Source organism: Podarcis muralis, chromosome 5 (assembly GCF_964188315.1).
Source record: "Podarcis muralis chromosome 5, rPodMur119.hap1.1, whole genome shotgun sequence".
Taxonomy (NCBI): Eukaryota; Metazoa; Chordata; class Lepidosauria; order Squamata; family Lacertidae; genus Podarcis; species Podarcis muralis.
Window position 1 is genome coordinate 92,208,410 of NC_135659.1, and position 134,605 is coordinate 92,343,014.

Consider the following 134,605-nt stretch of genomic DNA (forward strand, 5'->3'; position numbering starts at 1 on the left):
CCTCTGTCCCCACTGTGGAAGGACGTGAGGATCCAGAATTGGCCTCCACAGGCACCTACGGACACATCATTAAGATTGTGTTCATGGAAGACAATCTTACTTGGCTATGAGTGATCACCAAAGAAGAATACTACTACTACTACTAATGTATTATTTTAATATTGTTGAAGGAATTAATGGGCTTGGCCCCCACTCCTTCAAGTTCTAAGCCCATCACTTCCTTCAGTCACCAATATGAACTAGCAACAGTTCCATAAAGCAGACCTTCATTTCTCAATGGAGAAAAAACTTTTTCAGGTATTCCAAACCTGTTGAAGAATCCCCCCCCACCGCCAGATCATATTCTAAATATTCTGCAATTCTTTCGCACACAATCTCCATTCACAAAAAAAGGATGGAGAATTTTGGGGAGGCTATTTTTTCACCCAACTCTGAACTTGTTTAGAGGACAAAACAGTAAACCAGCTTCCTTGAGGACCCATGGAGAACTCCAAACACTACCCTCGTCTGGCTTCAGCTTCAATCTGTTAACCCATAACTGCTTGATCACAGCTTCCATACATTCATTCAGGATACATATAAAAACAGAAGAACTCTGCTCTGTCCTGAACCTTCCAACCATCATCTTCATTGGATGGTCTGAATGGGTTCAAGTATTATGAAAGGGGGGAGAAATTCTCTACATTCACTATGCATAATCTTATACACCTCTCTATTATATTGCCCCTTAACTTACCTTCTTTCCTCAATTAAAAAGCTCCAAATGTTGTAAACCTTTCCTCATGTGGGAGTTGCTCCATCTTTTTGATCATGTTGGTTGCCCTTTTCTGTATATTTTCCAGCAATAAAACACCATTTTTGAAGTGATGCAGCCACAGCTGTACATAGCATTCCAATGTGGTTGCCCCATAGATACATTATGTATAATGGCAGTACCTGGATGCATATATTGATAAAAGTATACAAACCAAAGCCATAGTTCCAGTTCTTTGTCCATCAGTGAGAGACAGGAAGACTTGGTGGTCTTCTTCCCTATCTAGTGAGACATCCATAGTTCACCTGATATGCAATGCATTACAATAGAAGTGTCTTGGGGAAATATACCATTAATCCCATGAGAATTAATGGGTTAAACCACAGAGCCGATCAGAAGGTCAGCGGTTCGAATACCCGCGACGGGGTGAGATCCCGTTGCTCGGTCCCTGCTCCTGCCAACCTAGCAGTTCGAAAGCACACCAAAGTGCAAGTAGATAAATAGGTACCGCTCCGGCGGGAAGGTAAACGGCGTTTCCATGCGCTGCTCTGGTTTCGCCAGAAGCGGCTTAGTCATGCTGGCCACGTGACCTGGAAGCTGTATGCCGGCTCCCTCGGCCAATAAAGTGCTGCAACCCCAGAGTCGTCCACAACTGGACCTAATGGTCTGGGGTCCCCTTTACCTTTACCTTGCCCATGAGAAGACCCTCCCTGGTCTGTTGCTCTACCCCCTGTACAGTACCTATTTGTTGACTAGATGAGAGCAAAGTCATCTCCAGGTTTTGGAGGGCCCTTGGGCAATATACCTTCCATGACCCTCCTTCTGGGTCTCCCTGTTTGTTGCAGAAGGTCCAGAGCACCCACTGGTAAGGTATGGTTTGGGCCCTTTGTAGATGCCCACCCATGTCGCCATTTGATGCTGAAATAACTGTGATAGGCAGAAATGATGTTCAGCTTGCACAGCACAACCAATCAGGGATACTTACTCTGTCCTCCCATTTTGTGTAGGACATAATATGGCAAAAAGGTTAAACTGTTAGTACACCTGCCAGGAGTAAGAGGAAATTCATTTATTTCATTTCTATCCTGTCTTTCCTCCTTTGAGCTCGAGGCGACACACATGGTTCTCTTCCCATTTTGTCCCCAGAGCAACCCTGCAAGATTGGCTGTGCTGAGGAATAGCAACTGGCCCAATAACTCAGCTAAAGAGGTACTTGAACCTGGCTCTCTGAGGTCCTAGTCATTCAAAGGTGAGCCTACCTAATTCACATGTATGAAATTCAAGCTTCTCTGAATTTTGTAGTGAATTTTGCAGAGCCGTACTCCAGCCAAGTAAAGCATACAAAAATGCATATAATTAGGTAAGGTGTGCACAGAAATTCATACCTAAGTGAAAATAATATAGAGAGGTGCATTATTTTAGAGGCTTTGCAAAAAAAATGTGTATATTGGGCAAAAATGCATATAAGCAGATATATCTGATGTATCGTGTGTTCTTTATATTCTGTTGGAAGCTGCCCAAAGTGGCTGCAGCAACCCAGTCAGATGGGCATGGCACAAGTAATTATTATTATTATTATTATTATTATTATTATTATTATTAGTTCACACTAAAATGCTGATGAATTTTCAAGAGGACTTATTTGGAAAGAAATCGCAACTGATGTCAAATTGTGGAGAACTGAACTTTAGATTGAAAATGAAAAAGAGAAATGAAGAGGAACCAGAATTGACAGGTCCATCCAAATCCCTATTCCTGGTTGCGAGTAGAAACGGAATGTTACTTTTGAAAACGCTTTGTGTTTGTGTGTGCCTTTGTAGACACGAGTATGTGTTTGTTCATTGCTAAGTTTGTTCATGTGACAACATTTGACTCAAGAGTCCTTAACACCAAACAGAAAAACACACAAGTAATTTTCATAGAAATAAGTGCCTTCCTGTCCTGCCCCCCTCGTCAATTCCTTGGCCACATCTTCTGGAGATGTTTTCATCCAGGGAGGAGGCAGGAGAGGCAGAGAAAAAGGAAAGAATGAAGGGGCCGGGACAGGATAAGGATGTGCAGATGCCACAGAGGAGGGGAAGAGCCTTGTGTCTTTCATCGCTGCATGGTAGCAAATAACAATGTTATCATTTGGAATATTCATTTTGACGCATGGCAGCGATGCGGCAATGAGGGGGAAGCCACCCAAATCCTCCCTCCCACAGAAAGCAAGCAACCGTAGAAGCGTCCGGCCTTCTGCCATGTGGGGGTCACCTGAGGAAGAGGTGGAGCCCCAGGTGGTCACCACAAAGTCGTCTCCCCCCCCCACACACCAAGCACTGGCCTGTACCTTGTTCATATCAGCCTTTGAGCAACAGCTGACCATACATAGCCAGGGCCTAGTGATGCCATGGGATGGACCGCGAGTGGTAAGCTGAGTGGGCTCTTTATTTGGCCTAGCTAAAAATAGGCACGTCGGGCCGGCGGAGGGCGGAGGGTGGGGGGCGGGGGGAGAAGAAGAGAGAGAGAGAGAAGGTGGGGGGGGGGTATACAAAAAGAGGCAGAGTCAGTACCCTGCAGGGCTAGTAGTCAATGGGCTGAGAGCAGGGATTGAACTGCAAATACTCCCTGCTCGGCCATCCCCAGCTGGCAGGCTATTTTTTGCCATGGTTGACTAAATATGGTCAGGGAGGGAATGGCAGGGGAAGGGGCCACTTGCCTCAAGTGCATGTTTCAGATGCTTCGCCGGGTATATAAGCACTAGAAAGGTGGACTCGTTTCCTGACCAGCTTGCTTTGCCCTGCACCTCTCGAATGCGTGCAGATTCCCCCCAACCCTCAAATCTCTCTCTCTCCCCCCCACCCCAAATCCTCTTTCCTTTCTTTTGTTCCATCCTGACCTCTACCTCAGGCTGACCTTTTGGGGAAGGGCAATTGGGGTGGGTGGGCAAAGCGAGAGGGTGTGTTGAGAGGGGGGGAGAAGAGAGAGGAATAGAGGGCTGGAAAGACTTCTGGAAACAAGACAGCCTTCCCCCCCCCCCCACTCCACTTGGAGGTGTCTGACTGCCTCCACATGGGAGGTTTCTTCTTCTTCTTCTGAACTCCTGCTGCTCACCCTTCTCTTCCTGCTCTCTCTCTCTCTCTCTCTCTCTGTTTCTCCAGCCTCAGCTGTAAGCTTGCAAGCCTTCCCCTCCCTCTCTACCTTTAACCGGAGATGCTGCAGGAGGAATAGTGATGTAGTAGTAGTGCCTGTTGTGGGGTGAGGTGGGGTGTGGGGTGTGGGTGTTTCTGTGTGCGAGAGGAGAGAGGGTGGAAGATGGCTGGGGGGTGGGGTGGGGTTGCCTCAGTTCTCTCTCTCCCTCTCTCTCTCTCTCTCTCTCTCTCTCTCTCTCTTCAAGTGAGGTCTAATACCATTACAGGGCCGCACTTTCTCCCTTTCCCCTCCTGCATTAGAGATTAGCTTTAAGGAAAAGGCTGACGGCTGCTGCATGCAGCGCATTATTACCTTGTGATTCCATGACCCTCCTCTATGCATCCCTAACTCTCGAAAGCTGATTCAGCTTTCAGCTAGTGCTCTGGTGACTTCCACTGCTGCAACAGAAAATCTTCTAACTGGTATGTCTTTTTTTTTTTAATTCCCCCTCCCCCTTTTTGCTATCTGCCTTCCCCTCTTTTCTCTCTCTCTCTCCCCCCCCCCCTATTTCTTTCTCTCCCCCCCCCTTCCAACTGCACCAAGCTTAGCTTTGTTTTAAAGAGACCTGCTGCAGGACTCTCCTTGTGCATGCATCCAACTTGTCTCTCTCTGTGTGCACTTAAAATGCATGCTTTCTAGATCTGGCAGAAGGGGCATAATCGGTGCATGCTTTCAGACAGGGGGTGGGTTAGCGTTAGGGCATTTTTCAGATTCTTTCTTTTCTCTCTATCTCTTCTGTCCCTTCCCTTCTTTCCTCTTGTTGTTGTTATTCTATTGCTGTAGCACACACTCCGCATTTTTTTAAAAAAGCACAGGGAGACGGGGGGGGGGGCTAAACTGCAGAGCAAGCAGTGGACTAGAATAATCGGAACTGAAATGCTAGAACTTTGACATGCAGTCATTTTGCAAGGTTAAACCAACCTTTTAAATGCCTCATTCAGATATGAGCTGGCTAATGACAGCTGGGGAAAGTGGTGGTGCGGGGGGGGGGAGGGGGGAGGAAGAGAAATCTTTTGATATTAAAAGCTAGTGGCTGTAAGCTGTAATGATATTGAGCTAGGGGAGGGGAAAAGTTGGGGGAGGGAGAAAGAGAGCGAGAGAGAGAGAGAGAGAGGAGATACAAGGTGGTTAAACTTAGCCTAAGTTGCCATGATCTTAATGCTGCGGTGATTAACCATTGAAATGCCAAGGTTGTGATCATTAATTACCTGTGCATGATTTATGGGTAATCAAAATGGGAGGTTGGGGTGAAGGGAGAAACGCCCATAGCCAGGAAAGGTACGTTGGTGAGGCAAAGATACTGAAATGCAAGTTACACTTAAGAGCACCTCCTAGGTAGTTTTGGGTTTTTCTTCTTTTTCTTCTTCTTCTTCCTTGGCCTTGAAGATGATCTTTCATACGGGGAGTCAGATGGCACCCCATGCGTACTTTTAAAGTCACACAATAACCAAGAATGCACTGTGGATTTGATGTCGAGGATGTAAGTGATCATCTGTATAAATACCTAAAAAGCATGTGCAGTGTTTAATGCTTCAGCGCCACAGACTTAAGATTACTTTTGCAAAAGGAGGCGAGTGCAGGATCGCTGCCTCCCCAGAGAGAGTGTTTTTATGCATATGTATTTGTGTCGCCATAGTTGTGTGTCTTTTATCTCAGCACACCGATATGCATGCGTTCCAGATCTCTGTCTATATAATGACTACTTATTCCATGCGTTGTGGCTGTGATCTTTGGATCACGCACCGGGGAGTAGCCCCATCCACTCCAGCGGGACTGCTCCTGAGTTAATGCATGAAGGGATTGCAGCCTCTATCTCTCGATGTTCCCTCCCTCCTCTCCCCACCCCACATTTCTTCTTCTGTAGTGTGCTCTCTGTACATGTGTGCAAGAGGAAGAATGAATTCCTAACACTCAGCAATAATGTGCAATTGCGTAGTCAGAGAAGCTGTCACTGTAATTGCTCTGTTTCTCCAGAACTGGCTCTATCACGCTTTTTCTTTCTTTCCCCTTTTCCTCCTTTTGCTCAGAATACCATTGTTAACGTTGAAAACCGAGCCAATCCAATAAGAAACAGGCACTCAATTTCAGGGCAGGTTTAGTAACCTTCCATTTCGCTTGCAACTTTCCCACCGGTTACTTCCTCCGGAATGTTGCACCTTTGGACGCAGATGGCCATTTTGCAAATATTGGAGGTTGGCAGTTTGGCTCTCTGGGGGTTGAGGAGCTAAGCTCTGAATGGAAGGTGGGCGTGTGGTGCCTTTATGCTACCACACCCACCAGGAGCCAACTCTCACCCTGACTTCAGTGTCCTCCTCAGCCCTTCTCCTTCTTATAATTATTGTTTTAAAAGAGAGAAAGTGTGCCTTTCTTCCCCAGATATTCTGCACACTCCTTCGCCTTCTTATCATGCAGGGTTTCCCCCACTATCAATGAACTGAGCACTCCAGATGAACGTGAGGAACTACGCTTGCCCTCTGTTACCCTTGAGGGCGTGAAAATGATAAATAACCCTGACTAAATGTAAAAGCAGCAGCTGAGCTATATAATTCTGCTGTGCTAAAAGAAAAGGGAAAAGACCTAGAGACAAGCACTTTGGGCAATAATAAACCCTGTGCAAAGAGTGAACGTAACACAATTTGCCCACCCCACAAAAGCACCTCTGCAACAGCAGCAAATGGCTACTGAATTAATCCGAAGCCAGACTTGAAAACTTTGAGGTGACTTTTCTACGAAGCCTCTGTGCTGCTTCATAAAGAGGAACTGTCGTCCCCTAACCCTTTTGCATCTAGAGGGTTCTGCTCTTTCCCTTTGCACTTTCGCAAAGGGAATTCCCCTAGTTGCCAATTAGCAAATGCTCCATTTGTGAGGAGAAAGCGGGACAGGCATGTAGGGAAGAGTCAGGGAGGCGACCAAATGTCCTTTGCAGTAATTTTAAAGAGGGAGGGAGGGGAACAAATAGACAAATAAACTCAGTGGGTTGTCGCCATCCACTTGTGGCTATTTTTTACGTGGCACTTTTTATTATTGGATTAAGGAGAAAGACACACGAAGGCCTCTGTGGCTCTGGATAAGAATGATTCTTTCCCCCGCCCCCTGGGTAGTTGCTGCTGGGTTCTGAGCAAAGGACACGTTCTCGCTATCTCCATCTCAGTCAACTTAATTCCACTGCCTTGGTGCATTCAGACCAGAGGGAGTTCCCTTCCGTTGAATCCAGACCGAAGGAAATTGGCCGCAGTTGAAATGAATACTTTTTGGGGTGCAGGTAGGGGGCGGGGAAGGTGTAGAAGAAAAGCTAGGGAAATGAAGGAATTATCAAATTGCTATATTGTTACTGCTCCTTTCTTTCTTTTTTAAAAAGAATAGTAGTAGTAGAAGATATTCAAACAGAAATGATGCAATGTATCTGAGCAAGACAAAACCACTCTCCTGCCTTAGCTGACTTGTGGAATGAGGGTGCCTGCTTTGCTTAATAATAATAATAATAATAATAATAATAATAATAATAATAATATACCTCTGATTTGAAGATACCTGGAGAAAATGGGGATGCTTAAAAAAACACAGTTGCGTTTTTTTAAAATGCACCGTGGAGGTTGTGAGGGTGGGGTTGCAAAGACCCATCAATACAATTAAGTATTCCAAAGTGCTTAGTTTGCCACTTGCTAAGTTTACTTAAACCCTCTTTAAAGGGTTCATTAGAAGACTGTGAGAAATGGTAAAATTCATTAACATTAAGGCAGCCGTTCTGCATTTGCCTGTAAATTGGTATTGATCTGCATGGCTCAGGCGGGTGGCAGGGAGGGAGGGAGGGAGGGAGGGAGGGAGAGAGAGAGAGAGAGAGAGAGAGAGAGAGAGAGAGAGAGAGAGGTAGCCGTCAGATGGAGCAGGTGAGTGGGCAAGCGAAGCGCACCATTACAGCAATGCTGAACGAGCATTATGCACCCAGTGTGACCTCCTGCTTTGCTGGATGTCTAAATCCTGCTCATAATAGTCTCCTATTCAGTGCACTCGTCATTCTCAGTGGTGCTACTCGGACCTCATTGTTAAGGGGGCTTTAAAGCTCAGAGTGGCTGTGAGGTAACCAGTGAGGAGAGGGAGAGAGAGAGAGAGAGAGAGAGAGAGAGAGAGAGACCGCCTGATGCAAACAGGAGGGAGAGGCAAGGTTTCACACACATGGAGACTCACGCATGCACACACACACACACACACCCTCCAAGGAGCAGCTCTTCCGACTTCCACTCCGGCCTACACTCAACAGCTCTATCCATCCATCCACCCATCCACCTTGGGCTTCTCCTGTTCTCTGTCTTATTTTCGCCTGTCCTCAGGTCTATTTTGGGCATCCTCTAATGTCACGAAGTTCAACCAGAAGATACTTTAGAGGGGGGAAAAACTCTTCTCCGCTGCCCCCTCCACACCAAAAAAAAGAGAGGGGGGGACTCCAAGGGGGGAAAACCCCTGAGCCCTTTCCTTTTATGGGTTTCCTATCCTTCAGGCTGAGACTCATTTACGGTGACCTACAAAAAGGGGGGAAATTATATCTGTGGACGCCTGAGGTAAGAAAGAAACTCCCTCCTTTTTCTTATTTTTTTTGCGCTGACTAAATGGGGGGTGGGGGTGGGAATCTATCCTGTGTTTGAGTGTGTGAGCTTTTTTCTTCTTCTTTCCTTCTGATGAGCTGTCTTACACCCGCTGTACGGAATGTGTTGATTTGTTACATATATAAAGTGGACTCTTTGGTTTTTATCTGTGGATGTGCTGAACATTTTTGTTTAAAAGTGTGTTGTGGGGGGTGGGGAGGAGGGAGTCAGCACTGACTGTATTTATATATAATATGCCGACAGGGAAGGAAGAAATATGTTCTACTTGAGTGCGTGTGCAAAGAAATTAAACCTTTTCTTCACTCCCTTATAATGTGCATTGGGCATATTTATGATAGCTGAAAGTTTCTAGACTATGGTTTTAAAAGAGAGAAAAAAATCCTTCTTGAGGTGTGTGGATTTGCAAATGTATGCTGGCTTTTGGATTAACACAGACAACTGTTTATAATTGCATATATATATATTTTAAAAAGAAATAAATTGTGACACTATGTGGGGAAATTAATTGTTGCAAAATTTGCTTGAAAACCCCTTTTCTGCACACTGTATTGTCCTGTCCTGTCCTTGTGGGGGGAGGAGGGCTAGAAGGTGCCTCTACAGAGGTCTCTGTGGATGGTCAGAGATGAGTCAGAGGCAAGGTAGGTGGGCATCTCTGTCTGTGCAAGCTGGCAGCTGGTGGGATGGGGAGGCGAGGCGGAGACGCCTGCTCTTTTTCAGACCTCCTTGCTCTGTGGATTCTACCTGGCGAGCCTCTTAGATGCCCATCCCGAAAACTACCTGCTTGAGAGACATACTTCTTTATATGCCCATATGAACCTCGCAAACTATGGAATGTAAAGAAGTATGTATTTCAGGTACGGACCTTCGCAATGGCGCTAATGTGGGGGATGTCTGTGTGTGTGGATATCTTAAAAGAGAGAGAAAGGTTTGCTCTTTTTTCTTTCTTTCTTTCTTTTTAATTTAATGCCTGACATGGCAGACTGACTGGGGAGTCAATTGATGGTCGTGTTCCAGCGTGTGTATTGTTCTGTCACTTTGCCTGTGTCAGCAGGTGGAAGTGTTCATCAGGAGGACATTAAATATTCAATATGCTGACTGCGGTATGGGCTTTGAAAGGCAACGGCAGAGGAAAGCTCACTGTCCACTTCTGTGGGCTCTTGCTCTCTTTTCCTTAAAGAAGAAGAAGAGGGAAAAGAAGCAGGGTTAGGGGGCCTCCTTCCTCGCCTGCTTGCAAGGCTCCCTTTCCACATAGAAGACGGACCTCGAAATCCTATAGGAAAGAAAACACACCCCAAATCTATATGGGCGGATATGTGCATGCGTCTGGCGTGACAGAGGCATATTGAGCAACGGGACGGATTTGGAAACACGGATGGCATTTTTAGGGCTAATAGGAGTTCGGAAACTTCCGCCTTTGCTGGGTTTAAAAGTTATTTCTGTTTCAACCTGTAAAAAACATATTCATACCGATTTCTTCTGCTTCAGAATATAGGATATTGAGTAGGTGCATGATTACACACATACCTCTTATTTTAAGAGGGTGTGGGCATATGTGTGGTTCAGGCAGGTTTTCCCATCTATTCCATTGGTATTTTGGAGGGTTTTGGTATTTAAAAAGGATATAGTCAGGGGCCGAGGGAGCTTTGCAGGTTTATTTGTCACCACAACACATTTGCAAAATTTTTATTTTTTAAAAGAGGGGTGTCAAAAGGGCTGAATGCTTCTTGCTGGGCCTTTGATACTATGACTCTCTTGTCTGTTCAATGTCTTAACACCTGTCTGCCACAACCAAAAAAGGACCCCTGTCATATGCGATAAAATTCCTAAAATCCTCAAAGAACTGTATTTTGTGAATTGAATCAAGTGACAGGCCCCACTGTCCACCTCCCCCTGGTGTGACACATTAACTCTTCCCTAACTTATTTCACCGTACTGTCTTCTCAAGTGGAATGCCTGCAGGTCTGACGTCAAGTTATTCTTAGTTTGCCAAGATGCTGCACGCCACACAGCCATCTGACAAGCCATGAGAGTCCTGATGTCTTGATTCCTCTCCCCCCTCCCCCCCCCGCCCCATTTCTGAGATGCTGATCAAGCAGCAGACAGATGCTGTCTTTGGAAACCTTAGCTCTGTGCGTTGTTTGGTGCTGCTAAAAGAGAAAAGCAGGATTTTGAAGGGCATCCTTCCCTCCCCACCCCAAATCCTTACCCAGATCTACTCAATGGAAGTCCCATTGTCACTTGTTACATGCTTATGTGGAAGGGGATTTAAGTGGATAGCAGAAACTCGATGATAAGTGGGTGTTGGTGCTGAAATTAGACAAATGTTTCCCCAAATACACCAGAAGTGGGTTTTATCTTGTAGTTCATTCAACAAATATTGTGAAAAGGCTTCTTTCTTTCTTTCTTTCTTTCTTTCTTTCTTTCTTTCTTTCTTTCTTTCTTTCTTCTTTCTTTCTTTCTTTCTTTCTTTCTTTCTTTCTTTCTTTCTTTCTTTCACCCCTCTCATTCGTTTGCAAATTCTGTATCGATGATGTGACTGCAGAAATAGTGAGGCTGGTATCTCTAACGGCGGCCAATCAGATTTTGTTTAATGCACTGATTTGGATGAGAACATGAATTTGGGCCGGAGCCAAAGCTCAAGCTACTGCAGAGATCTAGAAAGTACATTTCTTTCTTTCTTTTCTAAAAAAATGTTTTGATGTGCTGGCAGTGGACCAGGGAAGGCAAATGGCCTTGCTGATCCTGGCATCATGTGCCCTTTGCTCTTTAGGAGAATCCCACTCATGCCAGCCTCTCTGGAGCCTACAACAGGTGGAAGAGGGAGCAGTAATCTGGGTTAATGCTAGGCTGCCAAAAGGGGTGACCTTTGGCTTGAATAGCAAGTTCTCACTCTAAGTTTAGGGAGCTAAATTGGCAAATGGTGGTGGAGGCTGCAGGAGAGGGGCAGAGACGAGAGGGCTGACTCACAGTCTTCCATCTACTACCCTGCTTTCGCTCTCCTAGCAGCTTCAGGAAGGTCTAAGGCGAATTGCATGTGGCCAAGCCACCATTTATCTCTCTCTCTCTCTTGGAGAGGCATGGGCTGTCTATCATAAAGCGGGAGGGCATAAGCCCTCCTCTTTTGAAATCTAGGGACTGTGGTTGGCCGCAATGGATCGCCCCATTTTAAAAGACACAAACGGCCCCATTTTCTAAACAAATCAAACCACCCCTTTCTTGAGCAAGCTGGGCACTCTTGACTAGATACACCGCTTCCTTCCTTGCCATTGACCCACTCTGGAAACAATTAAGCACCTTATTAATAGGGCTTAACACTCTGAGCTATGCTCAGGGGTGGCCGATCCTGTTTTGCCGCCTGAGGCAAATAAAGGGAAGTTGTTGTACACCTGCCTGCCCTATCTTGAGGCCCTAACCCAAAGCCTTGCTTACCTGGGTTGTGCAGCTTCCAGGTTCAGGTTGTGTGGCTTCCTGCAGCTTCCAGGTTCAGGGGAGATCACAGCAGAACTCCTTGAGAGCCAGTGTGGTGTAGTGGTTAAGAGCGGTGGACTCGTAATCTGGTGAACCGGGTTCGCTTCCCCACTCGTCCACATGCAGTTGCTGGGTGACCTTGGGCTAATCACACTTCTCTGAAGTCTCTCAGCCTCACTCACCTCACAGAGTGTTTTGTTGTGGGGGAGAAAGGGAAAGGAGATTGTGAGCCGCTTTGAGACTCCTTCGGGTAGTGATAAAGCGGGATATCAAATCCAAACTCTTCTTCTTCTTCTTGAGACTGCGCAAAGGCCTCCACAAGATCGCACGGGGCTCTTGCAAGATATCACCGGAAGTGGGAGTCCCTTGGATTCTGCCACCTGAGGCAGGTGCCTCAGTCTGCCTTGTGGACGAGGCAGCCCTGGCTACACTTGTCATGGAAATAGGGCCTTCTGATTTTAGGACAGGGCAACCTAATTTGTGATCTACTATGGTGGATGCAAAACACCAGCCTGGCACAGTGGCCCGCCCAGAACTTTGGGTTGTACCTATTTTAGCGTTAAGTATTGTTTTCAATCAGTGGAAGTATTTCTGGAACTTGCCCCACCTTCTTTCCGCAAGCATCCTCTCCCCACTTGCCCCCTATATCAGGCATAGGCAAACTCGGCCCTCCAGATGTTTTGGGACTACAACTCCCATCATCCCTAGCTAACAGAACCAGCGGTCAGGGGTGATGGGAGTTGTAGTCCCAAAACATCTGGAGGGCTGAGTTTGCCTATGCCTGCCCTAAAGAGTACTGGGTTTTCCTCCAACCATCTGGAACAGATTTGGGATGGGCTAGGACATGCATGAGGAAAGGAGACGGGGGACGTTTCACAGAACAGAAATCATTGGACTGATGGGACATTTTAGTTGGATACCACCCTTTTTCTCTGTCTTTCTCCCTCTCATACAGACATATGCATGTGGATCAGCACAGACCTTAATTTTGAAGAAGACTTACTTCCAATAAAAGAAAGCACAGATCCAAATAATTTAACTGTTCTTAAGACCCCTGGGAAGTCCTTAACTTTTTCCAAATTGTGCCTATAATGTGGAAGTAAGGTCCAATGATTTCAGTGAGTTTTCTTACTAGGTAGATTTGCATAGAATCAATAATAATGTTTGGGATTTATATGGTGTGTGGGTTTGTTAAAAACACTACAGGCGCATGACAGCAGCTTTAGTAAGGCAGGTCGGAATATCTTATTGCGTACGGGAAGGTTGAAGCACAGAGTGAGTAGCTTGCCTAAGATTGCCTAATGAGATAATTTAGGGGGCAGAGGGGGGATTTCTGATTTATACGCCAGTTAAGTAAAAGCAGAAAAATGAAGAGTTGTATCCAAGTCATCTTTTGAGTCGACAAACTGAAATAAATGGGGTTGAGTTAATCAAGCCCACTGATTTCTATGGGCCTATTCTTAGTATGTGGATGTGGGTGGCACTGTGGGTTAAACCACAGAGCCTAGGACTTGCCGATCAGAAGGTCGGCGGTTCGAATCCCCGCGACGGGGTGAGCTCCTGTTGCTCGGTCCCTGCTCCTGCCAACCTAGCAGTTTGAAAGCATGTCAAAGTGCAAGTAGATAAATAGGTGGGAAGGTAAACGGCATTTCCGTGCGCTGCTCTGGTTCGCCAGAAGCGGCTTAGTCATGCTGGCCACATGACCGGAAGCTGTACGCCAGCTCCCTCGGCCAATAAAGCGAGATGAGTGCCACAACCCCAGAGTCGGCCACGACTGGACCTAATGGTCAGGGGTCCCTTTACCTTTTATTCTTAGTATGACTTAGTTGGATTTAACTTTAGGATAGATTTGATCCAGCTAAACTGGTTTGTATTCAAATTCTATAACTCTGTAGTTCTGCATAACCCATTAGAACATATACCGTACATATTGCTGGTTTCTTTCCTCCAGAAAATGTTTATTTCTTCTTCCCTGAAGTCATCTGCTACTGATAGAGGAGCAGACCTTTGAGCCTGCTAAACTATTTCAGGGCGATAAAAGACCCCTAGTCCCTGCTTAGCATTAACATTTTATGGGATGATGTGGTGTTTAAAATTAAAGCATTAGTGTTTTGGAATTAGCCTTGGCAGAGCAGTAAAATGATATTTCCTAGGCTTAAGTTTGCAGCTTTCCCTGGGCTATAAATCACCGACATTTGTCTGGGCACACTAAATTTAAAAGAGGGACAAATACTGTCACTGTCTCAAATATAAAACGAGATTCATCCCTCTGGACCACACCTTGTTTTGGGGGGTGGGAATCTGCCTGTTGTTCCATGAGATATAGGTGCAAAATGTTTGAAAAGGAGGAAAACTGCAGAGCTCTGGACTTCTGTTGTGCAGAGTGCTGAAAGACGTCCATTATGTTCTTCATGAACTGCAATTATTCTGGAATAAGGGACAATCCTTTCAGGGGACCTCTCTATGGCCCCTAGCTGATGGTCACATTTCCCTTTTAACGTGGGTTTCACTGACATATTCATTTCGCTTTTTTTTAAAGGATTGCTCGATTTCCAGGGCTGATTTACTTGAGCGAAATGCGTCTTCAATGCCATTTTGATTTACTTTTAATTCTCTCCCCTCTGAATTAATATGCTTGTTAATCAAAGGGAATCACATTAGGAAGTGAGTAACTAAACCATGCAGATTTAAATGTGTATGTAAATATGTTGGCAGCTGCAAATTTGGGGGGGGGGGCTTGCCTTTTTAGGTGTTTTAACAACTGGGTTAAAGAGGATGGAGGAAGGAAGCCTGAAAGGTGTAATTAGGTAGAAAACATTTTTTAACAGTAGCCTGCGCATAGTGTGTATTTTTAATTTAGTTTTCTGGCCCTCTAATTATGAGCTTTTTTTTTTTGTTTTTTTTAAGGGATGCATTAGGATGAAATTGGAAAAAAATAAATACAGGGTAATTTTAAAACAAATGTTCGGAATGGATTGAACCGAAGTGAAGTTTTATCATTGTCTTTAATGGCCCATTTGGGGGATTTGAATTTCTTTTTATGACTTCCGTTGTAGATCTGCTGATCTCACCTCATTGGATTTCCTCCCCCCTTTTGCTGTTCACAATGCAGCTGATTTCCAAACTCCTTCCCCTGTGAAATAATTATGAGAGGAGCCACTCAGGAAAAAATAATGGAATAAAGCAAACAGGCAAAAGACAGGCACCTAGTCCTGCTCACTTTATCACGGGCGTCGTTCCTGAAGTTCTTTGGCGCGGCTCAGCCGCGCGAGGCAAGTCATTCCATCAGGACAAGTTGAGAAATTCAAGAGCTGTCATCCAAACAGCTAAGCGAGGATTTTGTTTTAAGAGGCAGTTGTGAAAAACAGTAGCCCTGAGGATTGTAAAAAGCCGTAAATCCACTGAACCAAATTAGTTACATTTTCATACTCTATGCCCCACAAAATCCAGACTTTTTTAAAATAAATATAAAAAAATAAAAAAATAAAATCCATAAATGAACATTTTACATGTAAGGTTGGAGGGGGAGAGAGTCCTTGAATATACAGTGGCTATTTTGCCGGCTTTTCGGTGCAACTTTCTGAATGGTTTTGTTTGCTTAAGCTGACACAATACGTGTGCAGACGTTTTTATTTCTTCTTAGCCCTTGGGAATCAGGTGACCAGATAAATACACTTCCACACCCTGTTTCTAAATAAATAATAATAATAATAAAGAAGATGGCAGCTTGCAATTGAAGTTTAATAGTGCGTTCATCAAGAGCAATAAAGCATTTTATTGCGCAAGTATCTCTGTGCATGCGCTGGCCCGGTTTTTTTTTAAAAAAATAATAATAAAAAAACAAGCCTAAGAAAGGAGTGCATCAGCAGTCTTACTTAAAACTGTCGACCGAATGTGAAAAATGTTGCATTGAGGACTAAACTGCTATTAAGCATGATTAGATTGACCTGAAGGACAGATATTTTAGCTGCTGCAGCATAAGTCGATCACAGTGAGCATCGCTTGGATTGCATGTGCGCGTACACAGACACACAATAAATTAATTTTATAATGAAAGAAGCTTGGAATGTTTAGGTCTTTGAGGATTGGGGGGGGGATATCTGTCTCTTTCTTTGAAGGGGGAAAGGATAGTGTTGTTTTCTTTTGAAAAGAGGTGTCTGGGGTTTTTTTTGGGGGGGGGGGGGTTGTAGGAATGTATTAATTGCTGCCACTTTAGCAGAAATGGAAAATGTGGGACTCAGACCAACCAATCGAAAAGGAGGGGAGGGGGGAGAATTGTGCTGACTCAGGGTTTGGGCTCGCGTGCACGTTTGGTTGCAGAATAGATCAGCACTGCAGTGCAGTGAAACTCTCTGCTCTGGAGTCCAACTTAACTGGGCAGGGCTTCCCTCGTGTTGAGACAGGTTGAGGAAGAGGAAGGCCGCACGAAAGGACAGGAAGGACTCCACCCACCCGCCATTAATGTCTTGGTTCATATCCTTCCACCAAGCTAGCAGAGACCGTGGCTTTGATGCAAGCCGTTCATACGTTGGGTGGGGGGGATGGCATGGCTTTAAAGGACATGATTTTATCACGTGGTGTATTTAAATCTTTTCAAGAAGGCCAAGCGATTGCTTGCTGTTTTCCCGCGTTGATCCCCATTTCCTCTGCCTTGATCCCGCCGAACTTTGCTTTTCAAACCGGTTAAGCTGCAACATTCAGGCAGAAACTGGTATGGCAGCAAACTAGTCCCATTAGTGTTTTCTTGCCTAAATAGTGTGCAGAATTTAGTCAAAATTTCATTTCAAACTGTCAGCTTTATAGGACAGTGTCCAGGTTGCTTTTGAAGTTCATGAGGTTGTAAGAAAAAAAGGCCCCAAAGTCTAAAAACGACATTTAAAAATGTGTGCAATAAGATAAAAAGGATACATATTATTAGCGTACAAAGGTGACCTCACAATCTGCCATATCACTGACTTCCTATCATACCTTGATCCTAAATGTGTGACTAGATTTGTGGATTTCATTTCTCAGTAAGTATGCTGAGGAAAGGAGGGTTAGTTTCTGCCTTTGCAAAAATGGATGATGGTGGTGCTTAAATTAAGCAAAAACCTAGACTCGGTGCTTGATTCTATTACAAATTAATACCCAGTGCATTCTAACTTGTGCTATCTGTGCTATGGCTCTGTTTGGCAAGTATATACTGACAATGTTCAGTAGTTGGTAGTCCTCATATTGCACATTGATAAATGACTGCACTGTGAATTCGACGCACACAAAAAGTTGGCCGGTGGAATTTGGAATGATAAGGCTAAACATTAGTTCACACTGATTTGCTGAGGTACTTTAAAGAACCTGCAGCTCAAAATTTACTAGCATGTAGGTATGCTTGGGGAATTCAGTTTCTGTGAAACCACCTGATTTGCAGCTTTGGGGTTAAAGTGTAGATGGGAACGTTGTTTATCTTTCAGCTTTTGCACCTGTCCGAATTGCGCAGTACAGGCCTTGGCTGAAGATGTGTAATTTAGAGTGACATATATTTGGAAATGTGTACACTGAGATTAACTGCCTATTTAAATATGTATTTTTTGCGATAAAACACATATTTAAATATGATTTCTTGTGTATGTTTTTAAAAATTGCATATTAATGTGGGAATCGGATGGAATGAGCTTATTGGTGAAACTGAGACAGACCAGAAACAAACTGATCAGTCCATCTTGGATTCTGTAGTCATCGTTGTGATAACTAAGTTTCAAAAAGATCTGCCATGTGGCATGGGAAAACCATTTTAGCCAATTACCTACGAGAATCCTCTGCCGATTCCCATTTTCTCCCTGTCTTCCCTCTCTGTCTCCCCCTGCCTCTCTGCTTTCCTTTCATTCCCTATTTCAAGAGCTTACATTCTTCCTTATCTTCTTCCTTTCTTTGCTCCACTCTTCCTTTTTTTTTGCCTCCACCCGCTTCTCCTTTTCTCCCCCTTCTAGAAGAGGAACAAAAATGTATCAATGGGACTCCTGCGCTGACTGTGTGAGTTAGCTTCTTTGCTGACCTGCGGATTCCCAGGCTCTAAATGAAAATGTTATGGGGAATGCTCGTTTTGCTGCTGGAAATGTCAGCTACGTGCCTCATCCAGCCCTAACCCCTCCTCTCTCTTTAACATCTAGTTAGGGAAGAAAGTATTCCCTGTGTTGGGTTGCTTCCTCCTGCAACACCAGCTGCCATTGACTGAAAGCGGGGAATGCACTACATGGCCTCATGCGATGCATTTCCAAATTCAATGGTATAGAGGAAGAGGGAACCCAGCCATTTTGAGCAGCAAATGCATTTCTACCACACGTGAGAACAGAAGAAGACCAGAGGTCCATCTAGTCCGGCATCTCACGGTAGCCAACCAGATGCCTCTGGGAAGCATCACAAGCTGGTTATGAGAGCAATATCACTCTCCTACTCTGTTGGATAGTCATTGGACGTGCTGTCTCAAATCTTGGAGGTAGCATAGGGCCATCCCAACTAATAGCCATTGGCAGTTTCGTCATCCTTGAACTGGGCAAGTCCCCTTTCAAAGCACATATGTAATTTGAGTGTTCTCAGAGGTGGCACCCAGTTGGAGGGGGGCACTCTCCCGTAAAATCTGTGGTTGTATCCAGTGCTGCTCCAACCCAGAGCAGACCCACTGAAAACAAGGAAGATGACTAACTTTTAAAAAAAGAAAAGGTAAAGGACCCCTGACAGTTAAGTCCAGTCGCACTCTGGGGTTGTGGCGCTCATCTCGCTTTACAGGCCGAGGGAGCCAGTGTTTGTCCGCAGACAGTTTTTCCGGGTCATGTGGCCAGCATGACAAAGCAGCTTCTGGCACAACCAGATCAGCGCACGGAAACACCTTTTACCTTCCCGCCGGAGTGGTACCTACTTATCTACTTGCACTTTGACGTGCTTTCGAACTGCTAGGTTGGCAGGAGCAGAGACCGAGCAACGGGAGCTCACCCCGTCATGGGGATTTGAACCGCCGACCTTCTGATAGGCAAGCCCAAGAGGCTCAGTGGTTTAGACCACAGCGCCACCCGTGTCCCGATGACTAACTTAGGTCTGAGTAAAACTTGGTTGTAGTCAACCACTGGTGCCCAATTTTCTATAACTTGGGTGGCAAGTGGTTTTATTTGGCCGAGCATTTCAGGAGCAACGTAGGAAGCTGCCTCAGATCATTGGGCCATTTATCCCAGCCCTGTATGCTCTTATGGCAGTAGTTCTCCAGGGTCTCAGATATAATTCTTCAACACCACTGGCTAATTGGAGATGTTAGGCGCTGAAACGGAAATGTTCTGGAGGAAAAGCTAATTCCCGTCCCCTTAACCATGGTCCTTACCCCTGGCAGTAAGTTGTGAGAGCTATGCTATGTTATTTGTTGGATTATGATCATGTGTTCAATCATTATTAAGCTTGTTCGTTAGCTGCCTCACATGCCTTTGTTAGAAAGGTGAGGGGGTATCAACATCTGAAATAAATAATGGGATGATGGTGTAGATTCTCATCTGGTTATTTGGTAATATTATGGTGTAGTCCTTAGAAGCACCAGTTCTTGCAAGAGGAAAAAGGCAACTAGCTATTTCTAGGAAGACAATAGCAAATTATCTTATCACGATTTAATTCTGTTTCCCGGTGAGTTTTAGTTTATGTTGCTTAATAGCTCTGGATTGTCAAACTTTTCCTGGGACAAAGATCAAAGGGCAAATTAGAAAAGGGGGAAATATGAAATAACAGGCTGTATCCATCAGTGGCTTTGTAGAAACAGAAAGTGCCTTCGCTAGGGCAAAGTAGGGCACCCAATTTTTGGTGATTCCCCCTTACTCAAAGCAGCCCTCTGTGTCGTATCCCATAGTTCACCAGTTACTAGGCTCAGCTGTGAGGGGGTTGCAGAAGCCTGCAGTGGATGAAGGTGGGAATGGGTGAAAACCAGGTGACTAGTGTTTCCCGCTAGTACAATACCACCATTGGATGTAACCTTGTGCCCCAGATCTGTTGATTGATAATTTGTCATGGGTTCCTCCGCAGTGTTTGAAAGTACCGCATGATCACACAGGCTGCCTGACTAAGTCAGTGTACCTGGCTGTGCGATCCATACAAAATTTGCAGTAAATGTTTGATGCGAGTATTAGCTCTGAGGATAGGACTGCTAGACACAGACTGAGCCCAGGATGTCACAGCGAGACTGCTTCACACTTGATTACTCAGCTCTGGTCAACTTGCAACTGAGCATTTTGAGCCAGTTCTATTGAAAAGCACCATGCTTGAGGGGACATGAGGGGATAGCAAAGTGATCTGGAATATTTGATCTGTGCTAATCAGGTGGTGTTGCATGTGGACTGGGCCTAAATATGAGCAAAACCTGGTGAATATATATGGGCATGCTGCTGGCAGTACAACAGGCAGATTTTGTATATATGGAATTATAATTACATTATGATGAGATAAGATGGTTATATGACATCTCCCATCGCATGTTAGGTTTGCAACCTTGTGGTGTTGGCCCTTGCTCCTCAGTGGAAAGTGAGCCCTTGCAATAAACAGGTGTAAGGTGGACTTGACTTTGAGAAGCTTAAGATCTCAGACTCAGATCTGGCCATTCTGACATTACAAAGACTTGTAACTCCAGTATTTTTTGCCATGCGCCTTATAAAAACCAAGGCAGGGAAAAATAATACAGAAAACTGACTCTCAAAACATATACGGTGGTAGTCTAGGGTGAGGGCAAGGAACCTCCTTCACAAAAGGAGAGAAAATCCAGAAGGGAAGGGGTTGGCAAACTTTAGCAAAGGGGCGAATTATCCCTGCAGTGAGAAGAACCCACTCTCTCGTTGTTGTATCCGTCAGCAGGATGCAGTTTGGCTACATGCACAATCTCTTTTTTGCTCGCTTGTGCACAGTACAATAACCCTCCTTTTCACCCTGTGTCACTCTGAAAGCCAGGCTAATGGCATAATGTGCGATTTTGCTATATACGATGCACAGCCTGATTGTATGTTCCAGACAGATACAGATGCATCAAAATCCATATCTTATTTTTATCTGGCCTTAGATCTCACAATTTCTTCCTTTCAGCAGCAAGCTTTTAGCGCATTATTGCAAGCTCCCTTTAACCAAATCCGGGCTTTTAGTCCGCATATCTTTATTTGCACCTGCTTAACGGAGCCACTCTCTGGAAAGTTGTTAGATAGATTTACAAATACGGCATGTGAGGACCCCACTTTCCTTCAAAATGGGAATGAAGTGGGTTGACAAGCAGTATTTAAACAGGAGGGGAAACGTTACTTTCAAACCAATTGAGTAGCGGGGAGGGATTTATTTTATTTGCAATTTCTTTTTTTTTAGATAGACCAACCCTTTATAAAAAATAGTGATTTGAGAGAAGGGGATCTATCTGCTTGTCTGTCTATCTCTCTATCTGTATTGTCAAGGCAACTGACATCCTGAACAGATGTTAGGTTTTTTAATAAACCCGGGTGTTGGATTTGCAAGTGTCTCTGTATGCCCAGATATGGCCAGTATTTGACAGAGCGTCTCACCCTATCTAAAAAAGCCCAGAGAGACCCTCATATGAGTCCAAAGGGGAGTATGGAACAGCTGATATAAATAGTCTTCATTCTCAGCTGCCCTTCTGGTGAAACTGTATTCAGGAGGCATCCGCGCAATCAAGTAGGGCAAGGCTGCCTCCTGATAACCGAGTGTCGAAGTGCAATGTGATCAGTGACCAAACAGCTGTGGGGACGGGAGCCACTCCTGCCCAGGCCTTACATAGGCAGATCAACAGAGGCATTTCAGGGGCTGAGGAATCCGGTGAGCTAACAGCGACCGAGAATAAAGTTCATTTCCAAAAGGACAGGACACCAGAGCCCGATTGTGAAAGTCACACGTTCTCAGTTGGAGCCTTGGGATGACCGGCCGTTCTTTTTTTAACTTCTTCGGCGGAGATGTTAAAAGTTAGAGGTTCAGTCTTTGGAAAGAGCATAAGTCCAAGCAAAAGTTAAGCAGGGAAAAGGGAGGTGTGTGTGCGTGTGTTTGTGTGTGTGTGTGTGTAAGCCCTGCAGAAGTGACGTCAGCAAAGGAAGGTACACAGACCCTGCTTCAAAGATAATCCTCTGCTTGCTCCATAGTAGTTGCAGTGGGACCCACGCAGGGGGGAGAAATTTAATTCAGTTCGCATTTGAAGGTGAACTAGCCCAGTTTTCACTTTCTGAAACAACTTTCCGAAACAACTGAAACACTAGCCATCCTCTGAATTTTGCACTTGTCTGAATTTTGCAGCGCAGTTCTCCAGCCAAGTAATGTGTACAAAAATGCATGTAAGCAGGTAAAGTGTGCAAAGAAATTAATCTATCCATGAAAAAAAAATGCAAGGATGCATTATATTAATGAAAATTGCTTTGCAAAAACGTGCATTATATTAATGAAAATTGCTTTGCAAAAACGTGCATAGGCAAAACTGCATGCAAAAATTATGTGTATTAGGAGAAAACAGTGCTAACATGCTGATGAATCTTCTTGAGGGCTTTAATACACACACACACATACCACAAACTGATGTGGAAATGTGGACAACTGAAGTTAAGGGTGGGAAACTGAGAGAAGCCAAAATTGACAGATTTCCCCATCCCTGGCACCTTATCATGAGAAGGATGTGGGACTGGGCTGACCAGCCCTATGTTCAGAGGCAGCGTCCCACTGACTGCCAGTTACAGAGGGCTGCTACAGTCATGCCCAATACTAGCAAATATCCCCTCTTGAGGAAACATTACGGCAAGCTGTTAGTCAGCCAGTGCTGTGGGTGGGTATCATCCTCTCACCAGCACTAGGGTGTCCATTTCCAAGTGCAGGAAATGTTGGTGAGGCCTGGGACTAAAGTTCTGGTTGAACTTCATCAACAGTGAGCTTCATAGGGCTTTGCTTAGAATGGGAGAAGTCTCATGACAGGCTTTGAAGGATGCAAAAGGGCTAGTGAAATTTCCCAGGGGGAGGCAGGAGATTCTGCACAGCTGTAAGCAGGAATCTGCCTTCCACGAAGTCAGACAAATGGTCCATGTAGACCAGTATTGCCTACACCGGGCACTCTCAAACTCGGCCTTCCAGCTATTTTGGGACTACAACTCCCATCATCCCTAGCTAATAGGACCAGTGGTCAGGGATGATGGGAATTGTAGTCCCAAAACATCTGGAGGGCCAAGTTTGGGGATACCTGGTCTACACTGAGTGCTGGCAGTGGGTCCCTAGGAATCTCCCAGTCCGACCTGGAGATAATGGGGATTGAAACTGGTACCTTCTGCATGAAAAGCAGATGTTCCACCACTGAGCTATAGCCCTTCCTCCAAACAAGGCAGCCTACATCTTAGTGAAGATGTCAAGGAGAGCTGTCACTGAAGGAAGGTAGCCCCATGGCTGATTTACGCGACTGACATTTCCTATGGATTTCTCGGCGTGTTCTCGGGCTGCTTTCCTGAATGCTGCAAAACAAATACAGATGGTGACTAACTCCAGCCACTCCTTCGACTCACTTTCTGAAGCGTTTTCAGGACACAGTGTATTTTATGGTAACATGGCCATACGTAGGATAATTTACAAGACCAAGTCAAGCTATCAAAATCCACTGGAGAAGTCAATCAATGTTGACTGCACTGCGTCCAAAACACTTTCATAAATCAACTCCGGTTCCTGTTCTCATGAAACTGGCTGTCTTGATGTTAGATCTGTGCTGGATAACCTTTTGAAAAGGCTGGTTGTTTGGGAGGCGTTCTCTGTATTAAGATCGCTGCCACTGGGGATCAAAGTTCCGAGGCAGAATACATGCTTTTATGGAGGAGGACTTGGGTTAAATTTGCAGCATCCCCAAATCTTAGCTAGCAGGAAAGATTCTGTAGGAAAGGTATCTGGCTGGTGTTTTGAAGAGCCACTGCTGCACTGAATAGCCAGAAATATTTTAGACTGTCCTATGACATAATGCAGTATATGGCAGCTCCTTATTTGATTACTACGTTGCATTTTCTGTATTTGAGCCCGGCTGTCATTTCCACCTGAACCAGTATGGCAGAACAACTGTCAACACTATCATAGTGTCCCTGCAAATCTGCCTTTCTGTCATAGAGAAATGTGGAACATTGCATAGTTCTTTGAATATTGACCATTGATAATAAAATGCAACATGGTTTTAATAATAATAATAAAAATTATTATTTATACCCCGCCCATCTGGCTGGGTCTCCCCAGCCACTCTGGGCGGCTTCCAACAAAATATTAAAATACAATAGTGTGTCAAACATTAAAAGCTTCCCTAAACAGGGCTGCCTTCAGATGTCTTCTAAAAGTTTGGTAGTTATTTTTCTCTTTGACATCTAGTGGGAGGGTGTTCCACAGGGCAGGAGCCACTACCAAGAAGGCCCTCTACCTGGTTCCCTGTAACTTGGCTTCTCACAGCGAGGGAACCACCAGAAGGCCCTCGGAGCTGGACCTCAGTGTCCAGGCAGAATGATGGGGGTGGAGACGCTCCTTCAGGTATACTGGATCGAGGCCGTTTAGGGCTTTAAAGGTCAGCACCAACAGTTTGAATTGTGCCCAGAAACGTACCTGGAGCCAATGTAGGTCTTTCAAGACCGTTGTTATGTGGTCTCAGCAGCCGCTCCCAGTCACCAGTCTGGCTGCCGCATTCTGGATTAGTTGTAGTTTCTGGGTCACCTTCAAAGGTAGCCCCACATAGAGCGCATTGCAGTAGTCCAAGCGGGAGATAACTAGAGCATGCACTACTGAACCCTTTTGCCTCTGGGTGGACACAGACAAGGAGCAAGTTTGCGCTGTAGTGGAATGAAAACTCTGCATTGTGCCAGTTGTGTCTGTTTTGGTTTGCAAGGTAAGCTGTCAATGCTATGTGGCCCTTCTGGATGTAGCAGCCCTGCCACTCACCAGGTCAGGAATGGGGCAGGGCAAAGGTGGGGAAGCACTGGAGGAGCAGCGGTGGGCACATAGGTGCATTCACTTACACCTGCCACTACCCTGGTGTCTCCCTCCACTTTCACCACTGCGTTGAGAGCCAGTGTGGTGTAGTGGTTAAGAGTGGTAGTCTCATAATCTGGTGAACCGGGTTCGCTTACCCGCTCCTCCACATGCAGCTGCTGTGTGACCTTGGGCCATTCCCACTCTTCCCCAGTTTTCTGCTCCTCCAATAAACAGCCAGCATTGTACGGCCTCTGAGCATGCCTGGTCCTCTTTGTATCTGTGAGTTCCACGACTTATGAATTTCCTCCCTTAAGCTTTTAAGATATTTTTCTATAGACTATCTGGTTGGGTTGCCCTAGATGTTAGGACTTAAACCTGAGAACTTCTATGGCTCAGATGACCACGAGCAAGCCGCAGTAAGAGGAGAAGGTAGGAAGCTCCCACTTCAGAACAAATCACAGTTCCTTGTTCCAAACAAGCTCAGGAAACTGTGGTTTATTCAAAACAAAGTAAGTTAACATACCAACATATGAAATGTTGCAGTGAAGGTGGAGAGGTAGTCTGTGAGCTCAAGGTTTGCTGTGGCTTGTGCAAAAATATCTAATTTGTGGTGTTGATGATCAGCTAAGATGGTTCCTAGCATTCTAGGTATGGTCCCTCCCCAAAAATCAGGATAACCAATCAAAGCGCATTGGAGAATGCAGACCTCAAGGAAAATGTGAAAATAGTTTTGTCAGAGCAAAGATTTCCGCTTCTACAACACCATTCTCTCCCCCTTCCCATGTATGACCCCCAAATCTGTTATAGGGGTTCCCCTAACTCTCTGGAGTAGATTTGGGGAGGGTGCATAGATTTTGGGGAGGAAGCAGCAGGGGGTGGAAGTCCTGTTGCACAAAAGTAAATCCTTGCACTGTTAGTTGAATACCACCCACAGTTTTGTATACTCCTTGCTGAGCAATGTCTAACTATTAATTATTGAATGGGCAGGAGTATGGGGGCAGGTTTTTGCATGTATCATTTTAATGAAAACTCACATCTTCTTAATTAATTTAAAGTCAGAAGATACGCTCCTTCCTGTGATTATGATTCTTGCAAAGTTGTGACCTCAGATACATTTTATTCAGTCACACTGCCTTTTTAACTAGGGCAGGTGCTTTCCTGGAAGTAATGAGACCGAAACGTCCATTTGGCCATTTTTGCAAAGGGCAGCAAAACCATCGTCTAGGCTCCTCCTGACTTCATGCTCTGCATTCCTCTGGTCTGTTTGAAATGGGAATTTATTCCTTGGGAAGGCCCCCATCAATTTGCTTTGCTCTTTTGTTGACACGTTTATTAAAAAGCTGAGCATCTTGGTATTAAAGTTTTATCGGCGTTGAAGAATAATAAGCCTTTTGAACAGATTCAGAAGTTATGGGTTGGGTCTTAGCTCTTCTCGTTGTGCAGCTTGGCTGAGTCAGCACTGAAAAGTCATCTCTGATTTCCCCCTCTCTCTCTGTTCCAGACATTTGTCCTTAAGCAAAACAGATAATAACGAAAAGCAAAATTTTCTTTGATTTGCGTGGGCCTTGCTGGGCTGGTATAGAGGTAAAGCATCAAATCACGGTGCAGTGGATTTCTATTTGCACACAATCTCCAGTGGAATTAACAGAGATTGCCTGTTGCATTTTGATTGGCATACAGAGAGGAAGCACTGCACCGGGTGCCTTTGCCCTCCAGTGGCGTAGCGTGGGTTGTCAGCACCCGGGGCAAGGCAAGTAATTTGTGCCCTCTAACCTGTGGATTTGCGCCCCCTAACCCTAACGCCCAGATGTTGCGCCTGGTGCGGCCGGCCCCCCCTGCACCCCCCACGCTACGCCACTGTTGCCCTCTGAGAAAAGGGAATATAGCTCAGTGGCTTTGGCTGCAGAAACTTCTGGGTTCAGACCCCAGAATCAGCAGTTTTCAAGTACCTTTTCTTGTAAACTTAACTGGACAGTATTCCATGGTAGTCTTTCTCAGAGTAGACCCATGGAAGTTAATAGACAAGATTTACTTAGGTCAATTAATTTTAATGGGTGGAATTCGACATCACGCTAAAGCCATTGTTTATTTCATTTATTTATCTTTCTATATACCGCCCTTCTTCTGCCGATCTCAGAGAGGTTCACAACATGAAAATACAAGATACAGTGGTACCTCAGGTTAAGTACTTAATTCGTTCCGGAGGTCCGTTCTTAACCTGAAACTGTTCTTAACCTGAAGCACCACTTTAGCTAATGGGGCCTCCCGCTGCTGCCGCACCGCCGGAGCACAATTTCTGTTCTCATCCTGAAGCAAAGTTCTTAACCCGAGGTACTATTTCTGGGTTAGCGGAGTCTGTAACCTGAAGCGTATGTAACCTGAGGTACCACTGTAAAAACAAAAACACTTTTAGAGGCTTTTTATTTGAGCTTTCCATCTGTGAGCGTAGCAGCTGTTTCGCATCATGCCGAAGACTTTTCTGCTGGTGCGACACGTCTTAGGATCAGGCTGTTAGTCAGCATGGTTAAGCGCATGCCTCTTTCTGTTATGGGCCAAGATATTTTGTTATTCGTTTTAATAATTAACCAAAAGATGGGATTAAAGATTCATCAGGTGGCAAATCACCGCTTCATAAAAGTCATTCTGGAAGCTGTTTACATTTAAAAACTGAAGAGAATTGCTGTAGAGTACTCTGCACTTGAGAAAGGTCTCCAGAAACAATTAATAATTGTCACAAGTTTGTGTTTGTGTGTGTGACACACACACACACACACAGAGAGAGAGAGAGAGAGAGAGAGAGCGCTTCTGAAATGAGTCTCTAGATTGGAATGAGAGGTAACTGAATTAATTGGGTGACTGCTCAGAGTCAACTTGTTGTTATTATAATTGCTGTTGTGTCATCAGCATAATGAGGAGCAGAAGCAAAAAGACAGGTCTCTGCCCCCATGGAGGTTACAGTATATATTTCGGTAAGGGGGAAACAGTAGTGAGACAGAGAGGGAAGCAACAGACAGTTTGCAGTGAGGGGACCAATGATGAATATGAGTAAATGTCTTTTTTGCTTCAGCTGAGTAGGGATTAAGCCATAGAGGGTTTTTAAAAAAATAAATAAGAAAGGCTTTTGAAAATAGAAATGGACTAATCTGTCAATTTCATAATCTCTCTGTTTCTCATTTTTTTCCACTCTAAAGTTCAGTTCATGACATTTCTGCCTCAGTTTGCATTTTTTATATATCTAAAAAAGCAGATTCACCAGCATTTTAGTACACGTTTATCCTAGCATTGCATTTCTGAATGCGATTTTGCCTGCTTATACACATATTTTTGCAAGCAGTTCTCCCTCATGAGAATACAAACGTTGTGTATGCTATTTTCACCAATGGCTGCATTTTTATGCATGCTTTCGAGGTGCACATTTCTGAGTTGGGGAAACTGCTGTGTCAAATTTGGGGAAGCAAATGATGCCAAGGGACAGCTGCATTTCTGTTTGCACGTTGGTTTAGGAAGAATGAATTGGGTCTATTAGCATCAAAATGCAAACCGTACCGAATTTGTGCCCCTTTCCTGATTGACTGAGCAGAGCAAATAAGTGTGCCCCATGGTGTACTTTGAATGTGTTCTAGCTACAAGGCACAGCAAGAAAGAATAAGCAGAACAGGTTCCTAGAACAGGAGACCATGGGCAAGTGAAAGCAGTGAAGGAGGAAGCCCATGGCTAAGGGCAGAAAAAGATATTGTGTGGTCTGAAGCGTCAAGCTGGTTGCTTGAAGCTACGTCCTGAATCTTTCCCCTACAACAAAGTAATTTTGGAGATTTCTTGAAGCAATGAACTCCCTGTTGCATGCTCAGGTTAGGGAAAGCATTGCATGGAATTCCAGCTGCAATCATTCTTAGGGCAGTGGCCAATATGGTTCTCTGGCTCTGTGGCAGAAGGGTTTGCTAGCTCGTTTAGATTGCAGTCCACCTTTTCCCACCCCTTTCTAAGCCTTGTTGGACTTGGGGGAAGCTGGGCAGGAGCAAAGTCATGAATTTTCATCCAAAGTCCGTAAGGAAAATTTCCTGGACCCAGATCCTCAGATAAATATCGTGTTGTTGTTTTTATTTTGGTTATGTATTTTATGGTTTTATATTTTGATTTTATTCTGTGAACCGCCCTCAGACCTCAGGGTATAGGGTGGTATAATAATAATAATAATAATAATAATAATAATAATAATAATAATAATAGGAAGCACCTCAAAGAGCATTATTACCCAAGGCTTTCAGATAGGTGTATCTTCTCCACTTTAGGTTCATTCATAGTTTAAGTTACATCTGATCTTGCAAGACTTTGGAACACAGCGTAAGTGACTTTGTTTGTTCAAGTGTATTTCACGGCTGACTGAGGTGTTACGGTTATATTTTAATTCTGTTTTAATCCATATAAATGTTTTTTAAATCTAATATACACTTAAAAACATTTTGGTTCATTTCCGAGCCAAGGAGTGCATTGCAAAATACAGTGAAGTGTGAAATCTGAAGAATAATTGCGGTCCAATTCCGTTAGTTGAGAGGGTGTGGGTCAGTTCAGTTTGCAGGGGAATTTGCAAAGAATGACTTGCTGAAACATCCTTCTTCGCAACCATCCATCCATCCTTCTTTCTTTCTTTCTTTCTCTCTCCCTCTCTCTCCTCCCTGCCTCCGCCCCTCCCTTGTAAAAGCTAAGGTACGATAAAAGCAAAGGAACTGTTCACTGCCACTACAGTTTCTGCATTTGATAAAGCAAACAATTAAAGGGGTTTCAAACATCTGCTGACTGCATAATCCCATCCAGGGCAGTGTACTCAGCATTTTTAAACAGCGACTGATACCAGATACTGCTCTATTCGACAAAACAGCAGCAGCCCCGTTAAAATCAATAGAAAATTAGATGCTATGAAAATGCAATATGTGTCCAATTAGTTATAATTGGAGCAAATGTTGATGTAGATAAAGTTCCGGAGTAAGATGTATTTGCCCGAAATGCTCTCCGCTTAGCTTATGCATGGCTTTGCAATGACAGCTCCTGAGCCCTGATGGATCCTATCACATAAACGATGGCCCATCGGATGCACACATGTTAAGCGTTATCTAATTATGTAGGTGTGCAGGGCCTTTAAAATAGCTTTGGTGTGCTTCTGTGCCTTTTGAAAAATGGTTCCCCATCATGCTGAGAACTCCCGGTTGGACGTGACAAATTATGCCTGCGACTTGCGGTTATAAATTCACAGGTTATGCACCCATTCACCCTGATCCAGAGCTCCGTGTGTTCTGGTGAATCATAAACTTAAAAATGGACAATCATGCAGACCCGATCCATTGAATTAGTGGGAAATCACTTGTGATGGAAGGAGCTCTGTGTATACCCTGAAGCCCCCAAGCACACAATAAATCACTCAGTCATTGCATGCATGTTTGGGAGGTATTAAGGGGTATGTATGAAATAGAATCATAGAACTTGGAAGGGACCCTAAGTGTCATTTATTTCAACTCCCTGCAATGCAGGAATCACAGCTAAGACACCCTGACTTACGGTTATCCAAGCTCTGCTGAAAAACCTGCAGAGAAGGAGAGTCTACCACTTTTCGCCATAGTCTGTTCCACTGTCAAACTGCTCTTATAGTTGCACTCGTGCAAAGATTAGCACTGATGCAATAGGATTCCCCCCCTCCTTTCCCACATTTACCCCATGCCACCCCCAAATATGCTCTGGAGAATTGGAGCCCCCAGAACAGATTTAGGAGGTGCACATAGGGAAGAGAGAGGGAGATTCTTCCATTGTGCTGGGAGAAGTCTCTGCAATGATGGAATGACCTGCTTTACACAACATTGAATGCAGGCTATTTATCCCAGGACAAATCTGTTCTGTTCTGGAAGTGGGCAGTTTGTTCAACAGAGAGGACCATACGTCCAAACCTTAATCATCACGGCAGTCAGAAGCTTAATATTATTCTGGTTATTTAGATTGTTAGTTGGTGTTTTAAAAGACAAACAAACAGAAAACCTGGATGCTTAACTTCCTATTCATGGGATCGGAAAAAGATGCAGCTGCTAGATTTTTTAGAAATAATAATTTTACTTACATGCCTGGGAACTATTTTTTTAAAAAATAACCTCAACAATATTTTCCCATTAACAACAACAAAAAGTAATCTATTTAATTTAAACTTACTGTTTTTCTTTCTTTCTAGCTGTGTTGGATTCCAAGTTTCTTATAACAAGTAGCATGCTATATCTACATATGATGCAACACTATGAACCCAATGGCTAGCACTTTAGCGTGAACTTCTCTCGATATACACATTTTGGCAAAGCAATTTTCCTTTACATGATGCAGTTTGTATGTTATTTTCATTCATATGTGCATTTCTATGCACACTCTATATCCTAGTATATGCATCTGTTGTACCTATTGCATGGCTGGGGAATGGCACTGCAAGATTCGTAAAAGTGCGAATTTTGAAGAATGGGTGTGTTTCAGGTTGCATATTGCTTTGGAAAGTGCTGGGTTTTAAAAAATTATTATTATTCATTCTATTATTTATCACGGCTTTTCATATACCAGTTAATCACTGAAGTTTCTAAGAGGGGGGATCACCTTTAAATGCGAACTGCCTCAGATTTCTTCCCATAGCTGTCAACCTTCCCTTTTTGTGTGGGAAATTCCCTTATTCCAGCGCCGTTTCCCACTGCTTCCCTCTGCTATCCTGGATTGTTAGATATCCCATAGACTGTCTCCAGGACAGGTGAGGCTGCTGATCCCTTATTTTTGAATCTGAAAGTTGACAGCTATGTTTCTTCCCCATCCCAAGATAGCATGCCTATCAACGCACCCTGCCCTATAGATGTTAACTTACATGGAAATAACACTTGGAAAAGGTTGCAGTGGGGCTTAAGTGTGGCATGCAGCAGTTTCTGCAGAATCTTACTGCACCGCCATTGCAATCTGGCTGAATAATCTGCATTGCATTCACAGTTCTGTTGGCGAATTGTCTCTTTGGACAAGGGAGAGATAAGAGATTGGCTGGGTTATCAAAGACCCTTTCATCTGTGGCAGGACTCCTTCAGATTTAGCAGCATCAAACACCACATTAACTTGGAGAAAACTTCTCAAAGCTAATTACCAAAGGAACGTGCACTTCATTAAGATAAAGCTGTAAAAAAGAATCAATATTTAGCATTGTTGTTTTGATTGGATTCCCCCAATGATAAACTGTGAACGGATTTGATCCAAAAAGGAAGGGGGGGAAATGATCTCTTTATCCAGATGACGGATATCAGAACTGCTTCAAATGTGGGCCATCTGTGCTTGAAATGAATAGTAGCTTGAAGGTCAGCAGTTTTGTACCTTCACAGCTCCCCCCACCCCACAAAAACAGCTTCCAGGTATGGGAGGCAGGTTCCCTTTCCTTTTATTCAGAGAGAAAGACATCAGGTTGGCGGTTCAATGTTCTTTAATTCTACTGCATGCTGGGAATCTTCTGCTTCATTAGCGATATTGACATGTTGTGATTTGCGATGACAATTTGGGATCCTTTGGCTTGAAGACAAAAAAAAGGGGGGGAGAGAAAAGAGAGAGCAAGATAAGAGCACCGGGATCCTAATGCAAGTCCAAAGCAGAATTGAATCTCCTCGTCTGCTGATGCTGATATCATGAGAGTCACTGTCACAGAGTGGCTAAAAGTCTTGCAGAGAAACCCTGCGCATACTTATTCAAAGTCTGTGTTTCTCCTAGGAAGCTGCACATAGGACTTCAAACAAACCCCTGTGTTGCAAAAGAGAATGTCAACAATGTTTAGGCAACACGATGACCATGTTGTTGTTGTTTAGTCGTTTAGTCGTGTCCGACTCTTCGTGACCCCATGGACCAGAGCACGCCAGGCACTCCTGTCTTCCACTGCCTCCCGCAGTCAAACTCATGCTGGTAGCTTCGAGAACACTATCCAACCATCTCATCCTCTGTCGTCCCCTTCTCCTTTTGCCCTCCATCTTTCCCAACATCAGGGTCTTTTCCAGGGAGTCTTCTCTTCTCATGAGGTGGCCAAAGTATTGGAGCCTCAGCTTCACGATCTGTCCTTCCAGTGAGCCACGATGACCATATATATATGTAATAGACAATCTTTATAGAATTCCTTCAATCAATAACAAGTTCGAATTGAAATCTCAAAGTCTCTGTATTCAGCAAATATAATGTCCAACACTGAACAGAAATTCTGGATATTGACTGCTGTTTCGTAGATCTTCATCAGCGTGGTGGGAGAATACAGAATTGTATCATAAACTGAAAATAAAATTTTACACTTCATGACATATCACTTTACAAAAATTATAAACTGTAATACAAACAGTAATGAAAAAGAGTACATGTTATTGTTTGAAAGAATTCTATAAAGATTGTCTATTACGTATGTCATCGTGTTTCCTAAACATTGTTGACGCACATAGGACTTCAGCTAGGAACTTGGAAGCCCAAGCCTCAAAGCTACCTTTGCCTCAAACTCATGAGGTGACCATAGGCAAGCCATGAACCTTAGTCCCCTCCCCCGTCCATCTGCAATATGGAGGCCATATTAAGAAGATGTAAGGCACTGCTTTGCACTGAGTCAGGTCTTTGTATTGGTCTATCTAGCCTCATCCGGTCACCTCTGTATTCTAATGCACACATGCGCTTACCATCAGCAGAATGGCAAAAGGTTTCAGAAGGGAAACCTTGTTAGCCGCTTGCAGTTTCTGCATTTGAGAGTGGCAACTGCAGGATTTTGCAGAATAGACACAGTGCGCTCGCTTACTGTTGTGCAGCATGTGGTGTGCTTGTGAAAACAGTGCGCAAATAGTGCTGACTGCATGCAGCTGCGATGTGCAAATGAGGTGCACCCATCAAGCTCTTTATAGATTTCCAATGAGGGCCTCGGAGCTAACCAAGTTTCTCATCCCTGGTTAAAATACATGTTGCCAGACCTGTTTGACATAGACACAAAACAGTTAAGGTGATATATATTTTTATCCCAGGTTTCACCAACTTGGTGACTGAGGCTGATGGGAGTTGTAGTTCTGGAGGGCACCAGGTTGACGAAGATGGTTGTATTCCAACAACTGGTGGTGTAGGATTTTGAGTCCTTCTGGGGAATTTGGGTTAGGCAGTTCTTGGGAATTCTTTTTAATGGTGAGCTCTGGAAACATGGCTGTTGTTTGCTGCAGCAGCAAAGAGGCAATAGAATAAAATAATGTGTCGCCTTAGTAGAATAATGGCTGTTCTGAATATTTGCAAGCAAGCTTTGGGCTGGGAACCTGAGCTAATGCACAGTAGCAGTGAGGAGGGCTTGATTTGCTGGAGGAGAAATGGTGGCTTGGGGTGCTTAAATTTTTTCCTTCCTCCAGTCATATCCCTCCCTCCCCACTTGATGTGATCATCATGGCTTTGGAAAACCTTGGGAGAAAAGTAGCTGTGCGGAAGGGGTTGTTGAGACGGGGAGGATTAAGTACAATCCTCCTCTTCTCTCCCCAAAGCATTTTGCAGTGGAAAATCCGTGGTCCTATTCCCAGCTGTGGGTTAAACCACAGAGCCTAGGACTTGCCAATCAGAAGGTCGGCGGTTCGAATCCCTGCGACGGGGGTGAGCTCCCATTGCTCGGTCCCTGCTCCTGCCAACCTAGCAGTTCGAAAGCACGTCAAAGTGCAAGTAGATAAATAGGTACCACTCCAGCGGGAAGGTAAACACATTTCCGTGCCCTGCTCTGGTTCTCCAGAAGCGGCTTAGTCATGCTGGCCACATGACCTGGAAGCTGTACACCAGCTCCCTCGGCCAATAAAGCGAGATGAGCGCCGCAAGCCCAGAGTCGGTCACGACTGGACCTAATGGTCAGGGTTCCCTTTACTTTACCTTATTCCCAGGCCTTCATTTGCCACTACACTTTTAGATGGGCCCAGAGAGGGAATTTTGCTGTGTTTTCAACCACCACCACCCGTATCCCGTTCCTGCATTCCAGCATAAAGCCACAGAACAGTTGCATAAAAATGCTCTGTACTTTTTCAGCCATGCAAATCTCCTAATTGGCAATGCTGCACAGGGGCTGATTTCCTGGGTTGCAGGTCAACAGCAGATTGTTTTTTGTGGATGTATGGGATGGCTGTGGAGCTATATGTATATGCATTGCCTCTGTGAAGGTTTCTAGACCTGAACGTTCTGCTCTGTTTTCTGCACCGTCAGAGGTGCCCACATTTGTTTCCAGAATCACCACCTATGTCATTTTGCTTTTCATCATCAAGGCCTCAAAATTTGCTGCTGTGTGGAATAGGATGTTGTCACTCCTTGGCAAAAGGAGCTGTTTCTTCTTCTGTATTTTTAAAGAAAAGTTAAAATAAGGTTGCCACATTTCAAAAAGTAAAAACCAGAACACCCCAAAAGTTGTGGAGCTTCTTTTTTTTAGGAGAACCCCAAAATTGTTGAGCTTCTTTTAAAGGAAACTGCCGACGTTATTGCGCTTTTGTTTGGAAAACGCCGAAATTATTGAGCTTTGTTAGGCATACCCCACAGTTGTTGAGGACATGTGGCAGCCCTAAGTTAGAAGCTACAAAGAAACAAGCAAGATGACTCTCTCCAGCTTATGCTGGGTGCATTCCAGTCCTTGGTATTATGTCCTCACCTTTTTCAGATTAATTGATTGATTACATTTATCACCTGTCTTTATTCCAGTGAGCTCAAGGCTGCATGCATCATTCCCCCCCACCTCCACTTTATCCTCACAACCTTGTGAGGTAGGTTAGGCTGAGAGAGAGGGGGGGGGGCTTCATGAGCTTCATAGCAGAGGGGGAATTTGAACCTGGTTCCCCCAGTCCTAGCAAAACACTCTAACCAGTACTTTGGGCCTCCAGACCATGAAGAGATCACAAACACACACACCTCCATTTGCCATTGCAGTCTCTGTAATGGCCTATGAACACCTTCAGTAGTAGCTTTGAGAAAGATACGAGACCTAAGATAAACTAAGAATTGGTCAATTTAAAATAAAAGTGTGTACTGGCAACAAGTAATATGTAATTGAAATAAGGAATAGATGGGAGGTCGGGTCTATAGTCTAAAGACCATTTTTTGCTTTATTGTTTTGTGTTTATCGATATTTCTAGTTGTATTTTCATTTCGTTTCTTTTTTGGTGTATCAATAAAAAGAAGAAAAGGGGAAATATGACACCTTCTGACCAGTGTAACAAGCCCATTGAGGGCAAGCACTGGCCATCTCTCCCCAAATTACAGAAATGCCTTTTAAAAAATTATTTCATGAAAATATATATTTAGAGCTTGATTGCAGAAAACCTCAAACCTCAGTGAAGTCTAGGAACATAGGAAGCTGACATATAGAACCCTGGGATCTTCTGCTTGCAAGGTTGATTCTTTACCACTGAGCTAAGGCCCTTCCATCTTCTTCCAGGGGTTCTGCGAGGCTTATTGTTGGGATTTTCATTACTTACAGATAGGCGGTTATGCTACGCCTGTGTGTGTATTTGTGTCTTCTCTTTTTTTGTCTCCATTCAGGTGATATTTCTTGAGCTGGCTTGTTATATACTGTATTTGTTTAAAGTAGGCGATTATATATATATATATATATATATATATATATATATATATAGTCCCCCTCCTGATACCTTGGCAAACTGTAATAAGGAAATAGTTGCCCCTAGGGAACATTCTTGTGTCCGAATGCTCAGCCTGCAGGCAAAAGGTAGCAGCACGGAAGCCCTTTGTAACAAACTGCTAAGCCTTCAGTGGCCATTTGCAGTTTTGCCACTAAGGTCTCCCTGGTGGAAAGCACATTATTATTTTTGATTAATGGCGAACAACAAGGGGGGGGGGTGCGCGACTGCTTTTCCAAAAAGGGAACCTCCAACCATAACTCATTGCAGAGAGCTAAACAAATGCTACAACACATACACACACTTTCTCTCGCCAACTCTCCCATTGATTTCAAATACATTACGTGGGCCCTTTTCTGTCCTTCCTTATGAGAGTGGCGAACTGGTGCTAACTCATCGGCTACCAGGATTGCCTCAGCGCCTCTGCCTTGTGTCCTCACAATTCTCTCCCGCTGTCGCTTCTGAGTGAAGTTCTCAGACCGCCTACAAGACGCTGAGGTCATTCAGGTATTCCTAGCCTATGCAGGGCATTTTCACAGTGTTAATCCAACCATCACGGACCAGTAATTGCTCATTTTCCAAGGCACATCCCATCCACGTTCCATGTCCTCTTTTTTACGATTCAGGCCGCATGCTTCCAATTACCACTCTGCTTGCATGGAAATGTGATTAATTAAATCCTTTGGTTCTCCAAACGACTCGAGAAAAAGGCTGAATTGTTTCATATCTTTACTTCGGCTAGGTCTTCATTTCATTCCTTGACTTTGGGCATCTCTTGAAAGAGTATCTAGAAATAACATGATTCAATTAATTGTAGGGCTCTCCTTTCAAAGCTATTATATCTCCTCTCGGTTTCGCTTTTCCCTGTAAGAGCAGATAAGCATCAGAATAACTTTGCTGGTTGCAGATTGTTATTAGTAGTAGTACTTTTAGTAGTACTGGCAGTAGTGTTAGTACTGGTAATAGCAGTGATGTGTAACAGTGGTAGAGTACATTCCATTGTGCATTGAAAAAAGACAAAGGAACCTCTTTTTAATTAATATAAAGGTAAAGGTACCCCTGCCCATACAGGCCAGTCTTGACAGACTCTAGGGTTGTGCGCCCATCTCACTCAAGAGGCCGGGGGCCAGCGCTGTCCGGAGACACTTCCGGGTCACGTGGCCAGCGTGACATCGCTGCTCTGGCGAGCCAGAGCCGCACACGGAAACGCCGTTTACCTTCCCGCTAGTAAGCGGTCCCTATTTATCTACTTGCACCCGAGAGTGCTTTCGAACTGCTAGGTTGGCAGGCGCTGGGACCGAACAACGGGAGCGCACCCTGCCGCGGGGATTCGAACCGCCGACCTTTCAATCGGCAAGCCCTAGGCACTGAGGCTTTTACCCACAGCGCCACCTGCGTCCCTTTTAATTAATATATATATATATTATTTGTGGGAAGACAGCAGGAGGGATGGAAAGAAACTAGGCAAGATGAACGTGAGTAAATTGAATTTTACATATGTAGACTTCAGTGCAGTTGAGGATAAAAATAATCATGGACTTCAAAGTATCGAGGGAAGAGAAATTTGTTTGGTTTGCAGCTGAATGCAAATTTACCTAATCTGCATTTCCCAAACCAATTCATGAATCAAAATGCCGCTCTGAATTTTTGCATTTCTCCGTTTTCTTTCTAAGGTACTTTTCTAACATCATCATCAACAACAAAAATGTGTACATAAAAGTGCATATTAGGGGAAATGGTGTGAAAAAAAATGTATATGTCGGTGGAAATAACATACGAAACTGTTAGGAGAAATTGCTTTCAAAACATGCTCATTGTATAGCAAAATGTCTATATAAGGCACAAGAACGTATATGAGTTTTTGTGCAGATTAAAAAAATAAATAAATAGCAAGCTCTTTTGGAGGTGGGGAAAACTGAATTTAGGGGCGGCAAAACGAGTAGCTGAAAGAAACAGAAAACAGCAAATTTGTACATGGGGAAGGCGTGAGTTAGCACACCACAGAAGTGCTATAGAAGGGAGCAGACTTGGAAAAATTTAGATGGAGGATATTTAACCCAGGGCAGAAGGTTAGATTAGATCAGGGGTTGGAGGATTGGAGGATGTCGCTGGATTGCAATTTGGAGTCTACCTGGAGGGCCACAGGTTCCCCACTTACGGAAAAGAGGATCAGCTAGACCCTGTCCAATTCTATGATTTACATGACTCCCCCCCCCCCCCCGCGCATGCTATCTCCCCACTGATACAGTTTTCATCCTCAACAGGCTTTTAAGAATTGCATATCACACTAGTTTTTACAAGATGTTGTTGACAGTCCTGGATGAAATTAAGTCAGGCTTTAATTGAACAGCATGGCAGAAATGATGAAATGCTGCTGTGTGTGTCCCCCTCCCCACTTCCTGCAAGGGGGGGGGGGGAGAGACACAAAAGCGATGACGAAACCATTTATTTCCAGTAATGGGGTTTAACTCAGCAGAGCCCTGGGAGAGAAGCCGTTCCCAGGTACAAGGGATAAAAAACTGCCTTGGCTGCAATTTCAGCAACCTGAGTTCAGCAGTGTGCCATGTATCGTATTATGCTTAGGAAAGCTCACACATCTTTCTCTTAAACTTTTTATTTGCGATTAATCACGTCTTGATTTTCTTCTCCCCTCTCCCTCCAAGCCGCAAATCAGAGAAAGTAGGATGCCAGTATCAAAATGCAATGAACTCCTCCCTCCCTTTTTCATCCCTTCCCTCCATTCTTTCGCTCACCTCTCCCCGCTCCTTGTTAACCTTCGGCATGGGAAGATATAGCAAATGTGAGCCATGAGCTATTAAACTTGTTGAATGGAAACATTGGTGTGAATGTGTTTTTAAAAAACCCTCCGTCTGATCTGCATCCCGGCTTAGTAAGAAATGCTAGGATAGGATTCTCTCTCTCTCTCTCTCTCTCTCTCTCTCTCTCTCTCTCTCACACACACACACACACACACACACAGCATCAAGTCATTTATTGCAACACAGATACCCACCCTTGGTTCACTCCATGCAACATTTTATTCTCACAATAGTTTGCCCAGAGAGGTAGCGACTGGCTGAAGGTCACCAAATGAAGTCCTATCCAGACACACTTTTGAATCCAGGGCTGTGCACACACCATGCATTTAGATCATGTGACTTCACCCAAAAGAGCCTGGAAACTGTAGTTTACTCCCCACTGAGCTACAATTTACAGCACCCATAACGAACTACAGTTCCCAGGATCCTTTGAGGGGAAGTCATGCACTTTGAATGTGTTTGCCTTGTTAAGTCTGTCATACTATCCCTTCCACCATAGCAAACTACTTACAGAAAGCAGTAGTGAGCGCAGCACACTCTCACAACAAAGATCAGATCACACACACTCTTTTGTGTAACCTCCAACAACACAGTTCCCCCCCCCCCCCAGCTAAACCATCCACATAGTTGTGAGGCATTGATCTGCATTTGTGGCTTGGCATCCAGCCTCATTAATACATATGGCCGAGTCTGGGAGTCTACCTCACATTGCTGCACCCAAAATGGTATATGAGGAGCAATTAGGGAGAAGTCTGCCATGCTGTATTAGCCTGTGTGGCAGGAGCAGCTGTAAGGTATAGATTTTACATCTCAGGTACCACAAGGTACTGCCGGAATCATTTTCCATAATAGCAACTGAAAGGTCACTGGAATTAATCCTAAGCGGGCTATCCTGTGTTGGCCATAACGCTTCTCAACATATATTTCGCCTACATCTCCTATGAACTTAACGTGCTTCAGCTGGGAGAGCGGAGTTAACCATTCAGCTTCAGAGTGCTTCATGCTAAAGGCTACGGCTTTGCACCAAATCTTCACCCCAAAGAGGAACATGGACACCCTTTCCTTTTGCTCACAGTAGCCACACTCCCTCTGTTCCAAATGTTTTGGGTGGGGAGCCTCGACCTCATATGCGCCGGATTGAGCTAAGGTGCCACCTTCATGCCTCCTGGTCTGCCTTACTGAACTTAAGTCTGCGCTATCCATTTCAACCCTCCCACTGAAGCTAAAGGACGGAGCTGCTGGATCGCTTTCGGAGGCGCTAAGGAACCCCCTCCATCCCTTCTAAGCTTCCCGTGACGAGGCCCAGAATGCTTTGCTAAAGCTGGTAAAATGGAACCAAATCAACTGTTCAATGGATTTGGTCCCCTTCAACCAGCTGTAGCTGCGCATTGATCACGCTCTCAGAGGCGGCTCTGAAGGATGAAGTGCTCCAAGTGGACCGAGACAAGCAGAAGACAAATGGCTCCTATGGACGTTGTCGATAAGGAAATTATGATGAGTGGCACCTACAGATCTATCACCCTAGCTCTAAACGGGTGGGCTGGGCCCAAAGTCATTATGTGGTTGCCAGTCAATTCCATGTAACTGAGGCCACTCAGAGATTGATAATCTCCATATTCCTACTGTTATTGATCTGCGTGGTAATTTAGAACTGTATATTTTAACAGCACACGCTCGCAAGTTTCCATGACATGTTAAAGCGCTCTCTTCAAAAAAGAGCTCTCTGTGCTACGCTGTTTCTGTCTTGATTCTTTTTAAATGATTAATAAAGAAACATTTTCATGCAATGCTCCCTTTCTGTAAACTGTTTTTCCCCCTCTAAAACAACAATGCCCCACCTCCTCCAAAAAGGGGGCCTTTACTGTTGAATCAGCAACTCAGCACAACGGAGGGACGAAGCAGCAGGCAAGATTCAGTGTGTGATGGAAAACGGAGCAAAAAAATAAAATAAAATTCCTATTAGATACTGATGAAGTCTAAAGCTCGCTGTGGCTACCATGCAAAGAGACATGGGATTTCCTTTTTTCTTGATATAACAGTGGAAAGCTCACTTTAAAAAAATGGTGGTGTGAAATCAAGAAGAGCAAAGGCACATTCTGTGTTGGGGACTATCAGAAAAGGGGACAAAAATGTGATTGCAAATATCACAAAACCTTTATATAAAAAATATGGTAAGATGATAAGGCCACATTTGGGATATTGGACTCAGCTATACAGCTGCAAATAAATGTTTTAAATGTGTTGTTGTAAAGTGCAATATAAAAATGTGAGACTAGATGGCGACACTGAGCTATGCAAAATTCAAGGTTATTTTTCAAAACGTTTTTTTAAAAAAGCATTTTCACAGCGTTTTTTAATATGTGTGTAGATTCCACCACTGTGAGTAGTGCTGGCCAATACAGATATGGCACAAAAGGATAACCAAAGCTTCTTTACCAGGAAAAGTGAAAATGTTTAGGAGGGTTTTTTTTGGGGGGGCGGGGATTGCTAAGGAAGGGTACATATGACTGACAATTTAAGGATATTGACAAGCTGGAATGTGTGCAGATGTGGGTGACCAAGATGATCAAGGGTCTGGAAACTAGGTTTTATGAGAAATGGCTGAGGGAGTTGGGTATGTTTAGCCTGGGAAAGAGGAGGCTGAGAGGTGATATGATATCTATCTTCAAATATTATAACGGCTGTCACATGGAAGATGGAGAAAGCTTGTTTTCTCCTGATCAGGAGGGTAGGACTGGAACCAATGGATTCAAGTTACAAGAAGATGCTGACTAAACATCAGGAAGAACTTTCTGACAGTAGGAGCTGTTCGGCAGTGAAATGGTCTACCTCTGGAATTGGGGGACTCTTTGGAATGCTTGGTGTGAGTCACAAAATGGCTGCCATAGGTGGGGCATGCCACAACACAAAATGGCTGCTGTGGGGTTGCAGGCTAGCACACAAAGTCTGGCCCATCTAAAATAGTAGAAAAAGAGACTTGATCACAAAACAGTGCAGCCATACCCCCAACTTGCCCTTCATCAACAGAGGGAAAGGCACCTATACCTCCCACTGACATACCAACAAAGAGACAGAAGCTCTTTGTACCCCACCTTTTACCCTCCAGATGTTTTGAGACTACAATTCCCATCATCCCTGACCACTGGTCCTGTTAGCTAGGGATGATGGGAGTTGTAGTCCCAAAACATCTGGAGGGCCGAGTTTGCCTATGCCTGCTGTAGTGCATTGTGGAGTTTTGAGGGACTATTTATTGAGACCTTTCACAGATGCCATAGGAGATGCTGGTGGGCAGGCTGGCACCCATGAGCACCATGTTGGTAACTCCTGGACTGGATACTCCCTGACCGTTGATGTCACTGGTTGGAGGACACCAGATTGGGGAAGGTTGGCTAGAAGGAGCCCTACTGTTACCATGTAAGCAATGTTGTTTGTTGGTTATTATCTATCTTTCTATACTAGCCTGCATTTTGGGGTATCTGCTCTCCCAGAGGAGCTCAGAACTTGGTCAATCATCATTTACACTATACAAAATCATTTACACTATACAAAAAAACAAAAACCACCACCCCAAATTAAAGCAGCGACTACCATAGAGCGACATTAAAATTTTCACAAGAACATAAGAAGAGCCAGAAAGATCCAGAAAGTCTTCAAGACTCTCCTGAAGGGCAACAAAGAAGTGGGTGTGTGGATTTCCCTGGGGAGGTTCATCTAGATATGTGGGGCCACCACAGAACAGGTCCCATCCCTGACCCTCACCAACTTGACAGCTCTCACCAGTGGACCACCAGTTGATGCTTTCCTAACTTAGTAGAACAATACAGCTTCTAAGTATTCTGGGCTGGTTTAAGATCCATAGGTTATCCAGTCAATGGGATGCTGTTGAAACTGAGCACCTAGGGCATTTCTCCAGGAAAAAAATTCTTCCGAAAATCAGTCTCTCCTTTTCTCCCCGTTATTCTTTAAGTGGACCTGGTACTCATAGGGACCTGGCATAAGGCATAAAGCCCTGTTTGGCTGTAATAAGCATTGATGTTATGTTAATGGCTTAAAGAAAATCACTCACTTTCTCATGTTATAATGATTGGGGGAAAGTAAACCGAGTGTCATCTTTTCCTAACTTTATCGTAAATCCATACAACTATCACAAGCTACAAATGCTGTTGGTGTAACAGGCCATCGGAATGCAAATACGAATCCCGGCTTATAGGCCTCTTTTCCTTGCTAGGGATTCGGTGGCTGTGGCTCAATCCTCAACAAAGGCCATTTCTGCTGTGATGACTCCTTCCCCTTGCCCAATGTGGGAGGAGCTGTATCTCGGGAATGGATCTCTGTTGAAACAATGACTATTGGACTCTGTGTAGCTCATTACCTGGCTGGTGCCAACCAAGAGGGACCCCTAGACCAGTGTTTCCCAACCTTGGGCCTCCAGCTGTTTTTGGCCTACAATTCCCATCATCCCTTGCCACTGGTCTTGCTAGTCAGGGATGATGGGAGTTGTAGTTCAAAAACAGCTGGAGGCACAAGGTTGGGAAACACTGCCCTAGACAACCCATTACTGAAGCCAGTTGTATGCCCGGAGCAGGGGGATTTTGGCGATGTCTTAACAAAACACAGTCAGTTTGTATCCAGTGCTTCATGAATGAAATTCCACACATGCAACAGGACTCCTCCTCCTCCTCCTCTTCCTCCTCCTCCTCTCCATGTCCTGTTCCCAAAACAATCCATTTCAGGGAATTCCCCAGTCCTCTGGAGAGCTTGAGGGTGCAGTTGGGTTGTGCAAGTGGAGTACGGTAGCTGCATTGAATACACCCCAATTAGAGGGAATTCCCATAATTAAATGTCCTGACACAGGGAGGCGTGTGTGTGTGTGTGTAACAACCACATGATGACAGCAACAAATCCCAGATCTTTCCTACACAGTTGTTTGCCAGGTGAGCTAATTCCATTCATCACAATGAAGTTTGTGTTGAGGTTCCTGGTTCATCATGCTCACTTAGTATATCAGAAACACCCTATTACATTCACTGGGTGATATGAGCTGAAACCACCCTGGAAACATTTTTCAAAAGTAGGGATGTTGAAGTTAGTATGTCCTCTCTTATGCATAACTAGCTGCTAATTGCGAATAATAATGTCAGCAGAGAAGGAGACACATGAAGAATGGATGAGGAACTTGCTTACTTATAAGAAATACATCTAAACCCATGTGGAAGCACATTCATCAGACTCGAGAAATGTTATATTTCCTAAATGTCTAAAAAAGAAAGAGCGAGCTAGTTTCCTTTTTACAGTGTTGAAGATGAAACACTTTGTAACATCAACATCTGACGATGCTTTTATAATAGATTTTACTCTGGATGAATGAATGTAACCTAGATGCAATCTTGCCACAGTGGATGGGAGGCCTGGAGGGGGAATTTTTGACCTTCCAGATGCCGCTGGACTGCAATTCCCAATCATCCATGGTCACTGGCCAGGCTGTTTGGGGCTGATGGGAGTTGGAGTCCAACAATTTCTAGAAAGCCACTGGTTCCTCATCCTTGCAGTATATGGGCAAGCTCACTACACACAAGTTAGGTCATACAAAGAGCCCAGGTGGAGCAGATAAAAAGTCTATCTGTGGGAAGACTCCTCTGCTCCACAGTACATGTTTACAACAACAGGGCTCCAGTTAGGAAAGCCATTCATTTCTTTGTGGTGAAGGAGAAAGGGCTCAGTTTCTCACACCCTCTTTTTAGTCCCAAGCCTCCCATGAAACAGCTTGGTAAAAGAGCAAAATGAATCGTTCTTGGCTCTGGTGTGTTGAACAACCTGATATTCTTCTTCACAGCCCTCTGAGGTAGGCTAAGCAGAGAGGTGGTGACTGGCTAGAGATCACCCAGTGGACTGAGATTTGAAGGCAGCTCTCCCTGATCCAAGTCAACCGCCCTGTGCTGTAATGCCCCACAATACAGAGTAAAACCACCACAAAAATCCAAGTGCGGCCACCAGCTCTATCAGCCAAAATACACAACAATGCAAGCTGTCAGAAGTTTGTCCTCTGCTTCCTAGACCATTGGGCCAAAGCTGCAACTGTTTAAGTGCACTTACTCAAAAGTAAGGCTAGATTGGAGGCAGGGAATCTTTTGCAGGGTGAGGGTCATGCAATAGATTCCTCCATCCATGCAAGGAAGAAGCAATATCACCAGCAATCCATTCCAGCTCAGGTAAAAGTACTCAAGGAAAGAGTGAAGCAGAGTTGTGGCCTTGGGAAAGGAGCATGTCCTGGGAAGAGACCAAGTGGCTGGATAGAGAGATCTGGGTGGTATTGGTGGTGATGGGGTGTATTGTGGTTCCCCATCTCTGAACTACATTACAGTCACCACAGGGATGTCAACAGAAAATGGGAAGAAAATGGGAAGCAAGTCCCATCGTGCTATGAGTCTCCGTCAGAAATGGACGCTCGGGACTCCACGGCAGAGAGTCACGTGGTGAGCATCAGCAAACACATACCCTCCAACATTTCTCTGCTGAAAATAGGAATGTCCCAAGGAGAAGCGGGACATTCCGTGGTCAAATCGGAAACTGGGACGGCTTCTGTAAATCCAGGACTGCCCCTGGAAAACAGGGACACTTGGAGGGTCTGCACACATAAAGTCCATGTGACAATCACACACAGCAAAGAGGCATTGTTTTCAAGACAGGCACGCTTCACCACATAGTGCATCATTAGGCTATGGAACCACTAGATGGCCACCAACTGGGATAGCTTTAAAAGCGGATTAGATAAATCGTGGAGGATAAGGGGACCAATGGCTACTAGACATGATGCCTAGGCCCCGTTTCCAGTGTCAAAGTCAATATACCTTTTAATACCAGTTGCTGAGAGTGCTGTTTCACTTAAATCCTGCTTGTGAGCTTCCCATAGGCATCTGGTTGGACACTGTGAGAACAGGATACCAGAGTAGATGTTCTTTTGGCCTGATCTAGTAGCCTCCTTCTTACATTTGTAAAAATGGTTGCAGCTCCCTGTTGCGATGCATCCAAGGGAATGGGGGCAATTGGCAGGCCCCCAACTGGCTCCAGCCCACCGGCCGGCAGCCGGTCAAACTCCAGTCCTCGGTTCTGCACCAATCTGTGACTCAGAGCTTCAGAAGCCTTTCAGAAGCTGAGCATGCAAGCCAGCAGAGATAACAAACTCTTCACAACGGAAGGGCAGACAGTGGCATATTTACAAGCAGTTTATTCAGCATAGATCAGGACAAAGAAAACATGTCTGCTCTCCTTCATGTCCAAGCAAGAAGCATAAGCAAAAGCTATACACAAACGGAAGTTCCCAGCAAGCTGTGCTGGAATGTAAACAGACATGTGACATACAATAGCTCCACACATCTGTTTAGGTGAAACGGGACATCAATATCCTAGCACTCCCATCATCCCTGATTGCTGGCTATGCTGGCTCCACAACCTCCTCCTTCCCCTGGATGGACCTTTAATGAAGTCTCTCAATGGCTACGAGTCATGACAGCTATGGTCTACCTCCACTGTCAGAAGCAATATGCTTCTAAATACCAGTTGCTGGCAACTCTAACTCTGGAGAGTGCTGTTGCATTCATGCCCTGCTTGTAGACTTCCCTTGGCCATCTGGGTTGGTCAATGCAAGAAAAGGATTCTGGATCGGATGGGTCTTTGACCTGGTCCAGGCAATGGATCTTCTTATGTTGACATGTTAAGCATTACCTGCTGAATGTACGAAGCTCATAGATATTTTGTCCAATTGCAGTCAAGGCGAATCCCCACTTTTCTTTACAATGTCTCCGCATCTATGGGGAAGCCCGCACAAACTCTACAGTCTCAGAATCACTGATCTAAGCTTGGGAACACATGGGGGAAAATGTGTTTAAATAAAAGATACACATTGCCGTAAGATGAGTAGGCAGGCATGTTGCTTAGACTTGGGTTCCTAAATTGGAGCAGTCAAAGGCTATATTTAGCCTCCAAGAAACTGCCCTAATTTTTAGCATGTGCCATACACCTGCAGTTCCCCTGGAAAGCAAGAGAATCTAGATTCTCCCGGCATAAGGAAAATAAAATCACGGGGGCTCCATCTGTGCAGGCTTACATGGGAGCAACATTTTAAGGCTGCACCCATGGTTCCTATTGAACTCAGGGGTTTTTCACCAGTTAGTCATACTCAGAGCAAAGCCATGGAAATTAAAGAACATGACTTGTTTAGGTTCCTTAATTGCAATGGTTCTTCTCCGAGTAAAATTTTGTTGAATACAACCCAGAGAGAGAGAGAGAGATTTCCGAGTAAACAACTCAGACAGGATTCAGCTGCAGCATATTATGTTAGCTTCCCACCCAGCAGGGGGAGCTGCAACCTAAAGATGTGCTGCTCTACTTCCTGTGACTTCTAAACTTCCAGGTCCCTCCCCCCCCCCACCTCCAGTGATCTTTTCACTGGCAATGTTTTGCAGAGCATCATTAGGTTGCTGCATCCTCCTTCCTTTCCAGTTTCCTCATGTTCATGTTGGCATGCAATGCCATCCTTGGTTTGAAGTCATACAGTGTGTGTGTGTATTTTAGCTTCAGTAGGCTTAAGGAGGACAATACTGGCATCAGTCCTCTAGGATTTTAAGAACGCATTCCACTGTCCCCTGCCATTTCCCCTTAAGTTCCTGAACTTACTGCAGAATGCGGCACCCAAATGCACAGAGCTCCGCTGCGTTATAAGTACTGCTGCAAATATGGAATGAGAGACTCTTTTCAGTCCAAGGGTTACATTCTGTTCTGGGTAACACGTCAATGACCAGAGGGAACAGTGAGCAGAACAAAAATTGCATATATTACATTTGTACCACAGGCTAGTTTCCACACACACAGCCCTCTCTACCTTCCATCCAGTTAGCAAAAGGCATTAGCAGAGATCAAGAGCACATTCCAGCCAGGCAAAATCATTCAAGGATGGTGAGAAGCAGGGCTGGTGTATCCCAGTAGAGAGAAGGTGTTGCTGGTGAGGGAGTGGTATGGGAAGATTCCCAAGGGCCAGTTAGAGGGGTTTGGAGGGCCACATTCAAGTCCCAAGCCTGAAGTTTCACATCCCTGCAGGAAAATGACAAAATCATTAATAGTGGACCCTGGAATAAGAACACAAGAAGAGCTTGCTGGATCAGGCCAGGATACTGTTCTCACAGTAGCCAACCAGATGCCTGTGGGAAACATGCAAGCATTATTTTAAAAAACAAATAATTAAAAATACACTTCACCCTTCAAAACTGACAGTGCCCAGTGTCATGGCTTGGCAGTGTGAGGCACCTGCTCAGAAACTAGGAGCAGATGGAATTAAGCATTGGCTAATCCCCACAGTTTCTTCCCTTTGCCAAGTGTCCCACAGGGCTGGCTCAAGACATTTTGGCCCCTGATAAAGGTAAAGGGACCCTTGACCGTTAAGTCCAGTTGCAAACGACTCTGGGGTTGTGGTGCTCATCTCGCTTTATTGGCCGAGGGAGCCATAGACAGCTTCCGGGTCATGTGGCCAGCATGACTAAGCCGTTTCTGGCGAACCAGAGCAGCGCACGGAAACGCCGCTTACCTTCCCACCGGAGAGGTACCTATTTATCTACTTGCACTTTGATGTACTTTCGAACTGCTAGGTTGGCAGGAGCTGGGACTGAGCAATGGGAGCTCACCCCGTCATGGGGATTCGAACCACCGTCCTTCTGATCGGCAAGCCCTAGGCTTTGTGGTTTAGACCACAACGGGCCCTGAAGCAGACCCCAAAATGATGCTCCTCTCACCAACAGAGAAGAAGGGGTGAGGGAAGAGCTACATCATGAACAAGGAGGGAAGAAAGATCAACAATGAGATCTGCCACCCCAGTGGATCCTACTGCCTGAGTCAGTCCCTTACCCTTATGGTGTGCCATAAAGAGTGCCTTTCTGTGGCTGGGGAAGAAGTATTTTGGTTTCTTCTTCAGCCCATATTTTCCTATCATCACAATATGATTCCTACTAGAGGGGGTGACATTTGCACGCCAGCCACCAGGTGGATGTATAGAAAATGTCACACGCAATGAGTTTGCTAATGTTTTCCGTGAAGTCGGCATTGCGTGTTTGGGGCAAACTTCAGCCGGCCCTGTCTTTGACCGCTGGAGGGAGTGAAGAGAAAGAGGAAGCCAAAATGCCTTCCCCAAAAGTGCAACCAAGCCAAACTGAGAAAGGCAAGTTTTAGAAAAGAATGGTTATTTATTGCACTTACTAGTCATTATGCCACAAAGTGACTTACAAAAAAAGGAGGGCAGAAATTAAAATCAACATAAAATGAAAACAGAATAAAAGATGATGATAATAATAATAATAATAATAATAATAATAATAATAATAATAATAATAATATTTACTTTAAAAAGGCACAACATAATGCATGTTTCTGAGCACCAGCTTTCAGGGACTTTCAGGGTTAATGTCTTTTTGGGAGCCTGAACACATGACAACTTCAAGCTGAGAGGCACAGACAAGCCCTTCCTCCATATCCCATATAGGCCTCTCTTCAGACCTTTGTACATTCAGGACAAGGTCTGAAAGGGCTCTTCTCTATGAAAAGATAGGGTTAAGAAAAATTGGGGGATTCAGGACAGAAAAAAAAGGAAGAAGAAGAAGAAGAAGAAGAAGAAGAAGAAGAAGAAGAAGAAGAAGAAGAAGAAGAATAGTAGTAGTAGTAGGAGGAGGAGGAGGAGGAGGAGGAGGAGGAGGAGTTTGGATTTGATATTCCACTTTATCACTACCCGAAGGAGTCTCAAAGTAGCTAACATTCTCCTTTCCCTTCCTCCTCCACAACAAACACTCTGTGAGGTGAGTGAGGCTGAGAGACTTCAAAGAAGTGTGACTAGCCCAAGGTCACCCAGCAGCTGCAAGTGGAGGAGCGGGGAAGCGAACCCGGTTCACCAGATTATGAGTCCACCGCTCTTAACCACTACACCACTCTGGCTCTTCTTAACTTATTAACACAGCACATATTTAAACTATGGAACGCACTTCCACAGGAAGCAGTGATGCCTTTCAAGAGGCAGGTAGGTAGCCGGGTTGGTCTGACGCAATTGAAATATATATAAAAATAAAAATAATTGTCCAGTAGCACCTTAGAGACCAACTAAGTTCGTTCTTGGTATAAGAATTTCAGGAACAGACTTGAAAGAGAAGTTGCTGAATTACAACTTATCACTAGACTGAAAACTATGGAGAGACCTGGTCTTAATAGAGATATTGGATTGCTGTCTCATTACATATGCTAATCATCTGCATACTTTGTTGTTGTTTAGTCGTTTAGTTGTGTCCGACTCTTCGTGACTCCATGGACCAGAGCAGACCAGGCACTCCTGTCTTCCACTACCATCTGCATACTATCCCTTGCTTTTTTCTGTAGTACTAATTGCAGTCGTTAACAGTCATCAACAGGTTTACCATACCCATTGAGTCAATCACCCATCTCCTACAACCCTCCTGAGAAAAAGCCCACCCCACCCTACCACTATATAAAAGGGTCTGGTGACTTCTGTTTCAGTGTATCTGAAGAAGTGTGCATGCACACGAAAGCTTATACCCAGAACAAACTTAGTTGGTATCTAAGGTGCTACTGGACAATATATATATATACATATATATACACACACACACACACACACACACACACACACACACACACATATATATATATATATATATATGTAAAAGTAAAGGTAACCCTGCCCGTACGGGCCAGTCGTGTCCAACTCTAGGGTTGTGCGCCCATCTCACTTAAGAGGCCGGGGGGCAGCGCTGTCCGGAGACACTTCTGGGTCACGTGGCCAGCGTGATGAAGCTGCTCTGGCAAGCCAGCACCAGCTCAGCACACAGAAACGCCGTTTACCTTCCCACTATAAAGCGGTACCTATTTATCTACTTGCACTTAAGAGTGCTTTCGAACTGCTAGGTGGGCAGGAGCTGGGACCGAAAGATGGGAGCTCACCCCGCCGTGGGGATTCAAACCGCCGACCATACGATCGGCAAGCCCTAGGCGCTGAGGTTTTACCCACAGCGCCACCCGCGTCTATATATATATATATATATATATATATAGCCTTTCAAGAGGATCAGACAGATCCGTGGAGGAGATCCAGTAGGCTTTTCTTATGTCCTTAAACATTGGTCTCAACATGGAAACTATTAATTCCACCGAACATACAAGGGTGGGACAGCATGGGGGGCAACTGCTGAACCAGGACTAGAGGTGTGGATAGCTGATTGGCTAAGCTCTCTTAAACAGGGCACATGAAATAAGTTTCGTGGCCATTGCAGTGGGGATCTGGTCTTCCGCGATAGCTTTTATGCCTTACGCTTTGCACCAGATTTCTGGGAAAGAACAGCCATTTTTTTGGCGTAGTTTAGTTTGTAAAAAAACATGTCCTCTTTTTGCATCTCATAAATCCATCTGAGGGGGGGAGGGGAAAAAATAAAACAACAGAGTGCAACCAGATGCACTGTTCGAGGGGGACATTTAACCCAGAAGCAGGAGCAGATTTCCATGCCGAGTGACGGAAACTGCCTGAACAGAAGTTCCTCCCTTCTTTGCTCACAGCTGCCATTGACACACATATAGCCTGAAGGGGCTATCAGAATACAAAGCTGAAGATGGCTAAAGACATTAAAAATTATATGATGTGAGCACCATCTACACTCGGCGCATGATCAGAGGGGGAAGATGCATTGTGATGCATTGGGCAAAAGAGAGTTTCTGCTGACATTACATATTGCAGCTCTCCGGTCAAAGATGTTTTTAACAGGCCATGAAATATACATAGCTTGACAAGCTGCTCATAAGGTGCATATGTATTTACTGAAACATGCACACTGCCTATCTGGATATAGCAAATGTGCCGTCTCTTTTTGGTTTCTGTTTGCTTTTCTCTCCCTCTCTCTCTTTTTAAAAAATTACCAGTAAATATAATGGGCTTCTTCATCTTTCCGGCTGAATTGTGACTCCTTTGGGAGCATTCATCACCAAATGTGATGATAGGACTGATCATATGAGTGATCTTCTCGGCGCGGGGCTTTTTTACATTCCCAGCACTCTGCTGAATATCCCTCTTGTGCCTCTGGACTGGCGGCGTTTGCAAGGTCCCTTCATGGGCTCCGTTAGGCTAAATAATAAATATCCCACTTAGAGGAAGGTTGTAAATCTTGCCACAAGGCTGGGACAATTTGCATTTTTCCACTGGGCGACACTGGTGCTTTGTAAGTCTATAATTTACTTGTGGAGGCAGAAAATGGACTCCGTGCTAACCAAATGCTTTAATAAGGCATGTGGTTATTTGTTATGTATCAGATGCGATGAACTCCGGAGTGGGAGAGGTTACTGTAGAAGCCCATTTCCAACAGCATGATTTACAGCAGTGATTTCTCCATATCGGTGCATTATATTGTCATTTGTTCCAGATTAGGGTTCAGCGAAAGTGGCCTCCCCAAATTCTTCATGCTATTTCTGGGTGGTTCATTCAGGAGAGCAGCTGTGAGCAGGGCCATTTCACCAAATCTTCTTGGAGGATTGTGGAATTATCCAACAGTTCTTCTCAGGAAACTCTCTTCTGAGAAATACTGGCTTACAGACCATCCAAGATCCTAAATTAGGGAGCTGACAGACTGTATGGTGGGTGAAGTTAGCTTGAGTTTAGGAGTGAGACTACTGCTGGCTCAGCTAACCCGAACCTGGTGGGGGTGGGGGTGGGAAACAATCCTTTAAAACAGAGTTTGATTCACACAACTTATTTGGGCCAGCGCATATTCCACCAGGTTGCCAGACTGAGCTAGAAAAGGTGTCACCCTCCCCTTTCCTCATCACACCAATTTTGAAGCCTGAATCTTGTTTTTATGTTGGTTTTTTTGTGTCATTTGGTTTTGGTTCAGGCTGAGGGTGAGGACCTTTTCTGGTCAGTGGGCCAGGTCCTTTTCTCTCCCCCACAGGAAAGCCAGCTTTCACAGGTGGACATCATAGGGATGTCAGGTGATGTTCCCCTTGTGACAGCCCAACTGTTGGGACTTTGGCACACAGTGTGAGGCTGCTTGAAAGCCCTTTTGCAAACAGCCCCATGCCATTCTTTAAACCTCCAGTTTTCAGAGGAGCTGTCTGCAAAAAGGGCTCCCAAACAGCTCGCGCTACTCATCGAACCTCCAGTTTTCAGACGTTTAAAGAACAGCATGGAGTGTCTTGCAAAAGGGCTTTCAGCCAAACTGAGCAGGACTGAACCCTCAGCTCACCAACTCCGGAGCAGAGAGTACAATCCTACTGGCTGTGGGGCTTTGCTTCACCAGTATGTTCATCACTGGGGAACATTTAAATCTGTTTAAAATAGGTTTTGTTTTTGTTTTGGTTTTTTTAAAAAAGATCAATGCAGAAATGCAAGGGAAGGGAAGAGAAGTAAGGGTAAAAGTATGCAAAGGTGCCATAGACCAGAAGCTGCCAGCCCTTTTCATGGTCAGTCTATGCGCAGTGATGGCAGTCTCTTGTGTCCTAGCACACCACCTCACTGGCCACAGCTGTTTTTACATTGCAAATGGCCTGTCATGTGGTAAAGATCATTATTCACCACTTCCTGGTAGATGTAATTTTTCACATGTCTTCAAGGATATGGTAATAGCAACCTTTCTGAGAACTGCTTCATGCTTCAAGCGGCAATTGTGGTTGCAGCGGAATACTGGTGTAACACCAGTGTTCCTATTAGGGGAAAAAGATAAATGAATGGACATGGTCACACTCTGACAAGCCTCAAATGGACACAGTTTCCCAAGGTGTGATTTCTGGGGAACTAGTGTGCGTCGCCCGCATGTCTCACAGCCCTTGCAGGAAATAATGGTATAGCGAAAGCACATAACTTCAAGGGGTGGGCCTGTAATGTTGTGGTCAAGGACCTGCTTGGGTACAGAAGGTCCCAGGTTCAGACCCTCCAAGTGTCCCTATTTTCCAGGGACGTCCCTGATTTAGAGAAGCCGTCCCGGTTTCAGATTTGATCCCAGAATGCCCCACTTTGCCTTAGGATGTCCCTAAGGCATGTTAGAGAAATGTTGAAGGGTATGGAGGTATCCAACCCCAGAGCCATCTGAAGGAAATCCTGCATAGGAAAGGGTTTCCCCCCCAATGTTTTATTATGTTTTTGTATATGTTGGAAGGGGCACGGGTGGTGCTGTGGTCTAAACCACTGTGCCCAGGGCTTGCCTATCAAAAGGTTGGCGGTTTGAATCCCCGCAACAGGGTGAGCTCCTGTTGCTCGGTCCCAGCTCCAACCAACCTAGCAGTTCGAAAGCACGTCAAAGTGCAAGTAGATAAATAGGTACCGCTCTGGCGGGAAGGTAAACGGCGTTTCCGTGTGCTGCTCTGGTTTGCCAGAAGCGGCTTAGTCATGCTGGCCACATGACCCGGAAAAACTGTCTGCAGACAAATGTCGGCTCCCATGGCCAGTAAAGTGAGATGAGCGCCACAACCCCAGAGTCGTTCGCAACTGGATTTAACTGTCAGGGGTCCTTTACCTTTACCTTTATATGTTGGAAGCTTCCCAGAGTGCTGGGGCAACCCAATAAGGTGTGGGGGGGTGTATAAATAGTCAAATTATCATTCTGGAATGGGATGTCCCTATTTTCATCGGAGAAATGTTGGAGGGTCTTGTGGTCAAGGACCTGCTTGGGTGCAGAAGGTCCTAGGTTCAGTTCCAGGTATCTCAACCTAAGAAATCATGTGGTAAGCCATGAGAAAGACCTATTCCTGAGACCCTGGAGAGCTGTTTCCAGTCAAAGTAAACAACTTTGGACCAGATGTACAAATAATCTTCCATGGTGTCAGTGGTAGTTGGTAAAGAAGGACTCTGATAGATTTTTTCAAAGCACTTCTAATTACTTTCATGACCATCCAGGTCCAGGGGCATAGCTAGCTGCTCCGACACCTGGAGTGGCAGGGGCAGGGCAAGTCACCCAAGGGGGCACTACGACGATCCATCTAGGGGGTGGCTCAGTGAGCTGTCCATGGAGTCTGCCTGGTGGGCGCAAGCCCCACACTGCCATTTTGGGCAGCACAGGGGACCGAGCCATCGCGTCACTCCCAGAAGAGATGCGTGGCTAAGGCGCACTGCAGGCCAGGCCCCACGGTAAGCCACGATGTGCCATTTTGTCACCCCTCTGAAGGATGACACCCGGGGCGTGCTGCACCCCCCTTCCTACGCCCCTGTCCAGGACATTCTCTCTGGAAGCCCCAAAGTTGTGGAATTCTCTCCCCACGGAGGTGGACCTGGCAACATCATTATACAGTTTTCAGCGAACCCTGAAAACATGTGACTTTTCCCTCTTTCCACACCTTTGACGCCTGAGATGTATATTTTTGAGGCCTCCCCTGTGTTTTGTGATTGTACTTTTTGTAATTTTCAGAGACATTTCTTAATGTTGCAATTTACATTTCTTAGGATCTTTGAGTGAAGGTGGATAAACAACAACAACAACACCTCTTACATTATAATTTATTTTTTTACTTTTTTGCGTCATAGGGTGTTATTCAATACTAGTCATACTCAAAGTAGTCCTACAGAAGTTAATAGAAAGGACTAACTTAGATTCATTGGGTAGGATTCATCTAATCAGCCTTGTCAGCAAATACCCAGCCTGCAGAGTGGGGCTTTGGCTGCCTTTCCTCCTCTGCCCCCCTGAAATTGGCTCAGGAGGGGGTTGGGATAGCCCCAGAAAAGTACACAGGGTGAAGAAAGGGGAATCAATCCATCTGAGAAGCTGCGATGAAACAATTGGAAAAGTGAAACATTGAATCACACCAATGAATTTCAGTAGGTCTACTCTGAATAGGACATAGTTGACTACTCATACCCACATTTTCTGTTACTACTTCTCCTATCCACACCTGCTTCAATACCATTATTATTATTATTATTATTATTATTATTATTATTATTATTATTATTATTTTGTGTGTGTCATTCCTGCATCAATTTTTCAATTAATCACACAAATGATCCCAGCCAATTAGGGATCATGGGTGAATGTGATGACACCTCGATTTGTGCTGATGTCACTGGAGATAAACAAAGCTATTCAGAGTGATGGCAGCGCTGCCTGAATAACCAGGCACTTCTGACCCCTTTCAAAGCAATCACCGAAAATTACCCCAAAGGGAGGTGCACAAAAATGCCTTCCTTTTTGACTTCGCCTTGATCTGGATTGCCAGATTAAATTGCGGGTCGGTTTTCTTATATTTTAGTTTTTAGCCTGCTGCTTTCATCTGCCCTTAAAAAGAAATGCCCTGCATTTTTTAAACAGTTAATTGAAATGTTTTATTCATGCTGATTATACAAATTTTGTGAGCTGCCGTGGAAACATATATATTACACACACCACAACTGAATCAAGTGTCCCTGACCTTGTAAGGAATTATTGATCCCTTCCTTCAACTAAACCAGGGACTGCCTGGGAATTGAATGTGGCCCACCAGCTTCTTTTTCTGGGCCTTGAGACTCAGGCCACACACCTTACCCAGACACGCCATCTTTACAGGTCTTTGCCTGCATGGAATTTGTCTTTGATCTCTGAGAATGGCTTCTGCTTGCCTTGATGGAGGATAGAGATGTGTGTGAGAGTGGGTACTAGCTTACTGTAAAGGTACCCCCCCATACCCGTACGGGCCAGTTGTGTCCGACTCTAGGGTTGTGCGCCCATCTCACTTAAGAGGCCGGGGGCCAGCGCTGTCCGGAGACACTTCTGGCTCTGGCGAACCGGCACCAGCGCAGCACACGGAAACGCCGTTTACCTTCCCGCTATAAAGTGGTACCTATTTATCTACTTGCACTTAAGGGTGCTTTCGAACTGCTAGGTGGGCAGGAGCTGGGACCGAAAGACGGGAGCTCACCCCGCCGCGGGGATTCGAACCGCCGACCATGCGATCGGAAAGCCCTAGGCGCTGAGGTCTTACCCACAGTGCCACCCGCTTCCCAACAAGGACGCGGAAAGCCCTAGGCGCTGAGGTCTTACCCACAGTGCCACCAGCGTCCCGACTTTGTACTAGCTTACTGTACAAAGGTAAAAATACATAGAATCATAGAATTGTAGAGTTGGAAGTTACCTCCAAGGGTCAATCTAGTCCAACCCTCTGCAATTCAGGAATCTCAACTGAAGCATCCATGGTGAACATCCAACCACTGCTTATAAACCTCCAAGGAAGGAGACTCCACAACCTCCCAAGGGAGACCATTCCACTGTCGAACAGCTTTTACTGTCAGAAAGTTCTTCCTGATGTTTAGTCAGAATCTCTTTTCATGTAACTTGAATCTGTTCGTTTGAGTCCTACCCTCTAGAGCAGAAGAAAACAAGTGTATTCACGCTTCCATGTGACAGCCCTTGAAATATTTGACGATGCCTATCATCTCTCCTCTTTTCCAGGCTAAACAGACCCAGCTCCCTCAGCTGTTCCTCATAAGACCCGTAATCATCTTGGTTGCCCTCCTCTGTACATCTAGTTGAGCACTCTGCATTGCAGGAATCTAACCTAAGGGCATCCATTACAATGGCCATCCAACCTCTGCTTAAGAACCTCCGAGGCAGGAGAGTCCACAACCTCCCGAGGGAGACCATTCCACATATTAATTGCTCCAGCCATTTTTGCCTCTGGCCTAACCAACCATTGGCATGTCAAAACGTCAAAAAGGCAGGCATTTTTGGGCAGCGTCTAAAACCTCCCCTGGGAGGTTGCTCAGAAAGAAGTGTGGCTCTTAAGATGAAAGAGGTTCCCTGCCTCCGATCTAAATTCAACCTCCCATTCACAACTGAACATGTAAAGCAAATCCTAAGTTGAGATGTTTTTCTAGGTTGGTAGTATCTAAAATTCTTCTGGTTTACCGGAATAAGGACTCAAACGCAGACAGGTAGCCCTGATCAACGTATTCTCTAGCGGGTCCCCTCTTCTGTCAACTGGCCAAGGTGGGCTTGATTTAGTGACATTGCCCCAAGTAACACTGGGCAGCTCAGTCTAGGCACCTTCTTAATTTCCTACAATTCTCCAGAGTACGGCTGGGGGATATATAGATATATTGACCAAAACCAGTTTGAAGTCCATCTCGTAATATTGGTTTCATAATTTCTGACCTGGCAATATATCGCAAATCATGATGTGTGTTAGGGCTGGGCGATATATGATCCAAAACCGGTTTGGAGTCCATCTTGTGATATCAGTTTCATAATTTTTGACTTGGCTTGTGAATCATGATATGTGTGTGATGCAAAAATCACAATGTCGGTAAAACCATGAGAAGCCAGGCAATGCCCCATCCTCATTTCAGATACCGTGATATATTGGTATATCACAGTGTTTCATGATGTTGAAAACCAGATACAGTGGTACCTCAGGTTACATACGCTTCCGGTTACTGACCCAGAAATAGTACCTCGGGTTAAGAACTTTGCTTCAGGATGAGAACAGAAATCGTGTTCCAGTGGTGTGGTGGCAGCAGGAGGCCCCATTAGCTAAAGTGGTGCTTCAGGTTAAGAACAGTTTCAGGTTAAGTACGGACCCCCGGAACGAATTAAGTACTTAACCCAAGGTACCACCGTATCTCCCAGCCCTACCTCAGAGTAATGATGGCTCAGGCACATTGACAGAAATTTTTTAAAAGGCTAGCTAGCTAGGTAGAACAGCCTCATTCTGCTCAGAAAGCTGGGCCAGGAAAAAACAATATTTTTAGCAGATGCCATGTGGCTACACTAATCCTGCCAGAGTGCAAAGTGCCAAATTTGAAATATTTCTTAAAACGATGGGATGGCTGAGACCCGCACTTAATTGCCAACTGATGCTTCCTTGAAACAAATGTGCTTGGTTCAGTTGAGTGTGCTGGTGTTGCAGTTGTTCTGCCAGCAAACAAAAAAACCCCAACGGCATCATTGAGAGTTCGGTTTGCATCAGACCCAATCACTCATAAGTATGGCTGAATTTCTCCTATCGATTGCCATGCAGTCCTGTTGCGGAATGTGCCCAGTGTCCGGGACTCTGCTCAGGAGTCACCTTGCCAGATATTCCATTTAATGTGCACAGCTGACATCTTGTCATAAAGCATTGCGCGGTTGCATTAGCAAGCAGCTGGTGCTCAGGAATGGACTCGAAGAAATGCTGAAGACCTGAGCCGTCCATTGACTTCATTCGGCCATCAGGATGTTCTCAGCATTATTAATTTTCCGGGACGCGAGGCTGAATTCCAAATTCCTTTGCGGCAATTGGGATTACGGCACTGTCTACATATTAAATAGAATGGCCTGGTTGTGACCACTTCCTTTCCTTGTTCCCATGCTGCTCTAAAGCAGGGTGGCTAACACTTATCATTTTGACGGTAGCATTCATAATTGGACACCAGCCAGACGTGGGTGAGGCCACCCCACACACTCTCATGCGCTCTCCCCCATGCACACACATACAGGCAAGCCATTCCTACTTAATTAACCCATGCATATCATCACAGTCCTGTATAACTGCCCCAATACCATCACAAGGGGTGTATGGGGTGTTAGGGGAGGGGTAGTACCTCTGGTGGGGGACACATCATGCTTCTTCTGGGGTAGTTTGTCCACCTTTGGTCCCCACCCCGCACTCAGCTCTCACCTGTGGCTCCTAGAAGCTGTCAGCATTCAACAGTGGTCACATGCCAGGAACGGCTTCAACTGGCCGGGTAAACTAGGTGAGGATAGCTAATGGTCTCAAACCCTCAGTGAGTCGGGGACTTCTCCTGCATGTGAAGACAGGCTGCAGCAGATTCAGAGGATGAGACCAATAGTGGGTCCAAAGTCAAGAAGGCCATTTCTGCACATACTGTAGAGGGAAATGAGGGGCAGGCGAGGCTCAACAACATGGGAAGGTAACCCATCTAGGAGAAGGAAAACTCTGATCCTAAACCTCTGCTGCCTTGTGGGATATCTCTGGGAGAACAAACAGCTAAGGAGTAAACTCTACACAAATCCAGAGTGGAGTCCCTAAGATGGTTGGACGGCGCCTTGTATATCTCCTTCGGGCAACTCCTGCAGCCAAGCTGGTGCAAAACATATTGCTGTGCTTTCCTTTGGACCACATCAGTGAGGTTGAGAGGCGGGTCTTGTCATCTGGGCAGCCAAGGACCTCTGTACACACGGCCCAGGCTTGCATCCCAGGGAGGTCACTTTGGTGCTGCTAACGCAGTGGTTTGAATTCACTCCTGAAGGCCACTCCATTGTCTCCCAAGATAGATGCCAACAACCATCAAGAAGACAAGTGATGATGAATGCATAGTATAAAGACCATCTGGTGGGACACTCAAGGTCCTTTCCTGCTGAGAAAACTCTCACAGTGGTGAAGCCCTCCCCAGGACAGCACATTTGTGAAGGGTTTCAGCTTTTTCTTTTTGCCACGTATTAGGTGGCTTTCTACATAATACAAGCAAGAAGCACAAAACAAAACAAATCGTAAAGGCAATCCAATCCTATGTCATCCATATTTTATTCCAGACAAGCTGAAACAAATTCTCACTGAATGCATTTTGACTGGGATTAGCAGAGAGGTCAAAGTCATTTCACACATTGTGTACAGGCAAATCCAGCTTTGCCAAGAGGCAGATGCTCAATAGGTACTAAGTCGTTCACCTGGTATATTCTGTGGTTTATACCCAGCAGCCTTCTCAGATGCAGCTGAGTTCCAGGTCGCGGCTGTTGAGAGCAGGCCTCACGCTGACGATATTTAATCATGACGAAATTGAGTCAGTCGCCGAATAACGATGATCCATCTCTTAAATGGAAAACTGACATGATTTTCCATCAGATAGCCACTAATAAAGAATACTTCATCTGCTAATTCAGTCTTTGGTTGCAAAGTGCCCCTTATGGTGTATAAAAATATTGAATCGATAGCGAAATGGTATGTAAAAATGAGGGCAAGCTATTGAAAATGCACGGGCGGGGCGGGAAAGACAGCTTCAGATGTCTCTTCTCCTGGAGTCAGATTTCTGCTTTCAAAAAGCCAAACGCAATAGCTGAGCCATTGGAGGAGGGGGAGAGAGAATGCAGGTGTCACACATTCCTGAGAGGGGAAGAATGCATTATGTGTCACCGGGTTGAAGGTATCGCTTTTTTCATCAAGCCTCCTGCCACTCTTTCTATTTCCAGAAGCCAGCAATCATTTCCCCCCAATGGTGCAGGTTTAAAAAGAAAAAAAACAGGAGGAAATGAGAAATATAGATACCTCCTGGTGGGGTGCCAATACCTGGGACATGGTCAGGCAGAAATCCAGGGTGCTCAAGAGATGCAAGCACAATATGTTCTGCTGCCATCACAGCCACTCCCAAGTGCCACCCCAGCACCCTGATCTTCTTCTACCTGCTCACCTTCTCCCTCCGTTATTTGCCACTGTGTCATCTTAAGAAGACCCCTGGTGGATCAGCTCAGAGGCCCATCTAGTCCAACATCCTCTTCTCACTGTTGCCAACCAGTTGCCTATGGGAAGCCTGTAAGCAACATCTCTCTCTCTTGTGGTTTCCAGCAACTGAAAATCAAAAGCACATTGTCTCTGATGGTGGTGTTAGAACATAGCCATCAAGGTTGGTAACTGCTGATGGCCTCCGTAGATTTATCTAGTCCATAGATTTGTGCATCCTCCATAGATTTGTCTAATCCACTATTAAAGCCACCCAAGTTACTGGCCATCATTACCTCTTGTGGGTTGCAAATTCCATGATTTCACTATGCACTGTGTGAAGACGGTCATTCTCTTGTCTGTCCTGAATCTTCCAACAGCTTCATTGGTTGTACCCAATTATGGGTACAATTATGGGTATTATGAGAAAGGGAGAAAAACATTTATCTGACCATTTTCTCCATTCTAGCTGGAGCTTATAGGAGTTGTTGTCCAAAGCGGTTAGAGGACAACTTGCTGGGGTAGGCTGCTTTAGATTAGGGCAGAACCAAGCATTATGGGGTGTGGGTGTGCGGGTATTGTGTTCCTGCACTCTCGGTCTCCATAATGTCCTATTCAACTTGTTCTAAGTCTTCCTGAATTTTCCACACCCCTACCAGCAGCTTCCAGTGATGCGATAGCCAGTGTGGTGGTTAGATTGTTGGACTAGGACTCGGGCGACCAGGATTCAAGACCTTGAAGCTCACTGGGTGGTCTTGGGCCAGTCACTTTTTCTCAGCCTAACCTACCCCACAAGGTTGTTGTGAGGATAAAATGAAGAGGAGCAAAATGATGTGCCCCACCTTCAGCTTCTTGGAGGAAAGGTGAGATATAAGTGTAATAAGAAGAAGAATGAGCAGGGGTTGAAAAGCATGCGTTGTAGTGCTATCATGTTGTAGGGCAGGCTCATCTAGATATGGTGGAAAGAGAAGCTTGACTCAAGGATTATTATTTTTCTTGCAACCCCCCTTTTGTTCTTTTTGCAGTGGCTGTTTTGACACCTGTCATTCCATCCCAGGACTGACTGCTGGCCACTTCAAAGATGTGTTTCTATGGCTATATTCCGACTGCTTCCCTAAAAACACTTTAAGAACATGAAAAGAAGCAGGCAGCAGAGTACTAAGCAGCCAGCAGATATATTATTTCAATAAGGAGGATGGAAAACTAGTATTAGGTGATAGACGATACAATTTTGGTATGCTTTGTTCAGCCGGCTTTTTATTTTCTAATGTTTTGACTCATTGATTTGATGCCTCTCCATTATGCACACGCTTCTGCAGATGTTTCCAGCAATGATTATGCTTTGCACTGATCGAGTGAATAAAACCACTGCAGAAACTGCCATTAGAGATCACAGGATCATTTGCAAATCATTGTCTTTCAAATTGAAGGAATTCTACTGAGAGACTTGCCAATTTCCCCCTCATATTACTGGGGGAAGCACTGCCACAATTCTTCTGTTCCTGGATCATCATTATTATTCTTTAACTGGAACAACTTTTCAAAGTGTGGGATTTGTACTTGACGCTGGAACATAGGAAGCTCTCTTATACAGAGTAAGGCCATGGGTTCTTTTGGCTCAGTGTTGCCTACAATGAGTATCAGAAACTCTCCAAGGTCTCAGCGATGGATCATTCCCAGCCCTACTGGAGAGGTGGGGTGTTGAACCTGGGACCTTCTACATGCAGAGCAAATGCTATACCATTGAGCTATGGGTCTTCTTCAGTACATTTCCAGTGGCAATCTTATCTCAAATCCAATGCTATCATTAGAGCAGCTCCATATTTGTGGATGGACGCGGGTGGCGCTGTGGGTTAAACCACAGAGCCTAGGACCTGCCGATCGAAAGGCCAGCTCCTGCCAACCTAGCAGTTCGAAAGCACCCCAAAAAGTGCAAGTAGATAAATAGGGACCGCTATCCAGCGGGAAGGTAAACGGCGTTTCCGTGTGCTGCGCTGGTTCGCCAGCTGCGGCTTAGTCACGCTGGCCACGTGACCCGGAAGCTGTCTGCGGACAAGCGCCGGCTCCCGGCCTCTTGAGCGAGATGGGCGCGCAACCCTAGAGTCGGTCACGACTGGCCCTGACAGGCAGGGGTACCTTTACCTTTACCTTTTATATTTGTGGAACAAACCCCATCCCAGCACATATGTGGGGCCATTTCTCTAGAATGGAAATCTTCAGCTAATTACCTTCTGTGAATTCTGACCAGATATTCTCTGAAGGTGTGAATATTTGCCCAGTATTGGGTGGAAATGCAATATTCAGCATCAGCAATTGACGTTCAGTTATTTCCATCTTTGATGGCACTGGATATGCGGCAACCAGCATTTGGTGGCATGTGAACACACAGAACAGCAAGTAATTGGTGTTTGGTGATATCTGACAACTGGCATGCAGTAGCGTTGAATAATTTTTGTACTAACTGCATTCATTTGTGTAACCCATTGAATGCATCCCATTGAATAGATAGAAACCATGCAAATCATACAACCATAGAATTGTAGAGCTGGAAGAGGGTCATCTGGTCTAAACCCCAGCTGTGCAACTAGATCATACATGACAGATGGCCATCCAAGCTCTGCTTAAAAACCTCCAGTGAAGGAAAGTCCACCACCTAGATCCTTTTCACATGTACTTCTGGCAATTTAGGTATCACCCGTTTTATATTTGTGAAACTGGTTTTTCCTGCCCTAAATGTAGAACCTTACATTTGTCTCTATTGAAATTCATTTTGTTAGTTTTGGCCCAGTTCTCTAATCTGTTATAATCTTGAACCTTGATTCTGTCTTTTGTGGCTGTTGATCTTCAAACTGTGATGGCCAAGTTCTATTAGAAATTTCAGATATGAAGTTTGTGGGTAAACTTAAGATTTCCTTTCAGCTCAACACCTCTCGTTCATCCTGCAAATCTTTCCTTGACTCCCAATCCTTACCCCCCAACCAACATAAAGTCTTAGTACAAGGAAATTGATTTGCTCAGATGCTTCCACCCTGGCCTTGTCTATCCCCCTCAAACCATCCACCAAGTCAAGCAAATTCTATTAATGGGAAGTGGAATCAGGAAGTGGCAAGTGGGTATCAGCATATGGCTAGAGACCGGGAGAGGAGATAGAATCTCTGCTGTTTGCTTTCATGATGAATTGCACAGCAATGTTATATTGCGGCCATGTGCAACATTAGCCTGTTTCCTGTTGAAAAGCACCCTCAGGAGTCGAGGGGGGGAGGGGGGAACACTCGGGTGCTTAACCCTTCTACTGCCGGCTGCTTTTCAGCTGAAGCTTCCTGCCTTCAGCTGCATCTTATCCCACCGGTGTTCCGGAACTGAGTTTGCCTCACAAACAAGCCCAGAACCCTGCAGAAGAGAGGGGAAGTGGTCAAGGAGAAGCTTCTGGTGAAAAGCAGCTGGAAAGAGAAGGTTTGGGCCATTTTCCCAGTGTAGGAAATTGTCCATGAGTGAAATGAACCCCAAGTTCCCCTAAAATGAAATGAGGACTCTTGTGAACTTCTTTCTCAAGATGAAGTGTGTGTGTGTGTGTGTGTGTGTGTGTGTGTGTGTGTGCGTGCACACATCCACCCACCCCATAGTACAGTAAATCAAAAGTGAGGCTCGCTTCCTTCCATTTGGAAAGACACAAGCAAATTATCATGTCCTCCTGTGCTTAGAATGAGCAAAAATACATCTTGGCATGTCGAATTTCACTGCAGCCTCAGCAGTCCGTTCCTTCTGACTATCAACTCCTGAAATCTACGAAAGCAAACGCAGCCTTATTCCTTGTATTCTCTTTATAGATGCTCCCTCTGGTCTTATGTATCAAGCAGAGGTCTCATTAGTTAGCTTCTGAATCCACCATGGCACTCCTCTCATTTATCACCTTGTTTGTTGGGCTCATTTAGAGAGGGGCCATTGCTGAGTGGTAAAGCAGAGTCAGACTTGGCTCCCGGCCTATGGGTGGTGGGGGAGGTGGGATATTTGCAAATATGAACACTGGGCCAGAGTCAGCAAAGCACACCATCAGTTGTGATTCCTATCAGGACAGGGGCATAGTGTGGGGAGGGCTAGGGAGCCCATGGTACATGATTTTGAGGGGGTGCAAACTAGTTGCCCCCAATGAAGGGATCCCCATCTTGCCTGCCACTGGAGGTCTCTGGGCCCCAGAGCTTGGCTTGGCCTTGCCGTCGCACCCCTAGCCCCCTTGTTGAATGACTGTCTGCCCAGCACTGGGGGGGGGGGAATGCGCTCGCCGAGGGCTGCATCAGTCGGCCAGGCTCCCCCCTGCACGGGCGGCTGGGCTGGTGGCACAGTGTGACCCATGCCCCGTCCCTACTTGACAGTCGTGGCAGCGAGGGTTCAGCTGGCATGGTGGATGTTGTTCACCCTCTTCATTCAGCCCTTGGTCCCGCCTATTGTGGGTTAAACCACAGAGCCTAGGACTTGCCGATCAGAAGGTCGGCAGTTCGAATCCCCACGACGGGGTGAGCTCCCGTTGCTCGGTCCCTGCTCCTGCCAACCTAGCAGTTTGAAAGCACGTCAAAGTGCAAGTAGATAAATAGGTACTGCTCTGGTGGGAAGGTAAACAGTGTTTCCGTGCGCTGCTCTGGTTTGCCAGAAGCGGCTTAGTCATGCTGGCCACATGACCCGGAAGCTGTAAGCCAATAAAGCGAGATGAGCGCCGCAACCCCAGAGTCGGTCACGACTAGACCTAATGGTCACAGGGGTCTCTTTACCTTTATGCCCTGGGTGCCAATAAAGGATGCCACTGTGTCCCTGGACCAAGGGCAGAACTCCAAAGGTGGCTAGAGACAGAACTGTAGTTGTTCGGAACCAGGAAGCCCATGTTGGGAGTGTTGTGGGTATCAAGGAGTTAAACGCTCAGTTCTAATTGGGAATGCTGACTCAACGGCACGTGATGACTAAGCATCACGAGACATGGGGCGTTGCCTACCTGATCCATTGCCAGCTGGTATAAAGAGGCATGCTTGACTTCCCGCTTCAGTTGGTAGGGGTGGGAAAAGGTGACGGCTTCTCCCCGAATGTAATTCCACCTGTATGCTGTGCATCCTGAATGTAACAAGACTGCATTATGATGCTGCAAGACTGCAACCAAATAAAGCCTTGCCGAAAATCCAGCTGGACTCCTGAATGCTTCCTGTGGGGCTCTCGTACATCGCAACAGTCCAAAGAGGGGTTGGAATAGGATGGTTGCAGGAGGACAGGTGAGCTTACTGGCAAACTAAAGGTAGACAGGAAGATAGGGTGAGATACCTGGGGAAAGGTCTGGGCCTCCAGAGTCAATATACCATGGGAACATAAGAGTCCCGAGTCAGACCACTGGTATATACACCTTAGTACTATCTACACTGCCTGCCAGTGACTTTTGGGGCTTTCAGGTAAGAAGAGAAGAGAAGGGTTTTGGATTTGATATCCCGCCTTTCACTCCCCTTCAGGAGTCTCAAAGCGGCTAACATTCTCCTTTCCCTTGCTCCTCCACAACAAACACTCTGTGAGGTGAGTGGGGCTGAGAGACTTCAGAGAAGTGTGACTAGCCCAAGGTCACCCAGCAGCTGCATGTGGAGGAGCGGGGAAGCGAACCCGGTTCACCAGATTATGAGTCCACCACTCTTAACCACTACACCACACTGGCTCTCTCCAGCCCTAACTGGAGATGCCAGGGCTTGTACCTGGACTAGGTGGGCCATTGGTCTGATCCATCAGGCTCTTATGTTTCTACAAGCTCAAGCCCCTGATGGAAACCCTGTAGAGAGAACAAATCTGTTCAATGGGCAATACAAGGCAGTTGATATCCTTTTTTTAAAAAAAAAAGGAATACGGAAATAAACACATAGGTGAGAGAAGATAGCCTTGCACTTATTTCGTCTCCCCCTTTTTGATAGACTGCAGGGTATCATGCAATTTCCTGCCAACTACTAAATCAATTCAAGCTTGGTGCCCTGGTTGGGTTTTTTTAAAAACCATCGCTCAGAAGACATCCAATAGGAGCCCGGTCTCGTTCTCAGCCATACTGTCTAACCAGTGTTAATACACACAGATAGATTGCCTTTGCATTTTTAAATATGCCCGTCTATTGTTAATCCATCAACACAATGCTGTTTCTGAGCAGGTAATTAAAGTGTTTCATTGTTGATCAACAACAGGGCCAAAAAGAAAAAGAAAAAGATTAGCAATATCCCTGCGAGCGTTCTGATTGTCACTGCAATTTAGAGAAATTAAGACAGCTCTGCTACTTTAAATTATACATAAGAGCGCAATTGTAATGTGCCTTAGACAACTCTGTTTACTCAGGGTAACAAATGTGATGCATGTACATTGAAGTGTGTTTCCTTGGGCCATACATCACGGGCGCTAGGTGCTGTTTCTGTTGACATCTGAATCCCAATATCAGTCTGCTGAATATTTTTGCGCAGGTCCTACAAGGATACAGTGGTGCCTCTCAAGACAAAATTAATTCGTTCCGCGAGTTTTGTCGTCTTGCGATTCTTTTCGTCTTGCGAAGCACGGTTTCGGAAAAGTTTTGGAAAAGCTTCAAAAATCACCAAAGTCTTCAAAAACCTCAAAAAAGGCTACCACACCACGTTCTATGAGTTGCTCCTCAAAGTCAAGTCGCAACTGTATTAACGGTTTTAAGAAAAAGGAAACAAACTTGCAAGACGTTTCCGTCTTGTGAAGCAAGCCCATAGGGAAAATCGTCTTGCGAAGCAACTCAAAAAACCAAAAACCCTTTCGTCTTGCGAGTTTTCCGTCTTGCGAGGCATTCGTCTTGCGAGGTACCACTGTAAAATCATAGAATCATAGAATCTTAAGAGTTGGAAGGGGCCCAAGGTTCATCTAATCCAACCCCCCACATGTAGGAATCTCAGCTAAAGCATCCATGACAGATGGCCATCCAACCTCTGCTTAAAAACCTCCATGGAAGGAGAGTCCACCATGGGAGTCTGTTCCACTGCCAAATAGCTCTTACTGTCAGAAAGTTTTTCCAAAAGTTTGGTCAGAACCCCCCCCCTTTTTTTTTTTTTGTAACTTGAAGCCACTGCCTTGAGTCCAACCCTCAAGAGCTGGAGAAAACAAAGCTTGCTCCCTCTTCAATGTGTCAGCCCTTAAGATATTTGAAGGTGGCTACCTTATTCCCCTCAGTCTCCTCTTTTCCAGGCTAAACATAAACTCCTTCAAGCGTTCCTCATCAACTCCGTCAAGCGTTCCAGATCCTTGATCATCTTGGTTGCCCTCCTCTGCACATGTTCCAGCTTGTCAACATCCTTCTTAAATTGTGGTCTCCAGATTTGGACACAGTATTCCAGGTGTGGTCTGGCCATGTCAAGACTATGAGCCTAGTCCACATCCTAACAAATATATCCCATTCCTGCTCTTTGTACCCTAGGGGTATAGCAAGTCTGAGTCCTTCTTCAACTCTACCCTGTGTGTTTTGATGACAAATAGCCCTCAGATGGCCAAAAATGTTCCTGATACACCTTCTGAATTTGACAATCAGCATTGAAGACTTTGAGAAATAGTCAATGTAGCATCACAACCACCCTGGGAGGCAGAGAAGGTGGCCAAGGCCACCCAGTGGATTGCATACCCCACTCCTGAATGGAGTCTGGAATAGGGGTAAATTTACACTAGCTTCATGTAACCTAGTGTACGTTCTGCTGGCTTAGGATTGCTCTGCCTGGTGGCATTCCACCACCCCACTTATGTCGATCTGTGGTGGTGGCCACTTATGCATCCCTCAAGTCACTCCCTCAGGTGTAATTTAGGACTTCATAGGTTAACTTCAGCACCTTGAATTGGACTCCCAGTACGTTTCCGAGCACAATTCAAAGTGTTGGTGCTGACCTTTAAAGCCCTAAACGGCCTCGGTCCAGTATATCTGAAGGAGCATCTCCTCCCCCATCATTCTGCCCGGACACTGAGGTCCAGCTCCGAGGGCCTTCTGGCGGTTCCCTCACTGCGAGAGGCCAAGTTACAGGGAACAAGGCAGAGGGCCTTCTCGCTAGTGGCGCCCGCCCTGTGGAACGCCCTCCCATCAGATGTCAAAGCGATTAACATCTACCTGACATTCAGAAGACATCTGAAGGCAGCCCTGTTCAGGGAAGTTTTTAATATGTGACATTTTAGTGTATCTTTCATCTTTGTTGGAAGCCGCCCAGAGTGGCTGGGGAAACCCAGCCAGATGGGCGGGGTACAAATAATAAATTATTATTATTATTAATTATTATTATTATTATTATTATTATTATTATTATTATTATTATTATCAGTAACACATATTCAACCAGTGCAGACCCTTCAGAACCAGTGTGATGGGATTCTGACCAACTACTGAACAACCTGCCAGCAACATTCTGCTCTAGTTGCAGCTTCCGAACTGTCTTCAAGGGTGGCCCCACAAATATCGGATTGCAGATTTCATGTATCTAATATCCTGAGCTCCATGATGCATTACACTGACTGGGCAAATGAGCCACTCTCCTTTAGTTTTCCTCCTCCTCCTCCTCCTCAGCCTTCCCGGTGTGTGAATCAGCTCTTGCCGACCTGTGATCAGAACGTGCATTATGCAAGCTTGAGGACCCAGGATCTGTGTTTAAAAGTCATTTTCAAAAGGCTCCCCCTCCCTCCATGTCAAGCTCTGAGTGCAAAATGAACGATGATATCAAAGCAGTTGCATTTTTCAAGCAGCAGCTGCATTTCATGGCAGAGACAATGGCTGCAGTGTTGGGAGAGAAAAGTAATTGACATTCCCGGAGGGAAACCTCTTTAAAAATTCGGGACCTACTTCCCTTGGATTTATTGTCAGCGGCTCTGTACAGCCTCAGAATATGATAATGCTTCCTTCTTTTAAAAAAGCAAGGGGGAGAACAACAGACCCATAAGTTTGATTCAGCACTATCCTGGAAGGCGGAAAAACACAAGCGATGGGATGGCCATGACCTTTGGTTGATCTTCAAGTGGTTTAATAACAAATGCCAGGTGAGGACAGCAGATCTAAATTAAAACCCCAAAGGTCAAAAAATAGCACACTGGAATTTGTCTGGAAGAAGCAGACTGCTTAGCAAACCAAGGCACCCTGCTCACGTGGGAAGGGCCAAATAGGCAAATGAACCCTGACTGACATGATCAGCAGGCAACAGTGCCCGCTGAATTCAGACTGAGCTATAGTGTGTGTGTGTGTGTGTGTGTGTGTGTGTGTGTGTGTGTGTGAACAGATCCCACCGGTTTATGATCTGAGGCTGCCCCACAGCTCCCTGAAATTTGCAGTAAAGTTACATTTCCAGAAGCATCACTTATTGATGGAGAACTGATTAACTGCTCGCCAATACACACACACACACACAGAGATTATATATATATATATATATATATATATATATATATATATATATATATATGCAGGTTTTGGTGTCCTCGGGTATCTTCCCGTGTAACACCGAGGACACCAAAACCTGCATTCCTGTACCCGTGAAAATCTACGAAAGCATATATATATATATATATATATATTCCCTTCCGGGAAGAAATGCATAAAATGCGTATGGCACCGTAAACTGCCTAACACTGAGAGAATTGAGAGAGGTTCACCCTCGCATATTGAACCATGGCGCCAGCCTTTATCTGGAGACAGGGCTATAAGTCGCACGTGAAACTTCTGGCAAGATTGCCATTTCTGATTTTCAAACACCGTTTAAACACAGTTTCATGTGCCTTAGAAAGACAACACGCAACCAGTTCTCTGTAGAGATAAGGCAGTTGCTAACTTTCCTAGAGTCTAGACCAGCATCTGCTAACCCAATGCCTTCCAGATGTTTTAGACTACATCTCCCATCAGTCTCTGCCATCACAAAACATCTGAATTACACCAAGATGGTGAAGGTTAATCTAGCAGGCTGGCCAAGAAAAGGAATCTGGTAAGGGTCTGGTTTGTTTTCTCAGTAGTTGACAAAATTACAGTCTAATTGCTAATCCTGCATTTCTTGAGCAGGGTCTGTCTTTGTGATATTACTTTGTAAATTGTTCCTGTTAACAGCAGGGTTTTACCTTCCACACCACTGATACACCAGAGCACACGTCTTTACTTCCTTCTGTTTAAGTCATGAGAAGAGAGATGGGCAAAGATGTCAATTTCAATTTCTCATTTTCCCCACACTTGAGTTCTCCACATTTCCAGATCTGTTTGCACTCTTTCTTTAAATAATAAAAAAAGATCATGAAAGTTCATCAGCATTTGAGTGTTAATTTGTCCTAGAATACTCATTTTTGCAAAGCAGCTTTGTCTAATACAATGCATTTTTGCAGTTAATTTTCATCAGCATATACATTAATATGCACGCTTCACTAATGTCTGCATTTTTGCATATATTACTTTGCTGGGGAACTCCATTGCAAAATTTGAAGAAGTGTAAATTTTGCATTTTTGTTCACATGTTGTTTCAGAAGGCGCGAATTGGGTAAGTTTTCCTTTAAATGCAAACTTTTTGCTTGCAAGGCAGCTCCTAGGATACTATGTCAGCTGCATCAATGTTCCTTGGATCTCCCTGCTTGCACCCATTTATTCAATCTATATATTTGTGGATTAAATGCTTATTACAAAAAATACCAGGGACTCGGGTGGCACTGTGGGTTAAACCACAGAACCTACGACTTGCCAATCAGAAGGTCGCCGGTTCGAATCCCCACGACGGGGTGAGCTCCCATTGTTCGGTCCCTGCTCCTGCCAACCTACAGTTCAAAAGCATGTCAAAATGCAAGTAGATAAATAGGTACCACTCTGGCGGGAAGGTAAACGGCATTTCTGTGCGCTGCTCTGGTTCACCAGAAGTGGCTTAGTCATGCTGGCCACATGACCCGGAAGCTGTACGCCGGCTCCCTTGGCTAATAAAGCGAGATGACCGCCGCAACCCCAGAGTCGGCCACGACTGGACCTAATGGTCAGGGGTCCCTTTACCTTTACCTTTACAAAAACTACAAACACACTGCCCCCCCCTCTCCTGACAAGCAAAATGATCCTGTAAAAGTCTGCCCTGGAAATCCCTATCACTTGGTGAAATGGTGAGTGTGAAACCTACCTCCAAGCGTTCACAGAATCCCTTCTGCCATTCCTCCAAGTCCACTGCTACTCACCCTTTTAAATCTGCACTTTTTTCTCCTCCCGTTCCCTATCCCATGTTATTTAAGCCCTTTTCTTGCCATGCAGCTAAACTATTAAGGATTCTGCCCAGGCACAACTTGATGATTCGACCATCAGGCAGTCTGCCTGCCTTGTCCACATCATGCATCTGCCGGGCATTGAAGTCAGAGCTTTTGGATTAAACTCTTGGCTGGGATAAATCTTTCCTGACCCTGAGATGGTTTATTTGTGGGTTTTGGGTTTTTTTATTATTAAAAAAATAGATTCCTTTCTCCTTCTGAGGACACTGTAAAATTGCATCTCGGTTAATGCTTCCTTCCGCAGAGACTTCTAGCAGCTGAACTGACGACAGAAAGCACAGCAAGGTGGATGAGTCGGAAATGCTACCTTTTCAGTGACTGATCCAGTTTTTGCTTGTGGCAATGCAAACTTGGCTGGCGTGCTCAGAACACAGTGTTATGTCTGCTGAAGTGTAAGGGGACTAGCACTTAAGAACATCAGGTGCAATCTGACTAATGGCTTTTAAACTCAGCCAGCTTTCTCCTCTTTTATCCTTTATCTTCTCCTTTTACCAGACCTGAAACAAGCTCCCTGAATGTCCCACCGCAACACTATTCTAAATCTGGCAATGCCTTCAGTCAGATGGTTTGTAGGGCAGTGTGCAGTGGCTCGTATTTGGAGATCCAAGGCAGAATGAGTTTCCTTTTGTGATAGGGTGCCTGCTCAGGTTCATTTTGACCAAGTCTCCTAAAAGTTACTTTCAGAAGAGCATATATCATACAGTATCTTTGATTGGACCTCAGAACTGGATGCTGGTGAAGTTCTTTTTGAGCTGAGGATCAGAACCAAACATTGGGAGCTGTATAAAGCCCATCATGAATGAGAGAGGAACTCTTAAAAATCCTGAGATTCTTTGTATTGGGTTGAAATCTGAACCAGAGAAGAATTCCTGAGTTGGACAAACAGCTTCCTCCTCCTACCCTTAAGACAGGTACCACCAACATTTCACCTTGACCTTGAGGTCTTTCCTTGGTGCCTATGAGGCCTCTGAGATCCCTTCCCCTTACTTAGTCACAAAAGGGTGAGAATGTTTATCTTTATCTCCCTTAAAAAGTACATAGAGCTGAAGTAGGAAGTTGGAAGAGTGGGTGTTCCACATTTCCTCTTGTAGCTCTATGTCCTATTCAAAGCTCAGCTCAATTCTACTGGATCCATTTTTTACCCAAATCCTTTGGAAAAGTGAGGTGTACATACATGTGTGCTTTCTCTCTTTTGTCTCATGGGGGCAGGGATGATCGAGGGCAGAAGGAGAGAAATGACCAGTGAAGGTGGCATCTACAGCACTCATTCAAAAAACCCCAAATGTGCTATGGACCTAAAACATTATGTATTTATTATTATTACTTTTTACATTTAAATACTGCATCCAAAGATCTCAAGGTGGTTTCCAAGACAAAATGCTCTGATGACCTCTGCATTAAAGTTGCCCTTGGCCAAGATTTGGCAGATAGTTATACAGTGGTACCTCGGGTTACAGACACTTCAGGTTACAGTCTCCGCTAACCCAGAAATAGTACCTCGGGTTAAGAACTTTGCTTCAGGATGAGAACAGAAATCGCGTGACGGCAGTGGGAGGCCCCATTAGCTAAAGTGGTACCTCAGGTTAAGAACAGTTTCAGGTTAAGAACGGACCTCCAGAACGAATTAAGTTCTTAACCCAAGGTACCACTGTATAGGTGTACCTGTGAAGAGAGGTCTGTTCCCCTTGCCCTTGCCTCCCTCGCCTGGTGTCCTGGCATCCTGAGTGTGCTAATAGATAGTACAGCCAGAATGCCTGGTAATCTGTTGGAGATGGGATTCTCATGAGGAGTCCTACTGCAATTGAATGCTGACCTTGCTCCTGCCATCGCTGCCCAACCAGGTAAGACTTAAAGAGGAAGGAGAGGGTACTTCATAGTCAAGGAAAGCTGATGAGAGGGGCATCCGTTTGGCTCAGAAAATAATTGCCATCTCCTCCGGACCCCCCAAAACCAAGCTCACTTTATTTCTAGGCCAATCAGAGGTGAGTGGGAACAAGCACACTCATCTTTCGAATTTGCCCTTTCTGTCCTCATCCTGTAACCATCTTGTCATTCCTGCAAACTCCATGTCAATGCCAGGATTTACACCTGTTCAGTGGGACTTCTCCACCCCACCCCCCTGCTTTCACCGTGCACCCCCTAAATGTGTTCAGCACTTTCTTCTTCAACCCTCTGGAGCAGATTTGGGGAAGGTGTTAGGAGCACAGGAGGGGAGAGGATGCTCTGCAGCTCTCTGCATCCATTTTAAGAAGCAAAAAACAGGCCATTGTTTTGCCACTCTACAAGGTTAGCCTCCCACCAACACATGCAAATATGTGGGGCCAATGGAAGACACTTTGCTGACAGTCTCCCTTGCCAAAAAAGCCACACACACCTGGAGCCAGCCTTGTGGGGCGAGAGAGAGAAAGAGAGAGAGAGAGATCTTCAAAGGTACCACAAGTGGGGAACGTCTGGCCCATATGAGGATTCCCAATTGGACCCATGAAGCCATTTATCTCTAGTCCTTTCCATCTGCTCCACACCTAATATCATTTGACATCAGGGGTGGGGCAGGTACAATGTCAGCTATCGTTACAGTGTATACTCAATTGTTCCTCTGCAAGCTGGGCTTGCATTCAGCCTCTTTTCAATCGGGCACCATTGTTTTCTACTTGGGAGATCTTACTTAGCAGCCAGTTCCTGGTGTGAGCAAGGCTTGCTTGCATTCTATGGTGAAATTAAATTTACTTCCAAATGCAAACCTGTCAGGGATTGGCTACACACGGAAGTTCTCGACTGAGAGCCCCTGACCCCTATCATAAGTGGGGCTTGCTTTTGGCACTGAATTCGGTCCTGAATGCAACCCTCCCCTCCGTCCTGCCAGGACTGGCTGCACTGGGGAGTTCCCATTCAGGAACTCACCTTGGGAGCTCCTGGTTGCATCAATCCTTGCCACTTTCTGCACTGAATGAGTCACAGAATGCAAGCCCTGCTTTTGGCAGGGCAAGTGATACAAAGTTCTTCTTCTGCAGTCATGGCTTTCACCATTCTGACTGTGCTCCCAATTTTTCATTTGAAGTGTGACTGGCATGTCGCCCACCCACCTGTTAAAAATGGTTCATAGAGGGTATGCCATTAACCCTCTACTGCCATTTACCAGCAAATAAAGTGCATGGTCAGGTAACCACCACTTCTCTTGACTTTGCCCTATTCATCATTCAACCATTTGCATTCTGCTTCCAATTCCCTTTCGGATTTACAATGCAGTTTGGGGGAAGTATCCCCCCCCCCCAGCCTGTCAGGATACGTTAAGTGAAACATTCTCACTCAGGAGGGATGACAGTATAATGATAAGACCCCGACTTATCACAACCCATTTTGGGCTCTAGGATTCCTTTCCCAGCCAAAGATGATAAGACTATAATGCAGCCTGAAACCCTTTGTACACCTACTTTCTGTCCTGTTGAACACAGGGACAGAGGGTGGAATGAAATGTCATTACAGGAGCTGTGGCTGATGTCAGAAGCAAATAAAACAAAATAAAAAATCTGCCACCTGAAGTCTCCCAGTAGCATGAAATAAAACAATTAGAGCAATACCATTATGTCCCGAATTTCCACACCACCGTAAATGGCAGGCAATAAAGTGAAGGGACAGAGAATGCCCCATGTTTTATTTTATGAGACATTACTAGTATCAGAGGAAGAGAAGTCGCAGAGGAAACATGGCTGTCTCCATTGGACCCAAGGATGCACTTGATTGGTCAACACTGTTTCACCTGAGTGAGGTGAATGCTTAAGTATAGATATAGGTAATCAGTCTATTCCTGGCCAATGACAGATTTGAAAGTGATCACAAGTATGTCTGTAGTGCATCACTCTGATTTTTTAAATAAAAAAACACCCACATGGAAATTCAGATTTATCTGCATATTTGGAAACACATCTCACTAGGTGAAACCACTGGCACCCTGTGAAGGTTGGGGAAGTGTTTGGTAACTTGGGTAGTGGGGTGGGCAAACTGAGTAAATTTAGAGTTCTTACTTTTAATATGAGGTAAGCAGAGAATTTGCCTCTCTCTTTTAATAACAAAAAGGCCACTTCAAATAGGAGCTTGGCTTTAGTTCAGCACTGTCTGCACAGACTGACACAATCTACTTCCTCATAGCCCTTCTCCAGTAAGTATCGTAATCCAAGATGTAATCCAGGGCAACCAAAACCTATACTGCAGAGAGGTTGAAAAAACCCCTCCAGATTTCCTCCTTGTGACTAATGCAGCAGCCAGGCAAGTTGGGTTGTGAGCTCATGAGAAGAGATGCCATCATAGAATCATAGAATTGTAGAATTGGAAGGGACCCCAAGGGTCATCTAATCCAGCCCCCTACAATGCAGGAATCTCAACTACGTCATACATGGCAGATGACCACCCAACCTCTGCTTTAAAACCCCGAAGGAAGGAGAGTCCACCACCTTTTGTGAGAGTCTATTCCACTGTTAAACAGCTCTTACATCATGAACTTGGGGGTGTCATCAAGAGCATGATGTCGTCCAATTTGAGGTCATATGTGGTCTTAGAATGAACCGACCTATTCTCCTGTATTTATGGAAAATAGCCAGATTTGCCAAGCAGAAGACAAGGCATGGGCAGGACATGACCTGTCCCTTCAGTAGTTTCTCTGGGCAAAAGCGAGATTTCTTAGCAGGCTTGAAGTTCTCACCTTAGAAACAAGAGCTTCTGCAAAAGGATTGTTGCAATGACACCTAAGACTAGGGAACTGTTGTTTTGTAGTACACAGGCTTACACCCGGCTGCGGAAACAACCCACCTTTGGGGGATGCATTCCTTGGGTACAGCAAAATGCTCTCTGTGTTGACATAGCTCTAGCCTTCCCTGACAGCCATTTTACGCTTGACCCTGGCATTCCTCGTGAGATCACAAACAGTGTCAAGATGTCCCTGTGGGCTGCTCAGTGCAGCTGCAGACAGTAATCTCTTGTGCAGAACAAGAAATAGAAGATGGATCCTCTCAGCCTCATCCCCGGACAGACACCAACAAAGCTCCTGCAAGGTCATATCCTTCTCTTCCTCCCCCCCCCCTCTCCTTTCTCTCACCCCAGCAATGCAAAGGAGCCTTCTGGGAACCCTAAGGCTAACGAAGTGTGAAATTTATGTCTATATGCGTATATTGCAAACAAGGTGCCTCTTTTTCCACATGAACTGGTGATTACCCTGGAAGGGGACAAGTGGCAACTATTGCCTTTAAAGGTGCAGTCATCATTTTCCTCTCTGCTCTTGGAAATCGCAGCATCCTTCTGGCCTGGCATTTTGCCTACTGCTTTGCAGAAGCTCAGGCTCACCTTCCTATGGAGCGTTTATGGCATGGGAGCCGCTGCAGGCTGGCTCCTTCTTTTGCAGTATAAGTAATGCCAGATGCCCTGGATTTAGAGTTGCAGACTTTATTTGATTACTTACCTGGATTAATCAATTAAAACAGCATCCAGCTGATGAACAGCATGACACACTTAACAATAGATAGATAGATAGATAGATAGATAGATAGATAGATAGATAGATAGAGATAGATAGATAGATAGATAGATAGATAGATAGATAGATGGTAGATGATAGATAGATAGATAGATAGATAGATAGATAGATAGATAGATAGATAGATAGATGGTAGATGATAGATAGATAGATAGATAGATAGATAGATGATAGATAGATAGATAGATGATAGATAGATAGATAGATAGATAGATAGATAGATAGATAGATAGATGATAGATAGATAGATGATAGATATAGTTAGGTAGATGATAGATAGATAGATATAGATAGATGATAGATGATAGATAGATAGATAGATGATAGATAGATAGATAGATAGATAGATATAGATATAGATAGATATAGATAGATAGATGATAGATAGATAGATATAGATGATGATAGATAGATAGATAGATAGATAGATGATAGATAGATAGATAGATAGATAGATGATAGATAGATAGATGATAGATAGATAGATAGATAGATAGATAGATAGATAGATAGATATAGATAGATAGATATAGATAGATATAGATAGATAGATATAGATAGATAGATAGATAGATAGATAGATAGATGATAGATAGATAGATATAGATAGATAGATGATAGATAGATAGATAGATAGATATAGATAGATAGATATAGATGGTAGATGATAGATAGATAGATGATAGATAGATGATAGATAGATGATAGATGATAGATAGATAGATAGATAGATAGATAGATAGATAGATAGATGATAGATAGATAGATGATTGATAGATAGATAGATAGATAGATGATAGAGATAGATGATAGATAGATAGATGATAGATAGATAGATGATGATAGATAGATAGATAGATAGATGATAGATAGATAGATAGATAGATAGATAGATAGATAGATAGATGATAGATAGATAGATGATAGATGATAGATATAGATAGATGATAGATAGATAGATTGGCAGATGGTAGATTTTTAGAAGAGGTATTTCCCCTTCACCCTCACATAAATCTCTCTTATTGTAAAGTGGTGCCTGCTGCATATATATGGGCCAGCTAATAAATAAAGGCTACAATCCTATACAGGGACGCGGGTGGCACTGTGGTTAAACCACAGAGCCTAGGACTTGCAAATCAGAAGGTCGGTAGTTCGAATTCCCGCAACAGGGTGAGCTCCCATTGCTCGGTCCATGCTCTTGCCAACCTAGTAGTTCAAAAGCACAAAGTGCAAGAAGATAAATAGGTACCGCTCTGGCGGGAAGGTAAACGACGTTTCCATGCACTGCTCTGGTTCACCAGAATTGGCTTAGTCATGCTGGTTGCATGACCCAGAAGCTGTACACCGGCTCCCTCATCCAGTAAAGCGAGATGAGCGCCGCAACCCCAGAGTTGTCCGCGACTAGACCTATTGGTCAGGGGTCCCTTTACCTTTACCTTTTACAATCCTATACACCAGTAGTCAGGCACCTCCAGCCCATTTGCCTAATCTGGTCTAACTGTCCTCCCCATTTGTCCCATGAGGCTATTTCAGCCAAGCCAGCCCCTACACCTGCCCTACAAATGAAGTTAAACAGCCCCACACTGCACTCAAACTGTGTGCGTCTCTTCCCAGTAATCTGTTCAGAGGTAAGGTGATCTGGTAAACGCAGAGCGCTGTTTCCAGCTGGTGAGCAGAGGGTGCAATTATCCTGGTTGCATTTCCCAGGGGGGAATATGCTGGGGGAAGCAGACCCCATTAGGACGGCACTTGCCACTCACCCCCTCCTGATCGTATGCTTAAACCCTAATTAAACATTAGCTGCACCGCCACCCCAATTAATTCGATGCTGGGTCAGAGTTGGCTCAGCGGCAGCGCATTTACAACCCCATTGCAAACTGATGTCAAAATGTGGATTATGAACTTTAGAATGGAAAAAGTGAGAGGTTGGGAGAAGCTGATAGTGACTCATTTTCCCATCCGTTTGGAGGATATGCTATGATGACATCAAGCCTGGAATTCACTGCTGCAAGTTGTGTTGGCAGCAACTAGCTTAGCTGCCTTGAAAAAGGCTTAGGCAAATTCAGGGAGGACAGAGCTGTCAAAACCTGCCAGCCATGAGCCCTTCCCCTGTGAAGCAGGCTTTCATCTTTCTTCTTCATTTATAGAAAACTACAGGATTTCTTAAGGGACACGGGTGGCGCTGTGGGTTAAACCACAGAGCCTAGGACTTGCCAATCAGAAGGTCAGCGGTTCGAATCCCCGTGATGGGTTGAGCTCCCGTTGCTCGGTCCCTGCTCCTGCCAACCTAGCAGTTCGAAAGCACATCAAAGTGCAAGTAGATAAATAGGTACCACTCCGGCGGGAAGGTAAATGGTGTTTCCGTGCACTGCTCTGGTTTGCCAGAAGCAGCTTAGTCATGCTGGCCACATGACCTGGAAGTTGTACACCGGCTCCCTCGGCCAATAAAGCGAGATGAGCGCCACAACCCCAGAGTCGGCCACAACTGGACCTAATGGCCAGGGGTCCCTTTACCTTTACCGGATTTCTTTAGCATTTCATTGAGTGAGGTTATGCAAACTTTAGCATTTCCGGGTGGCTGTGGGTGGTGTATGTACTTTCCTTTCCATTCAACATTTCTCCTGTGCTTGCAGCCTCCCTGGCTGCCTGTCCTTCCTGATATGAAGAAGCCTCATGGTATATGTTTCTTTATGATGTCTTTCCTGGGCTATCAGTGATGCACTGGGAGGGCCAACTCCAAGTGCCTGAGATGGCAGCTGAATTTGTGCTTAAAAGAAGGAAGAATAAGAAATGTGCCCAGTTCTTTAAAAGTAAAAAATAAGTCTCTTTTCAACTAACAGCTGCCAGGCATACAGTGCGCAGTCCCCCCACCTTACTGCGCTGACAGGAAAACACAGCCAAGGAACATCACAAGTTTTCAGGATGTGTGGCACTCAGGAAGGTTGCAGAGTGCAGGGCTCCATTATTTGCAGAATGGAAGAAATGACATTTACAATGCTCCTTCGCCACCTCAAAAGTAAGGGGAGTTCAAACCAAACTCTGCATCCCACCCATGAGAATTTCACCATTGCTGTTCACCCTTCTCTTTGAATCGTTCTCCATTGCAGTTTTATTAATTGATGGAGAATGCTTGATAAAAAAAAAAACCAGGGAAGAAAATTTCACTGTAGCACTAGTTTGAGAGACTTACAATTGCACACAGGAAGCTGGACTTTGGTCTGAACCAGCAGTTGGGTGACAAGATGTCCTATTTTGTGGTCCTCTATTTGAAGGGCTGTTGGACAACAGTCCTCTGTTCAAAAGAGTCATTTGACCCAATTCCACTTTAAAGATAAAGAGCCCTAAGATGGGTGAGTCTTGAGGCTGCAAGCCAGCTGTTCGCACCTGGAAACCAGAGTGAGTAAGAGCGCAGGTCACCTGGGACGCTTCTGGACAAGCTACGTCTTGAACATTCATCCTGATAAGTTTACAGTGCAATTAGACAACACTGGATACTTAATGAGGGTTTGTTCGTGGGGAGGCTAGATGGCACGTCAAACCAAATGTTATCCCACAGTTTCCACTGGATTTTCCCATCAGTTTCTATACTGCAAGAAGTCTGACCTCTCGAGGAATTGGGTTTCTTGCACAAGACCACCCAATCAAATATATTTATGGAATCTGGATTTGTCAGTTAGTGATTGAATTCCATCTGAAAATAGCAGACTGTCCAGAACCCCCCTGGTTGCAGTCTTCCCCACAATGGCAAGACGAATTTCTGTTAGCCATTATTTCTAAATTTACAGCTTTGCATATAAATTAACACGTGCAGAGTTTTGTGCAAATCTGCGTCCTTTCTTCTGGTGCTGCGTGTCCTCTTTTGGGGGAGATATGTAATTGGTCACCCGATCTAGCAGTGATCTTCCCAACTGATGAATTTGCAAGGCTGCCCTTCAGGGCAAATCTTCTCCGAGTGACTTTACTTCTTACATTCTGAATATCTGCAGATCAAACCGTTGTTCATAACAGGGATTGGCAGAAAAAGTAGGCACCCCTATATCTGGTCGCCTTTCCAACACCCCATCCCATTCATGCATCAGACGCAGCTTTCAACAACTTGGTACAGAAGGTTTTACCTTCCCTGCATCTTCCCACCTTCATTTGTAGACAGAGGCAATTGAACGAGACCAGCTCCCTCGTCTCATTACGATTATTCCTGGTTTCAGTAAATAAATGACTACATATGTATTTTTCACCTGCATCTGAAGAGGAGATCCTGTGTATTCCCCACACTTCTCAATTTTTCATGCCTCTTTGGGGGAAAGAGTTCAAAGGATAGGAAATAAACCTAGGAGTTAAAAGAATAAGAGAGAGAGGAAAAAACAGAGTCAGCATTTTCCCCTTTGCTTATCATAATCCAGTTATATTCCTTTCCCATCCCCCCTTTTGGTTACTCTGCTGCTGCTGCTTGATGAGACGCTGTGAATTTAATTCTTGTTTCAGCAGGGCTCTTATATCTAGTGTTGAGTATTTAAGTAGGGCTAGAAGCTTTAATCGGTTTAATCAGTAGATGAATCAGCTAAAGCCAATTTTAATCAGCAAGACTGACGGCTGAGAACACACTGATTTTTTCCAAGGCTCTTTTGGCACCAGTATGTTACTCTAAAGACCCAATCCTGTGCATGGCAACTCAAAAGTCAGATCCACTTAATTTAATTTAGCTCACTGGAAGTACGTGTGTTAGGATTGCAACCCACACAGATATTTTTTCTTAAAATGAGAGATCGCTCAGTTGGTAGAACATGAGACTGTTAATCTCAGGGTTGTGGGTTTGAGCCCCTCATTGGACAAAAGATTCCTGCATTGCAGGGGTTGGTCTAGATGATCCTCATGGTCCCTTCCAGCTCTATGATTCTATGGTGATTTTTGTTTTGTTTTTTAAAACTGCAATTTAATTATGTCTACTCCATAGTAAGTCTCACTGAATTGAATGCACTTTAATCCCAGGTGAATGGGATTGGGACTACAGCCTAAATTGCAATCTCTCTCATATAGCCTTCAGGCTCAGTGGATGTAGTGAGGCATACACAGAAGTGAGTTGCTAGGTAGGATAGACCTGCTCTGCCACTTTCCTGGCAGGTAGGTCTCTGTTGCTTACTGGGAGGGAGCAGCACCAGCGGGAGGAGGAAGGGTGTTGTTGTTGTTGTTTAGTCGTGTCCGACTCTTCGTGACCCCATGGACCAGAGCACACCAGGCACTCCTGTCTTCCACTGCCTCCCGAAGTTTGGTCAAACTCATGCTGGTAGCTTCAAGAACACTATCCAACCATCTCATCCTCTGTCGTCCCTTTCTCTTTGTGCCCTCCACCTTTCCCAACATCAGGGTCTTTTCCAGGGAGTCTTCTCTTCTCATGAGGTGGACAAAGTATTGGAGCCTCAGCTTCAGGATCTGTCCTTCCAGTGAGCACTCAGGGCTGATTTCCTTCAGAATGGATAGGTTTGATCTTCTTGCAGTCCATGGGACTCTCAAGAGTCTCCTCCAGCACCATAATTCAAAAGCATCAATTCTTCAGCGATCAGCCTTCTTTATGGTCCAGCTCTCACTTCCATACATCACTACTGGGAAAACCATAGCTCTAACTATACGAACCTTTAGGAGGAAGGGTAGCAAGGTGCAAAAGCACTGGTAGAGCCAACCTTGCTGGTGTGTTTGCACTGCACTGACCTCCATCAGCCAAAGAAACAAGAGCCATCAGCTGCTATTCAAGCAAGAGCCCTAATAATCAAAACTTAGTCTGACTTGGAAGGGGATTTTTTTTTTTTTTTAATGCTTGCAATCAAGGATGGGAAATCTGTCAATTTTGGTTGCTCTCTTGTTTCTCATGTTTCCAGTCTTAAGCTCACTTCAGCAAATTTCCACATCTCTTTGCTGTTTTTTTGTTCGTGAAATTTCATCAGGATTTTAGTGCCAATTTCTCTAAATATATACATTTTTGCATGCAATATTCCCTGAAGTTTTTGCACTTTTAAAAAAACCAATACATGCATTCCAATGCACACTTTACCCCAGTATAGGTTTACAAATAAAATAAAATATATAACTCGCCTCCCATCACCATTTTCTCACAGCATCGTGCAGAACACACATGGCATCGGTTTGCTGTGCTTTGCCCTACCTCCACCTCACATCTTCGGCTCTTAGTCACATGATAAGGCAAATGCAGACCACAATAATGTAGGTGTTTCAAGAAGAAATGGAGGTTCATCTGTTCTAGGAAAGATAGCAAGGTTTGCAGTACCCAAACCCATGTATCTAAGTGGAGAGAGGAATAATTGTATACCCCCATTTATGAGTGTACATAATCTGATACAATGTTGGCGGGAGGTGGTTTGTAGTTTAGGGGCTAGAGTGTTGGACTGGGTCTTGGGTTCAAATCCTGGCTCAGTCATGAAGCCCACTGGGTGACCTTGAGCCAGTTGCTGTCTCACAACCTCAGAGCTGTTGTGAGGATGTAGAGAAGTATGCACCATCTTGAGGTCCTTGGAGGAAGGGTGGGGTAGAAATGCAATAAGTACATAAGAAATAAAAGTCCTATATCTGATTTAAATGTCACCCAAAGTTGTGGCTTTTAAAACTCCCACTTATTTTTTTTTAAAAAAGAAAAAATTAAATTAAATTAAATCTTTACTTCCATTTTTCATTGAATGATCCATAAAACACTGGCTGCTCTGGAGGGATGAAAGGGAGATTTCTCCTCATGCTAATTATAAAAATGCCAGGCTTGGAAGGGTGGGGGGAGAGAGGCAGGTTATGATTTCTTGCATTAAACAAATTTTATAGCTGCAAAGAGTTTTAGTGGCTCTATTTGCAGATTTGGACGAGTGCCAGCTTGCTGTCATTAAATCTGTCGATCTTAAATCTCAGCTGCACTTATTCAAAGTGGATATAAATAAAACTTTGAAGCCTATTAAAGGAGCCAGTCATGTTTTAGGGTGGCCTTCAAGATCACTTGTTGAGGGCTTTTCTTTCTAAGCCTGGCTCAGCGTGGATTCAGACAACCCTCCTTCTCTTTACAAATGTTTCATTCAGTGGAAAGTGCAGTCTGTTCATCCAAAGATGTTCAGCGATGGATTGTTCAAACACCACTGATAGGTACCATTGGGTGTCAGGAGGGGCGTTCCAATTTTCCTGCCACTCAGAGTTTGCTAGTGACACATAGTGGGATGCAGGTGGTGCTGTGGTCTAAACCACTGAGCCTCTTGGGCTTGCCGATCAGAAGGTCGGCAGTTCAAATCCCCATGACAGGGTGAGCTCTGTCCCAGATCCTGCCAACCTAGCAGTTCGAAAGCACGCTAGTGCAAGTAGATAAATAGGTACCACTGTAGCGGGGAAGGTAAACAGCGTTTCCATGCACTCTGGTTTCCGTCACGGTGTTCCGTTGCACCAGAAGCACAGTCATGCTAGCCACATGACCCGGAAAGCTGTCTGGACAAACACTGGCTCCCTCGGCCTGAAAGCGAGATGAGCGCCGCAACCCCATAGTCGCTTTTGACTGGACTTAACCCTCCAGGGGTCCTTTACCTTTAATGACACATGACTGAGAGAAGGAGACAATATGGGGAATTAAATTTAGAATCGTGCATTTTTTAAAGCATCAGATCTAAAGTTTGGTTGTTGCGGTATTGGAAAGCACTGATTAATTTCCAATTTGCTCATGATATCGCAACCAGGTTACAATTAGGGATGCTTTGATTATTCACTTGTTTTGCTTTACAGGGTATAAAAAAATCTGCTCAGCAGTCCTATTTCCTGAGAATAACTTCTTACTGCTGAGAACGTTCAGGCTTCTATTGCCATTTTCTTTCCTTCCCTCCCCCAAAACCAATCTGTTGTTTCTTTGTTGGCACTTTCAGCCCTGATTAGGACTTCATTCTCCTTCATAGGATGATCAAACCTCACTGGAGATGCCAAAACCCAATGACAGAATTGTAGAATTGGAAGGGACTCTGAGGTTCATTTAGTCCAATATGGAATATGTAGCTGTCGAACCTGCAACCTTGGCATCATCAGCACCACACTCTAACCAGCTGAGCTATCGTGCGCAGCTGTCTGTGGACAAACACTTTGGCTACCGCCTGAGTTCGCAGTAGGTTAAATTAAGCTAGCTTAGAGTGAGGGCACAGATCACTGGAGGCAAAATTAAGCTAGCTTAGAGTGAGGGCAATATTTCCTGAACAGGTCACACAAGTGATACTAGCCAACCAGGAACATGAGAGGAAGCACAGCTTTGTGAATAGGCCACCACTTTAATCCTTTTTGCAGCAAAGCAATTCCAGAAAAATCACTGAAAGTGATGTGCTTTTCAATTCTGAGACCAGTCTTTGTGACAACCCCCTCCCCTTTGATTCAGCCAAAGTTACAATAGTTAAAGTGTTTTTCTGTCATGGTGCCAGGTATGACAGACAAGAGCTACTTCAGTGCTTGCAGAAAAATTGATGACACAGTTGCCGAAAGCTCTCTCAGGTGAGGCCAAATATATTTTAAATGCCAAGTAATGAAATAAAAAAATGTTTTTGTTCTTAAAGGGATGGGGAGAGAGGGAGAAAGCTTTAAATTAAAAATGAGATTTGAGGATAAAGTGAGGGCAAACATCAGCATTTAGTAACTACAAACATTAAGGCCAGCCCAAGATACAAGCCGCCTTATCTAAGGTAAGACCAATGGTTTGGGATGAATGGATTTGTCAGTGTTGGTTTCTCCTTTTTCCATCTTAGATTTGTGAACATTTGTTCACGACTGGGGTTTTTTTAATGTCCTCATTAAAGTTCACCACCAATTTTCTCCTAATATACACATTTCCACAAGGAGTTTTCCTTAATGTAATGTATTTTATATGTTATGTTCACTAATGTATGGATTTTTATGCAGACTTTCCCCTAATGTACACATTATTTGCTTTGAGAACTGACTGCAAAATTTAAAGAAGTACAGTGGTACCTTGGTTCTCAAATGTAACCTGTTCCAGAAGGCCATTCGACTTCTGAAACATTTGAAAACCAAGGCGCGGTTTCCAATTGGTGCGGGCACTCCGGAAACAATAGCCGACAGCCTCATCGGACGTTCAGCTTTCAAAAAACGTTCAAAAACCGGAACACTTACTTCTGGGTTTTCGGTGTTCAGGAGCCAAAATGTTCGAGTACCAAGGTGTGCGAGAACCAAGGTTCCACTGTACAGATTTTAGAAGGATACCTGTGTTTCCATTTGCATATTGCTTCAGAAACTGCAAATTATGTAGTTTCACATTAAAATCCACATTGAAATGAATTTCTCCATTACCAAGGCTCCATACAGCTAGAGTCCCAGCCCTAGCCAAAGGCACCAGGAATGGAACCAATGACCTTTTTGCATGCACAATAGATGCTCTACCATTGAGCTATGGCCTTTCCACTTGATATTTTTCATGTACATGAGGGATAGGGAGTCAAAGAGACAGCACAAAACAAGAGGCAGTCAGTTCTGAGGGATCCAGTGAGGGGGTCAACGAAACCTGGTGCCAGGCCTCACAGAAGGCTGGATTCACTAAGGTCCATTTCATTCAAAAACCAAGCATTCGTTTCTTCTCAAACTCTCCCTCCAAGACTGGTGTGACCTGCAACAGGTTCTGGATGAAGGTTCTAGACACAGACTTTTTTGTCCCTCTAATCAGGAACAAAGGAACAAGATGTGCCGAAACCCCTTTCAGCCCAAGGATTGCATTCCCTAATGTTCAACATTTTGAGGGTCACAGGACATTGGTAGTGCTTGCTGGGGAACCAGAGTAATGGATGCAAATCTGCGTACAGTGGCTCACTCCACACATGAACAGCTCTCTTCATCATCCACCCAAGCATTATCATACATCAATGATACATTCCAGCCAGACCAATACACTCAAGGGAAGCACCAGACCCTCCAAGTGTCCCCATTTTCTAGGGACAGTCCCAGATTTACAGAAGCCATCTTGTTTTCTGATTTGATCCCAGAATGTCCATTTTTTCCTTAGGATATCCCTATTTTGATCAGAGAAATGTTGGAGGGTATGGAGTTATCCAACTCTCAAGCCATTATTTGTAATAAATAATAATGATGATGATGATGATGATGATGGAAGCTTTCCAGAGTGACTGGGACACCACAGTCAGATGGCTGGGGTATAAATAGTAAAAAATATTATTATTATTAATGACGTCCATATTTTCATCAGAGAAATGCTGGAGAGTATGAGACACTGAGCAGGGCAGGAGCGCATTGTTGTCTTGGAAGTGGGGACATGCCCTGGAGAGAGTTTCAAGGGCCACATAGGAAGGTTCGGAGGGCCACATTCAGTCCCCGTGCTAGAGGTTCCTTATGCCTCCGTTTCATGCATTGCACAAAAACCATGTCTTTATTAAATCACATCACCTGCAACACATGCAACCAGCTGAAAGCCAGACTCCACCCCCCCCCATCAGAGCTTGTCCTCCTACTGAGGTCATGGAATCCCCCCAAGCCACTGAGCTCCATTCTATGGCTTTTATCTTTCGACCTAACGGCCCCATCTTCCCATGAAGAGTTTTGACTTCACAAGACCTCTTTGCTGGCTGGGCAACGAGACTGGAGAAGGGAGCTGAAGGCACAGTTTCTGCAACTTAGAAAGCGAACTGTATTGAGTTGGTGGGGGGCAGGAAAGAAAGTAAGACATTATCACGTGACCAGTTCCTTCCAGGCCTTGGTATACGCTCTACAGATCATGGGTAGCCTTAAGGCCCCAGCTGGAGAGCAATCCAGTTTACAAACAAGGAAACTGTACATGCCCCCAAAGTCTTTGTGCATTATTGAAAAGGGCATCGGGCACCACACTGTGCCAAAAGTAAGGAGACTACATGTTTTCAAAGCTCCATACCCCTCAAATGGGTTGCTAATTCATGAAGAAAGCTACCTAATGCTTTGATCTCAGCAGACAAAAAACATAACTGACTGAACAGTGCTACGGTAGAGCTTCTCTTGTGTGTCAGTCATAGAATCATAGGCCTCTGATAGAGCATCGCTTGCCCTCATTACCTTACAATGGCCCTGCTGCTTCAAGAGATATCTCAGGAGGCCTTCTTTCTTAGGTACCCCAACTTAGTGCCCTCCAGATGTTTTGGACCAGAGCTCTCCTCACCCTCAGCCACGGGCAGATGAGGGGAGTTGTAGGGAGGCTGCCACAGGGTTATGTGTGTCAACTGGTTCACTGGTCATCCACAGCCTCAGGCTGCCTTGAAGGTGAATTCTGCCTTGAGTGACACAGCAGTATCAACAGCAATTTTGTGTGTGTGTTTGTGTGTGTCTGTGTGTGTGTTCCATCTCTGAGCAGCTCTGCAACACTGTAAATAGGGCAAGGTGAGGGGCCACAGCAGATGGCGCCAGGTTTAATATTCCACACCACCAGTGGAAAGGATTTCAAATAGTAGGGGCCCCAACATGTGCCTTGTATCTGTGCATTAAAAAATAAAAATCAGTCTGTTTTTGTGCTGTTCTTTGCTCATTCTCCCTTCCCTTTAATCACTTTCAGGTTCTGAGCTGCTCTATTTAAATGTAGTTCTGTGCTACATATTCACTATACAGTGGTACCTCGGGTTAAGTACTTAATTCGTTCCGGAGGTCCGTACTTAACCTGAAACTGTTCTTAACCTGAAGCACCACTTTAGCTAATGGGGCCTCCTGCTGCTGCCGCGCCTCCTAGTCCTTTCATTTCTTCCTTCTTAGCCCGTGACTGCCTTTATCCCCCATTATAAACTAACAATAGAGTTTCATTCAACATTAAGAGAGATTCTGAGGGGGGGGGGAGTATTAAAGTATTTTGCCTCCCTCTCCCTGGTCAAGAATATTAAGTGAAATGCTGCCACCCAATTTCACTACCCAAAATAGCATGGAGAATTTTAGGGGGCTACTTTTCACTGTCTTTCAGGGAAAGTTATCCAGTCTTCTCAGCAAATCCAACACCCAAAAACCCTATCAAAAGGAGAAATCAGGCAATGTTGATGGATGGGGGAGATAAAGGCCAGTTGTCTCCCCCTACCCCAACTGTGCAAGGCCTCCATCCTAAAATCCCACACCAGGCCCCAGATTGAGGAAGCTGTGCTCAGCCCTACAAATTAATATATATGTATCATTCTTGTCTTCGATCCACAACTTGTGCATCTCTTGGGGTTACCCAAAGCAAACAAAACAACTGGATCATCGTTCATGTAGTCTGAGTTCCTCTTTGTTGCAACATGATTCATTGAGGCATTACATTAATCCTATCAGCAATCACTGGCACTATAGAGGTAGGTATTTGGAGTAGAGCTCCAGGACCACCCTAAATAGAATGACCAGGAGGATCCTCAAATGAAGAAAAGACAGCTGCCTTGCCATATTCTGAATATGCATTACCACCAAAGAGCTCTCCCTATCTCCACAGTAGGACCATTAAATCCAGAGTCCAGAATTACCTAACTGCACCACGGTCAGCAAGATTGGTTCATGGTTCTTACATCACAGTGAATTCAATGGGATAAATAAGCATTTACCTAACCCTTTAGTGGCCAGGACACGGGTGGCGCTGTGGGTTAAACCACAGAGCCTAGGACTTGCCAATCAGAAGGTCGGCGGTTTGAATCCCCACGACGGGGTGAGCTCCCATTGCTCGGTCCCTGCTCCTGCCAACCTAGCAGTTCGAAAGCACATCAAAGTGCAAGTAGATAAATAGGTACCACTCCGGTGGGAAGGTAAACAGCATTTCCATGCACTGCTCTGGTTCGCCAGAAGCAGCTTAGTCATGCTGGCCACATGACCCGGAAGCTGTACGCCGGCTCCCTTGGCCAATAAAGTGAGATGAGCGCCACAACCCCAGAGTCGGCCACGACTGGACCTAATGGTCAGGGGTCCCTTTACCTTTACCTTTAACTCTTTAGCACTGAAATCAATGAGGTTTAAAAATGTACTTAAACATATGCAGCATCAAGTCTATTTTCATTACAGACCAGTTTCCCCCCAACCTGGGGCTCTTGAATTTTTTTTTGTACTACAACTCCCATCGGCCCTAGCCAGCACAGCCATGCTATCTGGGGTTGATGGGACTTGTAGTCTAAGGCATCTAGAAGACACCAGACTGGGGAAGGCTGATGCAGCCCTTCATAACAACAGACTTTATGGAAACACTTTGCTGTTTAATTAAGGAAGCCTTTTATTTGTTTTGCACATTGCTGTTTTTAATGGAAAGCTTGCACGCAAACACTCATTCACATCCTGCGTCTCCCAGAGCATTAAATCACTGCCGTGACGGCCAAGTCCATTTATTTAAACAAGAGAGCAGAAGTGGGCTTCAAGGAGTGCGCCTTGTTTACGAGACACAAAACCCTATTAATTCCAGTAGAAGGTGCTCGGTGCAGTTAGTGGTTTCAGACTTTCACAATGTATTCTCATATGGCATAGCAATAATTCCAGCAATAATTGCAGGGATTGGGTGAATTGTTCATTTGAGATATCAAGGCTAGGTTCTTCTGTGAAACTGCATGAAGTCACGCACAACACATCTGTACTTGCAAATCCAGAAGTTATTTTTTAAAAATTTTGCTTTTTAAATTTTAAATTCTATTTATAGACTAAAAGATCTTGAAGCAGCTCACATGATAGAGGGTTTTTTTTCACTGGTGGCAAATGACAGAAGCTATGACACATACATAATAAGCACACACAAAAAAAAGAGAAAGAAACCCCACATCAAATTATTCACATAACAAAACACATAGCCAATATCCAAAACCAAAAATTGATTTATTGATTGAATTTATATACCGCCCTATTCCTGCAGGTTTCAGGGTGGTTCCCAGGGCAGCTCATACACATAATATAAAATGAATATAATCAGCAGTGTGATATAAAATTTCAAGCACCACAACATCCCGTCATCCAACCAGTCTCAATCATTTCACACAGCCACTGCTATAATTCAGAAGAAGAAGAAGAAGAAGAAGAAGAAGAAGAAGAAGAAGAAGAAGAAGAGGAGGAGTTTGGATTTGATATCCCGCCTTTCACTCCCTTTAAGGAGTCTCAAAACGGCTAACATTCTCCTTTCCCTTCCTCCCCCACAACAAACACTCTGTGAGGTGAGTGGGGCTGAGAGACCTCAAAGAAGTGTGACTGGCCCAAGGTCACCCAGCAGCTGCATGTGGAGGAGCGGAGACGCGAACCCGGTTCCCCAGATTATGAGACTACTGCTCTTAACCACTACACCACACTGGCTAATTCACTACCTCAAACATTACCTCTGTCAACCACAGATACCCAACAATACTACAACTCACATACAAAGTGTCACTGTCAAGCATACACAATAAGATACACTTCTAATATTTGAAGCAGTCATGGTCGCCTGCCCCTCTCCTATGTTTTCCAGCTCTTACCTTTTCCATGCAGAAAGATTGTATCACTTGTGTTACTTGGCTTTAGAGTTCAGTTTAGGTTCCACCCATTCTGAGGCATTATCAAATATGATTATCAAATAGATAATGCATCCTAAGATGCGTTATTCCACAGTTTCCAGCTCATTTACCCATCACTTTCCTTCAGGGAAAACAGGTTTGTTACAGAGGACCTCCCAACCAACTAAGATTGTGCAACCATAATTTGCCAGTATGTAAATGACTCCCACCCCAAAATAGCAAGAGTCTGGAATAATAATAATAATAATAATAATAATAATAATAATAATAATAGTTTATTTATATCCTGCCCTCCCCAGCTGAAGCCGGGCTCAGAGCACCCTTGATCAGTTCTGTCTGAAGAGCATGAGAAGATTTGACCTTCTCGTATGCTGTCTGTGACCATACGTCTCTTTGAATGACTCAGAGAGAAGAAAAGTGTTGCACTGTACAAATATTTGTTTTAAAGGCCATCTGGGATCTGGATTTGATGCTTCCATTTGAAGATGGAGGTGCTGAAAGCAGGACATGAGCAAACCAATACCTGTTCTCAAGAGACTGTGCCAGGCATTGTTAAAAAAAAAAAACATTAGCATGCTTCGTAGATTTTGGCCAAAGCAAGGAGAGATGAAAGAGAGTGACGTAGCTGGACCAAGAAGCAAGAGGGTTATTTAATGATGTGCTGGACAATGCAGGGGAAATATGGAAAAGGAGCAAATCAGTGCCTTGGAATGAAACTGTTTTTTGATTGATGCAAATCTTGACTTCCTTTTGAAAAAAATTGCTTTGAATTTCTCCAGCAAACATGACCCCTCCAGAGATACCAACAGTATATAAACAATACTGGTGAACAGTATATTGTAAAAATAGCAGCAATATGAGGAGATGTGAACCCCTGTCTCTCTTATATTAATAAGCATCATTAAGAGAGAGAGAAAACCTTCATATTGAGCTATAGAAAGTGCTGGTTTGTAGCTGGATAAGGTTTGTCCATGGAGATAGCTGGCACCATAAGTCCTCCTTTTGGGAAGCTAATATTTAAAGCCAACAGAGGGCAAGGGCTCTATGTGTTGGAACACATTGCTTTGCATGCAGAAGGTCCCAGATTTAATCCCTGCTGTCTCCATGTGTCTGGGTAGAGCAGGGGAAGACTCCTGTCAGAAACTCTTGAGAGCCGCTGTCTGTCAGTGTTGACATTGCTGGGCAAAATGGACCAGGGATCTGACTGGGTATAAGGCAGTTTCCTAAATTTCCATTTTCTAATCCAAGCTTCACCATTTCAGGACCAAGGACAGGGACCATAATGTGTTGCACCTGGTGAGGTCAATCCAGTAATGTCCTATATTCCATCACAGTTATGTTCTAAATTCTATCACAAGACTATTACCAATTACAGGCAAAAGCATGCCATGCGTTCTCTCCCCACCTCATTCCAAATTTTGCTTAACATCCAGCTTGATGAGAAGTTCTGGGGAACTTGTGCATGGCTTTTTGTCTTTTTGAGCCTATTAAAAGTATTACCAAAATGTCTTTGGGATTCCCCACCACCCACCCAACAGACCAACATTCAGTGTGTGTAGAACTCATGGATGCTTTGTGTAACTTATGAACCCATCCTTTTTCTTCCCCATCTTTTTTCTTCCCCTTTCTTCCATCCACCACTGGGAGCCAGTGTGGTGTTGTGGTTAGAGTGTCAGACTGGGACCTGGGAGACCAGGGTTCAATCCCCACTCAGCCATGAAGCTCACTGGGTGATCTTGGGCCAGTCACTGCTTTCCAGTCTAACCTACCCTACAGAGCTGTTGTGGGGATTAAATGAGAAAGGCGAGAACCATGTATGCCATCTTGAGTTCATTGGATGGAGAAAAATGTGGGATATAAATGCAAGAAATAAATCTAGACGTGAATTTCAACTTGGGCTATGTTCTATGTAATGCCTGAGAATACATCTATTGGCAGTGCTGCCAGGTCTTCTCACATATGTGGTTCAAAGCATTATGTCTCGCTTCATTCAGTGCAATGTGAATGGAACATGCTGGTTGCAATGCTTATTTGCATTACAGATTTGCACTTTTCTGCATGAACAACCACTGTTCACATATCATCATCTGAAACGTCAGAGGCAATTTAAAGATGGAGACTGACCATATTTTCTTCAGAGTTGAAGGAATTTGAAAGAAGAATCATTGCTGGTGTCGTATACAGTCATCCAAGTTTTCTCTCTAGAAAACAGGTGTTTCAGGTTTCTATATTGTTTCCAAAGCCTGAAAAACCTGTTTAACTGGAAGCAACATCACAAAGAAACAGGTATGTATATTGTATATCGAGGGACATGGGTGGCACTGTGGGTTAAACCACAGAGCCTAGGACTTGCCGATTAGAAGGTCACAGTTCAAATCCCCGTGACAGAGTGAGCTCCCGTTGCTCGGTCCCTGCTCCTGCCAACCTAGCAGTTTGAAAGCACGTCAAAGTGCAAGCAGATAAATAGGTACCGCTCTGGCAGAAAGGTAAACGGTGTTTCTGTGCGCTGTTCTGGTTCTCCAAAAGTGGCTTAGTCATGCTGGCCACATGACCCGGAAGCTATAAGCCAGCTCCCTCAACCAATAAAGCGAGATGAGCGCCGCAACCCCAGAGTCAGCCACGACTGGACCTAATGGTCAGGGGTCCCTTTACCTTTTATATTGTATATCGTAGGAAACAGAGACTCTCTCAAGTCAACCCTTTTCAACTCTACAAGCTGTCTCCAGTCTAAGGATGCAATCCCATGCACTCTTATCAGAAAGTAAGCTCCATTGAACTCAATGATATATACATGCTTGGATTGCACCATGAGTCTCATGTGCAAAAATGCTCTTACGGTCTGAAGTGATGCCTGTTTACATAGAAATATGTTCAACTGAGTTTAAATGGAGTACATCCTATTAGATTCAGTTAAACTTCTTTCTATGTAAACATGTATTGATTTAGACTCTCAAGTAAATGTGGGTAGGATTTCAGCCCTTGCCAGTCTCATCCACCCCAACTGAAAGTAAATGTTTGAAAGACACCTGTATCTCTTTCTCCTCAAGCTGTCTGCCTATAAGCTTTAGAAAATGCAAAGGATTGACCTATAGGACTTTGGAGGCAATCTTTAGAGCACTTATTTTAGAACAGCCCCATCGACTGCTCTGAAATAAGTCACCTGAGATCTGCAACATTTGGCAGAGAATGAAAACAGGACGATCTCTCATTCCTGCAAAGTTTTGACTGGAGTTTGCTGCAGAGCTCCTCCTGCACACTCCCCTGGATTAATAGCATAAGCACTAAAGCAGGTAAAAGAAATCCACACATGAAACTTCTTCCCATGCTAAAGGTAAAGGTAAAAGACCCATGGCAGTTAAGTCCAGTGATGAACGACTTTGGGGTTGCAGCACTCATCTCGCTTTACTGGTCGAGGAAGCTGATGTTTGTCCGCAGACAGTTTTTCCGGGTCATGTGGCCAGCATGACTAAGCCGCTTCTGGTGAAACCAGAGCAGTGCACAGAAACACCGTTTACCTTCCCACTGGAGTGGTACCTATTTATCTACTTGCACTTTGACGTGCTTTCGAACTGCTAGGTTGGCAGGAGCTGGGACCAAGCGACAGGAGCTCACCCTGTTGTGGGGATTCAAACTGCCGACCTTCTGATCGGCAAGCCCTAGGCTCAGTGGTTTAGACCACAGCACCACCTGCGGTGGAGCATTTTGAAAAGTTTGGGAGCCAAGGACTTATTGCCACTGGCCATGTTCCCTAGAGGCTGGCTGGCTGGCAACTCACAGATCCCCTGGTTTAAATTAGGATAGGAAATGTTGCCCTCACTCTCAGTTGGCTTCGTGATAAAGCTATAGATGGTGTTGCCTTATGATAATGTAGCATCATCACAAAGTCAATCAGAATGAGGGCAACGCCTCCTGCCCTCACTGTAGGGCAGCATTCTCCAACCTTGGATTCCTATAAGCTGTTGGGCCCATGACTGAGTACCAATGTTACAGAAATAGGACAAAATTAGCTGCTCAGACCACCACCCCCCATCGTCCTAAGCCAACAGAACTAATGAGACATATGGTCCAATAATGCCCCAAAACCCAAAATTCAGGAAAGCTTCTCTGGAGAGAGCTATTTTCCACTGCCACTGTTGGAGCCAATGCCTCTGAATGCCAGTCGCTGGGAATCTTAAGTTGTGTTCAGGTCCCATAGGCATCAGGTTGACCACGGAGATAACAGAGTGCTGGGCCACTAGAAGGGCTTTTGGTCTCATCTAGCAGAGGCCTTCTAGTGTTCTTAACTTAGGGAATTCTGGAGAAGGAAATAGTAGTGCCAGAGGCCAAGATTCTTGGAAACACCATAGGTGCCTCTGGCAAGACGTTGAAACATGTAGTAGCAGTGAAATTGCTAAGCCAAGCCAAGAGGTGTTTTAGGAAAACTTCCCATCGCTGTTCTCTGGCACCACCTTCAATTTCCCCCCAAAAGATCCAGCAGAACTTTTTGACCCAACTTTACCATTGGCCCATTTTCAGGAGGACAGATGTGGAAAGGACAATGATATTGCCCCAACAACACAGAAGGAATCCAGGCTACAGCAGTTCTAGTAACTAGAAAACTGGCCCTCGGTCAACTACCGTATTTTTTGTGCTAGATAATATTTAAGGTTGAATCTCTGCTATTTTATTAGCATCCTAGCTGTGGTTGGAAACACAGACCTTGAGTTCATTCATCCCATTGGTTTTATGGAGAAAAGAAGAAGTTAGGATGATATGAGGTTCACCACTAAAATTTGCCTTCATCTACTTTACCTTCCTTTCCTTTATTTGCTTCTCCTCATACCTCTGTCATCACCAAGAAGAATTTTCCTGGCATGCCAGTGCTTAGATGTGTTGAGAATACATTGGCCAACGTTGACTTTGTAATAAGACAAAAGATTACTGGGAGACATTTGTATATAAAAAACCCCTATAAGCTTTTCTTTGGGGAATTGTGGGATCAAAGTTACCTAAACAATATAAAAACTTATTTATGTATGCAACCATGACCACAAAAATGGTATTTGCCCAAAGGTGGAAGGAAGAAATACTGATGAGAGAAGATTGATTACATAAATTAATGGACTATGCAGAAATGGCGAAACTTACTAGAACTCAAGACGACAAAGTTTTTAATAGGGAATGGAAATCGTTTACTGAATATTTACAAACTTATTGTAAACAAATCAAGACATTAGCAGGATTAATGTAAAAACGTGCAGTTTTTTAAAAAAAATATATGAAACAGATGGGAAAAATATGGAAATGCAGGGGGGAAAGAGTAAATATAAGGAACCACAGACAGAGGGGCAGGGAAGTCAAATTATATGTAGTGACCATTTTGTTTTTGTTTGAATTGTTTATTTGTCACAAATGAAAACTCTGTGTGTGTGTGTGTGTGTGTGTGTGTGTGTGTGTGTGTGTGTGTGTGTTATATTGCAACCTCAACTTCCTGTCTGGAGTCAAACAGGATCCTTTTCATTTTTCTTTGGCTAATCTGCATGAGGGATGTGGGTGGCACTGTGGGTGAAACCACAGAGCCTAGGACTTGCCGATCAGAAGGTCAGCGGTTCGAATCCCCACGACAGGGTGAGCTCCCGTTGCTCGGTCCCTGCTCCTGCCAACCTAGCAGTTCGAAAGCACATCAAAGTGCGAGTAGATAAATAGGTACCAGTCCGGCGGGAAGGTAAACGGCATTTCCGTGTGCTGCTCTGGTTTGCCAGGAGAGGCTTAGTCATGCTGACCACATGACCCGGAAGCTGTATGCCGGCTCCCTCGACCAATAAAGCGAGATGAGCGCAGCAACCCCAGAGTCGGTCACGACTGGACCAAATGGTCAGGGGTCCCTTTACCTTTACTCTGCATGAAACACTTTGAATGTCAGAAATGCACCTTGTAAATGCTAAGTATTATTCATGAAGGTGACTGAGAGGCAGACTAGATGCTATGCAGGAGGGAGGACGCAAAAAGGGAAGGGGCCACTACTTGATGAAGATGATAGCTTCCACTGTAGATGGCTTTAAAAAGGGATTAGGCAGCAAGGGAAAGATAGGTTGTAGATACCTGTAGATTATTTTATCTCAGGTTTTACTGCCTCCCTCCGCTTCTAGTTGGTTTGTGTTCGATCTTTCGTTAACCTCCTGACTCCATGATGACCACATATAAGGTAATAATCGGAATGGATTTGTTTCCCTGGAGTAGTGAACTCTAAATTTCTTTGTTTTTTTTCCTCCAGCCATCAGTCTTACCAGACTATTTGTTTTCTGCACTCCACTGCAATATATACCAAGTTCCAAGACCAGGAACACAAGAGGCTGCCTTAAATTCAGGTCAGTATTGTCTGTGGTGACTGGCAGAAGTTCTGCAGGGTTTCAGGGATGAGTTCCTCCCAAACCTACCTGGAGATACCAGGGATTGGACCTGGGACCTTCTGGATTAGCTGTAGTTCCTCAGTCTCCTTCAAAGGTAGCCCTTATATATAAAGAAGCACCACTTTCCACATTAAGAACATAAGAAGAACATGATGGATCAGGTCAGTGTTCCACCTAGTCCAGCATCCTGTTCTCTTAGCAACCAATCAAATGTCTGTGGGACCCAAACATGAGAACACTCTGCCCTCCTATAGCTTCCAGCAACTAGTTTTCAGACGAATGAATGAATCTTTATTTGCGTCAGCCATTGTCCATAGCAACAAAACAGCAATGCAGTATACAAAGATCAGAAATAAAAAGTCAATTATATAAAACACACTTTAGGGTCCTGAATCAGCAGTCAAATAGTGGACCTTATTCTGATTGCCCCAGCTAAAAACCTTGCAACTTTTGCTGTCATCTGCTCCTCTTGATCTGCCAGAAGAAAGGACACTGTGACAGTGGTTGGGCAACCCGGAATGGACAATAAGAGAAGGGTGATAATCTCATTCCTCAAGTCTTTATAAAGAGTGCAAGCCAGAAGGGTATGCGCCACTGATTCGGTACTGCTATCTCCACAGGGACATAAGCGTTTTTCATGTGGAATCTGTAGGAATCGTCCCTCAAGTACAGCCGAGGGCAATACATTCAATCTTGCAAGAGGTTTTCAGAAGCTTTGATGCCTCCAACTGCAGAGGCAGAGCATACCTACTGCGGCTAGTAGCCACTGATTGCCTTTCCGTCCATGAATTTGTCCAATCCTATTTTAAAGCCATCCGTGTTGGTGGCCATTACTGCCTCCTGCAGAAGCCACCATTTAATGATGCATCGCTTCGTTAGCATTACGCCATTGCTTTCCCCCATCGATGCATGAAGTCCGGGAGGCTGCATTCAAATGCAGCCACTTGTTCCTGCAAGGCAGCTGCGTAGACCCAAGGGCAAATGTACGTGCATTTCACTCAACATGATGTAATGGCTAGAGAGATGCAGCGCCATATATCAAATCACAGAAAGTGTAATGTCAGCTGAAAATTCTGAAAACATTGTCTTGTTTTAAAAGGACACACTGTCTTTTAAAGAGCTTGCTCCCTCTCCCTCTTGCTTATTCTCTCCCTCCCGCCGGTACTTAGGAGGTGATTCATAGACCACTGATCTTGGCATTGTCTGGAGATGTCACAAAATCATCCTCTCATTTCTGTTAACTGCAAGGCCGCCTTGCTGCCCGGGCTCTAGGGAGTCGCTGGAATGGAGGTTCTTGTGAACTGTTGCTTCAACCTCTGAACTCCTTGCCAGTTTTCTGTTTTGACAGAAACGTTTGCCCTCGGTGAAAGGCAGGTTTGTCCTATTCGCCTTCTGAAGCTGAGCCTAGGCTCATTTCCACATATCCTTTATCTGTTCCTCGTGTGTCTGCCTGTCTTCTCCTTGTGTTTTCCCCCTCAAATGACATTTAGATTGTAAGCTCCTTGTGGAGAGGAATCTGTGTACGTCTCTCTGTGTGTATGTGTATCTCCTTATCTTATTCTAAAGCAAGGGGTGGGGAACCTCAGGTCCAGGGACAGAATGTTGTTGTTGTTTAATCGTTTAGTCATGTCTGACTCTTCATGACCCCATGGACCAGAGCACACCAGACAGTCCTGTCTTCCACTGCCTCCCGCAGTTTGGTCAAACTCATGTTGGTAGCTTCGAGAACACTGTCCAACCACCTCTGTCGTCCCCTTCTCCTTGTGCCCTCAATCTTTTCTAACATCAGGGTCTTTTCCAGGGAGTCTTCTCTTCTCATGAGATGGCCAAAGTACTGGAGCCTCAGCTTCACGATCTGTCCTTCCAGTGAGCACTCAGGGCTGATTTCCTTAGGAATGGATAGGTTTGATCTACTTGCAGTCCATGGGACTCTCAAAAGTCTCCTCCAGCACCATAATTCAAAAGCATCAATTCTTCAGCAATCAGCCTTCTTTATGGTCCAGCTCTCAGGGACAGAATACAGCCCTCCAAACCTCTCTCTCCGGTCCTTGGAACTCTCTCCTAGCTGCACCCTTCCCTGGGAAATCTGGCCCTTTCTCCACACCACCTCCATCACTGATTCTTTTCAACACGCATCTCAAATGCATTTTCCTGGGTGGAAGGTGTCCTTGAGCTGTGGTAATGCTGCTTACTTGCCTGGCTGGAGAAAGTTGGGTGTGTGTGTAGTGAGGCTCTTAGACACACCTGGCTTTTGCATGGCCGGGACCCCATCTGCACTGTCCCCTGAAGCAGTGTCACACCACTTTCAAAAAGCCATGGCTTCTCCCAAGGAATCCTGGGAACGGTAGTTTGTTAAGGGTGTTGAGAGTTCTCAGGAGACCTTCCCCCATTCCCCTCGCAGAACTACAATTCCCAGAGTTCCCTTTGAAAAGGAATTGATTGCCCTTAAAGCTCCTTGAGTGCAGGAGGATCTCTGAATCGTCCCTTTACTCTTGCAAATAGTTATATAAGGATGAGAAGCTGTTCTTTTTTCATAGGTACAAGAAATGGGGGGGGGGGGGGAGTGGGAACCAATGACTGCGGCAGGCTGCCAATAAAATGTATGAAGGCAATTTCTGCGTTTAAGGCATTTCCTCGTGGAGGCCACTTCAGTGCATTGGTTTCTTGTCACAGTCCATAGTGAGGATGACAAATCTGACTAATTCATGTTCCCCCAGTCAAACGACTTGTCAGTGTTCTCATAATAATATATAAGCCTCTGAACCAACATCAATCAGCATCTGCAGGCTTCTTTCTCAATCTTTCCACTCGGAAGGGAGGAAATGCAGCAGAAAGCATGGAGCTGGGATCTGAGAGCCATCGAACCAGCTGATCTTACATGCAAGGCTGGGAAAGGGAAATAAATGCATTTGTGAATGTGGAGGAGAAGATGGCATTGCGACGGCAAGGCAGTAGCCTAAGAGGGGTGTATTTTCCACATTTCCAGATTTAATATACTGTGTATATATATAGGAATAAGTCCCAGCCACTCTCTCCCATGGAATCATTAAATCAGAAGGGTAGATCAGAGACTGGGGGTCCCTTTATTCTCCAGTCCAGTAGGAAGAAGTATGTGTATTTGGCCATAGAACTCAGTTCCTCACAGCTGTGAACTGCTTGGCATTGAGGGATTCATAGTCACAAATCCTGATGGGGGAGGAAAAGCATTTAGTTCACATTTTATTTTATTTATATAAAAAATTACATAATAAAGGTAAAGGGACCCCTGACCATTAGGTCCAGTTGTGGCCAACTCTGGGGTTGCAGCGCTCATCTCGCTTTATTGGCCGAGGGAGCTGGCGTACAGCTTCCGGGTCATGTGGCCAGCATGACTAAGCCGCTTCTGGCGAACCAGAGCAGCGCACAGAAACGCTGTTTACCTTCCCGCCAGAGTGGTACCTATTTATCTACTTGCACTTTCAAACTGCTAGGTTGGCAGGAGCAGGGACCAAGCAGGTTGCTAGGTTGGCAGGAGCAGGGACCATCCCCTGTCGCGGGGATTCGAACCACCGACCTTCTGATCAGCAAGTCCTAGGCTCTGTGGTTTAACCCACAGCGCCACCCACGTCCCATATATATATATAATTATTTTATATCATAAAAGTATCGGCATGTTTACAACAATTATATGTAAAACCATACAACAGAAACCATGTAAGAATGTGAAAATCAACTGGCGATTATGGAAAGGTGCATTCTTAATTGCTGCAAAAGCCTGAAGGAATAGGAAAGTTTTCAGCAGGAATTAAAAAGTTGAAACAGAAGGCAACCGTTATATTTAAAGGAGAGCCTAGCTAATGCACACTATCCTAAAGACTCCATGGACCAAAGAGCAGCCATCTCTCAAAATTCACATGTTTTGGAATGTGGCAGTGTGGTCCTCCAGCCAAGTAGTGTTTACAAAACTGCATATATTGAGGCAAAGTGTGCATAAAAATGTATATATTGGTAAAAATAACTAAAACAGATGCATTATATTAAGGAAATTTGCTCTGCCAATATATATATATATATTCGGTAAAATTGCATGCAAAAGTTGTATGTTACAAGGAATTTGTAGTAAACTCTGAATTTTCATGAGGACTTTTTTATTTTAAAAAATTATAGAAATGGGGAGAATTTAATGAGAAAGTGTAATTGACAGATTCACAGTTACAAATTGTGTTCATCTAGGCTGAGCCAAACCAGCTGATGGTTTTTCGTGAAGATTCTCAGCAGGACAAGAAAACCAAAACCTCCTTTTCTAAATGGTTTTTCAGCATTCCTGAACAAACATTTGTTTCTTCAAATTGCTCTCACTCTCCATCGCCTTGATTCACCCTCACTGAAGTCATTGCACAATCAAATCTGATTGACCATTTAGCACTGTGGTGCTGTCCTGTTCGCTATGTGATTCCTGATGGGGGTGAAATCCCTCGTGCAACTAAACTGGGAAGGAGAAAGAAGAAGATGTCACTGAGGAGAGGAAGTGCCAAATAAGCTTCAGGCAGAGGAAACAATGAACAAGGTCAAAAAAAATGTAAATAGATTTGGGCACTGCTGGTCACTACAATTGGCAGATGTTCCAAATGAACTTCTGGAATGACATGTCTGGGAATAAATCTTAAAAAAAACTTGTGGATTATATTTTGACCTTACCCTACTTAAAAGAACTCCAACTTGCTTAGCAACTTCTTAGAGAGTTGCTCCACTAGATAATGGACACTCCAGGTCCGATTCTGAATCCCCATAGCATTGTCCTGGTTCTAATAAGAAGGCTGGGTCAAGTCAACCATGTTTTTCTCCCCTTAAAGATATGTGGGATCATTTCAGGGATCCTCTGGGAGGGAAGGTGTGGCGCAGTTACAGCAACAAGTTATCTGGTGCTTTGTACCATTTTAATGGACGCGGGTGGCGCTGTGGGTAAAAGCCTCAGCGCCTAGGGCTTGCCGATTGAAAGGTCGGCGGTTCGAATCCCCGCGGCGGGGTGCGCTCCCGTTGCTCGGTCCCAGCGCCTGCCAACCTAGCAGTTCGAAAGCACCCCTAAAAGTGCAAGTAGATAAATAGGGACCGCTTACTGGCGGGAAGGTAAATGGCGTTTCTATGTGCTGTGCTGGCTCGCCAGATGCAGCTTTGTCACGCTGGCCACGTGACCCGGAAGTGTCTCTGGACAGCGCTGGCCCCCGGCCTCTTGAGTGAGATGGGCGCACAACCCCAGAGTCTGTCAAGACTGGCCCGTACGGGCAGGGGTACCTTTACCTTTACCGTTACCATTTTAATTAAGTTTCCTAGAACAGTGCTGGTGAGACTGGGATCCACTGGTAGATCTTTGAGTGATTAATGCAGGGGTCAGCAAACTTTTTCAGCAGGGGGTTAGTCCACCATCCCTCAGACCTTGTGGGGGGCTGGACTATATTTTGGAGAGGAAAAAAGAACCAATTCCTATGCCCCACAAATAACCCAGAGATGCATTTTTTAAAAAAGCACACACTCTAGTCATGTAAAAACATGCTGATTCCCAGACCGTCCGTGAGCCGGATTGAGAAGGCAGATTCTGCCCCCGGGCCTTAGTTTGCCTAACCATGGATTAATGTTTCCCAAAAGATTGAAAAGGGCAGGAGCAAAATGACCCCTCTGCTCTAAATTATACTGTTGAAATTAAGAAAGTTTGGGGTAGCCAGAAATGGATTTTTGCATGGAAGTGGAATACCAGTTCTGGTATTCAGAACAAAGTGTTGGGCTCAGACACTTTAGTTCTATGTCTTTGCACCTGGCCCTGATTGGTGGATCATGGGATTCTAGCAAAAAATGAAGTAGATTGCACAAACCTGAAAGTCTGCCCACCTTATGGATCCAAATTCAAGATGGTGCCTGAGCATCAACCATCATAGGCTTCTATCAAATCTATGCATGGATTTCTAAGGGGGGGAAAACATTGTGGAAATGGTCAAGATAACGGGACCATTCAAATTGCTCCCTAAAAGCCTTACCCCTTACATGCAGCACCATCTTGGATCTGCATCTTCTGAAAGGTCTATGGCTCATATCATGGGGGGAAAGATAAGGGTTAATCCCTATCCATTGAGTCCCCCTAGTTTTGGTCATTGTCTTCTCAAAACAGTAGCGACTAAGAGAGTGTCACTAAAACAATGGGGTCGCTCCTCCTACCTCATTCCATCTTCCATATTTGAAGCACCATTTGAGATGCAAATCCACACAGAGGACCTTCTAGAGAGCAACTTGAATGTTTCCATATTTAAGATGGTGTCTGGGAGGGGTAATTTTTGTGGCCTGATTTGGCAGGCTTGAGGGGCAGAATACAATGTCCCCTATGCTTTTCCAACCATCCAAGCACCTACACACACACACACACACACACACCTTTTTCGTCTTTGGTGATCACTCGTAGCTGGGTAAGATTGTCTTCCATAAACACGGTTTTTATAATGAGTCCGCGAGTGACTGTGGAGGCCAATTCTGGATCCACACGTCCTTCCATAGTGGGGACATTGGTTTCAAAGTGGGAGTTGACCCTTCGTTGGACTGCTCATGTTGTGCGGGTGCCTGATTATCGTCTTCCAAAGCAACTACTCTATTCCGAACTTAAAAATAGAAAGCATAATGCTGGTGGTCAACAAAAGAGGTTTAAACACACACACACACACACACACACACACACACACACACAGGAATTGGCACTGAAGAGCAAGCTTACCTTTAATGATTCAAGAAGACTCCATATTATTTTTTTTGAAATGCTGACTTGTACATTTCCAGCATTGTCCAACTGTTAATACCTTTGGCACCAATTATCACTTCATTGCCAGAATGATAACTTTACATCCGAGCATGTACATTGTCCTAAGAATAGGATCAATGTCAGAATGTTGCATAATGCATCTTGCAGCAGAGTTGTCCTAGCGCGAGTCAGTAAAACTTTCTACTAATGCGTTTTACAACGTATCCGATATTAGAGAGATGAAAAATGTGTCTGCATCCAGTAATAATTCCATTAATTATGAATAAAGCATTTACAAATGACATCCTTATTTAAAAACGGTGATGAACTCATTTGGTTTTAATGCAAAAGGCAATATGTAATTTGCAACCCCCGTCGAAAGCATTGCTTGGCGGATGGGGGCAAGGCGGTTTATGAGCATTGCACCATTAAGGGAGGAATATATCACTGGATGGCGACGTGAGGGGGGAAAGGAAATGGCAGCAAAACAAGACCAGTGATGTTTCAGGTGCAGGACAGAGATGGACTATTTAAAGATGCTGAGGGGAGTTTGAAGGCTTCAGCTTGTCCCAGTCGCTGACCTTAAAACTGGGACCAAGGCCAACAAAGCACTATCTTAAGCCCATTTTCTGAAAAACAAACTGCTTTGTTTTTATCTGCAAGTGTATTATCAGGTGGGTTACTCAGCAAAGGAATATTCCATTAAGCACTGCACATATTTCATTCATTTCAACGGGGCTTGTGCTGGATCCCCATGGAAACTCAAATGATTTGAATGGAAACCATGAAGGCGCCATCTTGGATGGAAAGTGTCCCAGTTTTCTTGTTGGTTTTGCTTCCGTAATAGAGGAGATCAGTCTGTAAACTGCTGTGATCAGCTGAAATGGAAACAACCCACTGCCTTTGTCCAGTCATTTTTTCCTAATAAAGGAACATTAGAGGTGGTGGGATGTTTGTGTGTTATTTTTAAAGGATCCATTACTACTGGATGTGAAGTGTTGTAGGGCAGAAGGACTCACTCATGTACCACTAACACTGAATAATCCAGTTCCTATCCCAGTTCTAAATAACTAGAGATGGTCTTTTTCAACCATGCAGGGGTTTTTTTTTGGGGGGGTGGAGTAGTGGAGAATGAAACCCTCCTGGAAAATCATGCAGATGGAAAAGAAATTTTTGGAAAATTTCAGTAGAGGGTTATTGCTTACTGTGCTAGGCCCAGGGGCAACCCATGAAATGTAGTCCAGGACCGGACCAGAATCCGAAGGTTCCGCTGGGAGTCAGTCCGATAGAGCCAAGGCAGGACACAAGGCAAGGACAGGTACAGGATCTCAGGCAGGATCTAGCATACAGCAATGTTGCTCCCACAACCTGGGGCGGAGTCCGACAGCCTATTATCTTTGTTGGGGTACGGCCGGTCCTGATCCCCCGGTGACTCACCTTCCTGTTTCACCCGAAGGCAAGCACTCCTCCTGCGAGTACTCAGGTCTCTCCTTCTCTCAGACCTTAGTCTCTGCAGCTCGGGAGACGTCGGTGGGCTACTAGACCCAGGGGCCGCCTTAGCCTCCCCTGACCAAACCTGTAGTGGAGCAGCTGTAAGTGATGGCCCAGCTGAAGGCAACGAAGTAATCCCCACATCTGGAGCCAGGGCAGGCTCCGGCCCCTGACTCGGCCCAGCTGGTGTTTGTTGCAGGAGAACCTGTGCAGACTGGGACTCTTCAGGATCAGGCCCCAGACTTGGTTCAACTGATGCCTGAGGCAAAGGATCCGGTGCAGACTGAGACTCCTCTGGTTCCGAGTCTGAGCCCGAGTATCAGGCTATCACACTTACCTTCCTTAACCACACAAAGTGGCCAAGGTTTTTTTTTCTGATTCCCTCCCCCTTGCTTTGAAAACTTTTAAAAAATTCCACTGACAGTAGTAGATGGCTGGCTCCACAGCTTCCCAACAGCCAGTGGTCACTTTTACCCATTGGGACTAGCAGGCAGGGGAGTAGGAAGGGGTGTGTGTGGGTACAGCCCACCCTGGGTGTCATCCCTGAGGGGGTGACAAAATGGCACACTGCAGGGGGCGGCACTTACTGTGGGGCCTGTCCTGCAGCATGCCCAAGCCACTTGTCTCTCCTGGGTGTAGTGGTTAAGAGCGGTAGACTCGTAATCTGGTGAACCGGGTTCGCTTCCCCGCTCCTCCACATGCAGCTGCTGGGTGACCTTGGGCCAGTCACACTTCTCTGAAGTCTCTCAGCCCCACTCACCTCACAGAGTGTTTGTTGTGGGGGAGGAAGGGAAAGGAGATTGTTAGCCGCTTTGAGACTCCTTAGGGTAGTGATAAAGCGGGATATCAAATCCAGACTCCTCCTCCTCCTCCTCCTCCTCCTCTTCTTCTTCTTCTTCTGACCCCCTTGCTGCCCAAAACGGCAGAGTGGGGCTTGCGTCCAACAGGTGGACTCCGTGGGCAGGGTAGAAGGAGGGAGACCTACAGTCAGTGGAGGCAGAGCCAATAGACAACCAGAGCCAACTAATTCTAGTTTTGTCCCCATTTGTCCCCATTCTACAAGGGCAGCCCTGAGACTAAGGAGGAGGAAGATGCTGACAACCCCTGGGTTGGCTGAATATAAGAAGGCAGGCTGATAGGGCTTGTTCAGCTGCAGGTCGGCACAGATACTCAGAGTCAAATTAATTCTTTATCCAAGGAAACAGAATTCAAACAGCAAAACCTACCAACAAGACTGGCTCCCAGTAAAGCAGTTGCCAGAACTGATGATCTGTGCCTCCCACGTCCCTCTACATCTCCTCCTCATCCAGATGTTTTCCAAGCAGCTTTAAATTCCATCTAGGAGGGGGGCCCTGTGCTCTTTGTTCTGCTACATGCAACATCCTCCATCCCTTTGGAGAAAAGGGAGGAGAATAGTTTGGTGCAGTAGGACCGGATGGCTCCTGTGACCCTGCTGCAATCTCTGTCCCCTCCTCCTCCTTAGCTGCCTGTTCTGCATCTGCAGTGCTTTCTGCCTCTTCTTCCTCTCTCTCACTTAAGCCTGTTGCTTGTCCAGCATCCAGCCATTCTGCCCTGCCTTCATCCTCTGACCTGTCTTCAGTGTCCCACCACCAATCCCCTGCCTCTGGTCCTTCCTCCTCTGAGGCTTTCCTTCCCACTACTCCTCATCATCTAGCCAGTCCCTGACACAGGCAGACTTGGGTTGGTTGAGGGCAGACTGAGGTGGAATGTCTTGGGAGTGATGCCATATGACACCGAATTGCATCTTTCCCAGTACATTCCAATGTGTTGATGGTAGAAGACTCCAATACTGGTTGCACTCCCCAGTGAAAACTACCAACTCCCTTTTGAAAATCCTGAGAAATTTATTTTTCCGTCCTGAAGAAAGTAGCAGAAAGTCAATCTGATGTTTTGCAGGAAGGGGAGAATATTTTGAGGAAACTAGGGCAGGAATTTTTGACCAGCTTTATAAATAACAGTGCGAATAAATAAAGAAGTCATTTGTGATAAACAAAAGAAACTCACAGCTTCCACCTGAATGGAAATTGCCCATCAGAGGCTTATTAGCCTGATGTTCTGTTAAGATGGTTCACCTTGTAATTTCTGTTAATCGTTACTAATTTGCAGATCATTCCCCAATTAATTGGCTGCAAGCAGTACAACATTGTCAGGGTACTCAGTATGCCATAAAATTAATTATGGGCAAAATGGCAAAATTGTGGAGATAGATACCTAAGAGTGGCAAACAGGGAATGTGTGTTGATTGGATAGTTGCTTACTATCAAGTGCTACAAAACTTCCGCTCTGAAGCTTGTCTCAGCAATAAGCACTCAGTTATGTGTTCCATGATAATCCCACCCTTTTAAAAAACAAAACAAACAAACAAAAACAAAAACATGTTCTGAAATCTTCCAATGATCTTCCAGAAATTTCTCCCAAAGAAATGAGATCATAGCAATTTAGTACATTGGCCTTCAACTGATGGATTATTATACAACCAAGCTATTTATCGGTGGCAATCTAAGCCAAGATATCTGCAGAGGCAGATTTAGGGCAGTGCGGCCGGTTCCGTCACACTGGGCATTGAGCCTAAGGGGAGCCGCAGGGTGCTGCAGCTATGACATAGTGAATTGAGCAGAATGGAAGGTGAGAGGTGGGACGGGTGCAAAATTTTGGCTTCCCAGAGAGCACTGCTGAAGTCTGAAAGACCCAAGTCCACCCCTGATATCGGATTGAAGATATATTCAGGGAGTCAAGTGGACTAGAAGATGCAAAAGGAAAGAGAACCTCATAAACTAGACCTAAATTAAGAGACCAGTGGGGATCTCCATTGCTTTGTGGAAACAGCTCTCTCTCTCTCTCTCTCTCTCTCTCTCTCTCTCTCTCTCTCTCTCTCGCCCTAAAATGATGCTGCAACCAGGGCATTCCAAGATGAAGAAAATGGGGACACTTTGGTTGGAGGGGAAATTTGGTTCGGTTTCCATTTGAAAAACCGAATCTGCTCGCTTCACCGCTACATGTGAACAGACCCCCATCTTTCTCCACCCCTTGAGAAGTTCAGAGAAATGGTCTTCCCAACTTCACCATCAACTTCATTGCCCATTGACCAACTTCATTGGTTTCACATGTCGTCTGTGATGTTAGATCTGTGGTGGCTTATTGAAACAGCTAATGACAGCTGGAGTCATCAAATGAGAGGCATCCATTTGGGAATCTGGCCCAAGTATTGAGTTAACAGATTCTGAGAAGTCAAGTGATTCTCATGAATGTGTGAACTAGAAAACCCAATTCATCTTGGCTAGCAATCCATATCCAGAACCAGAATTTTCCTCCTCCACCACCACTACCCCATTATTATTTGCAGATATTCTGTGCCTCAGTGTATCCTCTAAACAGTTATTTCCCCCCAATGTTTCCATATATTAGGCTCAAATTACTTTCATGCTCCTCACTCTTGTTTGAAAATTTAAGTCTGCAGATTCTCTTGATGCTCACACTAACCACTGAAAATCAATGTCCACTGATTTGTTTTTAAAACAACAACAGCAAATGCAGCAAAAAAATAAATAAAAATTGTAGGGATTATTTCCGGTTTGGCTTAAAGAATGTTTGCATAAAGTCTTGTGTGTGCTTCAAAGCTGAAAGCAGGTAGGTGCTTGTGCAATTCTGAAGTCCTCTTTCACTTGAAATGTCTTTGAAATGCCAGATCTCCCCATAAATGGGGAAAACCTTGCTCCATGGCCCTTGCTGACACAGGATTTATTCATCAAGGTTTTTAGCAACTTACTGAAGCACCTGTGTGGCAGCCGTTTCAAGGGGGTTGTAAAAATTCTATTTCCTCCCACTATCCAAAGTGAAGCATAAACCATCCATTTGAAAAGTGGAGTATAACCATTTACATTTTAATCTCGCAGAAAACGATTTAGTTTCTGACAAACTGAGTTTTCTTGGGTGTATGTTATGGAAGGAAAGGATGGGGGGGGGAGGGAAGGGGGGGCACACTGGATTGTGGAAGAAGAAAAAATTTATGGGAATAGATTGGAAAGCAGGTTGTTCCATGAAAAGAAAATGAGAAGTGAGACTTTGAACATGACATCATATATTTGGTGTTTAGTAATACAGGAGAATGGGACGCGGGTGGCGCTGTGGGTAAAACCTCAGCGCCTAGGACTTGCTGATCGCATGGTCGGCGGTTCAAATCCCCGCGGCGGGGTGCGCTCCTGTCGTTCGGTCCCAGCACCTGCCAACCTAGCAGTTCGAAAGCACCCCCGGGAACAAGTAGATAAATAGGGACCGCTTACCAGCGGGAAGGTAAACGGCGTTCCGTGTGCTGCGCTGGCTCGCCAGATGCAGCTTGTCACGCTGGCCACATGACCCGGAAGTGTCTGCGGACTGCGCTGGCTCCCGGCCTATAGAATGAGATGAGCGCACAACCCTAGAGTCTGGCAAGACTGGCCCGTACGGGCAGGGGTACCTTTACCTTTACCTTTTAATACAGGAGAAAGTTTGCATTGGTCAATAAGAGAGTAGCTGGGGGATGGACCAGCCTGTTTCAATTATTGGTCAGTTCTCTATCATGAGTTCATTCCATCTCATATTTTGCAGATTTTTTTAAAAAGGGGAAAAATGCACCAGAAAATTACCAATTTTTTCGTGTATAAGATGCCCCCATGTATAGGACGACCCCCTTTTTTAACCCCAAATTAAGAAATTAAGTTGTTTAGCTTGGGGGGGGGGGAAGGTCACTTCCACCAATCACTCACCCACTTGCCCGCCACTGCCAATCACTTGCCACAGCCACTGCCAATTGCACACCTCGCCGCAGCCGCCAATTGCCTGCCTGCTCGCTGCCACCAACAGCCCACCTGCCCACTTGCTGCAGCTGCCAATCGCCTGTCTGCCTCGCCAACAGCCGCCAATTGCCTGCCCAATTGCCGCAGACAATCGCCAGCAGGCCTTGCCACAGCCACCAATCACCCTCCCAATCACTGCTGCCAATCTCCAGCTTGCTGCTGCCATTAATCACACATTGTCCCCCCTCTGCATTCACTATCCGTGTATAAGACAACACCCAATTTTTGCCTGATTTTTTTTTAGCAAAAAGCATCGTCTTATACACGGAAAAATACGGTATTGTACAAATACATTGAAAATGTTCGTTTGCATGGGGTATTATTTTCAGACTTGGCATATGAGCAGGATCGGTTTGTGTGTTCACATTGTAGCTCTTTCGTTTCCAGTTGAAAGGTCTGTACCAGCTCCTTGGAACAGCCTGCTGCAAGCTATGAATTATGCATGGAAACGAGAGAGAGAAAAGGGGAAGAAAAAGGAAGGAAGGAAGAATCCCAGCCCTATACACAGAGGGAATATGCAAAGTGCAAAGCAATCACGTCTTTGGTGTACTATGATATTTGCTTTGTGATCTTATGCAACACTACACAATAGCCAAACAACCCAGTGCTCAGTCACAGGCAGTGAAACCTCTTTAATCCCACACAGTGCTATAAAAAATCCTTGCAAAATATATGACCCGCCAACAAAAGGAAAACACTGGAAATTTTCATATCCAACCCCCTTGAAAGAGAGTGTGTATATGTATATAATTTCCTTTACTTTGTAGATAGCTGTGTAAAGACTCTTAAGGGCCGTATTATCAAACACCCTAAAGGCTGCTCTCTCTCTCTCTCTCTCTCTCTCTCTCTCTCTCTCACATCTTCCCTATTCTTTTTCTCCCTCATACTCCAGTCATCTATTCATATTGAGCATGCTCAAGACCTGCTGCTGTTATTAGGCAGTACAATAGGTTGCCTGGGGTGGCAGATTCCCAGGCACCAGGCTGCCCAAAGTGCAGGTTGCACTGAATGTGTGGGGCATCCAAGGTTTGCAGAGGCTGGGGAGATTCTTACTGGGAATGCAGTGCAGGGAGGGAAAGTTTACCTATTCACTCCTGAGCCATGGTACCAGAAAGCCTCCCTTACCACCACATGCCACATTGAAGATAGTTGCCCACTGGCAACAAACTCAACTCCCCTGCCCCAAGTAATCTAGCCACATTGGAGGGTGAGGATCTGTCCACTTCATCTCTCATTTTTTCCAATCTTACACTTCTCCACATTCCTACACCAGTTAGCGATATATTTTGTAAGAGTCCTTGTGAAATTTCATCAGCGTTGTAGTATGAAACAATTCTAATCCATGCATATCCATGTGCATTTTCGTCCAATATGTCCATTTTTGCAAAATAATTTCACCCAATATAATGGAAGGTATGGGAAGTATCTAGGACTCACGTACCTACGGGACCACCTCTCCTGGTATGCCCCGCAGGGGACCTTAAGGTCCACAAATGACAACATTTTGGAGGTCCCAGGTTGCAAGGTGGTTAGATTGGTCTCAGCTAGGGCCCGGGCCTTTTCAGTACTGGCCCCGACTTGGTGGAACGCTCTGTCACAAGAGACGAGGGCCCTGTGGGCCTTGACATCTTTCCGCAGGGCCTGCAAGACAGAGCTGTTCTGCCTGGCCTTTGGTTCGGACTCAGTCTGACCCTTATGTTTCCCTCCCCTTATGGTCTTGATTTATGGGCTACTTTTAAAATGAGGCTGCATTTTAAATTGTATTTTAACCTGTATTTTAAATTGGTCCCCCCATTATGTTTTTTACTGTGGTTTTATTGGTGTTTGCCACCCTAATTTTTATTATTATTATTATTATTATTATTATTACTATTAACAAATGCTGCACAGTGCAGTGGTTAAACAACTCTAGCACTGAGCGAAGAGTTGCTACATCAAGACTTCATCTGGGAACATTGTTGAGCTCTCTACCCTTCATGCAGTTGCTCACAGTCAGTGACAGAGCTTTGTACATGCAGAGTTCCGAGGTCCAGTCCCCAAGACCTCCAGCTTAAAGGTTCTCTGGTGTGAGAAATGGGACTATGTTGCAGGCTCCTCACAGGCATCTGGTTGGTCACTGTGAGGACAGGAAGCTGGACTAAGATGGACCCCTGGCCTGATTCAGCAGGTGCTTCTTATGTTCTCATATCCTGCCTGATCCCTAAGGTATTTTGGAGAAGCCACTGTTGATTAAGGAGATGGAGCCATGCTATTCTAGGCTGCGTCAACAGAAGTCTAGTGTCCAGATCAAGGGAAGTAATAGTCCCACTCTATTCTCCCTTGGTTGGACCACACCTGGAGTACTGTGTTCAATTCTGGATGCTGGATGATCAAGGGTCTGGAAACCAAGCCTTATGAGCAACGGTTGAAGGAGCTGGGTATGTTTAGCCTGGAAAAGAGGAGACTGGGAGGAGATATGATAGACATCTTCAAATATTTCAAGAGCTGTCACATTGAAGAGGGAGCAAGCTTGTTTCCTTCTGCTCTGTTCAGGAGTTACAAGAAGGGAGATTCCAACCGAACATCAGGGAGACACGAAGAACTGTTTGACAGAGGAACAGTCTCCCTCGGGAGGTTGTGGTCTTCTTCCTTGGAGATTTTTAAGCAGAGGTTGGATGGCCATCTGTCATGAATGCTATAAGTTGAGATTCCTGCATTGCAGGGGGTTAGTCAAGATGACCTATGGGGTCAATTCCAACCCTACAATTCTATGATTCTGTGATTCTCCAGCTCATAAAATGGACAGCCAATGAAATTGCCTGTTGGAAGATTAAAGACAGATGAAAGAACTTACTTCTTCATGCAGCACATAAACTATGGAATTCATTCCCACCGGAAGCAGTGGTGGCCAACAGCTAAGGTAGCTTTAAAAGAGGATTGGACCAATTCATGGAGAAGAAGGCTAACCATGGCTACTAGTCATGATAGCTATGCTCTATCTGGAAGCAGTACTAGTTCTGAATATCAGTTGCGGGAAGCTAATTTGGGGGATTGCTCTTGCACTCGGGTCCTGCTTGCAGGTTTCCCACAGGCATCAGATCAACCACTGTGAGAACAGGATGCTGGACCACATGGGCAATTGGCCTGATCCAGCAGGCTTGTCTTATGTTCTCATGTTGCTGGCCTCCCATAGCTTGGATGCATAGCTCATATCCCCAGGGAAACTTGCATCTAGTATTGTGGGCCCAGTTTTACAGAACCCCCTTCCAGTTAAGGTCAGACAAGCCCCCTCCTTGCTGAACATGTTTGTGCAATAGATTAGCAATTCTGAAAATCCTACACATATTCCACATAGACAACTGCAAGAGAAGAATCTGACTTCTAGGGAAAGAATTGGCATGATGGCACCAAGGGAAGATGAAAAAAAGCAGATTCTCCTGTTGAAGCTTGCTATTGAAGTTGGCTTCCCCATTCATTCTCTTTCTGCAATATGCATTCAGCTCTTTGTCTGAATAGGGAGGGGGAATCCAACATGTTTTTCCAAAAGAGATATGTTGTGTGCAGAAAATTCTCGTTTAGGCTAAAGGTCATATTCACCGCCCAGAATTGGCTTTGAATAGGGAGATGTTAGGGAAATAATCAGGCACAGGTGAGCCTCCCATTTGATCTCAAAAGTCTACTTATTATTTTGGGCATGTCATTTAAATGCTATTTGCTGGAACAGCTTGATTCCCTCTAGGAGCTGGCTGCAATGTGCTCCCTGGTTTTTGTTTTCTTTGAAGTTGGGAAGTAGCGCAATACAATAATACAAGTTCCATATATATATATATATATATATATATATATATATATATATATGCTGCCTGCGTTGGCCAAAATGTTTTACTTGCATAGAAAATGTAGAACTTCTGGGATTTGCTTATATTCCTCAAGTTTTTCTGAGCCACAGGCGAAGCAAAATAAGAAAGACCTTTTCATGTATCACAATGTGGCATGCACTGGAAATATATTTATGTCTTGAGACACTCAAAGTATATTCAGAGAGGCTAACTAAAAAATAAAAATCCATATTGATCATCATTCCCTAAACTCCAAAGACCTGGCTGTGGAGTTAATAAATTGGGTTGGTGTTAGTGATCTTGATTTATTGGTTACAACCACATACAGGTAGTGCCAGAGAAGGGCCATTTATGCCCATTCATGATTTCATCCAAGACATTGTGGTGCTTTGACATGAATAATTAGAAAAACCTGTTGTAAGCAAAGTCTCACTGAAATACAAGGAGGAAACTGATCTGAGCAATGACTTCCAAACAGGGGTGGTCACCATAGGATTGAGGTAGATTGCTGTGTTCGTAGTTCATGGTGCTCTGTGTAGATGCAAAATAACCTTGCATGAGATCCACAGCGAATGTATGTCTATACAGCGGGTGGCACTGTAGTCTAAACCACTGAGGCTCTTGGGCTTGCCAATCGAAAGGTCGGCATTTCGAATCCCAACCTTCCCGTTGCTCTGTCCCAGCTCCTGTTAACCTAGCAGTTCAAAAGCACGCCAGTGCAAGTAGATAAATAGGTACTGCTGCAGCAGGAAGGTAAATGGTGTTTCTGTGCGCTCTGGTTTCCATCACAGTGTTCCATTGTGCCAGAACTAAGGCCCGGGGGCCAGATCTGGCCCAATTGCATTCTAAATCCAGCCTGTGGACGGTCCGGGCATCTGCGTGTTTTAACATGAGTAGAATGTGTCCTTTTATTTAAAATGCATCTCTGGGTTATTTGTTGGGCATAGGAATTCATTCATTCCCCTCCAAAAAATATAGTCAAGGTATGAGGGACAGTGGACCAGTCCCCTGCTGAAAAAGCTTGCTGATCTCTGGTCTAGTCCAACCCTCTGCAATGCAGGAAGATGCAGCTATCCCATGCGGGGATGAAACCCACAACCTTGGTGTTATCAGCCCCACACTCGAACCAACTGAGCTATCCAGGCTGCAGACATTATGCATGCTTGTAAATCCCCCTAGATTTTGATCCCATATTCCATCCACACACAGCACTTGAATCCACACACACACACACCCCAAAAAAATTCTACTTTATGTGGAATTTGGCAGCAAATGTAATTAGGATAAAGTGGGGAGAGGTGGTGTGGGTTCACAAATATTCATACTCCTGGATAATAGCAGTCAAAAATGCAAAAGCTACGAGTTCTTCAGAAGGCAACGGAAGCATGTGGCAAGGAGAGAAGGAAAAAGGATGGTGGAAACTTATAAATCACAGCTATTTTAGTTCTGAGGGTTGGGGATTGATTAAGCTCTGGACCAGGAGAGATATTATAGATTTGTAGGCTGGAAACTCACTCACTTTCTATTTTCTTTTTCCCCCTCCCCCCCCCTGCCCCCGGCTGACTAGACCAGTCCTGCATGTCAGCATTTTCACTGAAAAGTAATCTTCTTCTGTTTAGCATCATTGCAGCCTATTAAACAAATGGTACTTATGCTGCTGCTCAGCCTTGCATCTAGGTGGCTGTTGGACTGGTCTGCACGGCAGTTTCAGATGAACATGAGCATCTGGAGTGAAATGCTTTATGGGCCGGCGGAATGACAGGAGGCAACCTTATAAGAGGGAGGCTGTTTGAGAGCACTGAGGCATCACCCCTGAAGCAAGCTGGCCATGTGTAAATAAGCATAAAGGGCACTATGATCCCATCATCATGTCTGCTACAAAGGATTTTCCTGTAATACTAGAACGCAGGGACATCCAATGACATTGAATGTTGGAAGATTCACAGCAGACAAAATGAAGTATTTCTTCTCTGCTGGCTTGGTCATGTCTACAGAAGATGCCAGGAACTGCAGGGATGTTCTCTTCGGGCGCCATGCCCTTTGGCACACCAGATGTTTGGGATTGTGAAATTGTTGGCTGGCAACATCAACCCCACTGTGTGGGAATCCCTTGCAGACGACCACAGTGCCTGGAGACAAACAGTCAGGTCATGCATCCATAGTACAGTGGTACCTCGGGTTAAGAACTTACCGTAATTTGTTCTGGAAGTCCGTTCTTAACCTGAAACTGTTCTTAACCTGGGGTACCACTTTAGCTAATGGGGCCTCCTGCTGCTGCTGCCGCGCCATCGCCGCACAATTTCTGTTCTCATCCTGAAGCAAGGTTCTTAACCCGAGGTACTGTTTCTGAGTTAGCAGAGTCTGTAACCTGAAGCATCTATAACCCAAGGTACCACTGTAGTGACCAGAGGTGGAAAGAGCACTGGGAGGAGCACAGAGAAAAGAAATGTCGCACTGCATCCGTATCAGCAGAACCAAATGCCTTCATCTGCCCCAGCTGCAACATAACGTGTCTCTCCCATATCAGTCCCTACAGCAGGCACTGTAACCTTTGAACAGTTTGACTTCAACTCCAAAGGCATGTTCCTCCATTGTCTCCTGGGACAGATGGATGCCAATCAACATCCTACTGTACATAGTCAAACTACCACATTCACAGCAGTGGAGGGTGCCGACTTGGAAGGCAGAAAATAGGGTGAGACAAACTCATGGAGTGTGCTGGCCCCGGAGGTAACCTGAGGAACACAGTCCAGGTCCGGTCCAGAATCCGAAGGTTCCTCTAGGAGTCAGTCCGACGGGGCCAAGGCAGGAAACCAGACAAGGACAGGTACAGGTTCTCAGGCAGGATCTGACATACAGCAATGTTGCTCCCACAACCTGGGGTGGGGTCCAACAGCCTTTTATCTTTGTTGGGGTAATGGCTGGTCCTGGTCCCCCAGTGACTCACCTCCCTGTTTCGCCCGAAGGCGAGCACTCTTCCTGTGAGTACTCAGGTCTCTCCTTCTCTCAGACCTTAGTCTCTGCAGCTCGGGAGACGTCAGTGGGTTACTAGACTCAGGGGCTGCCTCAGCCTCCCCTGACCCAACCAGTAGTGGAGCAGCTGTAAGTGATGGCCCATCTGAAGGCAACAAGGTAATTCCTACATCTGGAACCAGGGCAGGCTCAGGCCCCTGACTCGGCCCAGCTGGTGTTTGCTGCAGGGGCCCCCCTTGCAGACTGGGACTCTTCAGGATCAGGCCCCAGACTTGGTTCAGATGATGCCTGAGGCAAAGGATACGGTGCAGACTGAGACCCCTCTGGTTCCGAGTCTGAGCCCGAGTATCAGGCCATCACATGGAGGATCATGCTTTCAATGGCTACCAGCAATGATGGCGATGTTCTGCCTCCACTCTTAGAGGCAGTACACCTGTGGGTACCACTTGCTGGGAACCCCGTGAGAAGAGTGCTGATGCCCTCAGGTAATGTTTATTGTTCCTCATGGGCATCCGATTGGCCACTTTGAGAACTGAATGCTGGAATCCATGGGCCATGGCCTGAAGCAGCAGGGCATTTCTTAATGCTTTTATGGATGCTAGCCTTTGGTCTGCTGGATTTTAAACAAGCAGGAAAGACCAGAATGTCAAAAAAATAATTCCAGGGGCACAGGTCCAATCAGCTGATTTTATAGTGGACACTTGGTGGATGCTTTATGGAGCAATTTTATTATTTTATTATTTGTGCTTATGCTCTGCCCGTCAACAAATGCTGGGTTACCAAGATGACAATTAAAAGCAAAGAAGAATGAACGTCAACACCACAAAATTAAAAATCATGGGCTTAATATAACAACTAAATTAGCAGAGCAGAGATACAGCAGATGAGGAAACAGCCAGTCACCCAAACGCTTGGATAAAGACATATGTCTTGCAGCATACCCTCCAACATTTCGCCAATGAAAATAGGGATGTCCCATTCCATAATGATAATTTTACTATTTTGTTCCTTCCGCCACTCTGGGCAGATTCCAACATACATAAAAACATTAAACATTAAACATTAAAAAAATCTCGCCTATGCAGGATTGGCTTCAGGGGTCAGATAGCTCCATAGCCTCCAACATTTCTCCAATGAAAATAGGGACACCCTAAGGAAAAGTGGGACATTCTGGAATCAAATCAGAAACTGGGACAGCTTCTCTAGATCAGGGATGTCCCAGGAAAATAGGGACACTTGGAGGGTCTGTTGCAGGCTAAAGTAGCATTTTGTCAAAATGTGTAGACCTCACATGGAAGTTCATTCCACTACCTGAGGGCCACTACGGAGGAAGTCTTCTCATGATCTGCTGCACCTCAAACCTCATAGGGCAGCAGTATGGCTAATAGGGACTTCTCTATGAGACACTGAGGCATCTCAATATGGGAGGAGGTACTCTTTCAGATACTGGAGGCCCAAGTCATTCATGGCTTTATATGTCAATCTCAAACCCACATGCCCCAACTTGGGCTCAGAACCAAACTGGAAACTAGTGCAGATCTTTCAGGATCAGCGTAATGTGTGCTAAATGGGTCAAGACCACAATACCTCAGGGACCACCTCTCTCCATGTGAACCTATCTGGACCCTGCAATCATCATCTGAGGCCCTTCTTCATGTGCCTCCTTCACGAGAGGTCCAGAGGTTGGCAACACAAGAACAGGCTTTTCGGCAGTGCCTCCCTGATTGTGGATGGCTCTCCCCAGGGAGGCCTGCCTGGCAGCTTCACTTAGGCACCCATGTTTGCGGGGGGGTTGGTGTTATTGGTTTGTTTTATTCTTGTTGTGTATTTTGTGCTTCTATCATGTATTTCTTTGATCTGAACCTCCCTGCAACCTAGGGTTGAAGGGCGGTATGGAAATTTAAGGAGGAGGAGGAGGAGGAGGAGGAGGAGAAGAAGAAGAAGAAGAAGAAGAAGAAGAAGAAGAAGAAGAAGAAGAAGAAGACGCCTACCAGCAGCCTTGCTGCAGTGCTGTATTCTGCATCAGTTGCAGCTTCCATACTATTTTTAAGCTAAGCCCCATATAGAGGGCATTGCAATGGTCCGATATGGAGGTTCCGAGAGCATGGATCACTGTGTCTAGGCCAGGGGTCTGCAACCTTTAAGACAAAAAGAGCCACTTGGACCTGTTTTCCGAAGGAAAAAAAAACCTGGGAGCCGCAAAACCATTGCGACATTTAAAGCATGCGTGCCGCTGCCGTCCGATCTGACAGTGGGTGGGAAGGTGATGTCAGGACGGTGCGTGACTAACGCACGCACTGCCCCCATGCGACGTCACAGCCAGTACAGCGCCCGCCACAGTGGGGAGTGTCAGGGCGCACAATGCGCCTCCTCCCCTCGCTAGTATATGCCCCGGAGCAGCGGCAAAGGTGTAAAAGAGCCACATGTGGCTCCGGAGCCGCGGGTTGCAGACCCCTGGTCTAGGCTATCGCTGTGCAGCAGGGGTTGTAGCTGGTGAACCAGTAAGAGCTGAAAATATAGACTCTTAGACAACATGGCCACCTGTGCCTCAAGCAACATAGATGGGTTAATGAGTATTTTCAGGTACTCATGTGCTTCCTTCAGGGGACTGCAACCCCGTCCATAGCTGGCCATCTCTACTTCTGAGCAAACATGCATAGAACTCAGACTTCTTGAGCTGAAAACGGGGACTCAAAAATTCAAGGGCAGATCTTTGCGTTTGCCATTTCCCAGTCAACTTTGAATGGTTGAAATTGGAAATGTGAGCACTTTGCTGAATATTTATGAAATTTGTCTCAGATCTGCTCCGAGAGCAAAATATTTGCAAACCCCAGGAGAAGGTTGCAGGAGGTCAGAAGAGGAACCCTGCTGGATGGGATCAAAAGCCCCTCCAGCCCCTCGCCCCCTCAAGGGGACAACATCCCCTAATTGGAGTCTCCAGGCTTACCTTGTTACGACTTCTAAATTAGTGGCGGCTTCTCCTCGCACGGCAAAACATTTCTAAGTAGATTTGAGAGCCGCTCAGCTGCCCTGCTGACTAATACAATGTCTATCCTTATTGATTCTTACCCACTTCAGATTACTTTTGTATTGAATTATTTCAAATCATAATGCAAAAGAAATCGCAGGCTCTAACTAGGCAGAGCAAATGCCGTGATGAATGAGAATCCCAGGCTACCGTAGAGCCATCAGGATGCCGTTCCTTAATTGGTGCAATCAGAGGGGTGGAAAATAATTAGAAATACATAAAAGAGAGGTGGAGCGTAATAATGTTTTTCCTAAGTGACGTAAAATTGGCGAGAGGAAAAATGATTAAACTACCTAGTTTACCAAGAAGGACTGGAGTAAATGAGCAGCAACCAGCAATGGGAGGGGCTAACTCAAAGATCCTTTTTCACTGTAATCAGTTACAGAGGAATTAAATAATAATAATAATAATAATAATAATAATAATAATAATAATAATAATAATATTTTTTTTTTATACCCCAGCCAAGGCCGGGCTCAGAGCGGCTTACAAGCAATAATAAAAACAAGATGAATGATTACAACTTAAAAACAAAAATAAAATACAACATTAAAATAATGGAACATTAAAATATTAAAATGTAGCCTCATCACAGGAGGAGAAGGAAAAGAAAAAAGAAAGAGAAGGAGGGAGGGAGGGAATCAAATTGGCTCCAAGCCAAAGGCCAGGCAGAACAACTCTGTCTTACAGGCCCTGCGGAAAGAAATCAGATCCTGCAGGGCCCTGGTCTCATGAGGCAGAGAGTTCCACCAGGCCGGAGCCAGTGTTGAAAAGGCCCTGGCTCTGGTTGAAGCTAATCTGACTTCCTTAGGGCCCGGGACCTCTAAGGTGTTGCTATATATGGACCTTAAGGTCCTCCGTGGGGCATACCAGGCGAGGCGGTCCCGTAGGTACGAGGGTCCTAGGCCGTGGAGGGCTTTAAAGGTCAAAAGCAGCACCTTAAATCTGATCCTGTACTCCACCGGGAGCCAGTGCAGCTTGAAAAGCACTGGGTGAATATGCTCCCAAATGTGTGTATTAAAAGGGGTAGATGTGTAGTTCTCACTCGCCGGGCTCAGAAATGGATTATGGCACAGCTCATAAAAGCATCCTGCAAATAACAGGTGAGCTTTTAAAGCCCTGAACTGCTTTTTGGCTCAGATGAAATTTTCTGGTTCCCCATTGCTATCCGTTTCTGCTAGCCCATTGCTGAAGAATTGGATTCAAATTGTCTCCCATGGGCCAAGCTTCATAACTTGGTGGCATCACCCACCTGTCATTCACCTGACATCACAGTGACATCACTGAGACATCAGGTGACCAGTGGGATGCACGGTGCTTTGAAGCCCCAACAAGCAGCTGATAGATGGGACTTCCAAGTGCCACTCTCAGCTCTCAGGTAGCACCACCAAACATTTGATCATTGGGACTTGCAAAGAGCTTCGTGGGGTACTATGCGCAGGACTTTGCAGGTGCCACTAGTCAGCTGACTGCTGATGTCTGAAAACTCCTTTTGGCTGAGCTGCAGCTGTATCTGCCCCACACGTGACATCATACATGACATCAGGTTGCGGCAGACATGTGAACTGGCCAAAACAGCCTTGTGGGTTAAATGTGGAGGACCTCATGAGAACCAACTGTCTTGCAAAGACTGCATATAAAGTCTCCCAGTACTTGGCATGGGGTGGATTTGAATTTGTGATGAATACTTTTAATTGACAAATTGTACCAATTAATTGATTCTAGAACTGGGGAGCCAGTCTCTCATACTTGGGCACCAGTAGCGTTCAAATCTCCGCTCAGCTACAAAACTCACGGAACGCAGTTGGAACAGGCCATGGACAAGAACAAATTGGCTCTGAAACCAATCAAGTTATTCATTCCTGCCGTCAAAATTCGAGAATTATATTGGCTTGTTTCTGAGCCATTTTAAGTTTGATTGGTGCACCCCTCCACTGACCTAACAAAACTCCACCCCTTCCCTCCCACTTTATTTAGCAGCCACGGCTTTTCGCTTACAGAGCGGTTACTATGCAGTCACAGAAGTGGTTTCTGTGCTATGTAATCATCTGATTGGCTTCTCCCTGATTAACTGGATTGACGTTGTTCATCAGTCTGAATTGTAGGTGCTAGTGTTGTAGTGACCTCTAAAACTTCCTCATGTCCCCAAAGTGCAGTCCAGCTCAGTCTAAAGTTGGCCATGTGAATCAGATCTTAATTAAAATTCTTCCAAGGAAATAAACTATTGGGCCACCTTAAAAATAGCTTCTGACTGAGCTTGGTTGCGAATGTCATTAGTCCCTATTACATATTGTTGCATGCCACCCAAATCTCCGAGTGATGAGAGATTCCAGGGGTTTCAGGTGCTCACCCAGGGTTCATGTTTCCTTTTGGAAATGAAGCACAGCACAGGCTGCAGTGTCTTTATGATATATGGTTTATTTACACAGATATACAACCTGAGCCTGCAATTAAGGTGTTAACAGCATCAACACCTCAAAAGAGTCTTGTTTCTCCCATAGCCACAGCCTTGGATTCAAGCAGAGATCTGGCACGGTTCTCTCTTTCTGCTTGTTGTCTTGCTTCTAGCTCTTTCACACTCATTTTTAACTTGGAACTCTGTATTTTGTCCTTCTAACTATCTCAGAGCTGGAGGAGGGGCAAGTGTGGTGTAGTGGTTAAGAGCGGTAGACTCGTAATCTGGGGAACCGGGTTTGCGTCTCCGCTCCTCCACATGCAGCTGCTGGGTGACCTTGGGCCAGTCACCCTTCTTTGAAGTCTCTCAGCCCCACTCACCTCACAGAGTGTTTGTTGTGGGGGAGGAAGGGAAAGGAGAATGTTAGCCGCTTTGAGACTCCTTCGGGTAGTGGTAAAGCGGGATATCAAATCCAAATTCTGCTCTGAGTAGGCCCACCTCCTGGCCACTGTCATCGTTGACCACCCGCTTGTCCTTTGCCTTCACTGACGATCCATCTTACTTCTACCTCCAGCTGCTACTCCTTCACATTGCATAGCCACAACTCATGTGCTTGAAGAGGCAGCAAAGCTGAGGAGAAGAGCCCATGGACTCATCAGAGTCAACAGTGAGCACTGTGCTTGGGGTGTAAGCCATGATAGATGCCCAGTGATGCCAGCTCCTGGCTCTGGCTCCATCCATGTGTGCAGCAGCATCTCACAGAAGCGACTCGTGTTCAGGCGCCTTTGGCCCTCCTTCAGCAGATGTTCACCTTCCTCTCCATCTTCTTATCTATTTACCCTTGGAATCGCCTCCCCAGCTTCTTACCTCCACGCTACCTACCAGCTTCCTCTTGTTGCCATTGCTTGCTCTGATTTTAACAAGCACAGAGACAGGACAAGGAGCAGTGGGGGGAGACGGCCATGGTCCAGATGTTAAGGCCCTGTGGTCCAGATAGGCAGACCCTATGGGCCACATCTGCCCCATGGGCCAGACTTTGCCCACCCCTAATGGCATAATGGGACTTGGCAGGAAACTGATCCATTTTAGCTGCCTATTGTCTTTAACATTGCAAAGAAATTGCAGGGCCTAAAGCCAGGCATCTAAAAACTAAGGGAGACTGGGTGGACCTTAGCATTTAAATTCTAAGGCCAGCGAGCAATTCTGGAAAGCGAACAGCATAAGTATTACCTACAGAATGACACGGGCTTTTCAAATAATACCCTGTGGATGCAACTAAGCAATTTTGGAGCCTTCAGTGGAAACCGACAGGCAGGCCTTAGCTGCTTATTGGAATGTGATCCTCTTTTTACACTGTTGTTGAATAGATTATTTTTGTCACATAGCCAATGTGTTTAACCCATCATCAAAACCCACGGAATGTTTGTTTTCCAACTTCTAACACTTCAAGCGGTTGCTTCCTGAATTAACAATGAATTACGGAGTTCAGAACTCCCAGACGGCTGATGTTAACAAAGAAAAACGGTCTGTCTTTTGCAGAGACTAGTGCGCTGGGGGGGGGGGACGGGGGCTGGAAGATGCTGTTGGTAAACTAAAAAGCAGGAAAGATCATCCAAGCAAATCACAGTGGAACTATTTTTGAGTGACAGACATATTGCTTACTGGTTGCCAGGAGGGATTTCTTGGAGACTAAACTGAATTAGAAGATGGGGGGGGGGGCTAATTTCATGGCAAACTTCGTCAGAGCAAAATGAGGGGCCCTTTTCTTTTATTTTCAACCAGCCAGCTCTTCTCAGTTGAGGGTAGCCGATAGATCTCAAACCCTTGGTGAGTTACAGACTTGCAAAGATAGGCTTTGGTAGATTGAGCGGATAAGACCCATAGCGGGTTCAATGGTCAAGGTGGCACATGAGCTGGTAGAGGGAAATGAGAGGCAGATGGGGCTCATCAACCTGGGAAGGGAGCCTATCTAGGAGTAGGAAAACTCTGACCCCAAACCTCCACTGCCTTCTCTTCATGAGTCAACCCTACACAAATCCCAAAAAGAGCCCTGCAGCCAAGCTGGTGCCAAAGGAAAACTGGCTTTGCTTTCCATTGGACCACGTCAGTGAGACTTCAAGAGGTATCTTGTTGTTTAGGCAGCCCAGGACCTCCATACATTGCCCAGGCTTGCACCCCGTGGAGGTCACTTGCAGCAAAAACAATACAGGGAAGCAGCGGTTACGAGTTATAAGTTCATCCTGATTGGCGCAAGGTACGAACGCTACAGGTTGCCTTTGTTGGTGGGAGAGATCATCATGTAAACATGTCTCTTCCGTATCGGCCTCTACAACAGTGGGCACAGTAGGTGCTGCAACCTTCCAACAGTTTGCCTTCGCCCACAAAGGCATACTCCTCCACTGTCTCCTGAGGCAGATGGGTGCCAACAACAATATTACGGAACAGCTGAGGTATTCTTTCACTCTCAAAGTGATCTCTGATGAGTTGGGATCAACCATATGGCCAGGACAGGAGTAGTTTTCCTGTGCCCTCAGGGACATCAGCACATAGCTGCATTTGATTGGCTACCCTGCATAGTGCTCTGGTGTCGTCACATCTAGCATGTGGTCACAAAGGTTACTTAAGGAAGAACAAAGTGTGTGTGTGTGTGTGTGTGTGTGTGTGTTTAGAGGGGGAAATGGCCACTGAACCTAGCAGAGAAAAACAAGGGGGAAAGTGGCTGCATACAATTGTAAGCAGCCCTGAAACTGTCAGCAGGAAATCAACACGGAAGCCTTGATTGGGACTAGGGCCCCACTCCACAGTTGTCATTTCTTTAGGCTAGAACTGGGAGCCAGTGTGGCGTAGTGGTTAAGAGCGGTGGACTCGTAATCTGGTGAACTGGGTTCGCTTCCCCGCTCCTCCACATGCAGCTGCTGGGTGACCTTGGGCCAGTCACACTTCTCTGAAGTCTCTCAGCCCCACTCACCTCACAGAGTGTTTGTTGTGAGGGAGGAAGGGAAAGGAGAATGTTAGCCGCTTTGAGACTCCTTAGGGTAGTGATAAAGTGGGATATCAAATCCAAACGCCGCTGCTGCTGCTGCTGCTGCTGCTGCTGCTTCTTCTTCTTCTTCTTCTTCTTCTTCTTCTTCTTCTTCTTCTTCTTCTTCTTCTTCTTCTTCCTCCTCCTCCTCCTCCTCCTCCTCCTCCTCCTCCTCCACCTCCCTGTTTAAAAGGAGGCATGGGGAATCTTCTACAGCCCAAGGACCAAGTATTCTTGTGAATAAACTCCCAGTGGTTTGCTGGTGCCAGGGCTAAAAGTGGGTAGAGCCAGAGTCAAACACGAGTGGGACAATGGATATGAATCTGATAGTAGGCTACATTCTACCTACGCAAAAGTCAGAGATTTCAACACACACACACACACACACACACACACACACACACACACACCCTTCAATTCTCCTTCCAGGTAAGCAAGAGATATCGCCACAGTCTGACGATGTTGGCGCTTGGTGCCTATATTTTGAAGAAATAAATAGTCTGGTGAGATTGCTGGCTGGAGAAATAAAGAAGGCTTATTACTTTTGGCAAACAAAGCCATACTAAGTACAAGCTTTCTGCGGGCATCACAGAAAAGGAAGGTTTAATGCTAACTGATGGAGGGGGAAGGAAGGAAGTAAAGCCTGAGAGAGAGAGAGAGAGAGAGAGAGAGAGCAATCTAAAAGTAGTTACTCAAGAAGGAATCAGTAAGGAAAAATAGGTTGCCTTTCTGTCTATCTCCCCCAACTGGTCCAGGCAACGTATTACAAGCATTGCTGCTTTACCCCCAACATAAGGCCGATTCCAACCAGCCAAAAGCAGCCGAGGAGAGTCCCAAGAGCTGGAGAGAGAGGCCTGGCAGGCCACATTTTGCTCATGGGATGGAGGCTCCCCACCCCTATTAGAAAGCATGAATAATGTAATGTGTAATTTGGCCGTCACTCGAATTGCAAGGGAGGTATTTCTTCTTGAACAGCTGATTGCAAGAAGCCGCTTCACCGCCTAAAACAAACAGGCCTCTCCTAATAAATAAACCTGACTCGCTTGCCATGAGATTGGAGCCTGCCACAATCTCCAGGGAAGGATTATGAACAACGTGTTAACAGCTCAAAACATTTACATCTTGCCGTGAGTTCTAAATAAACCATAGGAATGTGTGCACGGCTGAAATCTTCCTGGAATGAATTTTCGTATTCATTTCTTATTAATGAGGAAGAGAAAGGCAAGGCTAAGGTTGGATTTCATCCTAAGTAATTAGCAATGACCTACCCTGGTGGGGCCGGAGGAAATCATTCTGCACTGTGAGCTATAAAACACACAAGCGCCATTTCTTCCCATTTGGTAGATGCAATAGTTACAGCTGTCTTCCCACTGGGTTTTTGCACTTTGGCCCTGACCTTTTAGCGCTCGAGTTTAACTGGGATGCATTATTAAGTTCATGATTTCCCTGGGATTCTGAAGCTATTCACTGCAGGCTTGAGTGATCTTTGAGCACCCTAGTAAAGTCTCACTGCTCTTGGGATCACTTCCTTCAGGGGAAGGACCACAGCTCAGTGATGGAGCATTGCATGCAGAAGGTCCAAGGTTCACTCTCTGGAATCTCTGGGTAGGGTTGGGAACAGCCAAAATCCTGGAGGACCACTGCCAGTCAGCATAGACCAGAATTTCCCAAACCTGGGTTTCCAGCATTTTTGGGGACTACAGTCCCCATCATCCCTACCTAGCAGGAACAGGGGTCAGAGATTATGGGAACTGTAGTCCAAAAACTTTGGAGACCCAAGTCTGGGAAACCCTGGTGTAGACAATACTGAACTGGAAGGACTAATGGCCTGAATATTGAGACGAGCCATGGCCCAAAGGCAGCCCATGCTCTTTCCAAGTCTCTCCCAGACCCCAGAAGACTTTGCTGGTCACTTACAACTCAAATTCTAAACTTGCAATACCTTGGATGCTGAGTGTCTAGCCGTGTGGGAATTCTGAAACCCTGAGGCTGGCAAACATACACAGTCACATTGGGGAACTTTGTTATAAACAAAGGTGGGAGAAGGCAGGCAGAAGGTCACAGCAGAATACAAAATAAACCTGAGCACTGTGGCACCACAGCTGAACTAATACTAGCCGATTCACTGCACTCACTGTTGTTCAAATTTACTCACAAAGAATGAGCAATGCTGGTCAGCTTAATAGAAGTTTGTGTCCTGCATCCCTGATGCTGGAAAAGGAATTGGATCCCTTGATGTTGGGATGGGGGAAAGCCGCAATAAGCAGTTCAGCCTTTTTAAGGTTTAAGGTAAAGGTAAAGGGACCCCCGACCATCAGGACGCAGGTGGCGCTGTGGGTAAAAGCCTCAGCACCTAGAGCTTGATGATCGAAAGGTCAGCGGTTCGAATCGCCACGGTGGGGTGCGCTCCCGTTGCTCGGTCCCAGCGCCTGCCAACCTAGCAGTTCGAAAGCACCTCCGAGTGCAAGTAGATAAATAGGGACCGCTTACTAGCGGGAAGGTAAACGGCGTTTCCGTGTGCGGCGCTGGCTCGCCAAATGCAGCTTTGTCACGCTGGCCACGTGACCCGGAAGTGTCTCCGGACAGCGCTGGCCCCCGGCTTCTTGAGTGAGATGGGCGCACAACCCCAGAGTCTGGCAAGACTGGCCCGTATGGGCAGGGGTACCTTTACCTTTACCTTAAAGGGATCCCTGACCATTAGGTCCAGTCGTGACCGACTCTGGGGTTGCGGCGCTCATCTCGCTTTATTGGCTGAGGGAGCCGGCGAACTAGAGCAGCGCACGGAAATGCCGTTTACCTTCCCGCCGGAGCGGTACCTATTTATCTACTTGCACTTTGGCATGCTTTCAAACCGCTAGGTTGGCAGGAGCAGGGACCAAGCAACGGGCACTCACCCCATCACAGGGATTCGAACCGCCGACCTTCTGATCGGTAAGTCCTAGGCACTGTGGTTTAACCCACAGCGCTACCCGCTTGCTCCCCTCTAATTAAAGGCTTGCTCCCCTCTAATTGGGGCGGTGTGTCTTGGCTTGGCTGTTCCTGGTAGGCCCCCCTTAAGTACCCATCTTGCATATGAAGAGGACTGTCCAGAGATATGCTTAGAGAAATGGGCCTATCAAGGCCCTTCTTCAATTGTGTGGCTTTCTCTTAATTGCTTTGAATATACTGAGTATAGTAGGAGCCCAGAATAATTTCTCCCGGTTCTCTCTGAGCAATCCAGGATGGCCTTGCACAAGCCAACGAGGTTGCATTACATCAAGCCTTTGTGCGCAGGAGCCAGATCTGAAGGATATATAGCTCTACTATAATCACATTGGAAACAACGGGCAGAAAAGTGGCTTCTGTTCCTTTAACAGTTACATTGTAGAAGAAGGAATCATGGCTGAGTGGCTGCTGTTTTGGGAGACATCAGCCTCGAATGAAGAAGAGCACTGCAACACCCATAAACCCCAGCAGGGATGGTCAATGGCCAGGGGTGACTGGAGTTGTAGTTTAACAGCATCTGGAAGGCCAACAGTTCCCAACACCTGCACTCTGCCTTAGCTGTAGGGTTGCTAGCCATGGTCCTGAACTCACTCCATAAATGTTGAGGGCATCACCTGTACCATGTCTAGGGTCCTGAACTCACCCCACTCTAGACCAGTGACAGCCAAACACCTTACATCAGGGGTGGCCAATTCCCAAGAGACTGCAATCTACTCACAGAGTTGAAAACTGGCAGTGATCTACCCATTTTGGGGGGGTTCAGATCAAAGTGACTGGCATGTTCTCTCCCTCCTGGTCGATCGTTTGGGAGCTTCAAAAGCTTTCTTCAGCCTGAACATCACAGGCACCTTATTGGTGAGGATGACCGTGACAAGGTAAACCCAGAAAAACCAAGATGCCAATGATTGGATCTGACATGTGAGTTCCAAAGTCACAGAGCGATATGCTCGGCAAACATAGTTTGCAAGGTCTTTCCCTAGATACAGACAGAGTTTCTGATGGGAACTGTGACAAGATAAACCTGGAAAAAGCCAGGATGCCAATGGATGGGTCTGACATGTGGGTTGAGACATCTCGAGGCAGGAAGCATAGATTCCTCCTCGGGTATGGTGATTGGTGATGGCTTATACAGAGTGTTGTTGTTGTTTAGTCGTTTAGTCATGTCCGACTCTTAGTGACCCCATGGACCAGAGCACGCCAGGCACTTCTGTCTTTCACTGCCTCCCGCAGTTTGGTCAAACTCATGCTGGTAGCTTCGAGAACACGAAGAAGAAGAAGAAGAAGAAGAAGAAGAAGAAGAAGAAGAAGAAGAAGAAGAAGAAGAAGAAGAAGTTGTTATTATTTATACCCCGCCCACCTGGCTGGGCTTGCCCAGCCACTCTGGGCGGCTTCCAAAAGAATATTAAAATACTATAATACATCAAACATTAAAAGCTTCCCGAAACAGGGCCGCCTTCAGATGTCTTCTAAAAGCCTGGTAGTTGCTGTTCTCTATCCAACCATCTCTTCCTCTGTCGTGCCTTCTCCTTGTGCCCTCCATCTTTCCCAACATCAGGGTCTTTTCCAGGGAATCTTCTCTTCTCATGAGGTGGCCAAAGTATTGGAGCCTCAGCTTCAGGATCTGTCCTTCCAGTGAGCACTCAGGGCTGATTTCCTTCAGAATGGAGAGGTTTGATCTTCTTGCAGTCCATGGGACTCTCAAGAGTCTCCTCCAGCAGCACCATAATTCAAAACTTGTACAGAGTACTAAGGCCTAATACCAAGCTGATTTTACTCACTAGGAATGTTGAGTGCAGAAAAGAGTGGAAAGGAAATGTGTGTATTTTCCTAGGCTACCCCATTGATGAAGACTTAGATACTAAAAACAGCCCCCGGTTCTTCCTCTGTGGCACTGGGTCTGTGGCTCCGATCCCTGGGCCCATGACCGTTGTCAGGAGCTCGTCCTACACTCAAGTAGGACCCTGGAGGGAACATGCCAGTCTCTACCAGGGTCCTACTCGAGTGTAACACAAGCTCCTGACAGCTCAGGTTAGAGTTTTTCAGCTTTTTTTAGGGAGGAAGAAAGCCCCATTTTGGGGGGTGCAGGGCTTCTTTGGGGGGAGCCAGTGATCTACCAAATATGTTCAGTGATCTACCAGTAGATCACAATCTATCTGTTGGACATGCCTGTCTTAAATCATGCCCTCTCCATTAAACCATTGGTCCACTTGGATCAGTATCTAGTCTGACTGGCAGTGGGTCTCCAAGGTTTTGAGCAGCTGTTTCTCCTATCCGTACCTGGAAAGGCTAGGGATTGATCATGCAACCTTCTGCATGCAAGTCAAATGCTCTGCCACTGAGTTATGGCCCTTTTAACTTGGACCCCCTTCCCTCTCCCTCTTTTTTCTGGGGCTGGGGTAGTTCTTCAGTATTGAAAGACGCTGAACTGAAACTTGCCACATCTGCCTTGACCCGCAGCCTGTGCTTTCTCCAAAGCATTTCTGTCCTCAGCCTGCCCTTCAAGTACATCCTCTCCTTAGTTGCAACATGGTTTGGGACTGGCCAAGGGTGCCCTCTTCCGACACACTGGGGTACTTCAGGTCATCTTTAATGCAGCATCGTAGCTTTGCAAATATGAACCTTCTTCCAGCTACAGACTGAAGGCGAAAGACTACTTGGAACTGAGCTCCTAATGACAGGCTCCCTGCAAATATTTGCCTTTTGGCACAGGATCAATCTCAGTTAAGTTAATGGAGCGAGTGACTTGACAAAAGTATCAGGATCGGCTAGAGAAGGGCTGGATGATTTTCAAGCTTCTGAGTTTTACTTTGCTTTTTAGCAGAATCCTGTTGCAAAACACATGCACATCTTTAAGCATTTTTTTATTGTTGCTGTTTATACGTGGTTTAAGGGCACCTACAGACTATCCATGTTTTTAAATAGCATTCATTCACATACAGTGGTACCTCGGGTTAAGTACTTAATTAGTTCTGGAGGTCTGTTCTCAACCTGAAACTGTTCTTAACCTGAAGCACAACTTTAGCTAATGGGGCCTCCCGCTGTGGATGGAGCATGATTTCTGTTCTCATCCTGAAGCAAAGTTCTTAACCTGAAATACTATTTCTGGATTAGCGGAGTCTGTAACCTGAAGCGTATGTAACTTGAAGCGTATGTAACCCGAGGTACCACTGTACTAGAAAATGTTGTTGTTGCAATGCTGCTGATGAAGAAGAAGAAGAAGAAGAAGAAGAAGAAGAAGAAGAAGAAGAAGACACACATCTGACTGGGGTGCCCCAGCCACTCTGGGCGGCTCCCAACAAAAAATAGTAAAAACACAATACAAGATAAAACACTAAAAATAACACTAAATAGCTGTTTATCTGTTTGACATCTGCTGGGAAGGTGTTCCACAGAGAGGGTGCAGCTACCAAAAAAGGCCCTCTGCCTAGTTCCCTGTAACCTCACTTCTTGCAATGAGGGAACCACCAGAAGACCCTCAGAACTGGACTTTGTATGGAAAATACATCTGGAAGACAAAATGTATTGAGGAGTTAGTGATCTGACATTACCCTTCCTGCCTCTGTTCCTTCTCCCTCCCTCGCTCTTGTTAAGTTTTTTGATGGTGTGAGAACAGTCTTTAATGTCCTGAGAAAGTTAGAAGGAGGTGAAGTCCCACACACAGCTGTCTTAATCAGTTGTGGAGGATAACGCTGGCTACCTTCTTTGATGTTGGACATTGTTTTGAGAAAGTGAGGCATTGGGAGGGGGTGGCTAATAAATGATCTGCAAGTAGCCAATCTTGGAAGCCACACTGTCTGTCTATAAAATCG

General features: G+C 45.2%; 1 long non-coding RNA gene across 1 annotated transcript; it reads left to right on the forward strand.

Moving 5' to 3' along the window:
• Window positions 1-3,282: 3,282 nt before the first annotated feature.
• Window positions 3,283-104,288, forward strand: LOC144327861 (uncharacterized). Its single transcript, XR_013393028.1, has 3 exons — window positions 3,283-8,481; window positions 99,339-99,432; window positions 103,687-104,288. It is a non-coding gene; the product is annotated as an uncharacterized LOC144327861 (long non-coding RNA).
• The last annotated feature ends 30,317 nt before the right edge of the window (window positions 104,289-134,605 follow it).